General features: G+C 42.6%; 1 protein-coding gene, 1 long non-coding RNA gene and 1 pseudogene across 3 annotated transcripts; 2 read left to right on the plus strand and 1 right to left on the minus strand.

Moving 5' to 3' along the window:
* The first annotated feature begins 5398 nt into the window (after positions 1-5398).
* Positions 5399-99184, plus strand: TGFB2 (transforming growth factor beta 2). 2 transcript variants are annotated; one of them, XM_043924225.1, is made up of 8 exons: positions 5399-6814; positions 22908-22991; positions 61754-61917; positions 86485-86617; positions 86742-86852; positions 88364-88541; positions 90198-90351; positions 94556-99184. In XM_043924225.1, exons 1-8 carry the CDS (start codon positions 6469-6471, stop codon positions 94712-94714), a joined length of 1329 nt encoding a protein of 442 aa, XP_043780160.1. In that variant the 5' UTR covers positions 5399-6468; the 3' UTR covers positions 94715-99184. The 2 variants fall into 2 exon arrangements, with proteins under 2 accessions (XP_043780160.1, XP_043780161.1); XM_043924226.1 differs by lacking the exon at positions 22908-22991.
* LOC122708371 lies at positions 39652-39751 on the minus strand (annotated as a pseudogene).
* Positions 62643-77347, plus strand: LOC122708110. The gene is made up of 3 exons (XR_006345005.1): positions 62643-63297; positions 77083-77086; positions 77337-77347. It is a non-coding gene; the product is annotated as an uncharacterized LOC122708110 (long non-coding RNA).
* Positions 99185-144179: the final 44995 nt, after the last annotated feature.

Below are 144179 nucleotides of genomic sequence, written 5' to 3' on the forward strand. Positions count from 1 at the left end.
TTAATTGCAGGATAATTGAAGCAGCAGAAAGGTAGGGTTGTTTGAAACATGGTTGGTACCTTTGCTTATGGAAATTTACACATTCAAATTTTTCCACAATCTACGAGGCCTACTGAAAGGATGAAAGATTCCTTTAAAGACTGTCTATGTTAAAAGATAAAAATTCCACTTCATGTTGTCCTACTCGTTTTAATTGTGAGACTATCATTCTGTTTTCCTCTTATCCTTTGCCTTTTCTTTTCCTTCCTCATTTTTACATTTTTACTTGGTTCATACTACTCTGTCACCCTTTTCCCCCAGCAGCCTCATTCCAGTCTCTTGCTTTGTGAAGAGTCTGGGGACTGCTGACCTAGTGCAGTCAGTGAAGTAGGAGCAGAGATTTTGTAAAGGCAAGTGTCAAACCCTGCCCTAAAAACTAAGGAAACCTCTGCTGCTGGCTTCCTTTGATCAGCACTAGTGTTTCATCAAGCACATATCCATATTTTACTGTATGACCACTGTCCCCATGACATTCACTTATTTGTATCTATCACTCAATGCTATACATTGATATCAGTCACCAAGTGCTATTTCAGTGGCTGAGTTGCGCCCGGGGCAAGAACCAGAGTAACCAGCGTCTCTGGCTGATTTCTGTGAGCCCTGGCATTGACAGGATACAGGCCTCTGGAGGTTTGTTGGAAATCTGTTGTTGGAAATCTCATGGAGCTGAAGAAAATGTACAGGTGGAAGGGCCCCAAAGCCACCAGAAGTAACCCATCAACTAATCACAGGCCCAAGGTGTAAGACCAGTGTTCCCCACAGTGCATCATCAAAGTGTGAAGAGTTTCTGTCTTTAAAACCTCACAACCTGCTGATATGCTTTGCTTTCCTGTGTCCCTGTCCTGACTTCACCCCTGTATCGTTTACCACCTGTGATCTTCTCTCTCAGCTCTTTTCCTCCCTATCCTTCATCCTATGTCACTTCTTTCTTAAGATAAACCTGTAGATACAGAATGGAAACGATAATTGGATGATTTTTCTTGGGGAAAACTGTATTTCATTATTTTGAGAGGAGAGACTTGCATAGACATGTATACAGAACATGAGACAAAACATGATATGGACCAAAAAATTGTTTTTGAATCGTGTTACCAAAGATAATGGCAACCCATTCCAATATTCTAGCCTGGGAAATCCCCTGGACAGAGGAAGCCTGGGAGGCTACAGTACTCGGGGTCTGTAGAGTCAGATTCTGCACAGTCGGACACAACTGAGCAAGTAAACAAGACAAAACCAAAGATATAAGTTAGAACTTAAAAAGGCTTTTGGTATGTCTTAACATTAAAGAGTTATTTTTCATTTATCAAGTGTTAACTATTGAGAGTAAAATATAGTCAATTACATTAGCTCCATATATTTCTTTTCTGTACCTCCTGGTTTTTAAGGCTTGAAACCATTGGGGAAGCTTTCAGCATTGTTACAAATGAAGTTATTCTTCCACCAGACTTAGGAAGGACCTACTAGGTTATAAACTCTTGTCTGTGATCCTTAGGGGTAAAACTCCTCTGTAGGGGTGAGTAATTGTTTTGACATCAAGCATTTGTTTAGGGTCTTGTAGGAACTGCACGTCAGTTAAATGAATAGACCCATTAATGAGCAGAGAAGGGCTAGCGGTTGAAACAGCTGTACCCTCTACTGCTCTGATCTGGGAAAAAAAGAATTCTATTTTAGGGTGTTAAATAATAAGAACTTAAACTGGAATTTGGACTTAATTGGATTTTGGTAATCACTTAGTGTTCTATTTACCAAAAGTGTATTTTCTTATCCTTTCCTCCTATAACTAGTAGGGGCAAAATATCATAACATTTAAAATAACAGTAAGCATGTGCATATAGGAACTGCATGGAAGCATTACCACGAAGCAAATTCTTATCAGCATCTTCCCTGGCTTTTTCATTCTATTTATATTGGGGAAAGATCTGACAAATTGAAGCCATGAGAGAATACAAAAGTGGTCACTAACATTTAATGAACACGTATTAAGTGCCAGGTTGTGTTAGAAGCTCTCTTGGTACCTTGTGTAATTCACAATCATCTTACGTTCTTGGTAACTGTGTGTTATCCCCATTCATAGATGAAGAAACTAACAGAAGGTGTCTGAGTAACTTGTCCAGGATCATAAAGCCAGAAAGTGACAGATATTTGAATCCAAGAAAACTTGAATCTGGAACCTACCTTCTTTTTTTTTTCCAACCACAATGCTCACCTGCCACCTTGAGGGAATCAAGATGGTCTGTGGAGGTCAAATACCCATACGGCTATGGTAAACTGGGGAGACGGCTCTTGAAGTCTTACCTGTTGCATCTTCAAGGGACTGCTCACCTGAGTGAGAGAAAGGGCTCCTCCTCTCCTGCTATGCTCAAGACACTGCTCAACCACACCACTCTTACAAACCCCTCTGCTGTTCTCCCTTAAAGTAGCCTCTTATGAATAGGCCAGGAGTCTAAGGAGTTCTAAAGTAAGCAATATGTGTTCAACAAACTAAATATTATGGACAAAAGTGTGTGTATTTATATTGGGAAGGGGGTTGTCAGAAGGATTTATGGCTTAGCTTGTTTTCCTAGCAGTGATGGAGATGGACTTCTGCTGCTTTATCCACACTGGAATCTGAATCCACTTAGCCTCAGGTGCGTTTACATTTATATCTTGAAGGTAGCCTCCCTAATTTGAGGGGAGGCTGAACCTATGTCCTTGGCAGAGTATGGTGCCTGAGGTAACCAGCGCCTTCCAAAGCCACATCTTCACTCAGTCACTCCTGCTTTATGTTCTGTCATTGCCCCCAGGGTAAGGATATTCAGTTTTCCTCATTTGTGTCTAGCTAGATTAGAGTAGTTTGCAAACTTAACTCAAAGGGATGACAACTTGATGAAACTGCTAGCCCCATGGTAGGGCCTCTTAATTTGCTTTGACTATTGGAATTGTAGCTGGTTGTCTTAACTCCTTTCAAGCTGCTTCAATTTGCAGCTGACCGAAAGGAACACACCTATGTCGATTTATACATAATTTTCAGAATTATTCAAGGTGGTTTGGAACCATTCCTTTATGTCAGAGTTTTCCAATGTGTTTTAATAGGGAAAAATCCCCAGGAGTTCAGAATATGCTGGGTTAAAAGAGTTAAACAGGTTTGTTTTCCATAAGAGTCTCAGCCTTTAACATGGTGGGAAATATGAGCCAGTGAGAGGGCAACAGTACCCAGTATCTCCTAAACTTAGCTTCATCACAGAATCCTTGTTTATCAGACATGTTCTGGAACCAGTGCTTCTTAGAAATACATGATGGGTAAGAACATGGAAATGGATTCTGTTCACAAAATCCAGCTCTGCTTCTTACTTGAACAAGGTACTTAGCCTCTCTATCCACAGTCTCTTCATCTGCAAAATAGACATGATAATAAAAATACTTTAGAGTGTCATTGTGAAGATTAAATGAACATATATACATCTAAGGATCTACCGGCTTCCCTAGTGGATCAGACAGTAAAGAATCTGCCTGCAATGCAGGAGACCTGTGTTCAATCGTTAGGTAGGGAAGATCCCCTGGAGGAGGGCATGGCAACCCACTCCAGGATTCTTGCCTGGAGAATGCCATGGACAGAGGAGCCTGGAGGGCTGTAGTCCATGGGGTCGCAAAGAGTAGGACACGACTGAGTGACTCAGCACAGCACAGCACATTACTAAGTGTAAAATGTGTCTGCTACTGTTAACTGCGGCTATTTAACTCTCTACTTACTAATAGAGACCCCATACACATGGGAAGTTTAAATTCCAAAAGTTAGAGAAAGTTCCTTGTGACCTTTCTGTAATAAAAGGAACATCTAAACTACAGAATGATATAGTGGCTTTGAGTCTTGGGGAAAACTCAACAGTTGGCAGTTTAAATCATCTGTCTAGTTGGTATGGCTACAGTCATGATGAAAATGTTTTTTGAGTAAAGGTAAAAGAAAAAGAGAAGTGAACAGGGGCAAGCATTATTTTTATTCATCTCATTTGGACTAGGTTGAAATAGAAAATGTCAAGTTATGAGTAGTGTATAACAACAGACATCAAACACTTAAAATCCCAGCTTCCTGGATATAGGCTGTGGAAAAAATGAAGTTGGTCACTCAGGTCTAGCTGGGGAAGAAGGTGAAGAGAAAGCCTTCGGCAGCAACTTAAGGATATCCATTCATTCAAACAGCAAAATAAATGCAATTCATTCTCTGGGTGCACAAGATAAAGTTCTGTTTCAAGTGCAGAACCAGGCTATGAACAACAAACCATAATAAGCTTTAGGACAGAGGTGCCAGCACAGGTGCTGTGGAATCTCAGAAAACGACCACGAAAAGACCCTGACGCTGGGAAAGACAAGGCAAAAGGAGGATAAGCTGGCAGAGGATGAGAAATTAGATAGCATCACCGACTCAATGAACATGAATTTGGGCAAACTCCGGGAGATAGAGAAGGACAGGGAAGCCTGGCAGCTGCAGTCCACGGGGTCGCAAAGAGTGGAACATGACTTAGTGACTGAACTACAAAGAAGGTGGAGTTTGGATGACCTATCTCAGGGGCCAGCCTGGCCCAGAGTCAACTGTTTGATGCTCATTTGCCTAAGTGTGCGGGGTGTGTGTGTGTCGGGTGTGTGTGTGTACAATATAGGAGGGAAGACTTGCTTTTTGAGCAAGTGATCCCATCTGGGAAGCCGTGAGCAAGCCACACGAAGTAAAAATGGGAGGCTTGATCGCCTGTCCTTCACCAGACGGGTCCAAAATGACTATATAAAGTAAATACCATAAATCACTGTTGTCAGGGCGCACACTGCACCTCCTCCCTCCCTGCCCCTCAGCCATCCTCATTTCCACACCCCCTCAACGGTTCAGGGAGAGCTCGTGGTCTAAGTAAACGAGAGGACTCCTGACTGTAATCCTAGCACGTCACTTTGTTGAAGGCAAACACGTGGTTCAGGGAGAACTTATAAATCTCTCCTCCCAGGCAGGATCGTGATGTTATCTGCTGCCAGCAGAAGGTTCGCTCTGAGGGGAGCTCCAGAAGCTCCCGACGAGAGAGAGAGACAGAGACAGGGAGAGAGAGAGAGAGAAGGTCAGCCAGAGAGATACCGAGGGACAGAGAGAGGCAGAAAGAAGAGACACGGGGAAGGGCGAGAGCGCAAGTGAAGCAGGCCCGCGGAGAGGGATGGAGAGCTAGGATAACGGTCTAGGGAGCCGTTCGGGCGCAAACCGAGGGGGCTGCCCGGCTGCAGAAAGCAAGCAGGAGAGGACCTACTGCGGGCTGCCAAGTGCCTCCTGCCCTAAGCGAGAAAAGCCCACGTGGGAGAGAAATCAGGCGAGGGTGGGACGGGGTGGGAGTCCGAGGGAGCCCCTTGGCCACCCCCCTAGGAATAAAACTCCCCCGCCGGCGCGTCGCCCGGCTGCCGCTGCGGTCCGCGGGCGGCGAGAGCCACGGCGGCGGCCGCCGCTCGCCTGTTGCCGGGTTGGCGCTTGGAGCGAGAGCAGAAGGAGGAGCAGAAGGAGGGAGCTGGAGGCCGGACGCGTTCGCCAGCGGCGGCGGCGGCGGCAACGTGGAGTGAGCGGGCGGGTCGGCGCGCCGGCCGGGGTGTCGGCCCCCGCGCGCAGCTCCGGGAGCAGGATCCTCGCCGCCTCCCTGCGCGGCCTCCGCGGCCCGCGCCGGACCCGGCCGAGTCCCGGGCGCCGAGCGAAGCTCTCCCGCCTCCCCGCCGCGGGCCGGGCTCGCCCCCAGCGCGCGCACCCGGGCGCGCGCGCGCCCACACTCACACCACACACACTCACACGCACACTCACTCACACACTCACACACGTGTGCGCTCCTTCGCTCCGGAGCTGCTGCCGCTCCTGCTCTCAGCGCCGCAGTGGAAGGCAGGGCCGCGCCGCGCCGCTCCTTCTTGAAATATATAAATTGGAGCCGGCCGGCCTCGGCCGCCCCCCTGACAGCGCGGCCCGCGCCCCTCCCGCCGGCGCGCCCGCTGCCAGCCCCGGGACCTTTTCATCTCTTCCCTTTTGGCCGGAGGAGCCGAGTTCAGATTCGCCACTCCGCACCCGAAACTGACATACTGAACTCCGTTTCCTCCTGCTAAATTTATTTCTGCCTAATAGCCACTCGTCTCTTTTTTCCGCCCCCCCTCCCCTCCATCTCGTCGCTCCAAGAAAACTTTTGCCGACTCCCTCAAGTGCAGGTTTCCCCTGCCCGTCGTGTATTAATATTTCCACTTGGGGAACGACGTTGCCTTTTCTTTTGAAAGGAATTCAAGCAAGATACCTTTTTCTCTCGGACATTGACTCTCGATTGTTTGCAAAAGTTTCGCATTAAAAAAAAAAAATCTACCTGATCTGTACTTTGAGAGTTGCTAGGTTTTTTTTTTTTTTCTTCTTACTTTTTTACTTAAAAGAAAAAAAAATTTTTTTCCACCTTTAAAAAAATGCACTACTGTGTGCTGAGCGCGTTTCTGCTCCTGCATCTGGTCACGGTCGCGCTCAGCCTGTCTACCTGCAGCACGCTCGACATGGACCAGTTCATGCGCAAGAGGATCGAGGCGATCCGCGGGCAGATCCTGAGCAAGCTGAAGCTCACCAGCCCCCCAGAAGACTACCCCGAACCCGAGGAGGTCCCCCCGGAGGTGATCTCCATCTACAACAGCACCAGGGACTTGCTCCAGGAGAAGGCGAGCCGGAGGGCGGCCGCCTGCGAGCGCGAGCGGAGCGACGAGGAATACTACGCCAAGGAGGTTTACAAAATAGACATGCCGCCCTTCTTACCCTCGGAAAGTAAGTACCGCTCCTCGCTTCCATTCCCCGGGGCTTAGCGCTGCCCGAGGCTTCCAGAATCGCAGCCACTCCGGGGATCGCCCTGCCCTCTGGGGTCCCCGGCTCGCTCCTTCCCCTTCTCTGGTCCTCCGTCCCACCCACCTCCTTGCCAGCTGTGTGCTTGAGAACATTAGGTTTTAAAACGTGGACTTGCGACTTTATTTTCTCCATTTCTGCCCCCCCCCCCCCCGCCCCCAACGCCCCCGTCCTTTAGAAGGCGTTATTCTCTCTCTCTCTTTTTTTTCTTCTCCCTGGAATTCTCGACTTGGCCACCGGCTAGGAGTCAGCCCTCCTCTGTCAAACTGCAGGCGCTCCCCGGGGCCGAGTTAAACCGGGAAACCTCGGTGGGTTTGTTTTCTTTGCTCCGATTGGCCTGGAGCCCGCCGAACTGGGGCGCGAAGGGTTAAAAAAAAAAAAAAAAAAAGTGGCTCAAAACGAGCCTCACCGGAAGGCGCCCCATTCCGTGCCGACCTATCAGCTGATTCCGCGAGCCTTCCCTATTGTCTCTAACTCCCCGAAAAAAGTCAGCATCGCCAAGACGAAACCCGATCTGGCAACCCCTCCAAAAACCGACCTCCAACCCCTCAATTCTTGAATCTCTGACCTCGACGGGGTGTTTACATCCCCCCGCCCCCGCCAAGGCGAGATCTTGTAACCACGTCCCCTTTTGATTTCACCTGGAATGGTAGAAAGGACAGCTTCGTTTCTGACTACGTTTAAAAGAGTTTTTCCTTCCTTTTTTTTTTTTTCCAGAATCCTCTCAAACCTGCCTTCTTAAAATCGCCGGTGTAGCAAATCGTTTTTCTTAGGCGTTTATCGTTAATCTTTCTCACTCTGGAGCCCGGTGTTCCCTGCCCTTTCATAAGCTTCCTGCAGTCACTTCGTTGCATTCCTGAATCTCAGCGTAGAGGACAGCCGATTTTTTTTTTTTTTTTAAACTGGCTTCTCTGAGGGCAGTGTCCTCAAAACCAGCTGGCATACAGTAGCCATGGAAGTGAAATGATTTATTGTTGGAGTTTCTTGGGGGGAAGGGAAGAGGGCAGTTAGCTTAGAATGATTTCCAAGTTCTTAAAAAAAGAAAAAGCAAAGAAGAAGCATATATTGATACCTGAGAGGGTTAAATACCAGGAAGAAGAAAAAGAAAGGAGAAGGAAAAAAAAAAAAAAAAAAAGCTCCAACTTTTGCGTATTCCAAGTCCCAAGTCGTACACTTTTCATTGGTTGCCCATTTCTCTCCGCCCCTTTTCATGCCCTATATACTCTCTGGCTGCCTTCACAAAGTCTCTGTGTCTTGCCTGCAGAGATAATATGGCCATCTTGGTAGTTTTATCCTAGAGGTTCTAATTGCAGGGTGGTGCTTTTCTTTTTGAATATTTATATTTAGTTTGACAAGTCGTAGTTCCGGGACTTGCCATGTCTTGTATCTGATGGTCTCAGAATATCGGCTGACGTATACAACCCCAGTCTTCCTGGCGACCTCTGTTTTGCTGCAGCAGCATCTCTTGTTTAAGAGCAGAGCTGAGATAGGAGATCCTGGCAAGGGGGTCGATTTTATTATTGTAATTATGACACCATTCACCACAGTGGTGATAATATACACTCCATCTTGGTGATGCGGGGTGGGGGGAAGGCGGGTAAGGAGGGTGGGAGGAAGGAAAGCTTTCTACCTTGGATGGAGCCCTGGAGATATTAGGAAATGAAGTTCATTGTAATTTAGTGCAAAATCATTGAGACCCAACAGGGAGTTGAGTCAGTTTGCTTTCTCTAGCACGTGCGACTTTCTACTGGAATTTGGGCAGGCAGGCAGTTATGTTATGTAGAATTAGAACAAGCCAACCCTTCAGTGTTTACCTGCAACAGCTTTAATGAACTGCTGGTATTTTTATAACACAGAGGAGGTCTGATCTCTTCCTGAGATAGGGGTGGAGAGAGCAAGTTACCCAAGAGGGTGTTCATTCTTTCAAACCCTCTTCAATCTCAAGAATTGAGATGATCCCACTCAGGATCATAATCATCACCAAACTGGGAAAATTCTCAGATTATTAGAATTTCAGAGGTTGGCATTAAAGATGGGTGTGTGGATTCCCTTCTGTTTCCACTCCCAGCTACCAAAGAAATTGAAAACCTCTGATCAGCACAGGATAAAATATACACTATCAGTTTTCCTACAAAGAATGCAGGCTTCTTAAAGCCTGAAAGGAAGTTTAGGAGCAGAAAGTCTTATTAATAGCAGATTTGATACTACTGTGCTAGGACTGTGGATATTTTATAGAAAGTAGGTTAACTGATTTTCCAGCACTTTCTAGTTATACTGGAATATAGAGAACCCTTCCAAAAAAAAGAGGGGAGAAAAGAAAAAAAAAATCACTCCACCATATTTTTTAAAGGGCAAATTGAAAGGACAGCATTGGCTTATATACCAAGTCTCCCTCTTTAGGACTGTTCCGCCTAACTTTTAACTGAAGCTGCTGTGGGGAGGGAGTGCGCCTGTCATTTCTCAAAGGGAATCCGAGGACGGTCACGAGCCCCAGGGATGGAGGCATGGGAAAGATCACTGGTTCATTTTTTACCACCAACTTATTAGCGTTCAGGGAGTGACTTCAACTCAAATATTACAAATATGCTCTAATTATACTCAATGAGCTATATATCATTACAGATTCTTGATAGTCCTTTGCAGGACATTTTATACAGTTCAGACGAATATTTTTAGCAATGCAAAGTTTTAAAAGTAAAAATATAAGAGATATTGTATATGCCTTGAAGCATATTTTGTCTTAAATATTATCCTTGGACCAGTGTACTATATAAATACAGTAAATATGAATAGAACTGGCCAGGTGCCAATCTCCTAGGATAAATTTTAGTCAAGAAGGTATTTATGGGTTATAAATAATACTGTGTCAACATTTGAAGAAGGGGTCTGATTAGTTTTGAATTTATTTGTATTGATCTTTTCACATGCTGTTAGTTTAAGGCTCAAAGTGGAGTTATGCTAAGGTTAATCCACACTTTACCCAGTGGGAATTAGCGGACTTCTCATCCTTTGACAATCCACTGGAATCTCAAGGCACATCTATTCCAAAGACACTGTACTAGGCTTTAGAAATTTAGAAAGAGTGATTCCACTTATTGGAGCAAGAATCCAAATGATTAACAATTGAAATATGTAGACACTTGGACAGTCAAAAAAGGAAAAAGGACGAGACAAAACTTTTTTTTTCTTTCTTTCTCCTCTCTTTCCCATGTAACAAATTTCAGGCAGGTGTTGTGGTTCTTATTGTGGTGATGTTACCGCTTTTGCTATCCCCACCCTCAGGGAATGTTTGGCAATGTCTGGAGACATTTTTGAATGTCATGACTGGGGATGGAGAAGCCAGGGATTGCTGTTAACCACTCTAGAATGCACAGGACAGGTCCTCTTCCCACTCCCAAGCCCCTTACATCAAAAAATCATGAAATTCCCATGTGGAGAAGCCCGGTGACCCTGGGATTTATTTGGGATTGCTAAATTCTGCAGCAGCACCACCTCCAAAGTAATAACCTAAAAACAAAACATCTTTAGGATCAAAAGAATATTAACATGGAATAGACAGATAATCAGTAAGTTTTCTTAAGTAAGTTGGACTATGAATTTCACTCTTTTGTATGATATATAGTATATTTTGATGATCTTAAAGGGCTTCAAAGAGAGACATCAAAACTTCCCATTCATTTAGCCTGAGCAGTAGCGTCACTCCACCCATCTGTAACTTCCGTCAGCAGCAGTATGATATTAGTCAGGACAGAGAAAAAAGAATTATCTTGGATTTTCCTTGCAAGGAAAATAAGCAGCTCATGCTCAGGAAGAGTGGAATCTCCAAGCTACGCAATGGAAGAAAGTAAATAATCATGTTGGTTTATTCTGTCATATTGAATTAGATAAACCAAACTGTATAGCGGGAGACATCATGATGAGGTTTCTTTTGTAACTGACTCACATAAATGCTAAACGTTTAATACCAGGCAATCTTCTTTTCTATTTCCCCTGTAAATTGCCAAGTGAAATCATGGAACATAGAATGGACACAGTAGTAGCACTGTATGGTTTGGGGCAGGGGTGCAACTTACCATTCTATTCATGGATGTATCTTTTCTATGTATATATTGCTGGTGGTGGTGGTTTAGTCACTAGGTCATATCCGTCTCTTGCGACACCATGGACTGTAGCCCGCCAGGCTCCTCTGTCCATGGGATTCTCCAGGCAAGAATACTGGAGTGGGTTACTATTTCCTTCTCCAATACATTGCTGGACTGTCAACCAATTGCCCAATGAAGGAAAATACTAGCAGTTGCTAGAATACAGTAGTATTTTTGCTGGATAGTCAGGGATTATTTTTCTTTTTCTTTTATTGAACTATAGTTGATTTATAATATTGTGTTAGTTTCAGGTCTACAGACAAGTGATAGGGATTTCATTTTTGAAGATTCTCTGTGTGTGGATGTGTGAGTGAGAGAGACACAGAGATCAAAGACAGACTTGAACCTCTTCCCTAGACTTCCCCAATGACTGAGTTACTAATACACAGCAGACAAAGTTTTAATTCTCCCACTTGTATTGAATTGCATCATTGCTTGTACTAACTCTAGTGCCTAATTGTGGTCACATTTAACTTAGGCCACGTTCTTCTCTTCCAGGGTTTCCTCTTTTCTTTCTTTTACTTTTCAAAGTCTGGGAAAAACCCTAAAAGAAATATAGTGGTTATAACTGAAGCAGTTGGGCGGTCTTTGTTGCCAAGGGAGGCCGCTCTCCTCTTCCGAGGAGTCCCTACAAACCGGATGGAGGCTGGGCTTTGTCAAGCTGGAGGAGTAGGTGGGGACCCGCTGAACTGGCAGAGGCTTCGGGAGCCGGCTGTGTCTCCACAGCGACCCCTGGGGTCGACTCAAGGAACTGCACTTTTTGAATGCTGCCTTCTCCCTAGTGAAAAGTTGATGTAACCCAGGCACAGCCTCTTTCATATAAAAAGATATGAAAGAATGACAGATCCTGTTTCCTAGCGGAAACTGAGATGTGAAAAAAGGGCTAATGACTCACTGTTAATCCCATATCAAATCTGGGTTAGAACAGAGGAGGTCACCGACTGCTAGGCCTTTGCCCAGAGATTACAACACACTTCAGGCTGCATTTTTAGAAGGTTAGGGAAGAAGAGTGGAGGAGACTGCCCCTGAGGGAGATGTGCAAACCGACCACCAAGGTGGGACTCTGGGGGTCCTTCTCCCTCCCTGGTCCCACCCACCCCTTTACAAGTTAAGTATTAAGGGGTGGGGGTGTGTGTGTGTGCGTGCATGCACGTGCACTCAGTCGTGTCTGACTCTTTGCAACCCCGTGGACTGTAACCCTCCAGGTTCTTCTGTCCATAGGGTTTCCCAGTCAAGAATACTGGAGTGGGTTGCCATTGCCTTCTCCAGGGGAATCTTCCTGACCCAGGAATCGAACCTTCGTCTCGTACGTTTCCTGCATTGGCAGGGGATTCTTGGCCACTAGCGCCCCCTGGGAAGCCCAGTATTAAGGTGAGCAGGGCGGGGAAGAGCTCTGGAAGCAGCTCCCTCAGCCTTCCTCATGGACTACTTCCGGTTCTGCTCAGCCTTCCTCGTGGAGCACTTCCGGTCCTGCTCAGCCCTCCTCCTGCAGCACCTCTGGTCCTGAGGGACCCTGCAGAGAGGGTGTGGGTTTCCCAAATGTGCTCATTCTCCCCGTATGCCGAAGGGTGGGCCCATGCTGAACAGCTCCATGAAGTGTGCGTCTGGCCGAGATAAACACAATTTCCATTGTCATTTTGAAACCATACGGTGAGCTTTGTCTTTTAATATTCTTTAAACAAGGATAGTTGTTAACCTAGGAATTGTGTCCTCCAGGTAGTTTCACTTTAATCACATACTAGGGACTCTTTGATGGGTTTGTTTAGACTGCAAAGCTTGCTTCCATCCTGTGTTTGAGAGAAATTCGAGTCGCGCTGCAACCACAAGTCGGTTTCGGTGGTTGTCACTGGTTTCGTTTCTTTTCTAACCTCCGGTAGGTTAGAACGGCTCTGCGCTGTGACCACCACCTTACTGCCAGATGGGCTTGGTGGCCTCAACTCTTCATAAACTCTCCCTGTTGACCTCTTCCCCACAGGCTCTAGATTGCCTTCCTGTTCTTCTCTCTTCTGGAATACCCGTGTGTAGAGTGGGGAACATCATTGACCCATGCCTCTTGTCTCTTCACCTGTTAAGATGAAGAAGATGCTGGCTTCCTAGGGTTGCAAAGGACTGACCATGACCTGTGTAAAGAAGTCCCCAACCCTGCCTCTGACACTTGGTGGACCTTCCTTGCAGGGTACCTATTAATCACTGATTCCCAAACACCATTGATTTTAAGGTGCACCCTTATTTTATGTGCCCTGAAGAAAGAAACATCACTGACAATTGACTATAACATGCCACTGGTTATGAGATATTAAAAAGATATTTTAGAGGTATTCCGATGTGGTTAAAAGTAACGCTCTGGGAACCACTCCCACCAGCCCAGATGTCTCAGGACCTCCATCTCATTCATTTCTGTGTAACTTTCCCTCAGAGGATCTGTTTCCGTGGCTCACTCGGATTGGTCCTTAGGTGATTTTTGCCACCCAAGAGGGTGGGAACAGAGACTGGCGGGGCTGGTAGTCTAGCAGGCCCATCACTGTCTAATCCTAACATAGGAAGGCCTTGAGAATTTTGGCTTTGTGGATAAGATCTCAGATATCTTAGATAACATCCAAGACCTTTTAGGGTCTGGTCCCTCCTTGCTTAGCATTCTGCCCCCAACTGAATCCTCTCATGAAAACCACACTCCAGCCAGATCACTCTCTTTGCCTTTACCCAAAGGGGCCGTTTATTTTCCTGCCGTCAGGCCTTTGTTTATGTTGTTTCTTCCACTTAGAGAGCCATCTTTTAACACCTTTAAGGATCCTTCGAGGTTTAGTGAGTGCCATCCCCTTATGAAACCTTCTTTGATGTTCCTCGTCATATTTAAGTAGCTCTTCCTCGGCACTCTCACAGTCCTGATACTCATCTCTATCTCAGCCTCTTTTCTTTTGCTGTAGGTAAAATCTAGCTGTGTCTTGACCTGACCTGTCTTCTTCATCACTTGGTGACCTACTTCAGAACGAGAACCCACTTGGACTTAGCTATGTTCTTACAGCTGATTGTTTTTGCTCAACCAATACTTAATAAATGAATGAGGGTTTCCCTTTAGAGAATAAGACTAAGTTACCAGAAGAAAGATCTGTGAGTTGAAAGCATTAAGACCAGGAGATGTGGAGAGATGGAAATCTTACCTCCGTTATCAGGGAAACCATGCCTGATGGATCTTGTTCCTATGCTAAAGGCAATACCAGGCCTTTCAGAACCACCCAGTTCCTGTTTCCAGTTTTGCAGATAAGAGTGAAAATGATGGTGATAATGATGATGATGAAAGCTAACCCTCAGCAGGTACATACTATGTGCCAGGCATAGTTTTAAATATTTTACATGTGTGCACGTATTTCCTTCTCACAAGTAACCCTGTATAGTTCATATGAGTATTTTCCCTGCAACATCTGAGGACATGGCTATAACTATTTCTATCAGTGATGTCTTATTGAAAGTCAGGCTTTTAGGTATAAGTAATAGAAGCCCTAAATAGAGACCATTTAGGAAATGGAGAGCATGACTTTTCCTGCCCTCTTGAAAAGTGACATAGAACATCCCTGAAAGGGTGGTGACTTTCCTCTCCTGGCAGGAATTCTATTCCTAGAAGCTCTGCATTCTTTTCCTCCAGAAGGCACTATATTTATGAATCCTTTTCTACAACCCTGGGTCTTTTTTCTTGTTTTTAACACATTCTGCTTTTATCTCTGCAGGCAGCTGATACAAATATTGTGATCTCTCAAGTCTCCTGGTCTTCATCTTGAACTGCCATCATTTCTTTGCAAAACTTTTCTAAATTTGATTGGCAGGAGATTCATCTTGTCTCTTGAAAATTGATTGGGTAAGGCAGGATGGTGTTGTCTAATGAGCACAGGCTTGAGAGCCAGACAGATCCAATAAGTAAAAGAAAGAGAATAAGTAAAAGGGAATTGCACCAGAACAATCTCAGAGGCTGAAAGGGAAAAGGGAGCTTCAAAGGCAAGAAGTCCTACGCCAGGCCGATGGAAGTTGTTAAAATGTGCTCTTGTCTGGGTGAGCCACCTGGCTGTCTCAAACTGCCTCATGGACATTTCAGCTGCTTCCTGCTGAGGGGCTTCCCAGGTGGCGCTAGTGGTAAAGAACCTGCCTACCAGTGCAGGAGACATAGACTCGGGTTTGATCCCTGAGTCAAGATCCCCGGGAGGAGGAAATGGCAACCTACTCCAGTATTCTTGCCTGGAGAATTCCATGGACAGGGGAGCCTGGCAGCCTACAGTCCATGGGGGTGCAAAGAGTCTGATACAACTGAAGCGACTTAACACACACTGCTGAATTCAGATCTTGGCTCTGCCATCGTGGCTTAGTGGCTGGGCTACAACCCCAGCACTTAAGCTGATCTCAGTTTTTTCACTTGTCATGAAGAAGATGAGGCCTGCCCCCTAGGGTCGTGGAGGATGGGTGATGATGTGCAAAGAAATTCCCAGTGTAGCTGCTTCTGGCACTTAACAGGCTTGCTTTGTAGGCAGTTATTATGCATTGAATCTCAAGCACCACTGATTTCACAATGCACCATAATTTCATATGGATCCCTAGGTTGAGAAGATCCCCTGGAGTAGGAAATGGCAACCCACTCCAGTATTCTTGAGAACTCCTTGGACAGAGGAGCGTGGCAGGCTACAGTCCTTGGGGTCGCAGAGTCAGACACGCCTGAAGCAACAGTCTGTAATTTCATATGCCAGTTAGAGCTCTCATTGCCAATTAATTAATTGTAACATGCCATTGTTTCTAAGAGGGCGTTGGGATTTCAGAGGTATTAGAATATGAAAAATACCTAGCATCAGGGAAGTCATATTCATGTTTGTGGATTGGAAGAGGAGCGGTCCATATGTATATAGCAGAGCGCTCTGTTCTAGAAACACATTGAAAATAAAATTAAGAGGGGGTGTGATATCTGCCCTCAGGAAACGTATCTATTTAGTAAACTTTCAGAGCCTCTGACTGGTAATAGCCACCTCTGGCACCAGAAACAGGAGATCTGCATCCTGGATTCCTCCCAGCTGGAGTGTCTGGCTAGGCATGCTCAGTGCATTAATATCCGGTTTTCTTTTTCATTCTTTTTTTTTTTGACATCTCAGGGTGTTGCTAGTTGTTTCAAAGGGCCTGTACATTTCTAGGGAAATTTTTTTTGAAATGATTTTAACTGATCTCTCTGAATATGCATATGAGTTACATAATACTCGCCTCTTTATCTTTCTGGGCCCTAAAGGCTGAAACCCAACAAAGATTGGGGTGCGGATGGGGGAGGATGTTGTTCATAAAAGGCTAATATGCCGAGGGGGCTTCCGGGCAGCTTGTCTCTGGGCCACGCTCGGCCCCTTCTCCCGGGTTCCTTGTCTCATCGCCTCCCCTGTTGAGAGGCTCTATTGAGAAGGTAGCCAGGATGTTTGGACCTCATCTAACTTTCATGACCAGGAACCAGCCACAGCGGTTTCTTCACTGCCAGGCAATTTATTTATTTATTACTTATTATTTTCTAACATTTTTAAAGACTTTTTTTTTTAAAAATGCAGACCATTTTTAAAAGTTTTATTGAATTGGTTACAGTATTCTTCTTTTTCTTTTTTCTTTTTTTCTAAGTTCTGGATTTTTGGCCATGAGGCATGTGAGATCTTAGCTCTCTGACCAGGGACCCAACCCACAACCCCTGCATTAGAAGGCGAAGTCTTAACCACTGGACTGCTGGGGAAGTCCCAGGCAATTCATTTAGCAACAGACTTCAGCAACAAAATGCCATTACAGGGTAGAAGTCTCCCAGAGAAGGATGGGTGGGAAGAAGTGGAGAGGGTGGTGGGAAGTTACTGCAAAGGGTTTGAGGAGGAAATGAAAACGGAGGAGATGTTGTCCGAGAGGACAGGCTGCACTTGGGCAGCAGCAGCTGTCAATAGAGGAAGGTTCTCTCTGTTTGACGCAGCATCCTGGCTTTCCTGGAGCCACTGAGTCAAACCACTTCACTGGCGTGAGAGGACAGTGCTGTCCAAAGGGAATCGAGTTTACTGGGCTTAGGGTCTGTTAGGGGGCTTCCCTGGTGCCTCACTGGTAAAGAATCTGCCTGCAATGCAGGAGACCCCGGGTTGGGAAGACCCCTGGGTTGGGAAGGTCCCCTGGAGGATGGCATGGCAACCCACTGCAGTATTCTTGCCTGGAGACTTCCATGGACAGAGGAGCCTGGTGGGCTGCGGTCCATAGGGTCACACAGAGGTGGACACAGCAGCTGCAGCAGGGGCTGTTGGAAGGAGGGGAATGCCTTCTGGTGCCCACAAAGCTCTTCTCCATGGACCAACCCCTTCCCTTTTTTCTCAGAAATGAGCCCTTGGATTTGGTTCTGCCTGATAAGCCAGAAATGTGGGGCTTAGATGTCCCCTTTAATCACAACAACTTGAGGAACTTAAAGCAAATGGAAAATGCTTTCTGGATGTTGCAAAGCCCAGACCTTCTGAAAATAGTTTGGATGCATTTCCAGCCTCCTCGGGCAGCTGTTTGCTCTCACACTGGCATGCGGCACGCATCTCTCTCCACGGAGAGAGTGTGGCTCTTCCTTCGAGCCTTCCTCGCGGCCTCCACGTGGCTCAGTAGAAAGCAGCATGTTCCTGAGGAAGAGACACGGTGTTTTGGAAAGGAGGGTCACGAGGCAACCATGAACCCGAGTAACACTCGGGCTGCTTTTTTGGAGATGTTAGTTTCAGGAAGCCCTGTAGCATCTTTCCAGTCTCAAGGAGGAAAAAGAAAAATGTTGTGACTTTGACCTTGGCTCAGTTCATTTGGCTTTCCCTATCTAACCCACACTACACTGACAGATTCCACATCTGTCTTGACAAGCGTGTTCACAAATAACTGCTCATTCATAACTTCAGGCTGTTGTCACAGCCCTTGTCTGTTACTCCAGCATGTGAATGAGAAGGCAGAGTTTGGTTTTAAGAGAAACATTGATCTCAGAGGAAGAACTGTCTACACAAGGAGACAGTAGTTTTTCATGCATTTTAAGGTCACTAAAATATATTATTGCCCATAAATGGGAATTTTCTAAGAACTATAACCTAATTTTTAAGTTTTGGAGTCATTTCAGTATTGGGAATTCAATACTTCTTAGACCAAATTCAACTAAGGTTATCCTCTCTAGATCATATGTAGCAATAACTTTATTATTCCTTCCATTGGTGGGGGGGGGGGTTTCTTCTTATGGGATTATTTATTTCCCTCTCTGGGCCCCCCAGGTGGCTCAGTGGTAAAAAATCTGCTTGCCAGTGCAGGAGACCTAGGTTCAATCCCTGGGTTGGACGATCCCTTGGAGAAGAAAACAGCAGCCCACTCCAGTGTTCTTGCCTGGATAATCCCATGGACAGAGGAGTCTGGCGGGCTACAGCCCATGGAGTTGCAAAGAGTCAGACACTACTTAGTGACTGAGCACACAGCACATTTCCCTATCCATTGGCTTCATCTCATTTTCACTTCTGTTTTGACAGCTTAAAGACTATGCCATTGAAGTTGTTCTTTCCTTATAATAAACTCCTATCTTGAAGTTGCTAGCTGAGAAAGGCCAAAAAAAGAAAGAAAAATAGGTGGGTGACTTAACTCTGATTTGACTTTAGAAGGAGGGGAAAAAAAAAAGAAGAAAATCACAGACTGAGGACATGTCTTTACAGAAGATGGATGATCTGGTAAAGGAATTGCCTGCTTGGATGTCTGTCAGGGCTTTCTGGAAGAAGGGTTTCCACATCCAAGCTTGCATCTTAGCATCTGGCTCCGGAAGTTAAGGAGAGAGAAACAGCTTTTACCCAGAAGTAGCTGGGCAGAACCAAAGGAGAATGATGGCTATCACCTAAGGTTCTCAGGCAGCAGTTCTCACCCAAGCTTTAGGTTGTTTAGTGTGTTAGTGGAGTTTGCTGTTCATATGTGTGAACTCAGTCTTGAATGGCCACTATTTCACCTACTGTGCATTTCACCTCTGTGGAATGAGGTGGCAGCCGCTGGTTTGTCTTGGAGCAAGATATATTTCGGAGGAATTCTGCTGTCAGAAAGCATCACCATCAACCATGAAACTGTGTATAGGGTCAGGTCTAGTTTCATTAATTCTTTGGCAGTTGTACCCGGATTCTAGAAAGAGAGTCTTGAGCCAAACTGACCCTGAGTCATTAGACGTTGGGGATCAGCAGTTTGTAAGAAACCTTTGCTGGGAATCCTCTGAGAGGATTAGAAACTCCCTGTCATCTCGTGCTGGGAGAGATAATGGTGCCCACTTCTGGAACTGTTGTCATCATGAGAGATATCTGTGTAGAGAACGTTTGTGTGGAGGCTGGGGAGGGGTTGAGGCAGGGACTAATTTGATGTGGAGTTTACTGCAGCATTTTTGCTGCTCCTGCTAAGTCACTCAGATGTGACTCTTTGTGACCCTATGGAGCCCACCAGGCTCCTCTGCCCATGGGATTCTCCAGGCAAGAATACTGGGGTGGGTTGCCATGCGCTCCTCTAGGGGATCTTCCTGACCCAGGAATGGAACCTGAGTCTCTTGCATCTCCTGCATTGGCAGGCAGGTTCTTAATCACTAGCACCATCACTAGCACCACCTGGGAAGCCCATTTTTAGTGATATTTAATTCTGCTTGAGATGTCATTGCAGCAAGAATGTCTTTCTCTCTGGCTAAGAGACACTTTCACGCTACATAAAAAGACTAATTACCCAGAACAGACAACACTTATGAGAGGATCGTTTCTCTGTGATCCACCTGATTGGGTTGTTTTGAGGACAAATGAACATTTTGTAAAAGGCCTTTCTAACCTCTAGGTCACAAAGTCTATACTAGTGTTTCTTGAATTCTACCAAGCAAAGGGATCGCCTGGAGTGCTAGGTGTGGATTCCCGGAACTTTGTCTTCTACCCTCCATCCAAATTTATTATTCAATAGTTTTAATTTTTGCTTTTTTTTCTTGGCCATGTCTCATGGTTTGAGGGATTTTAGTTCCCCACCAGGGATCTAACCGGGGTCCTCAGTCGTGAGCTCTCATTGTCCTAATCACTGGACCACCATGGAGTTACCAAGATGATTATTCTTTAATTTCAAGGTGAGCTCCAGGTAACTGCCTCTTGACGAGATGGCCAGGTGATCTTCAAGTAGGTAGCTCAGAAGCACACTTTGGAAACCCTGTGTGTTTGGGTTTGATTGCTTTATTTCTTAGTTGTGTCATCACAGGCAAAAAGGACTCCTAGCGCTTTTATAGTTAGTTTCATTGTCTTTTAGTTATTTTATAAATTACACAAAATTTTAATTCCAGGACTGTTTCTATTTTCTGACTTACCTGAGCCATGCTCCCCCATTATCCATGAGTGAATATATCCAGGGACTTCTTAAAATGATTGTATCTTTAAGACTATTCATGTCTCAGATTTTCCCTAGGGTTTCACATTTTAAAAAGCATTTCACATGGACCCCAAACCTTATTAATAGAAAAAGTTTACCTGTATTATAGTGTGACTTCAAACACATAGATCTTGAAAATTGATTAAAAAAAACAAAAACTAACAGTTACTTTCTTTGGCGTAAATCACCCTTATTTGCATCACTTATATCTCCATCCAATTCATGGTCTTAACTTCTGAGGCCCTGGATCAGCACCAGAGCACCCTGTTCTTTATGGTGGTGGTTTAGTCGCTCAGTCCTGTCCGACTCTTTGCAACCCCATAGTCTGTAGACTGCCAGGCTCCTCTGTCCATGGGATTTTTTCAGGCAAGAATACTGGAGTGAGTTGCCATTTCCTTTTCCAGGGGGATCTTCCCAACTTAGGGATCAAACCCATGACTCTTGCATCACAGGCAGATTCTTTAAAAACTGAGCCACTAGTGAAGCTCACCCTGTTCTTTGGCCGTGCTTAAAAACAAAACAAAATAAACAACACAAAACAAAAAGGGGAGGGAGGAAAGAAAGGATTTTAATGCTGTACTTGATAGCAGAGCGAGAGTAAACCAAAGGTGCATACTTGAGGACTGCTTGTTGGACATGACAGATGATGACAGTTAGCTTGCCTGTTCTCTCATAGACTTCCTTTGACCCGGGTGATCAGGGGTGAGTTCAGGGATCTGGATTCCATTAACAGAATCAGTATCCCTCTGCAGCACCACACAGCCACTGGCCTGAAGAAGGTGCTATTTCCCAGGAAAAGGAGTGAAATCCCCCCAGAAATGAACAGGGCCCTCGTGTGAAGAGAATGTGCTGCTGACCCAGCCACACTCTGCATGCCCTGCCTGTCTCTGGTTCTGTTCCTTGAGATTTTTATCGCAGAGAGCTTTCAGCATCTCTTTTTAGAGGTCAGATCTGAATGAGAAGATATTGTGTGCCTTGCTGATGTTGTGACATAGTTTCTACCCTGTCTGTAGCTTCCTATCTTTGCTGATGGGTGATGGGAGGGAATTTTCTCTTGGGGAGGCTGTAGAGAGGGTTCTGAAAATAAACACCGTGGTTGCTTGTGGGTGAGAACATGTGTGAGCAGATGTCAGCTGGTAGCAGCGTATGGTGGCGACGTGAGAGCAATGTGTTTCCGAGGCCTGGGTTTTGGGCCTTCATCTTCTGGGCCGTTCAGGCCGGGCACCTCCCGCATCTCAATTAAAGAGGGTTTTGACTGGCAGGTGTAATCTCCACAAGTGTGAAAATGTGTCCCTGGGATCTTGTTAGGGGGCTGAATGTTGGAGGTGGTAAGTTATAGGGCATGGAAAAAAATTTTCTTTATCTGCTTTAGAATTGAGAGAGAAACATAAAAATCTGGCCAAAAAAAAAAGGGGGGGGGTAGGGGGAAGTCCTCAAGATCTGTATGTTTTGTCCAAAGAAATCTTCAAGTCAGTTATGAATAGTGGTCATGCTACTTTTAGAAGACATGCCCTAGGTGAATGGAAGGTGCATGGATGGCTTTAAATTGATATAAGGAGCTGGGATGGAAGTCTGTTCATTCAGATCTGGAAGGCCATCGGGAATTCACCTATCAAATGTATTAGATAACTGATATTATGATATCCCAGAGCACTTTTTATTTGTCAGTTTCTTTTAAATATCTCATTTTAATCTTTCACAAACCCTCAGGAATAGCATGATGTCAGTTTCATTTTATAGCAACAGTGGCTTAGGTGCATCGAGGCATTTGTTCAAAGATTCCAGGAGACTGTTGACAGAGCAGGGGTGTCCGTCTGCATCATCTCATGCAAAAACCTGACATTTAGTACACATACAAGGTCTTTAAAGAAAGCAGAGTTCAGAATTTCAGGATGTCAAAAAGTATCATGGAAGATGCAGGTAATCCATTCCAAGGAGGTCTAGATTTTTAAATTGTCACTAAGTAGCCCTAAACCAGTATATACTTGAATTTTTGATCCCTGATGTAGGAGTTTTCATGTGTGAATTAGAAATGGTAACAGGTGGTTTTAAGAAAACTGACATCGAGGCCAACCAAATGAAAATCAGAGTTTTACTCTTAAGAGGGAGGCTGTCTTTTGTTCAAAAGGTCAGGGCCTTTCCTATTCATCTTAAATATAAGTCAAGGTATTTATGTGACTGTTTCAGTATATAAATTGTACACTGTTATTTTAACACTAGAATGTGTTAAGGGGAACGCTATATTCAGGAGCCTGATTGCTGGTTAAGGCATGCCAAAAGGCCTGGGGTGAGAATTCACAATCCCCCAGAATTGCTTACCCTGTGGTCCCCTGGCCCTGAGCAGCGGGGCCCTTCTGCTTCTGGGGGAATGATAAATACATGCATTTAGTCCCTCTTCTGCATTGAATCTTTGTATAGCTCTGTATAGGCATCTCCTCAGTAAAATAGCTAATGACTGTGCTTTTTAAAACTCCTAGCTGTCTGCCCAGTTGTTACAACACCCTCTGGCTCAGTGGGCAGCTTGTGCTCCAGACAGTCCCAGGTTTTCTGTGGGTACCTTGGTGAGTACACTCGTCTGCTTTATATACCTCATTTGACGTAGTGATAGCCGGTCCATCTGTAGTGTTTGTCTCCTGGGTGGGGGGGACTTGTCAGAGGCAAAAGAGAATTCTGAAGTGCAGCCTTGTAGCTGGACGGTCACACAGATGCCCCCAATCTTGTAGTCAGAGTGTCTATCCGAAAAATATTCATGAATACTTTGAAGTACTCTGATGACTTGATTGTAATATGGGGAAGGATGGATTGTGGGTCTATGAGATATGTGATCCAGGGCTTCCCAAGTGATTTGATAGATTGATCTCTTGACTCCCTGGGAGGATACTCTGTGGGGGGGATTGTATGGCCAGAATGTCAAGGGTTCTTTATTTTGTTCTCTTATTTGAGCCTGTGTTCTTATTTCTGACACACAGTAATGGCTCAATGAATGTTTCTGGTACTGAACTGGAAGGGAAGAAGGAGACTTTTCTCTCCTTTGAAGTTCTAGAGGGAGGATAGTGGGAAATGTACGCTGATCATTGTTTGTGGCCTTCATACGGTCATTAATGGGTTGCATGAGAGAAGGGGCTGATCACGGTCAAGGCTTCAGTTGGCTGAACCTGAGAGCTTGCCACTGCGCCCTGATCCTCAGGGCAAGTGCAGGCCCCTCAGAGCCTAACCCCGTGTGATAGGCTGGGGTGGGGGGGAGGTCACCAAAGCCGAAGGGCTCACCCCTTTCTGATTTGGAACATTAATAAATCAGCCAGCTTTTATCGTCTGCTGAGCCATGAGACCAGAGCAAAGAACAGGTCTTAGGTGATCGTGACACTCAAACACTCTGGCCCAGGTGGTACCCTGATCCATGCTCAGGAAGGTAGGAAGTGGACTTCCCGTCCTGGCATTGGTTCCCTCTACACTTTTGAGGCCCTGAGGAAGCATGAATTATATGGATTCTAAATTCAAGTGGAGATCCCAAATAAGGACAGGAGAAATGTTTTTGTTTCCCCAATAGATGTCTGCACTCCCTGGGTTATCCTGATGTGCACTTTACCACGCCTAACCTTGAAAGTGTTAGTCACTCCGTCATGCCCGACTCTTTGTGACCCCATGAACTGCAGCCCATCAGGCTCCTCTGTCCATGGGATTTTCCAGGCAAGAATACTGGAGTGGATTGCCATTTCCTTCTCCAGAGGATCTTCCCGACCCAGGGGAAGATCTGGGTCTCCTGTACTGCAGGCAGATTCTTTACCAACTAAGCTACTAAGTTTGCTCCTTAGGAATCAAGGAGTCAAGAAATGAAATAGTTTATTTACGGTGACCTAAGCTGGGCTTTCCTCAAAAACAAAACTGATTCCATTGAGAATGTATATTTATTTGCATACAGAAGGCCTCAGAATGGCTAGAAGCTGCCATGTGAATAAAAAGAGTGAATGACTTCAAACACGCTTAAGTTCCCATTTGTAAGGCAGATTGTGTTTGGTTTTTCATCTCTAAATTTGTATTTTATTGTACTGTCTAAACCAAGGAGTTAATTGTCTGATTTTTGTTTGTTTGTTTGTTTGTTTCGTCAGCTTGTTGGAAAAGACGAGGGAAAGGGATGAGAGAAGGAAAACATGTGTTGAATTCCAGTCGCCCCACCCCGCCCCCACGTCCCTGGTACTGAAGGCATGTCAGCCTTATCCTCCCCACGTTGGTTGGGTGGCGAGGGTGGGATGAAATCCCCATTTTTCAGGGAACTCTGGCTTGGAGAGGTGAATACCTTGTCCTCAGTCATCAAACTACCAAAGGGAGGAGAAGCAAATTCGAATTCAGGTCTGGCCCATGTGCCCTCCACCACCCCACAGAGACCCCAAACTTCTTTTTTTTTTTTTTTTGCCTTCCTTTTGTTTCCCTTGGGAATCCTATCCCATTATTATTTTATAATTTTCTTACCTACCACTTTGGATTCATTTCCTTTTCATCTTTTCCTCATAGTCAACAAGTGGAGAGGTCTACCCTTCCACTTGGCCTCGGACACGCCTTCTCACTTGGGGTTATTTTCGGTCATTTAATGGCTGCAAGCTTCCCCCTTTCTTTGGTGGAAAAACATTGGAAACCCACCCTGCCCCTCCTGAGTCTGGGAAAATCAGGAGTGTCTCAGAGGGTGTGGCCGGGGAAAGAGATCCCTGTTCAGTGGGAGGCCCTCCTGCCCCACCCAGCTTCCCGCCTGGGAGTCAAGCCTGCAGACCCTTCCAGACCTTTCATGCAAGACTGCTGAGCAGTGGGGCTCTGCAATTTTTTTTTTTTTTTTTGGTCTCTGTTCTTAGAAATAGTAATTGAGTAAAAATGTAAGTGAGCCGATGCCAGGGGGCAGGCGTCCAGGGTCAGGGTGAATTTCTCCATGCTGACTGTGATTCTGAACACTCATTAAGTGGAGGTTGGCTGGTGCCAAGCGGCTCGAGGGTCATCCCTGTCACCTTGTGTGAACCGCCTCTCCATTCCAAGGAGATGTTGGGAGTGGCTGCAGGGAGTCGGGGCGGGGGGTGGTGGGGACGCCCTTGGTACCTCTGGCTTTCCTCCCTCCCTCTCTAACCTGGGTGTAGTTACGACAAGTGTCCTGACACCCATGCTTGGACTGGCAGCGCTGATGCCTCCTCAGTTTTACATCAGATCCCCTGGAGGAAGACATTGTCCTTGCTCCTCACAGCCTATGTGGCTGCTGCATCATTTTTTCCCCCCTTTAAGTTCACTCTCCTCCAAAACGTAGGTTGAGATGAGCTTAGCCTGCCTGAAGGTTTTTCTTCTAAGATAGATGAGTCCAGGAGATAAGCAGTCTGGAGGGTCTCTCCAGGAAGGAATGGGTTAAGAGTCATGAAGGCAAATCCAGCTTTGTTCTTTAAGTATTTGCTGAGCGTGATGCCTTTCGTTAGCATGGTTCAGATTTAAAGGTGGGTTTCTCAGAGCGTGGCCTGCATTTTTTTTTGTACGTTCCGAAGGGTCATCAAAGCAGATTCCCGGACCTGTCTTGAGTCAGAGTCTCTGGGGCGGGTGGAACCGAGGAGTCTGTACCTTTAAAAGGCAGTGCAGGTGCGCCTGTCCCCACTAGGCTGAGGCGGTGGAGGCTCCTATTCTGCCGGTCTGTTTACTCCAAGTCCTTCAGCCTGAAGCATTCAGATCTAGCAGGGCCTCTGTTTGATCAGCTGGTCCCGCAAGTGTGAGACCCCGAATCCATAGCGTGACCACGTTTTCACCCTGTGCTCTCCATGTCCCCAAATGCATACAACGATTGAGTTAGGTGCCGTGGTTAATCACGCTGATCACACATCACCCCTGCTTACCACCCACCACAGAGGGGCTGTGAATGTGCAGGCAGATGAGCACGTGGCGGCGGATGGGTGCCTCCTTGGGAGGTTATGCACGTGAGTGAATGCCTCCCTGTGAGGCTGGATTGGGCAGCGCAGTTTCACAATAAATGTATAATGTGCAAGTGATGTACAATTTACAATGCCGTAGCCAATGTATAATGTTTAATTCGCTGAGGTAGTGTTTGGTCAAAGCACTGTTGACCTCTTCATGGCCTGAAATCTGTTCTGAGACATTCCATGGGGTAAGGATCTCGCCAACAATGGAATGTAAACTCTACTCACTCAGCCCAACTCAGTTCCAAGTAACTGAAGTTTTCTCCTTCCAAATAGTGTTTTGGTCTTTTTTTTTTTTCCAACCAGAGGTATTCGAGCAGGTGAAAATCTGACCCAGATATTAAACAGAAAAAGTTAATAATAAATGACTTGGTATTTTCTTTGTGCAACCTAGATCTGCTGTTGTTTTGATGTTGTTTTAGAACCATCCAGTATTTTGAATCCAACCACACAGTATGGCTATTCTATAACTACTGTAGTGTTTTTGACGATCAAGATAGAGAAATAGCCAGTTCTTCTATGTGCCGTGTATCACTAAACAAACCGAAAAAAAAGCAGTTTTTAAAATAAACATGCCCAGAAATTGTCTTTGTGCCCCAAGTGATTTCTCTGTTATTTCTACCCGTTTGAGAGCTAGGTTGTTTGCTATGTGGTGAAGAGTAAATATAACAGTGAACTAACACCAGAGGAAGAGGCACTAACTACAGTGGTTACTTTATAGCTGCCCTAGGATTATACTGGTCAGGCTTAATAACCACTGGAAAACAGGAAGTTTATAAAGTCTTAATATTATAAGAACACTCATCACTTTGCAGATTTAAACAATGGGAATAAGCATTTTTCTATTGAAGCAGGAAAAGAATGACTAGTCGTATTCATTCTACTTCCCAGCCAGCCTTCCACTAAAAAGGTCTCTACATGCACTACAAATATAGATCTAGTTGTAAGATAGATGTCTAATGCATGCAGAGATCACAGGAAGACGAAGGTAAATACGAGACATTCTTACGATACAGTCATTCACTCCAGTGTTCATTGTCTCAATGTACTAGGCATCCATCTAGGCACTAGCGATGCCATCAGTGAATAAAACAGAAAACTTTGCCCTTGGGGAACTTCACATTTTGGAGAAAGAAGATAGACAATTAATTAAAAAGATGAGATGAGAATGGTAGAATGTGGTCAATGGGATAGGGCAGAAAATCAGAGCAACGTTGGGGAGGGGGCAGTGGGGAGGTGAGTTGCAATTTGATCAGAAATATCCTAGGAGATGAGATTAGAGAGATAATGACAGATGGGTCAGGTGGGGACTTGGAGGCCATTGCCAAGTCTGTGGTTTTTCCTCTGAATCAAGTGGGGAGAAGGGTGGTTTTAGCCAAGGGGTTCTGTGGCAAAATTGAGGACAGTGACCAAGGCGGGTGCAGGAAGCCCAGTGAGCTGGTCTTGGCAATGCACTGGGAAGGCACTCAGCACAAGGAAGTTCCAACAACTAGGAACTTCAACAAGACCTCCCTTGTGCTGAGTTCATTCTTTAACAGATAATTTGATAGGCAGGTCACAAATGGGTTCTGTATGTAGAATATGTTTTGTTTGTTTGTTTTAAATGGACACTCCTGAATTACTGGCAACCCACCCCCTTCCTTTCTGGAAAGAAGCTACCTTTGCACCTTCTGTGTATGAAAATAACCTCTTGGGTCTCCAATCTTGTGCTGACAAGTGTGGAATGGCCGCTGCTGGAGGCTCTACTTACTGGACTGCTTAGTCTTGGCCACCCTCGATTCATGACCAGGAACACAAGACACTACACTCATAGGTGACCACAGCTGGCCTCTGAGAATGACAAGCTGTCTCTTCCTGTAGGAAGTGGAAAGTCAGACTTGGAAGGCTCTTTGGATCTGTCCAGCTGTGCCTTGTACGTTTGCCTAAACTTTGGAATGAGGTCATAAGCCAGGGAATGTGTAAAACTATGTCTTTTATCAGTCAAAAAGCATTTCTGTTGGACCAGAGTTTGTGTTCCAATTTTTAAGTTTTGAGCAGCAAGACTGTACACTGGGATGTTGGTTCGATTCCTTCATCCATCTGTATAATACACGTCAATCGAGTCTACTGCATTCAGGTGCTGTGTGAGCTCTGCCGATGGATGAGTAATAGAACACAGATCCTGACTTCAGGAGCCTTCGCCTTAGTGAGGAGCTCAGGCAGACCAAACCAGCCCAACCAAATTGAGAAGCTGACACCATGTGGTTGATTATAAGTAAGGGTCTGAGAGGTCAGAAGAATTGATGGACTTGCTCTAGAGAGGTCAAGGATGCCTTCTCAGGGGGAGCTGGTATTTGCTGCTTGAAAAGATGACCTTTGGGAGGATAGTTTGGCAGTCAATCAGTAGCACTATGAAGTTTTCAGTTTTCATGAAAGGGAAGATTTGCCCTTTCATGTTTTCTCCCTCTTTGAGCTTGTATGACTCCTGTCTTGATGAATCATGAAACATCAGAAGCACTTAATGTAGTCTTTGAAAAATTGAATGTATACCTACAGGAGACCCACTATGAAATAGTAAAGCTGGAGAACGGGGCAAGATCATTATATCAGGTATTTGTTATTCAGAAGACATAATGGACCCTGGGTGTATAAAATCCATTATACAAGTTCAGAGTCATTAGAGCTTCTTTCCCCTTCTTCTTAAGGGCACATCACAAAGGTTGATCCCTCACTTATATGCTATGGATTTGTGGGTTGGCAGTAGCTCTGTTCCATGACATCTTTCATTGTGGGATCCAGGCTGAGGGAGCAGCATCTAACCTGGGCATGCTGACCTCCTGGCTGGACCGCAGGAGATGTACAGTTATCCACAACTACATTTCAGTGGCCAAGCATGACCTCAGTAGGGCCAGAAGGGGTGCAAGAAAAAGATCTGTTTGGTGGTGGGTCTAGAAAAGAGGATTTTGACCAAATGGTATAGTCTACCACAGTGTAAGTGGAGGAGTTGGGGAAAAGAGAAGGATTTCACCCATGTTAAAAACTTTGCATGTTGATGGTACGGCATGGATGGATCCACACTTTTGCTTTCTCCATGGAATTATAAGGAGCTTTATAACGGGTATTTGCTGAATACTTAGTCAGTTGGCTTTGTAAGACAGACATCAATTTCCTTCTACTCCACTTTTATTTTATTATTATTTTTAAAGTCTTTGTTGACTTTACAAAGTCAGTTTGTTACAATATTGCTTCTGCTTTATGTTTTGGTTTTTTGGCTATGGGACATGTGGGATCTTAACTCCCTGACCACGGATGGAACCCACATCCCTGCATTGGAAGGCAGTCTTAACCACTGGACCGCCAGGGAAGTTCCCTTCATTTTTATATACAACTTATTCCTCCAACCAAAACAAGTTTGTTTGGTGTCAGAGGCACAGTTGGTAGAACTAGGTTTAGGAAGCAAGTCCTGATATGTTATGTGAAATTTATGTGTGTCAGGGAAACTCAGGCTTACCTCCAAAACATGTACTCACATCTCTTCGCCTTAGGGTCTCAGGTTGCCAATATGTTCCTGACATGCCCAGTAGTATCTGGTAAGTGTTCTTCATAATCCAGGTTAAGTGTCTATAAGACTGTAAGTCTGAAGATGCTTAGCTGTAGCTAGAGGTACCATGACTCTCCTATTTCTTATCTCTTTTGTATGAGTTCCACGCTAATTGAATGAGTTAAACATTGAGTAGTACCATGTGACTCCCTCAAATTCTATGTTACCTGGGCCTTAGTCTCCTGACAGTGACCGATGAGGTCAGGCTCCTTCCTGCTGTGTCCAGTGAGAACACTGCAGAATGACCCCGCCTGGCACGGGGCGTCTCCTGTGCCCCTCTCAACCCAGGGGCAGCAGCCATCCACTCTGAATGCCCCTGAGCATGCTGGGTAACTCCCTGCTTGCAAGTTCCCCACCATCTCGGCAGCCTATTCTTAGTAGCAGCAGATGCTGAGCATCTCCATCCTGCTTTTGGGGTCAGCAGTGGGAAAAAGCAGAAAAAAATGAAAGCATTGTTTTGCACATGGCTGGACATCTGTATTTCTGAATCGCCCTGTTGTGTGGATGATGCAACTGCTGGAGCTGTTTTGCTGAATGTGAACTTTGTCCACCGACTGGACTCTAAATTGGTTTTGGATCCTTGTGAAATCTAAACGTTCAGACCATATTTTTCTAATCTTCAGTTGGACTGTATCTTTGCTCTGAAGTGGAGCTGATTCGTTTGTGTTCACGTCCACGGCAGGGGTTGCTTCTTTGTTTTTCTGCTCTGAGTTGCTTGTTTTCTCAAGGCTGCTATTTACCTCGTCCATTGTGTGTTTTCAGGAGAGCAGGAGGGCAGCTCCCTGTGGTACCGCGGCCACTGTGGCTTCAGGGATGGTTTACTCGAGTGTTATTGTTAGGGAGAGAGCTGACTGGTTTTCAGAAACTGAATAGGGGAAGCGTCAGGACCAGCTCACCCACAGGTATGCTGGTACTATGACAAAAACTTGGACTTCAGATAGCAGAGCACTCAGATCCTCTCCTGCAAGTGCTGACCCTCAGGGCTGTGGTCTCTACTTGGGTGCTCTGCTACTGAGATACTCAACTTCACTGTGTATAATATAAAAATCATAAACTCAGACTGGGGGTCCACCTCCAGACATTCTGATTTGGTTGGTCTGGGGTGGGAGCTGGCACCTTTAGTTTTAAACAGCTTCCCAGGGCATTCTGACATGCAGCCAGATTTGAGAACCTCTGTTTTGGGAGTTTATGTAACATTTGCTACTGTGATTTTTGTCTAGCTATCCATGTCCTGTTATGAGTTTCTGCACGAATTTCTGCATGGAAAAAGGCAAAGATCTAGGTGGGCTGTTGATAAATGAAGAGGCTGGATCCTGGCTTTAGTAATAAGAAAATGAATAGTAATGATATTGATCATTGTTAGTTATTGCATACTTATATAGGCACTGTGCTAATCTTTATATTAGCCCTATAGGATAAACAGGGCTTCCCTGTTAGCGCATCTTGTAAAGAATCCACCTGTAATGCAGGAGACCCCAGTTGGATTCCTGGGTCAAGAAGTTCCCCTGGAGAAGAGATAGGCTACCCATTCCAGTATTCTTGGGCTTCCCTGGTGGCTCAGATGGTAAAAAATCTGCCTGCAATGTGGGAAACCTGGGTTCGATCCCTGACTTGGGAAGATCCCCTGGAGGAGGGCATGACAACCCACTCCAGTATTCTTGCCTGGAGAATCCCCATGAACAGAGGAGCCTGGTGGGCTACAGTCCATGGGGTCACAAAGAGTCAGACATAACTGAATGACTTAGCACAGCCCAGCACATCATAGGATAAACACTACTGTTATTTTCAGTTTCATAGATGAGGAAACCGAGGCTTACAGACATCATGTAATTTCCCCACAGTCACGTAGATAACAAGTGGCAGAGCCAGAACTTGAACTTGGTCTTTCTGGCTCCGAAGCTCATTGAACTCAGTCACTCCCCTGAGACGATAAACTTAAATATGAACAAGAATATTTGGGGTGAAGGGATGCAATGTCAAGAAAGGAGAATTCACTGAGTGAAAATAATATGTTACTGTATTTAAGGGAGATCATTCTTTTCTGAAGAAGGAAGAAAAAAAAGATATATTTGGATGGCTTTCTTATTTTCTTTTGAAGTCAATATTTGTCTCCCCCAAACCTATGGAAATTCAGAGTGAGCAGCAGAACCCAATGACTTAAATGACAATGTTGGAATTAGGCAGTGGCTTCTGAGTTTAGCTCGTCTTTACCTCCTGTATTCCCCGTTTGAGGAACGACAATGGTTGCTTCTTATCCAAACTTGTACACTGTATGGTATCCTTAAGTGATTCTCTTGTCCACACTGGGTAATTACTGAAGTGTGCAAGGTAAAATGCTGGCGTTTTTCATTGTTTTCCTCCCTATATAAGAACAAATTTTTTTTTTTTTTTTTCAGGCTAGTAAATCTGAGTTCTTAAACTACTCCATTAATCCTTCAATGCCCTTTAAAAGTTCAGAATGGTACCAGACCAAGGCCCTGGAAATTCCATCTCCAGCTCTTGGCCACCCTATGTATACCCATACATGTGAAAGAATGTTGCAGATTAAGGCATCCAGTAAATATTTGTTAAGTGAGGGAGTGAATGAACTTTGCAAATATGGACCATAATAGAAATAGCATATTGCTAAGGATTTCTTGGGAAATGAGCGAGGTCTTAGTCCACTGGTCTGCTCCCAGTTTCTCCACAGGGCCACTTGGTCAGTTAGCCAACCCCTAATTCCTTCCTGGGGTAACTTTTTGTACACTATGCACAGCAATATTAATAGGGTTAAAACAGTCTTATTATCACTGACCTCTGTTTGTATCTCTCAGCCTGGATGAAAGGACACTGCCTTTTTCTTCAGTCTCAGCAGCATTTTTCATGTTATAAGTTGGTAAAATTCAGAGTCCCTAGGAGTGGAGAGAGAAAGAGGCAAGTTACTTGCCAGCCCATGGGAAAGCCAAGCCCAGCGTTGATGCATTCTTGTCGTGGATGGTCCCACGGGAACACCTAGATTAGCCCCCGCTCCCGCTGTGGGTTCAAACTGCTGTCCCTGGAGTTATAAAGGGGCAGTTGGGTCCTCAGCCAGACAGCACAAGTATTTTTAGGGCTCTTCGCCTCTCAATCTAATTTCTGCTTGAAACTTTAACACATGCAGGCTGCATAGAAATGACTTTTAAACTACTCTCTGGGTAGTGTAGGAGGGCTTGGATTAGTACCACAGCCTTTGAGCAATTTTTTTTTTTTTATTGCTAACTATCCAACAGGCTGAACAGAGGAAATTCAAGTCTAACCCTGGAGGGACCCCTATTTAGTCATCTGTCTAGACAGACGAGTTCATATAATGGGCCTCTCTGTTTCTTTTGCTTTGTTATAACAGACGGTGGTCCCTTCCTTTCAACTCTATGAGGATGTCAACCTTTGGTTTTTTAATCCTAGCCTAATGTTGATAAGCCAAGAAAGTGACTCACACAGGAGCCAAAGATGACTCTCAAGTGTGACACAGTCTGTGATATAATAGAAAGAAAACATAGATTTTGCATAAAGGAGAATCCTGGGTAAAAATCCTGACTGTGAAATATTAGGCAAGTCACTTACCCTCTCTGAACCTCATTTTTATCTTCTTTAAAATGAGAATTAATTTTTTAAAATACTCTTAATGGTACTTAAAAAGAGAGAGATTAACACATAAAAATGCCTCGCATGTGGTAGGGAGTGAATATATTTTTTATTCATTCATTCATTCAAGGTGATCAGTAAAGACTTAACTTTTCCTGCTTTTTGTATTCTGAGAACTCTAAGAAAACCAGAAATTCCAGCCCATATTTTTAATATCAAGTCATACATTGAGCAAAGCAAGTGATAGATATTTTTTAAGCCTAGGAGAAAATTGATAGTACCAATTTCTGTTAGACAAAAGTAATATTGGAGATATCACTTAAACATTGGTAGAGGTAAATAAGGTAGAATGATACTCTCTGTTGTATCAGAAGGACTCAAAATTCTCACAACCTGCCTAAAAGAACTCTCTTTGTTAGTAACTATTTCTGCAACTAAGTGGTACATCTCTCTCCCTTGTTATTTCACTTTATTTTTAAGCATTTTGCAGGTTTTCATTATATATGGACAATATTATACATGATATACATGCACACTTATATACATATTGACCTTTGAGATATATTCCAGTTCACTTTTGTTTGCCAAATTAGGCTGCTATGAAATGAACAAAATATTAGAAAATACACCACATAGGCTCCTGATCATACTTTTGTTTTCAGTTTAAACAACATTTTTGTGTGTGTTATTTTACTGTAATCTCTTCCTGGACTGTCCCTGAAAACAGTAATGTGGAAAATATTGTTTGATTCAATTTAATTCAGTAAACATTCACTGAGCATGTACTGCCTCCAGGGCTTGCTGCCTGAATCACAGAGGTGGATAAAAATGGGGAGAGTAGGGGAGAACCCCTCTCCCCCACCAGAGGAGGCAGCATAGCTAGCCCAGGGAAAGGCACGGTGATCACAAGACACAGGTATGAGTGGAGACACCAGATTTATTTTTATAGAATAATGATTGGGCACGCTCCTTCTTTAAGTCTCAGTTTCTTAGCTCACACCAAAATGCGATAATCATGGTGGGTACATGACAGAGAGTATGTGCCTCAAAACGTGTGATGTTGCTTTTGTCAATGTTCTTCTTATTATTTTTATTGTTATTCTTCTCTTATACCTGCCCCCAAGTAGCTTATACCCTATTTGTGAAAACAAGTTGATATACCCACCACCCTACACAAAGCAGCAGAACCATTCAAAAGTTGCTGAATGGTATCTACAAGCCAAGGCCAATGGTACCAATGGTAACACAAAGATAAAATGATTGAGGCATTAAAACAACTTTAAAAAAAAAATTTGCTCTGTATCGTATGCAGATTGCTACGTGTACCTGAGCGGTGAATAGCCACAACCTCCGTATTGAAAGGGAAATAGGAAAGTCGGTGTCTCCTTCAGCTGTTAAAGGACAGAAGCAAATGATATCTGTGTTGATAGCAAAGCTTTTCACATCTCAGAGTACAGTTCTTGACGTTTCCATACATTGAAATTCCATTAGAATCCACTGCTTTACGTGGCTTCGGATACGGTATGTCTGAGTCATGTCTATTTCAATACAACTGCAATCAATAAAAAGCCCAGTAAAATGTGGTTAACCACAAGGACATCCCTCCCCGCCAGCCCCACCCCCCAATCAGCACTGTGATTCATTCAGTTTAGTGCCTCTCCCGGTCGTAGCCTCTGTATCGAGAGAGGCAGCCTTCTTCGAATACAGAGAACAGAAAGTCCCCCTCTTGGGCTGGTCTGCCCGCTCCTGTGTTGTCTCGCATGCCCCATCCTGACCCCTGGGAAGCCCCGTCCTGTTCTGGGGTGTCTGTGGCCTCATTGTCATAGGGACACAGGATAGATGTCTCCGGAGGATGTGGCCTGAGGTCCCAGCAAACCTTACTGAGTAAACAATCTTGCCCTCTCTCTGGCTTCCTGTTGCATCCTCTGTAATGGGAATCTTGAGGTCCCCACTAGCCGTCAGCTTTGTTTTCATTCCTTATGTGTCTTGTACTGCTTTTTCCCTCTTGTTCTTACGCAGTAGGGACCTCAGGCAGCCGCAGGGGTCGTGAATGCACGGGGAGCCCAGAGGGGAGGAGAGGAAGGGAGGGTGGGAGACAGGTGTGCAAAGGACGGAGGCAGCCTTCACCTGCTCGCTGTCTGGACTTGGCCATTCCTCATGGGGCAGCACCTTCCCAGGCTAGTGAAGCCAGAAGGGTGTCTGCCTTGAGCTGTCATCCTGGAAATCCCGGACCTTCCAGAATTACCCACAGGGGATGTCAGGCTTCACCATTACCTTTAACTGTCAAAGCAGACCGAGAGAAGAGTGTGCTCTATTTCCTCTATTCTTAGGACAGCGGTGTACCTTTGTTCCCGCCTAATGCTCCAAGTCCGCCTTGATATTTTTTCTCAAGGTTGCCATTTGGGAAGAGGTTTTTTTAAAAGTGCTGAGGTCGGCTATTCGGAAAGTAAGACGAAGCCGATTGAAAACGGTGTCCTGTTTCTGTACTCTTAACTGAGGGAAGTTCAGTCCTGATCAAATCAGTGAAGCCCAAAGTTTAAGTCACTAGCTGTGTTAGAATCTGATTTTACCATCTCTACTTGCTGCTAGTTAATGGAGAGAAAGGTGGACCTAAAGATGCCTAATTACACTTAACTTCTTTTACTGATGGGGGCAACCAGTCACCCTTTGCTAAGACTCTGTATCTAGTTTCTTTTATTCACAATTAGTATTTGGTCCAAAATAAACAATAACAACAAAAAGAACAATATTTATAATAATAACATTTATTACTTATATCCATGTAGTGCTTCTACCCTAGGGACCTTCCTAAGCACTTTAGAGATAACTGACTCATTTGATCCTGGCAATACTAGGTGGATATTATTATTTTCTCCATTTCACATGGGAGGAAACCAAGGCACAGAGATAGATGAAATCACTCCCCAGATCCGTAGCTAATAAGGGGAAGAAACAGGACCCCCCCCCCATATCTGCCATTATCATCATCACTCCCATTAATTGACCCTTGAGCTGATCATGTGACGCAGAAGTGGCAATGCTGTGTCATGGTTGAGGGCACAAACTCTGGGATGAAAACTGCTCCAGAAAACTCTGTTTGGGGAAAGGCAGTGAGGTCTGAAAGCAGAGTCCACCTGGCTCAAAATATAGAAATCACTTATATATATGAGAAGCCTATGTGGCGAATATCCACCCACGCAGCACTCCTTTGGGATGAAACTGAAAAGAGCAGTCAACATGCCAAGTTCTCTCCAGATGACTTTTTAAAACTCACCCCTCTGATTAGCAAACAGTACAGATGTTGATAGAGTTGGAGGATTTTTAATATCTTTATTTGATTTACACAAAGCAGCCAAATGTAGTTGGCCCTGGGCTGCAGCCTATATGTGTCTGAATGCCAAGAAGCAACTGTGCTCCGCTGGGATGCCGAGCATTCCAGACCTGTTACCTTGTAAGTGTAATATTTACCAGATTTTTGCTTCATCTGGAGATGAAGAGCAGAGCTGCCCAGAGTCGGGGCGGGCCTGGCTGCTGGGAAGGGAGCTCCGTGTGCAGAGGCATCCCCGAACGAGCAGGGAGCTGGGGAGGTGAGCACAGATCTGCCAGAAACAAGCCTTTTTCCTGGCAGCCGGGAATCTAGGAAAAAATAACAGACCTTACGTGGTTGGGGTGCCCAGCAAACTCATAGGGCAGAGTGCTTTTGCTTTCACAATCCTATTTTATCCTCATGTCTCTAGGTGATAGATGCTGTCTTGTCCCCATTTTATAGACGGGGGTGATGCAGCTCAGGGCTTCCCTGATAGCTCAGTTGGTAAAGAATCCGCCTGCAATGCAGGAGACCCCAGTTCGATTCCTGGATCAGGAAGATCTGCTGGAGAAGGGATAGGCTACCCACTCCAGTATTCTTGGGCTTCCCTTGTGGCTCAGCTGGTAGAGAATCCGCCTGCAATGTGGGAGATCTGGGTTCAATCCTTGGGTTGGAAAAATCCCTTGGAGAAGGGAAAGGCTACCCACTCCAGTATTCTGGCCTGGAGAATTCCACGGACTGTATAGTCCACGGGGTCACACAGAGTTGGACACGACGGAGCGACTTTTACTTTCAATGTGGTTTAGAGACATAAATAGATTGCCCAAGCTCACATATTTAGTGCTCTTCCAAAGTCTGTCTTTATTTTGACTTTAGTAAAACTGATTTGGAGAAAGGAGGTGAAGGTGGCCAAGTGGGGCTGACTCACTCCCCGTAGCCTCTCTTGGGTCTCCCTTCCTCTGACCTTCCCAGCCTCCCTGCCAGGCAGGTGTTCCTCGCTCCCTACCGGTGAGGAAACTGAGACCTAGAAAGCTGAAGAGAGGTGCCCACAGCCAGCTTTTTTAAGTGACAAAGCCAAAGCAGAATCGGGGGCTGCTGAGTCCCAGACCTTAAATCTGGCGTAATAGCACTGTCTTCATCAGCTGGCAGTGCCGAGCTTACACACAAAAGCCCATCCTAAAACTCCGGACAAGCACCGCTGTCTGTGGTGTCCCTCGGTTGGGAGAAGGGGCTGGAGGCCATTTCAGACAGCCTAATCCTGAACCCCGTGTGTCAATAAACAGAGCTAGTAAATGAGACAGTGTGATTAAGAGTGTGTGTGCGTGCGCGTGTGTGTGTGTGGTGCACACGTGTGTCCACACACAAACAGTGAGGCAGTCACAGGCTGGAGGAGACGAGAATGATTTTCAAATCAAAGAGGTCAGCAGTTGCCACAGCAGCACATGTGTAATGAACCATATTTTACTTTCATCATCACTTCATCAGATGAGTAAATAGAGACAAGATCCCCAAGGTCAGCAAAAGGAGATGGTGAAACGGGTCTCTAGTTCTTTCTGCCCTTCCCGGATGGGGGCTGCCATCAGCACCCTCACCATAGCTGGTATTTTTTTTCTATTTTTTTGGCGTAGGAGTGTTTGACTGAAAGTGAAGCCAGAGCATTGGCAGCAGCCCCCCGCCCCCACCCGAAGTGCTCAGGGCCGTCTTCCAATGAGGCTGGAAATATAAACAGAAGAGCTAGTTTGCCTGGGGGCCCCTTGCAAGAGCCCTTATTCGCTACTGCTCCCTTGGCTTTGGGGGGGTGGGGTGGGTGATGCTTTGGTTGAATCTCACCCAAAAAGCTGTATTTTTAGCTGAAGATGGAAAATTATAAAAGCAAAGGTGTGAAATGAAGCTCTTTGGTGAGTGTTGTCAGTGGAAGAAGTCGCCCCCAGCGTAGACGAAGTCTCTCCAAGAGTCCCATCCACACTGGAGCAGGGTCCTTGACGCCCCGCGGCAGCGGCGCTGGCGAGACTGATAAAGGGACTTAGTCTTAAGCACTTGGTTTCACTCCCACACTGAAGTCGGTAGACAGGTTTCTTTCTCTGTGGAAATTCGGAATTTTTCTTTACTACCTTCACAGTGCCGCTGTGTCCTGAACTGGACATTTGTCACAGGAACTGAATCCAAAGGATGATGTTTCATCATTTCAAAGTGTGGTGGTGGTGGTGGTGGAGGGGGTCATAAATACGACAGACCTTGGTTATGCTACTATTTTGCCGAATGGATTTTGTTTCATGAGTGGATTTGGTCTCTACATCTCCTTTTCTGATTCGGTTTTGGCATCAAGTGTATACTGCCTGCCTGAGTGAGTTGGGATATTTCCCCAGTACTTTCTCTGGGATAGTCTGCATGGTTTAGAATGATGTATTTCCTAAAAGTCTAGTGAGATTCTTCTGTACAACTTCCTGGGACTAGTATTTCTTTTGTAGGACATTTCACAGAGATATTATTTTTAAATTATTTATATGCATTGTCATATAAACTCCTTCTAGTTTCTTTTTTCCCCATTCTTTTTTTCTTTTAATTTTTTTTTTTTTCTAAAATTGAAGTATGGTTGATTTGCAATGCTGTGTTAGTCTCTGGTATACAGCAAAGTGATTCAGTGTTATATATGTATATATATTCTTTTCCATTATAGTTTATTACAGGATATTGAATATAGTTCCCTGTGCTATACAGTAGGATCTTGTTATTTATCCAGTCTACATATAATAGTTTGCATCTGCTAATCCCAAACTCCCAACTCAATGCCCCCCTCAACCCCAAATATGGAATGCTTTGTGAATTTGCATTCACAAAGAGACCATGCAAATCTTCTCTGTGTTGTTCCCACTTTAGTATATGTGCTGCCAAAGTGAGCACTCCCCATTCTTAATGGAAATACTATTTGCATATAATGAAATGCACAGGTCTTATGTGTGCAGAAAGGGATGCCTTCAACAAAATCTTGAAGCAGAGGAGAGAGGAGTAACTTGCCTTTGGTGAAACAGCTAGTGTTTAGGGAAAGGAGTCAGGGTTAGGAAGAGGAGGATGAAAGTCACTGACTCCTGCTCCCAACATAATGCTAAGATCATCATCAAATACTGTCTTTAGTTTTCTTAGGAGCGCAGGTCTTTAATCGGCTTTCCTTTTCAAGTTCTGGTGGTATATGGAGCTATGATGTGCCCTTTCTCTTTTGATACCTCATCTCAATTATTAAAAAATATTTATTTTTATTGATTTACTTGGCTGCATCAGGCCTTCGATGTGGCATGTGGGATCTAAGTCCCTGATCAGAGATAGAACCTGGACCCCCTGCCCTGGGAGCACAGTGTCTTAGCCACTGGGCCACCAGGGAAGCCCCCTTCATCTCAGTTTTTGAAAATTAGTATCTATGGAGGCTAGGAGGTTGTCACATGACACAAGTCTACTGTACATTATTTTCACAGTCCTCTTGGAAATAACTGGGGTTTTGAATTAAACACTAGATGGTTAGGAAAGGTTTCAAGGAAGAATAGAAAGCAAAAGGAAAGACAGTTCTCTGTCAGGAGGAAAGGAAGCCATGTGACAGACCCTCAGAAAAGTGGATACTGCCTTGGGATGTTAGAGAAGAGCTGTGCAGCTGGATTTATGATCTAAACAGAGGTTCAGTGGGAAGCCTAGAAGCACAGATGCACTCCCATTTAGACAGGATAGCCCACTGCTGTTTTGTTAATTAGAATCCTCCTGGGATTTGTAAGTGATCTTTTAGGAAGGTCAGAGCTGCAAGAGAGCATGTGTGCCTTTAAAGAAAATGTATCATCTATTGTAAATATGAATCTACATTGAGTAAAGCACAGGAACATTTGGGAATGCAGTGATAAGGTTGCTTGTGTACCCTTCAGAGGTCCCTTTTATGTTTGATGGCGAAGCAGGTGACATGGGGGAGGGAGTCACAGACCTTCATTGTTAAGAAGGCTCCTCTTGGCTGCAGAGGCAGTAAGAAGCGGCACCCCTTACATAAACTGTTTATCCCTTTAACCATGATGTCTGGAAGTTTTTTGCTGAAGAATTTTAACACAGCTACATGCCAGATTTGGTGATACGTTCTATGAGTCAGGTTTCAAGGAGTTAGAAGCTGCAACAAAATTAACCACAAGCTTCTGAAGAACTTTCCATGAAACACATTTTCAAGGAAAAACTGCTGCCTTTGGATTTCCCCACCTTAAAAGGTAGAGCGTAAACACACACTGACCAGAGAGTACCACATTCTGGAGCCTCCCAGAAATTGTGAAATAATACAAGAATGCCTTCCCTCCACCCTTCGTTTCTGCCTCACAGAGTTCATCATGCGTGGCAATTTTATGGTGGTGTGACAGTTCTGTAGAAATGAGATAAAGGGAAAATTTATTTAAGATTCATTTAAATAGTATAAAGTAATTCATGGGGTGCCCCATCCCTCAACCAAAACATCTTGATTCATTTTTTTAAAAATGAAAAAAGGAATTTTGTAGCAGACATGTTTTGAGTGCACTGGGTATGTGTCTTATTTTTTGATTACAATGGATTGTCATTTATTATTTTGTAGGGTTAGAAGTTATAACCTTTTTTTCATGTAGACAATTAAAATTGTTATGTATGTTGGGATAGAATCAGAATAACTTGAGGTGGAGAAAGCATTAATGGGTATGTGGTCTGTTTGCCAAGCTGAGAAAAGCAGGTGTGTTAAATACTCTGTGAATATAAACAAGACTGTGTGTAAATGGATTTCTCTTACCTTATGAAATGAAGTGCTAAAAGTTGTATCACTTATTGGCTATATTGTTGTTCAATCACTAAGTCATGTGGGAACTGCAGCATGACGAGCTTCCCTGTCCTTCACTATCTCCCTCAGTTCCCTCAAACTCATGTCTATTGAGTCAGTGATGTAATCAAACCATCTCATCCCCTGTCACCTTTTTCTCTTCCTTCTCTCAATCTTTCTGAGCATGAGGGTCTTTTCCAATGAGGCAGTTCTTTGCATCAGGTGGCCAAAGTATTGGAGCTTCAGCTTCATCATCAGCCCTACCCTAGATATTGAACCCTCCTAAACCTTAGTATCCTCATCTGCAAAATGGGAACAAAAACAGTGTCTACCTTGTCGAGTTTTTGTGAAGTTTGAAGGAGAGAATGCAGGTAGGAATCTGATCCGCTGCTTTTATTATTGGTAACTTACATATTAAAAGCAGACTTTGAGGCAGCGTACCTACTGTGCATGTGCTCCACCTCATTCATCCTTAAGCTCAGGGGCTGTGACAGTCCTTCACATCCCTCAGGTCTGGCCAAAAAGGGACAGAAGGCAAAACTCAAATCTGTTGGTTAAAAGGCAACTTGGGGGATGACCTGAGGGGCTTCAGGGAAGCCAAGGAGACAGATGAGGGTTGGCTACAGGTGCTTTGGGGCCGCGGGCAGGTATCATTCTTAGGACTGATGATGCTGTGGTCTCACAGACCCCTGAGAGGGCTTGGGTTTTGTGCATTGTAACCTGCAAGATCCTTCTCTGCGGTGAGGTGGGAGTCAGGATTTGGGTTTGATAATCCACTTACCAGTGCTTTCTGGTTCCAGCTCTGAGCCTCGGTTTCCTTATCTGAAGAGTGGGATAGGTACCTCAAAAGTTGTTTCTGGGGGGACAGATCAGCTTGTGTAAGCAATTGCTTGTTATCTCTGAGTGACTCTGAGGAGGTGTGGCGGGTACATTCTTCTTCAGTGAGAGTGTCAGAAAGGCTGTCACCAAACAAAGAACAAATAATGAGTGTTGGGGAGGATGTGGAGGAAAGGGAACTCTTGTGCGTTGAGGGAATGTGGTACAGCTCCTGCAGAAAACAGTATGGAGGCTCCTACAAAATTTCAAAATAGATCCAGCAATTTCACTTCTGGGTGCTCATCTAAAGAAAACAAAAATACTCATTTGAAAAGATACATGTACACTGCATGTTCTTAGCAACATTATTTACAATAGCTAAGACAAGGAAGCTACCTAAGTGTCCATGGAGAGATGAATAAAGATGTATATACATATATATATACACACACATATGCATGCAATGGAATATTACTCAGCCATAAAAAAGAATAAAATCTTGCCATTTATGACAACATGAATGGACCTAGAGGGTATTATGCTAAGTGAAATAAGTCAGACAGAGAAAGACAAATACCATATGGTTTCACTTATACATGATATCTAAAGCACAAAACAAGTGAACAAACAAAGCAGAAACTGACTCATAGATTCAGAGAACAGACAGGTGGTTGCCAGAGGAGAGGGAGTGGAAAGATAAGTAAAATAGGTGAGGGAGACCAAGAGGTACAGACTACCAGTTATTATTAAATAAATAAATCTTGGGATATAATTCACAGCATTGGGAAGAGTCAATTATACTATAATAATGTTGTGTGGTGACAGGTGGTAGTGAGACTTATCATGGTGATCATTTTTCAGTGTTTAAAAATACTGAATCACCATTGTACACCTGAAACTAATATTGTAAGTCAATTATACTTCAATGTAAAAAATATATTAACAAAGAATAAGCATAAATACAGTCATGCCACCTTGCACTTATGGATTACTTTGCATTTAACAAAACCCTTTCACATACATCACCATATTTGAGCCTGACCAGAGCCCTGTAAAGTGGTCACAAGCTCTAAAGGCACAGAGAGATCTAAAACAACACAGTTTCAGAGGCAAATGGGAATTCTTACTAAGAAGTTGTAGTCCTGTGTATGGACTTTCCGACGGCTCAGATGATAAAGAATCCACCTGCCAATGCAGGAGACCTGGTTTCAATCCCTGGGTTGGAAAGATCCCCTGGAGGAGGGAATGACAACCCACTCCAGTATGCTTCCCTGGAGAATGGACAGAGAAGCCAGGCAGGCTACAGTCCATGGGGTCACAAAGATTCACACACAATTGAGCCACTCACACTTTCACGTTCACATAAACCCTTCCTCCCTTTAACCAGGTCTGAGAGTTTTGTACTGAAGGTTTTTAACACAACCACAAGGCGAGATGAAGACCAGTCTCCTCACTCAGTGGCAGCAACTTAGTTGCAACAGACAGCACTGAATCAGGAGCTAGAAACTCACACACACACATCATGTGCTTGGCTGGTAAGGAGCCACGGTGAAGGAGCAATAACACAGACGTATCACGCCTTCAAAACCTAAAGGAGGCTTTTCAGAAGCTCAGCCTCTGAACCCTCAGTGTTGTCTGTCTCCTTCCCCATATTTGCTCTTTGAGGAAAACAGAAGATTCAAGAGGCTGAAAACCAGACTTGTCTAATGAGCTTGAGCACAGTGTCACAAGTTGTCAGGATGGTCACATTTCAAAGGACATCAGGTTCTGTCATCTCTCCTTGTCCTGAGACTCTGGCTGTTCCCAGTCAGAGGTTTCGGACTCCTTCTGTGGATGGTTCTGACACTTAGAGGTGGCTAATCATTTACTGAGCTTTGGCTGTTCTTCTGGAACTTTCCACCTTGAAGAACTTCAGCATGAGCCCTTATTGGGAAGAAAGGACCATGGAGCAGTAGAAAGAGTGTGGAGTTGGGGCTAGATAGACTTGGTTTGCGATTTTCAGCCACTGCTCTAACTGCATGCATGAGCGACTTGCCTGCTCTAAACCTATCTCTTCATTTGTACAACAAGAGGCGGGTGCTGGCTCATAGCAGGCACTGTTCTTGTATGAGAGCATCTAAATGAGATGTCACTGAAGTAAAAAATGAGATCATTTCCAAGAAAGCATGTTGTAAACTGCACGTTAGTGACTTTTAATAGTAAAATCACCAGAAATCTCCTTTTACACCCGGTTTTATGTGAGTTATCCAACAGGTCAGGAAATCTAATAAGTCCATTGGGTTGGGCTCATTGGGTCCTGATACTAACAGTTATCCCCTGAGTAGGAGAGATGGGGCCAAGGACTGTGCTGGTTTGTTTGACTCCAAAGGCAAGAGAAACTACCTCCCATCTACAGTGTTTCAGAGTCTCCTGTACTTTTGACCTATGTGACTTCTTCTTTAGGAGAGTCTTCCTGGCATCAGACTCTGAGACTGGATGCTGCCTTTCCCCCTCTGCTCCCAGTGGTCTGTTGATAATATAAACTTACATTTCTTGAGCACTGGCTGTGTTCATAGTCATTACCTTAGTTAACCCTTAGAGCGATTCTTACAAGCAAGAGTGAGTATTATTACCCAGAAATGAATCTGAGTCCTCGCGCTCATCTAGCAGGTAAAATCTAAAGAGAGAACCGTCATACACAAGAGTGTTGTCGCGCCCAAAGAAGGGAGAGATGGCTTCTGCTCCGGAAGAGCTGGAAATTCTTCTGAAAAGAGAACAAACCGGGCCGGACCTTCAAGAATGAGTAGAATTTGCCAAATGTAAAGGGTTTCTAGGTGAAGGATTCATGTGGCATGGGCGTGGCGGTGTGTCAGCATTTGGCATGTTTGGAGATCAGAAATCAGATGGTGCATTTAGCGCTTGGGGCCGAGTCAACTGTGCTGAGGGAGGGTGGGCAGGGGACGGGGTTGTGCCCACAAACCTAGGAACGCAGGTTGGGGTCCCAGGGGATAAAGCAAGGCGTGCCCTGGAGTTGTCTCTTCATTTGAAAATTGTCAGGACTTTTCACTGGGTAGGGGTTAAGAGAGAGAAAAGGATGGCTGCGAAGAAAAGTGGGTTTTCCTTGTACCACGGTATCTTGACAAGCTAGAAAAGGCCACTGTGACCTTACGGGTAGGGAGTGAGTCCCCCAGCCTTGGAGTCTAGTCCCAGCCCAGGGCACTGAGCCCGGGAGAGGTTTTTGATGCCCCATAGAGATCTTCCTAGAGGTCACACCGCCGCGTCCTCATCTGGCTGACGTCTGCAGAGCCCCGCCCACACTGCTTGTAAATCCCTCCACGGGCCGAATAGCCACTGTCCCAGACCTGCGCCGCTTGCGCATTGCACTTCTCTTTTCTCACGCTTGACTTGGGAGGAAAGCTGGTCCGATGGAAGTGTGGGCAAATAGGACTGAGTCCATGCTGACTGCCTCTCCATATGTCAGACTCATAAGGTGCTTTGGGGATTCTAGGATTTCTTCTCAGGGATAGTTTACGTTGCTAAACATGCCTTGAAGTTCATGTGTCTGTGCACCCCTTGTGCATACCTCAACATTCCTCCCTTCAGCGTTATCCTTTACGGAAACCAACGCAGCCCAAAAGGTCCACCAAGAGCAAGATGTGTCTGTCCTATGTGAGATTAGAAGCTCTGGTTAGACTCATGAGCCTGGGCTTATTAGACGCATGTGCAATTATAGTAGAGCTATATAGAAGGAAATGGCACCCCACTCCAGTACTCTTGCCTGGAAAATCCCATGGATGGAGGAGCCTGGTAGGCTATAGTCCATGGGGTCACAAAGAGTCGGACACGACTGAGCGACTTCACTTTTCACTTTGTGCTCCAGTCACTCAGTCATGTTGCCATTACATGGACTATAGCCCGCCAGGCTCATTCATCCATGGGATTCTCTAGGCAAGAATACTGGAGTGGGTTGCCATGCCCGCCTCCAGGGGATCTTCCCAACTCAGGGATCGAACCTGTGCCTCTTGCATCTCCTGCATTGGCAGACGGGTTCTTTACCACTAGTGCCACCTGGTAAACCCCTAGTAGAGCTCTAGAGAAGGCATATTTGCCTCTGAGAGCTCCCTAGCTTCCTTCTTACAGTGAACAAGGAATAATTAATATATGATAAATTGATTTCAAAAAAGCAACTGGCTGGGCTTTGTAAAAGTCTGTCTGAGTTTGGGCTGCCCTGATTGCCTGTTCAAGGCAGAATGACTTCTGTGAGGCCATCCTGAGGGAAGAGAGGTCACAGCTGATCCCCTACATTCAGAGAAAAAATTTTACAAATGCAGTAAATGTCCGAGTAGTTGTGGAATTACTTTATACACCAAAAAGTGATTTTGTCATAGTGGCTGATAGTCAAAAAGCATCACTGAGTCTTTCATTCATTTTATGATATTGCTTTTTTAATTTTTATTTTTTATTTTTTTGCTCCACCATATGGCTTATGGGACCTTAGTTCCCTGGCTAGGGATCAAAACCATGCCCCCTCCTGCAGTGGAAACACAGAATCCCAATCACTGGACCTACGGGAAGTCCCTCTGAACCTTATGCCCACTGCCTCAGGTGGCGCTAGTGGTAAAGAACCCAGCTGCCCATGCAAGAGACAGAGAAAATGCAAGTTTGATCCCTGGGTCAGGAAGATCCCCTGGAGGAGGAAATGGCAATCCACTCCAGTATTCTTGCCTTGAGAATCCCATGGACAGAGGAGTCTGGCGGGCTGCAGTCCATGGGGTTGCACAGAGTCTGACAGGACTGAAGCGACTCAGCACACATGCACACATGCAGTTGCCTGTGGCCCAGTCTCTCCCTCATGCACTGTGGAAGATAGAGATGTCCTAAAGACATCTTAATCCCCCCACTGAAACATGGGGGCAACTGCTCCCTTCTTCCCTCTGGAATTTGTTTGTCATTCCCAAAGTACTAGTTCCAGGGAAGGTCACTCATTGTATGTCATGATCCCCAAGGTAGCTGCCTGAGCATAAGTCACGTTCTCCATCTTGGTCCCTTCTAAGCACTGTCCCTCTCAGATGCTCCCAGAGGCTGCTGGACATGTAGTGCCCTTGGCACTAGAATAGCCCTTCACAATAACAATGAACTGTTTTCACCAGAGAGCATCAGCACTGGTGGAACAGATGGTGTGTTTATTTTAATGTTTCCATATCTCTTCAAGTTGGAATACCATGAAGGCCTCAGAACTGGTCTCCCCAGTCTTCACTCAAGAATGCATTGTCTAAGAGGTTGTACGGCTCCATCAATGGATTTATATCTTACAGGAGGGGGCGGGTTCTGAGCCTGGTGTCAGAGGTTAACACCAAGGGTCCCCAGACTCATTTAAATAAAACTGGCCTCTGAACTATGGTTTCCTCAACAGTAGGATGAAGATAACACTACCTAGTTTATGGAGTTATCAGGCTCACAATGTATGTGAAAGTACATTGTAGGGCATAAAATCCTGGGAAAATGTTAGAGCTTGTGATTTACGCTGGTCGTCATCATTGAGAAAAGGATTTATCTCCATGGTGATATTTACTGGGCACTGATTATGTACCGGGAGGCATTGGGGAGGGAGAAGTTTCAGTCTCTGTACTCATGAGACTTACAAAGGCTTGTCCCTCCAACACAGAGGCAACGTTCCAAGGGCCCGACTTCCCAGTGTCAGTCCAAGGGGCAGCTCGTCACAAAGGTCTAAAAAGGAGCTCTCCTATAGGTGAAATAGATGTGTGCAGACCGCTTCCTGACCCTCGGGGGTCTCCAGTCGAGTGCTATAGCCAAGCAGCAACATGACTTGCTTTCCTTGAGGAGAATTCTTGGGGTGTCTAAGAGTCCTTGAAAGGAATTGAGAAGTGTTATCAGATTTCCACTGTCAAACCTCCTCTGGCAGCAGCTGCCCTCAGGACAGTGTCACATGCTCTGTCGTGCATCGTGTACTTTCTTTATTAGTGATCTTCCTGTCCGTGTACACACAAAAGCTCAATTAATTTATTCCAGTGATATTATGAAACTGGGTGTTTTCTCAGTTTTCTGACATGCATAAATCTTTCTGACATGTTGTCTATGCTTTAAGAATAGTCGAATGAAACCAGTGTAATATGACAAGAAATGGAATTTGGTCAGGGACGTAATAGACACACCCGAACCTGGTAAAACTTATTCCCTTGATTTTAGGGCATCCTTGAGTACATGCAGGTAAACCCCATGCTGGTGTTGTAGAAAGGTTCTGTCTCTCTCCCTGCGTTTGCTGCTTATTTTATTCTGGTTATGCATGTGTGTATACATCACTATGGTGCCCTGGGAGTTCTATTTGCTTCCACTCTAACACATTTAAGAAAGTGAAGTCACTCAGTCGTGTCTGACTCTTTGCGACCCCATAAACACCAGGCTTCTCCGTCCATGGGATTTTCTAGGCAAGAGTACTAGAGTGGGTTGCCATTTCCTTCTCTAGGGAATCTTCCTGACCCAGGGATCAAACCCAGGTCTCCCACATTGTAGACAGACACTTTACCGTCTGAGCCACTAGGGAAGTCCAACACATTTAAGAAGTACTGGCTTATTCAAAGGGGCTTCCCTGGTGACTCAGGTGGTAAAGAGTCTGCCTGCAATGCCAGAGACCCAGGTTCAATCCCTGGGTCAGGAAAATCCCCTGGGGAAGGGAATGGCAACCCACTCCAGTATTCTTGCCTGGAGAATTCCATGGAGCCTGGCGGGCCGCTGTCCATGGAGTCACAAATAGTTGGACACAACTGAGTGACTTTCAAAAAGCTTTTGAAGCTTTTTCAACAAGCTCTTCTTTAGAAGATACTTAGTAAATGCTTTTTTAAGAAGTGTAGGCCAGCCCTTGGCTTAGAACTAAATAAAGGTGTTGGTCTGTGCCATCTACACATCCACCTCTGAGAAAAGAGAGTGGGGAAAGCTTCAGAAAGTGCCTGAGTTTTGACCCCTACCACCAAGACTTTGTCTTTGCTTTTTATAATTTTTTTTTAATATTATTCATTTGTTTCTGGCTGCACTGGGTCTTTGTTGCTATGTGTGGACTTTCTCTAGGTGCAGAGAGCAGGGGCTACTCTCTAGTTGTGTGCAAGAGCTTCTTGTTGTGGAGCATGGGCTCTAGGGTTAACCAGCTTCAGTAGTTGTGATACTCCGGCTTAATTGCCCTGTGGCATGTGGAATCTTCCTGGATCAGGGGTCAAACCCGAGTGCCTGCATTGGCAGGTAGATTCTTAGCCACTGGACCATCAAGAAGTCCACCACTAAGGCTTCCGAAGGCTTAGAAAGATAATAGAGCTGTAAGACAGAGCCAAAGCTTCCCCAAAGAGAAGAAACGTTTTTTCTTTTTTTCCTCAAGAATTCTCCTTCCATTCTCAAAATGACAGTGCCCTTTTCCTCTGCTGGGGTGTAAAGTAACTTGGGACCGATTGGATTCACTCTGTGGAGGTCCTGCCTTCTACTATTTAATCAGTTTTCTTTCCCAGTGTCCCTATGAGCAGATGAAAATGTGTACATGTTATACCTCTATACACCAACGTCATGAGATTGAAGCTAGATGGTAGGGCTTGCCGTCAGATAATTAAATAAAAATAAAACACTCAAACATTTCAAGGTACTTATCTGTGGCCTAGCTCTGCCTTGGAGATTCTCACTTTAAAAGCTGTGCTTTCTCCTTTTGCAAATGGTGGCTCGAACTTGAACAGAAAGCTGCTTAGCGCCCAAATGCATAAGAATTCTTAAAACAAGCATAACACCTGCGGCTCCATTCCAGAACTCGGTCATGCCACAGTTCATCTGGATTCCTATAATTCCTGTATGTTCCCATATCTTAATTGCCCATAGCTGTGTTGCCAGTACAAACAGGATAGGGGAAGAGTCCACGCCCTTAGTGAATACGTCTACCAACCCTAAGAAAGCTCCATCTTTTGAAACTCTGGTATTCTTTGTAAGGTACTGAATGACCATCTACTGAAATGCTAATAAAGATATCTGATAACTAAAAATTCCTTTCAAGCAATTCTTACTCCCTACCATCCTTCTAGTCAAGACTCAAGACTGGCATTTAGCAGAATAGTTCTGATTTTGACTCTGACCTCTGCAAAATGGATACACAGGTTCACCAAATCAGATTTCACATCCATCTGAGCATATTTGAAATGAGTAGTCAAATCAAATAAATGCATATTGAATAGGGGCACACTGTAAAGTTTGCACACAAAAAGGCCTCAGGGTATGAAACATAAGATAATGACATCTGTAAAATATAGGTTGTGTGGAAAAGACGGAAAACTTCTAATTTATTATGCACCCAAAACACATAGAAAAAATTATGAGTAGAAAGGTTAAAAGAGAGAGAGAATGAGAGTAATTCACTGTTGGGATGCATTCATAAAAGTATAAGTTCTACCATAAGGAAGGTGATAATTCTACTCTATTCTGACTTGAGAATTATGTTCAAATTTAAGGGTCCAGTTTTAAAACTGGAGCAGAGAGGAGACCATCCGTGGAGATAAAAGGCTGTCATAATAAAAAGAAATAGGAATGTTTGCTTAGAAAAGAATGGGGGCAAGGAGACATGAAATCTGGCCTCACAATTTCTGAGTAGGGTCATGTGGAAAAGGGCGTGAATCATCTTGTGTGGCAGCCCCAGCCCCAGTAGACGGACCTTGGAGGTGAGCAGATCTCCGTCCAACATGGGGAAGAACTCTGTACAGCTGGAGCCATCAGAGACTGCAGCAGGTCATCTGCCTGAGTTTTGAGGTCTCTGTCCCTGAAGGAGTTCTAGAAGATACTCTTGTCTTGAGACAAGAGAACACTGCAGCAAGAGGGAATCAGATCCCAGGAACATGGAGAGAGCACATAATAGGTGCCAGGCAAGCCCTGTATGTGTTCTCATTTCTAAGTGCAATGAAGTTTCAGGGAGAATCAACGTTAGCTGTATTTACTTTCCTTTTCAAACGAGATAATCCAGACCATCTCTTCCTCTTCACATGTCCTCACTCCCCAGTCATGAATTTAATACATCAGCAATAATAGCCTGTCCCACTTGGTGAAGTTGGTAAATAGCTTGCAATCCTAGCAGGGTGTGCCCGTTGCTTATTAGCTTAGCTCCAGGGCAGAGCAGCAAACCAGCACAGTGACTCCAAGTAATTAGGTGATTGCCTGACAGAGAAGTCAGGCCACAAGCAAGAGGCTTACAGACAGCACAGAGACACGAGCTCCCAGTACAAGACACGCAATGGCCATTATATGCATCACCGCTATAATTTTAGGAAGATTAGAGAAAGATTTGCAAGCTAATTAGAGCCACTACACCCATTAAGCATGTCAAACAGTTCACACCAATCATCACAGAGCTCCAGGGAAAGTGCAGAGTTTCTGGAAAGGGGAATGTCTGTTTGTTCTGGGTTAGGAAAGCTCTCTACAGGGATGAGCCAGAATGTCCAACAGGGTACATTTTCATCTTTATTTTGCCAATGCTTTGTGTAATTCTGGCAAAAGATTTTACTCGTTTCTCAATCTGCAGAAGAAGATTAAAAATAAAAGGTGCCTCTCATCCATGAAGAGATTAAGGGTGAGATCCTACATTTCCAAGTTTACTTTGTTAGTGGAATCAATGCTTATTTTTTTTACAAAATTTTAAAAAATATTTGTTTCTTTGGCTGTGCCAGGCCTTAGTTGTGGCACGTGTGACCTTTGATTTTCTTTGAGGCATGCAGGATCTTTAGTTGCAGCACGTGGGATCTAGTTCCCTGACCAGGGATTGGACCTGGGTCCCCTACATTTGGGAGTGCAGAGGGTCCTAGCCACTGGCTGCCATTTGCCTTCTTTTTGTTGACTGTGTTGTGGCCATTGCTGAGATCTAGAATGGCTGTGTGGTTAACTATGTCTTGAGGTCACTGGCCATTCAGTTCAGTTCAGTTGCTCAGTCATGTCCGACTCTTTGCGACCCCATGGACTGCAGCATGCCAGGCTTCCCTGTCCATCACCAACTCCCAAACCTTGCTGCTGGAACTCATGTCCATTGAGTCATGACTGCTTTGCCCCCATTTTTTACAAGAAAAAAAAAAGCATAGATTGAAGAGAAATAAGATAAGAGAGAGAAAGTGGAGCAATGGAAGGAGAGAAGACAAGGAGGGAGAAAGAAAAAAAAAGTTTTATGTATTAAAAAATGAGACAATGGCAGAGAAGAGTGACTTTGATCACTTGGTCCAGCCAGGAGGAGAGCCTCCCACCGTGACATCATTCCTAAGGCGTGTGTCCCATGTGTGGCCCACCTGCCTGTACAAGTGGATCCAGGCGCCCCCTCCATACACAATTCTGAGCATGATGAGAAAAGTAGAGAAATCAAAATGGAATAGGTGTCTCCACGTAAGTGGAGTTTTATGACGGTGATGGAAACTTTGGAGTTGAAGCTAGGAACCCTGTGTCTGTCATAGTTCAATAAAACCAACCACCCTGGGCTGGCATCACTGTGATTTTTACTTTCTTTCTTTTTTTGGCCCCGTGTAAGAAGGGGCCCAAACAGTTCTGCTGACAGCATGCACAGTCTCAACTAGTAGCTAGATGAGGGCCAAGTCACATACGCTGATGCTGACACAATTAGACTCCGGACTGCCAGCAGCATGACAGGTCTGACACCATCTGCCTCTCCGAGACACCCAGTTTCCATCAAAAGTGCTCCAGGGCTGGGTTACACTTAATAGGAGGGATGGCCGGGGAGAAAAGCAGCAACCGCTAGTGATGCGCTGTTTATTCCTCAGTCATTTTGTATTAAGTTGCTGTGACTTGAGTGTCAGCAGTGCTTGGGCTGTGGGAGTGAAATCAAATCTATCCCTGTGTGCCAAGACAAATTGAAGAAAACTCCCGAACACAATCGTCTTGGTTTCTTGCTGGCCGTGTCTGTGTGCACAACAAACAGCAGCTCATTCTTGCCCTCCAGCCCTGCGGCGGGTTGCTTGTCTTGCTGCACCCCAGAGGATGTCTAATGAACCCCAAACTACTTCCCTCAAAGCTGGGGACATCAGGAGTGAGGAGTCCTCATTAAGCGCTGTTGAAAGTCCACGTGGATCATTGCAGAGCTTCAGGGAACATATAGTCATTTCTGGAAAGAGGGATGAGAAGTTTGTTCTGTTTATTTGAGGAGCCTGGGGATAAGAACCAGTGGATGCTTCCCAGGCTCGAGGCATCATGCATATCTTTGTGGGGGTTCAAGAGATCGTGAGCCATCCTGACCTTAGCACTGTGTCTCTTATTGGGGAGCTTTTGCACTGAGCAACCACAGATCACCGTATCAGAGCCATTCTTTTCAGGACCATCAGTGAAAATACTAGGCTTTGCATTCAAGTTTCTGGAGCTTTTAATAGGTTAAACAGTTGTACAGGAGTTGCTTCCTTGTGCCCGTTTTTGAACAAGTGTTGAAAACACTTGTGTTGGTATTTCTGCCTGGGGTTGGATTCATGTCTTTGACTCATGGGACTTCTTTGTGCAGAAGGCAGGATATTGTGAAAAGCCAGAGCTTTTGATTGACAGGCCAGTCTTACCTTGACCTTAGCCAGAAGTTATTTCACTCTCCTTGCTCTTGATTTCTTTATCTGTGAAATGGGGATAGAAAGACCTCCTTAGCAGAAATGAAACTTGTAAAGGAGGTGTTTCCTTAGCATTCCTTAGCAGAAATGAAACAAATTCTCCAATTTATCTTAGAAAATGGGAGCGGATTGTGAAATAAAATTCTGAGGCTGAGTTGAGACTGTTCTTTTCAGGGTGGAGATGGGGGAATGGATGTATTTTATTCATCCCTAACTAGTTCATGAGATTGAAAGGAGGAGAAGCCTAGACAAGTTCATTATAGTCTATAGTGAACTTATAAACTGTAGTCTAGGGCGTTCATGCATCTGTGCTCAGTCACTAAACTGTGTCTGACTCTTTACAACCCACAGATTGTAGCCTGCCGGGCTCCTCTGGCCATGGAATTTCCCAGGCAAGAATACAAGAGCGGGTTGTCATTTCCACATCCAGGGGATCTTCCTGACCCAGGGATCAAACCTGAGTCTCTTATACCATCTTCTGCATTGGCAGAATAGTTCTTTACCATTAGCACCAACTGGGAAGCCCATGGTTTCTTTCAGTGGTCCTCAAACTTTAGGGTACATAAGAATTGCACAGGAGTTTGTTAAAATGCAGAGCATTGAGCATTACCCCATGCCCACTCATGAGAAACCTGCTATAGAATAGGATCTATACATCCACACTAAACAACAGGGCCCTGGGATGCCCTGTAAGCCTCTTACACCTTCTTCCCTACAGAGGAATCTAGCTTGTATTTAAAATTCAGTAATATACACACTTGATACCATATATTAAATAGATAACTAATAGGAACCTACTGTATTGCACAGGAAACTCTACTTAAATGATCTGGGGTGACTGAAAAGGGAAGGAAATCCAAAAAAGAGGAGATGCGTGTATGTGTACACCTGGTTCACTTGGCGGTACAGCAGAAGCTAACACCGTGTTGTAAAGCAATTATATTCCAATAAAGATTAATAAGACATAAAACGAAATTCAGGCAACTAGTGAGTGCTTCAGGGAGTAAGACAAACAGAAGCTCTGGGCCTCTGACAATCCTTCATCCCCATGCTGTTGTTCAGCTGCTAAATCGTATCTGTTTGACTCTTTGTGACCCCATGGATCGCAGCATGCCAGGCTCCTTTGTCCTCCATTGTCTCTTGGAGTTTGCTCAAATTCATGTCCACGGAGCCAGTGATGCCATCCAACTGTCTCATCCTGCTGCCTCTTCTCCTTTTGCCTTCAGTCTTTCCTAGCATCAGGGTCTTTCCCAGTGAGTTGGCTCTTCTCGTCAGGTGGCCAAATTATTGGAGCTTCAGCTTCAGTATCAGCCCTTCCAGTGAATTTTCAGGGTTGATTTCCTTTACCTGGGGTAGAGTCCCCAGTCTAAGCCTTTTCTAACACCATAGTTTGAAAGCATCAATTCTTTGACTTTCAGCCTTCTTTATGGTCCAGCTCTCACATCCATACATGACTACTAAAAAACCATAGCTTTGACTATAGGGACTTTTGTCAGTAAACTGATGTCTCTGTTTTTTAATATGCTGTCTAGGTTTGTCACAACTTTTCTTCCAAAGAGCAAGTGTCTTTTAATTTCATGGGCAGCACTAGTGGTAAAGAACCTGCCTGCCAATGCAGGAGACATAAAAGACGTGAGTTTGATCCCTGTGTCAGGAAGATCCCCTGGAGAAGGAAATGGCAATTCACTCCAGTATTCTTGCCTGGAAAATCCCATGGACAGAAGAGCCTGGCAGGCTATACAGTCCATGGGGTCATAAAGAGTCAGACATGACTGAAGCGACTGAGTATGATGCATATCTTTTACCTTTCACTTTGAACCACTGCCCTCTGACTTATCCTAGAAATTCCCCAAGGACATTGGGACCAGTGCTGGTTTCCCTTGGGAGTTCTGTGAGTGCCAGCTTCAAGAAAGCAGTTGTTAGAAATTAAGGTCTCTTTCTTCTTCTTGGCCTCTGCTAATCTGCTTGCTTTGTGAAGTAGCACTGGCCTCTCCAGTTAGCAGCCAACTGGTACCTTTTAGCACAGTGGTTCTTAAACTTTGATGGTGCGTCAGGCTTCCTTGGATAATTTGCACTTATCCCAGGTTCCCAGGTGAGGCAGATGCTGTGGTCTAAGCTTTACTAAATGCAACAAATACTCAGGGATACTTGACCCACAATTCCAATGTCTGTCACACACTTTTTTTTTTATGGTGTAAGCAGCCCAATAGAGAATAGACAACAGATAGAGATGATTGAAGCATTGCCCCCCTAAAGGCTGGACTCTGGATGTCCTTGGGTATTTCTTTCAGGCTCCAAATCTCCTCTTTTAGCCAGAGCTCCTCACATATTGGTGACGTTGTAAGACCTTTCTTCGGTTTGTGTTTTTCACTAACTTCTTTGTTAAACAGTTCTAATCCAAGCATTGTCATGGGAAGTGGAGTTGTTTGATGCAGAGGGTGTTTGGTGGGAGGATAGAATTCTCTTGTCATCCTTTCTGATGGTCAGAGTTGAGCGCAACAGGTAAATATTAAAGTCTGGTGGTGGGGAGTCTGTGAGTACAGTGGTAACTGTCCTTCCTCTCTGCAGTGGGCAGGAATCGAACACCCAGAGTCCTTGATAAACTGCCCCAGGACACTTTTCTCCTTCTCCTCTAATTCAGTTAGGTGGTGTGAGGGTTTTCTCTCTCTGTGGGACATTCAAGGAAGGCCCAAGGATCACTTAACCCCTTTGTTGCAGGATGGAAAAGGGGATAGGAAGGAACCTTTTTTGAGAGGAAATTTGTTCTAGACTCAGTTCTCAACTGTTCCATCTGCTCATTTGTGTGATCCTGACAACCTGAGTCAATACGTATGAAGTAGGGGATTATTTACCTTGTTATATAGATGAAGAAACAGGCTCTGAAAAGCTAAATGCTGTCTCTGTTGCCACATAGATAAGACTTTGATTATATGGGACTGTGGCAAGGCTCGGTCCCTGCTCCCACTGAGTTGTGTCTGATTGTTCTGTTGCATTGCTAGCCTTGGGTGAAACAGCTGCCTCCGTGCCCTCTCTGAGATGCTTCGGGTATGGGTGCCTGGCACCAGCTTTCTGGGGGGGCAGGGGGCCCAGCACCAACTCTGGGGAGGCCAGGAGTATGGAAGGGTGGCAGAGCACATGAGTGAGGCTCCATGCCCCGACTCCATCCCCGTTGTCCCAGTAGATGTCACATTTGAAGCCTAAATTCAAAGGTGAAATGATCAAGGGGTTGAAGATGGCAACCACAGAATATCAGATTCCAGTGTGAGCCTTTTCTGAGCTTGGGAACTGGTACAACTGCCATGACCACATGCCCATGAAGCCATCTCTGGGCCATGGGGAACCGAAGGACTCTTAAGTGAAGATTGCTGACCACGAGGTGCTAACATGGGGTGGAGACAATTTACAATGAGTCGATAAGTTATTTCGAACAGATGACAAGTCAACCTAGAATGCTTATGAAAGTAGCTTGTGATCAGACGCTGTCACTGGGGCATTCTGTACACCAGTGGTCCCCAACCTTTTTGGCACCAGGGACTGGTTTTGTGGAAGACAATTCTTCCAAGGGCTGGAGAGTGGGGAGGGCAGGGATGGTTTGGAGTTTATTCAAACTCATGACATTTATTGTGTACTTTATTTCTAAGGTACTAGACTTTAGAAATCAGTAGTTAGACTTCCTCCTTTTTTTTCCCCTCTGTCTATTCTCTTATGTGGGATTTAGCAGGGATTTGAGGTGAGGGGAACACTCCTCATTGGGTGACATTCTGGAATCTCCTAGGTGCAAGCGTTTTTGAGACAGGAAAGCATATGGGACAGTGGGAGGTGGGGAGGGGAGGGAGAGGTAGGGTAGGGGAGCAGAACCAGTTTGGTGGTCTGAAATCCGCAGAGCTGACAGAAGGTGCATCTGATGGAACCAAAAAAAAAAAAGTGGGTCAGACATTGAAAGGAGAGTGCCAACTAGGATAAATGAGGGCAAGTTGGCAAAGGTCAAACCCGAGTCCTTGAATACCTCACAATGGGGTAGAAGCTGAGTTGAAACATCAGAGGCCTTTAGAGAGAGCTCCCATTCCAAAGGAGGACACGAGTCCTTGCAGAAGGTGGAGAAAAAATCTGCATCCCTCCCAGGCCAGGTGGTTGGATCAAGCCATTAAACACGAGCACGGGAAAGCAGCCTCAGCACCAGGCTGGTGTAGAAGGGCCGTGTTCAGCTCTTTGCACCTTGCCTCTGAGAGCTTCTATGAGGTAAGGGCAGGATCATGAGCTGGGTCTGAGCAATTTGCTGTGACTTTTATTTTTTCCTCCAGTGCAGAAGTATTTGGGAAGTTGTTCAAGTACCTTAGCCAGGCTGGGGGCCGGTCACCCATAGCAGAGGACAGCTGGGGACAGCTGGGACTGACCCTTAGAAGTGGTGGTCAGTTCTTGAGTTGCCAGTCTTTATCCAGTGAGCTCCTGCTCTTCGGTGGTGGAGCAGGGGTTTGGGAAAGGCGGCTGTGTCCTGCTAGCCTGGTCCCTTCGCGGCGTCATGAGTCCAAAGCCCAGGCCCTGGCGGGGAGGGAAGGGATGTCGAACTGTCATTTCACCTCCTCCGTGAACAGCTTTGACTTATAAAACGAGCACCAGATATGTGGATTTATATTATCAGGCAGTCAAAACAGCCAACACGGATATCATGGCCAGAAGGGAGGAGGGCTGATTGCCAGCTTATAGGGAGCAGAAGAGAACAACGTACTTAACTAGCCAGTGACGCCCGTAAATATTTGCAAACACCCCTTCAAAGCTCGAACGCCTAGGACCGGATCATTGGATGATTTGCTTAGAAGAAGGAGAAACAAAATTGACCTCCTGGTCTGAAGCAGCCATAAAAAGCAAGTGTGTGTACGGGCAGATGACCAGAAAGGGAAAAAAATTGTTCAAAGTTTAATAAACACAAAAGAGAATAAAAATAAATCTCAAGAGCGCTTATTTACAAACTTGATGGAAGGATAAGATTGGGGTGGCCGGGTGTGAACGCTGCATGTCTGTGGAAGTAGTTTAGGCCCCCGGGGTTGGGGGGGTGGTTTCCACTGAAAGGAAAGGGGAAACCGACAAGATTGTTTACTCTTTCTAATGACAGGAAACCCACTGAAGCAGGCTTGCCCTTTCAGGATGCTCTTTCCAAGCATGTTTGAAGCTTCTGCTCTCTAATGGGGAGGCTATGAGAAGATAAATGCAGAAACTAGGCCTGTGGAAGGTTCTGGCCAATCTGGAGAGTGTGTGAAGCCCTCCTCCCAGGCCTCTCTGCCTGGATTCCCAGCCTATTTTCAGCTGAGCTGTCAGGATGGGACCAGCCTGTTCTGGTCCGGTCCCATCCTGGGCTGGTCATGTTCCGGCAGAAAGGTTGATTTCTTCTTTTTTTTTACACAGGTGGTTGGATTTTTAATGGTACTATCTCCCGCATTTTACATTTCAATCTTAAAACAACCAAAAATGTCAGTAGGCATTGCTTTTTTGCCAAAGGCAGATGCTACAGCAATGTAAATCCAAACTATAACAAATTTGGATTTGGGGGCTGTGGCCAAGATCACTGCAGATTCTAGGAAGGATCCCTCACTGGTAACTGAATGACGTTTTGGTTCATCTCAGCATCTCATTCACAAATGATCTTACACGGGGCGTGGACAAGTAATGTTGGTGCAGCTACCTTTTCAAACTGCTGTGCTGGCGGCTCCCATGACCTTTCTGCCTGGGTGAATGTTTGCCCTCCTGAAACTGTCCAGCAAATGTTTCACATTAACGATGCAGTGCGTCAGCCCTGTGTCTGCGCAAGTGGGTTCTTTTCTCTGAAACCTGGATGCTTTAGATTTGCGGAGGTTTGTTTGTTTGATTGTTTCTGAGACTTTGGATCTACAAAGTTTCAGTTCACACAGTCATTTGTGAAGCAGTCATCAAGCAGAGCATGGTTTGAAATGCATCACTTCCCCATGAAATGCTTTCTGAGTGTCAGGGGACATGGGGAAAGGATGGGGAAAAGCCTCTGTGAGGGGAAAAAGTGCAGAGCTCTTAAGAGGATGAAATGCTGGTGTGTTCCTAGCATTTGATTTTTCAGTGTAATCATCCCAGAGCAAGGATTTCCCAGGAAATCATGAAAGGTATTTATTTCTATTTTAAGATCAGCGAGATGGTACATTTATTTAATAAGAAGCTAGTCTTGCCAATAACCAGATGCTTAAGTCTTTCAAAACTCCTGTTGATGACCAACTAAGCAAACAGTGGATATTGGGTGAACTTCATATGTGCAGACTCCTGTTCTAGTAGGTGCAGAAAAATATATGGAAAATACTGTCAGTCCTCAGGATTCTTAAAATTTCACTGGGGAAAACAAAATAAGCAAGCATAATAGCAAAATAATAAAAACATTTGTAAGTGGACTGTAGCCCTCCAGACTCCTCTATCCATGGAATTCTTCTCCAGGCAATAATACTGGAGTGGGTAGCCATTTCCTTCAGGGGATCTTCCCAGTCCAGGGGTTGAACCTGGGTCTCCCCCATTGCAGGCAGATTCTTTACCATCTGAGCCACCAGGGAAGCCCCTCCTTCCACTCCCCCCCCTCCAAGAAAAGAAAACATTTGTAAGGGGCCATAAAAACTGAGAATGATTATGTTGTAATGATGTGACATAATTTAGGAGGGGGTAGAACATCATCGAACCACCAGAGTTGGTTGATACATTCCAGAATAATGAAAGTAAGTTTGTAGGAGATTTTCAAAGAGTATTGTAGGAATATACCTATTCTACCTATACTATAGAAACATACCTGTAACAGCTAGCCTGCCCAGTGTAGGTACTGAATAAATGGGTGTTGTATAGGAAGTATGGGGATAGAATTCAAACTTGCTTTGGTTTTGTTTTAACCTCAAGTTATATATCCAAAGGCAAAGACAGGTTACCTCAAAATAACAGGTACATTCTAGCAGCCCATGAACTTGAAACTGTCGTGGGCTGTCTGCAAATCTGTGTTTTTCATGGCTCAGAACAGAAGGCCTTGGGGTTGATTCTTTCTCTTCATTCACTGGGATTCCCTCCCACCCATGAACATTTATGCCGAATAAAGAATTTTAAGACTGGACCTGGTATCACCACTATGTGTGTATTTTCATTCAACTGTCCTCACCCTAGCTTCACTAGAGGGTGTATTTGGTCCTGTGTGTGTCAAAGACCAAATTATAGAAGCCAAAAAAGATGCAGTCCATGAACCTGGAGAGAGTAGAGTGTTTGGGTGCCAAAATTTCAAGGGAAAAAATACATGGGCAAACTGCTTGCCATTAGGAGCTATTTTCTTGGCACATTTGATTAAAGTGTATGCAAGCCTGACAGCTTTCTCCAGGCATCAACTGTCATGAACTTGTTCCAGTTCATAACCATTTAGGATTTTCCACCACTCCGTCAACTTTCAAAGGAGAGGGTTAACTTCATGCCCTCAAATGGAATTGGAAGTGGTTTGTTAGTCCCTTTTAATCGGCTACTCCTGTAACCAAATGCACATGTTTATTTTTTTTCCTAGTTCAATTGTTAATGATATTACATTGGCCATTGGAAACGAAATCATTCTATAGATATTTCCCGTATGGTTTCTTAAGGCTGTCTAATGCTGCAGGGTCTTTTGTGAGAGAACAATGGATTTTTATCATTTTCAATGATTGCTCTAACTTTTTACAGATGCCATCCCACCCACTTTCTACAGACCGTACTTTAGAATTGTCCGATTTGACGTCTCTGCGATGGAGAAGAATGCTTCCAATTTGGTGAAGGCCGAGTTTAGAGTCTTTCGTTTACAGAACCCAAAAGCCAGAGTGCCTGAACAACGGATCGAGCTGTATCAGGTAATTTTGTTTGGGTTGTTTGAATGGGCAATGAGTTTTAAGTCTTAGGACTGAACTACAGACTGAGATTTTTCTGAACTGCTATGACATTTCATATACTCACAATCATGGGACAGGCCCTCATTTGTTATTCCTTTCACAGTGACAGCTCATTCCTGAGTTGCTCAGGAAGGCAGAACCTTTAATGTGAAGGGGGGAAGCTCTGAGCGTAAATGGCTGGAATGACCATCCTCTGGAAGGCTCCAGTCCTGAAATTCATCCCCTACTCTGGAAAGTCATATGGTGCAAGACCAATCCCTCCCCAAGGAGAGAAGTCAGCTACCTTTCTTTTCTCATCTGATGGCCATCTCTTTCTCCTTTTCTTCCCTTCCTGTTGTCTCCTCTCCATCCTTTTTACTCTCTTTTCTTCCCGTCTTTGCTACCTCCTGTCTCTTCACTAACCTCATCCAGCCTCCTCTTCCTTTCTGATTCTACTCAGGCTTTCCAGTCCATCCCCCACCAAATGAACATCCTCTGTTCACCTCTGCCCTCCATTATTTCAGGCAGCCCTGGCATCTCATCTCCCTAAGTACAGCTGCTGGGCAGCCGTGTCGAAAAGATGATGGTGATGATGGTGATGATGGTGGTGATGATAATGGTGGTGATGATGGTGATGATGGTGATGAATGATGATGATGATGGTGATGATGATGGTGGTGATGATGATGGTGATGATGGTGATGAATGATGATGGTGATGATGATGGTGATGATGGTGATGATGGTGATGATGATGGTGATGATGATAATGGTGATGATGATGGTGGTGATGATGATGGTGATGATGGTGATGATGATGGTGATGATGCCAAGTTACTGAGAGGTGAGAGATGTTCTTAATAGCTTATTACTCATGTGGCATCAGCATGACCCAAGATCTTTAGGGGATTCTGATGCACATGAAAGCATTGCTCTAAAAGCCCTGAGTCTAGTAGGGGAGGCAGACATGGTCATAATGAAAATGTCATAGTGTCATATAAACACGGTATGTAGGGGGCAGAGTTGGAAAGATTTCACTATGGACTTGATGTTTGGGTGGGGCCTCAAGAAGCGTCTGTTAAAGCAGGATGAGGGATGATCATTCTTGACAGAAGGAGTCACCTGTGCAAAAACAGGGTCTCCCTTGAAGGGGCCTGTAGAAGATACTATAGAGATGGTGCTCAGTGCTAGGGGGTGAGGAAAGACTCAGGGAGAGAGTTGCCCTCCAGGGAAGGTATGTAGAGGGAGACAAAACAAGGGCAAGGACTGACCCAAGAAACCCAATGTTATGGAGGAAACATGTGAGACAATAAGACTGAGAAGTGGGCATATCTGAGGGAATGAGAGGAATTGACATCTGTAGGTGGAAACCTCTAATTGTCCTGGATTGTAAATGTTTGGAAATTTGGTGAAGACTTTTCTTTGCATTTATTAGGAAATTGGAAAAATTATCATACAAATAAATGTTGGTTATGAAATCTCAAGAATGAAGTTAAAGCTGTTAAGAGTTTTCAAATACTAGTTACATATGTGTTCATGAACAGTGATTCTTGCTTACTATAATGGATCCTCAGGTAACTTCCTTGGAGACCTTCAAATTTTAAGGCATGTTCTAAAAGCATCAGACAGAGTCACCTTTCTGTGTACCAGACCCTCTGCTAAGCCCTTTATTAATATTATCTCTGTTCTCACAGCTCTGCTATGAAGTTTGCATGATGAGGCATCTTTTTTTCCCCATTTATTGACATCTAATAGCCACATAACATTGTATTAGTTCAAGGTGTACAATATAAGGATTTAATATGTGTATATATTGCAAAATGATCACTACAATAAGTTCAGCTAACACCCATTGCTTCACATACTCACACGTCTGTTTTTCTTTGTGGTGAGAACTGCTAAGATTTACTCTAGTAGCAACTTTCAAATATTCCATATAGTATTACTGACTATGGTCCCTGTGTTGTACATTACATCCCTAGGACTTACTCATCTTACAGCTGTAGGAAGCTTGTGCCTTTGGACCACCTTCACCCAGTTAAAATATTCTTTCTACTCCTGTATTCTTTCTTCTTTTTACAGAAGAAGTTGCTGAGTCACAGAGAAATTAAGTCACTTGGCCAGAGTCACCGAGCTAGGAGGGGGCAGGGCTGGGATACAAGTCCAACTCTGACTCCCAAGTGTTCACTCCTCACCACATGTGCTGTTTGTAGCAAATCCTTTCCTACCTCTTTGCCTCAAAATCAGCCAGAATAGAAGAAAAATAAGAGAAACTAGGCCGGCCAGAGGGTGGAGTGATATTTGGAGGGAAAGCAAAGACTGAGTTCTCTGAAAAAGCAGCTTGATCAAAGTTAGTCAGAGATATTATAAGATGATTTGAAAATTAAAAACATGATTCCCTGTCCTCCTTTTTCTTCTTTTTTCAATTAAGCCACTCTTACATGCCTCCCTGTACAGATGGATTGTGCTCTCTGGCCCTGTTTTAATTATGTGACATGTGACTTCAGTTAATTGAAGGCAAGGTTTGTTAAGTTTTGTTGCCTGTAATGTAAGCTGCTAAATCACTATTATTCTTTGGCTCCTGACTTTTTGCCCTGAGGTGTGACCTCTGATAGTGGAATACTGATGGTTTATCTTCCTCCCAGAGGCCGTCTCATCTCCAGGAGGGGATCTGTACTTGGAGGCTGGAATTTAGAGGACCTTAATGAGTCCTCAAGGGATGTGTACATTCCCAGAGATTACTGCAGCACTGGCCGCCCCATGACATGAGCAGCAAGCTCTGTTCCAATTAAAGTCCCCAAATTGGAAAAGATGGGGCTTCCCTGGTGTCTCAGCAGTAAAGAATCTGCCTGCCAAGCAGGAGACACGGGTTTGATCCCTGAGTTGGGAAGATCCCCTGAGAAGGAGATAGCAACCCACTCCAGTATTCTTGCCTGGACAGAGGAGCCTGGTAGGCTATAGTCCATGAGGTCTCAAAGAGATGACTTAGCGACTGAACAACAACAATTGGAAAAGATACAGCTCAAGATGGAAGCCCATTGAATGGAGACTGTGACCTTGGGTTTGTTCAATGTCACTGAACACAGGAATCTGGGAAGGAGGTAGTTTTAAGGAAAATAAGGAAGACTAACATCTCCTTATCTATCTGGAGCTCAGCTATGCTGCAGTCTAACCTCCTGAAACACAGCCAAGGTCCAGAAGTAAGTCAGAGAGATCCCTGAACACCTCACAGAAGACACAGCACACGTGGAACTGAAGCACTGGAAAGGCAGCCTTTGGTCCTCTCTGGGACCAAGAAGTTTGAAGCACTGGATAGGAAGGAGTGCTGGAGGAAGACACTCTGATAGGAGGAGGTGAACCTTTAGACTTGCAGTGTTTGCCAGTGCACCCCAGTGATGCCAGTCCAGAAGATCAAGTCACAGAATGCAATGTCTCTTACGGACAATTTTCCTAAATCTTATCCTGTTTGTAGTTAACGCAATCTTTGCCTCTGTGGCACCCTACCTGTCTTCTGATACCTGCTGTGGCCTCATTGGAAATCCAATTTTGGCTTGTTTTTCTCCAACTTTCCACTTGCCTTTAGCGCATTTGGAAGTCTTTGCAGCCTTCAGTGGTAAAACTCCTTGGTATAAAACTCCCTTCTGTCAGTGGGAAGAAATGGATGCTTATGATAACAGCCTTGAATTATGTAGGTGAGGCTAAATTATATTCGGGTAATAATTTGAACGCATGCCATAAAATGCTAGAGAGTTTTATATCCAAAATTGCTTAAAGGTTATTTTGAAAAATAAAAGACTTAAATGGACAGATCTTTAGCTATTTGGAGAGCTCAACTATTCAGAAGGATAAAACCTCTGAAATTTCTAGATGCCCTTTGATTACTGTATTACTTAACACATGGCTGACAGTTTACTTCCTAGAGGAAGATAGGATCACTAGAAGAGGTTTTTAGGGTGTTTGGATGGTTATATGGATGATTTATCAGGATTATTCAGGACACTGATTTTATGCAGGGGAAGAGTATGTGGGTATGTGCTCATGCGTGCTGCCATGTGGGTGTAGGAGGTACTCCCCTTCCTATAAAAGCCCTGGGGGAGCTTCTACAAGGCCTGCCCATGGCCTCTTTCCTGGAGATTCTGATTGTCCCTGGAGAGGAAAAGATTTCCCTGTGGGCAGATGTGGTTTCTAAGAGCTCTCCTTGTGATTCAGATGCGGTCATTCGCCATGGGCATCACAGATTTGAAACATATCCCAAGGTTGGGGGTCATTCTGTCCCATACTTATAGATGCTTACTCTTTCTAGAGTCAGAATCCCAGGCAGGAAAGACCTAAGATAGCATTTCTGGGAGCATGCTCAGAGTTAGTTTCATCTGGGGTTCTGCGTCTGTTGATTTCTCCCTGCCCGGGAGAGTCAAGACACCCGAGCTTCTGTGGAAATCATGTTTAGTTTGGCAAGGCGGCTCTCTCCTTCCCCTCTCTACAGAATAGTCTGTCAGAGCCGTGATGAATGGTGGTAACATAAAACCGTCCTGTCCTCCTCCTACCCCTGACTTCTCTTATGTTCACGGACTCCAAAGAGCATATACTGGTGTGATCATGATATGACTTCAGATGGACAGCAATATCACATGGAATAGGAAAGGGATAAAGCCTTCTGATATGAAGGGAAGGAGGAGGGGGAAAAAGAGGAAAACTGATTTTTTTTTCCCAAATAGCAGTGACCCTTACTGTATTTTTAGAGATCTATGCAAAAGGCAGCCTTTATTGAAATGTGCTCCGATAAAGCTCCCGTGCTCTGGGAAATGTTTTTGAACCTACTAATATTTAGTAGAGCTCTTAGCCTTTTTGGAAAATTGAATACATCTTTATTTGATTAAGTCATGCTTGTATTTATGATTAAAATCATGCCCAGAGTTATGAGAAGGAGAAAAAATAGGAAAGAGGAATCTTCTTCAATTTGGATATCACCAGCATGAGCAAGTGAATCTGCCACCTTGGAGGAAGCTAAGTCCTCAAATTTACAAGAGAAGAAATGAGTCACAAGAAATTAATAAGTTATTTAAGGGTGTCTCTGACCTTGTGGCCACATGGGGCCACCAAGGAATACTTGTGTTTAGGGATGCTGACCTCCAAAGACCTTGGACCTTCCAGCTATTTATAGCTTCCTCTCACCAACTTATAACCTTTTCACACTTACTGCACCCTTTTTTTTTAAATTGAAGTCAAGTTGATTTACAATGTTGTGTTAGTTTCAGGTGTATAGCAAAGTGATTCAGTTATATGTATACATATATTCTTTGTCAAGTTTTCTTCCCTTATAGATTATTACAAAATATTGAGTATACGTCCCTGTGGTGTACAGTAGATCCTCAAACTCTTTTTTTTTTCTTTTTTTTTTGATCCTCAAGCTCTTAATTTACACCTACCCACCTCCGTCTTCCCTTTGGTGATGATGTTTGTTTTTTGTGTCTGTGGCTCTGTTTACTGCATTTCAAACTTTATCACCTCTAGGATAATAAGATTTGTACCTTTATCACTTTTTCAAATAGTCACTGTTTAACCGACTACCCCACATTTTATGGCCTCAAATACCAATTTTGTATCGATTTTTAGGAGTCAGAAACTTGGGCAGGACTTGACTGGGCTGTTCTCCTGCTCCATGTGGCTTTGACCTGGGTCACTTGATGGTGCTCAGGTGGCAGCTGGGCTGAACTGGGTGATCTATGATGAATTTGCTTCTAAGCTTGGAGCTGGGATGGGATGACTGAGCCCTCCTCCTCCCTAAGTAGTTTCAGGATGTACCCGTGTGGTCTTCCCAGAAGAGGGGTCAGGCTTTTTTACCTGAGGCTCAGGAGCCCAAGTGTTCAAGGCAGAAGCTGCCAGTCCACTTAGAGACAAGGTCCAAACCTAGCAGAGCTTCCCTTTCACCTTATTCTATTGATCAAATGTGCTGCAACCCAGGCGAAATTCAAAGGGAAAGGAAATAGACCCCATCTCTTGATAGAAAGAGTGTCAAAGAAGTTGCACCCATCTTTAATCTGCCACACCAACACAGTGTACAGGGTCATAGACAGAAAACTCTGAGTGAGCACCTCCTAGCATTGGTACCAGAATTACTGCCAGTCATCTCGCGATATGGAAGAAAAGCTATGACAAACCTAGACAGCATATTAAGCAACAGAGACATCACTTTGCTGACAAAGGTCCAGATAGTCAAAGCTATGGTCATGTATGGATGTGAGAGTTAGATCATAAAGAAGGCTGAACACCAAAGAATTGTGCTTTTGAACTGTGGTGCTGGAGAAGACTCTTGAGAATCCCTTCGGCTGCAGGTAGATCAAACCAGTCAATCCTAAAGGAAATCAACCCTGAATATTCATTGGAAGGACTGATGCTGAAGCTGAAGCTCCAATACTCTGGCCACCTGATGTCAAAGAGCCGACTCATTGGAAAAGACCCTGATGCTGGGACAGACTGAAAGCAGGAGAAGGGGATGACAGAGGGTGTGATGGTTGGATGGCATCACTGACTCGATGGGCCTGAGTTTGAGCAAATTCCGGAGGTAGTGAAGGACAGGGAAGCCTGGTGTGCTGCAGTCCACACTCTGCAGAGAGTCAGAGTTCAAACTTAATGACTGAACAACATAAATAATCTAGCAATATGTATCAGACTCAGCTTGTGCCTTGCAGTTGCTCAGGGTCTGGTGGAGGAACAGATGTGTAAATGGTGTTTCAACAGTACCATCTTTCTACTAATTGAAATATACCCAAGAGACTTCTAGTGTAAAATCTGGAGAATCCAGAGGAATGCCTCAGAACTCATTTCTTCCAGAAGGGAATTGTGAGGATTTGGCAACATCCTACCATCTTGGTTTGATTCCTTGGGTGGACAGGCAGATAATTCCAAGATAATACACCATCTGCCTGAATCAGGATATTTCTTTGAGCCCAGCAATACTTATAGCAGAAATATCTGAATGCATCAGCTTGAGATAGGAGTAGGTTTAGTGAATTACTCTGCACAGTATTTTCTTTCATTCACTAGTTCACTAGTCACCCTTAATGAGACAGCATGGTGTAGTGTTCATTGGTGTGAGTATTGTGATCTAAATTTTCTTAATAATTCCAGTTCAGTTGCTGTTTATTGTTAAGGGTGAAATAAAACCATGTGTACACCTGCTGGATGGAGAGTGGGCAGTCGATCTATGTTAGTTCCCTTCCTTCCTTGTTATCTCTTAGATTTTGACTTCTAAGTCTTTACTTCCTCCAAGAGGAAGAGCCTTTTACAAAATTACCTATCAAAGTCAGTTGCCAGATTATTTTTAGGTTAATTTATTAGCTTGAGGCCACTAAAAGAAAAACAGAAGAACTCCTTGATAGGCAATGTGATATACTGGGTTGATACATCATGAAACATCAGGAGAGAAATGTCATCTTCTCACATGGGGCTGTTGTGAGACCACAGAGGTTGCTGTCAGATAGCTTGCTAGAATACAGTCTGCTAGTGGTTCTCTGTTAATCAGTAGAAGATAAATGTGTTGGGGTGAAATGAGCTCAGTGGATTTCCAAGGAAACAGATTTCCTGACCTTGGCCATAAGAAGGACAGTAGTGGTGTTTATTTTTGTAGAGATGGAGCATTCAGCTTCAGTTGAAGTTACCTTTGCCTTAACAAGAGATTCCCACCCCACCTCTACTGGATACTCTATCAGAACTTTGATGAACAAAAGTAAAATACAATCTGTCCTTCTGCTTTTCCTCATCCCTTTCTTTAATCCTTTGGATTTTATTTATTTTTTTGGACCATGCTGTATGGGTGGGATCTTAGTTCCCCAACCAGGGATTGAACCCATGCCCCCTCAAGTGGAAGCACAGAGTCCTAAGCAGTGGACCTCCAGGGAATTCCCAGTCCTTGGATTTTAATGCCTAGTTGGATTTGCGTTTAGACAGGCTTGTCGAATGTGATGATTTCTTATCTTTAGAGATCTCTTGCAAGGCTATGCAAAAACAGTGGCTAAATCTAGGTCACATCCATTTATCTCTGGCTTTAAACTGTACAGTACACATGAAATGACTTTTCAGAGTTGCAAGTGAAAGCGTGACCTGATGGTTATGGAGCAAAATAAATAAAGGAAGATTTTAGTGGGAAGGAGTGAATCACCCACCACTTTAAATAAACATTGTATCTCATCTCTGAGAAAGATTTTAAACTATGCACACCCCTAAGGCTTTACAGTGAAAATTCAAAGTAGATGGCCTCAACTTGCTTTTTAAGGGACTCTAAAACTGCAATTCAACCCTGAATATTCACTCGCAGGACTGATACTAAACTGAAGCTACAATACTTTGGCCACCTGATGTGAAGTTGACTGATTGGGAAAGACCCTGATGCTAGGAAAGACGGAAGGCAAAAGAAGAGGGCAGCAGAGGATGAGATGGTTAGATGGTATCACCAACTAATTGGACATGAACTTGAGCAAACTCGGGGAGATAGTGGAGAACAGGGAAGCCTGGCGCACTACAGTCCATGGGGTCACAGAGAGTCAGACACGACTTGAGTGACTGAACAACAACAACAAAACTGCAGAATGAAGGATGAGGTTCTTGTCATTGCAAGGACCAGAGTACTCAATGGGGTTAATGAAAACTGCACCGTTTTCCTGATCCCAAACCCATGCATGTGCACATGCGCATATGTGCCATCATGCCTTGCACACACACACACACACACACGCAAACACACACACACAGAGTTCAGCTTTCAGTTCTCATATTGCCCAAGGGTTTATAAAATATAAAGAGGTCAGCCAAGAAAACTGACTGTCTGTTAAATTAGACTTACAAAAAATGCCACTGAAAAAAAAAGTTATACTGTGCTCCTGTTGTCTAGAATTTTACAGCATACAATCCCCTTAATACTGATCCTAACTCTGGCGCCACATTGGAGACACACGCAGTATAGTAACCCACTTAAAAAAAAAAAGCCATGAGGTATAATAAACACTTTGTTTGCACAAGGCTATTAATATCTCAGGTTTTTGCAAACTGATCGAATGACATGCTTGCCTCGTAAGGAAATTGGATCGTTATCATTTGCATTAAGTTATGACGTTACCCAGACTCTAGGAACCCTGTGAGCAGACTGGACCCCAAAAGTGGTGCAAACAGCCACCCTTCCCCACTGTATTAAAAAAAATGTTAATAATCATGTGATTGTAACTAATAATTCTCTGTTCTTTTGCATAATGTGGCTCAGTAACCATGTTGATAATTATCACTGACATATGCATTACTAACCATGTGCAGGGCATTATTTTAAGTGCTTTATAATGATTGATTCATTTAATCACCTTAATAATCCTATTATTATCTTAATTTTACAAATGAGGAAACGGAGGCCCAGAGAAGTTGAGCAACTTGTCCAGGCCACATAACTTGGAAGATACAGAGCCAGGATTTGAACCTAGGTGGCCTAGCCCCAGAAGCTGTGCTGTTGCTTACTTTATCCTACTGGTAGGAGGATCCCAGGCTTCCGAGTTGGGCCAGTGTGGGTTCCAAGTGTGACTTTGGGGAATCTGAGAAAGGCACAGCACCGAAATGATTTCTCTATCTGTTAAAAGTAAATAAAAACACCTAGTTGGCCAGGATTTTGTAAGGCATGAGTGAATGCATGGAAATTCCTAGCACAATGAGTCTACTCAATGATTAGTAGTAGTAGTATTCCCAAAGCACTGATTTTGAACTTTTATCAGAAACCATCTCTTACATCTGCAATCTTTTCAAAATCTCTTAGAAATGAGAATTCTCACCTTAGACCCTAGCTCTCTGGGTCCTGGATATGCAGTGGCTGTCCCACGAGTTTACCTCAGGACTTATTTAAATAATATTTTCAACTCACTCTGCAGGTGGTGGTCTCATTCAATTGCTGGTGAGTAGCTCTGGGTAGGAAAGAAAAGGAACATTGCAGCCAGTCAGCCCTGGGTTCACCTTTTGCCTTTTTTTGTTTATTAATATTAGTTTTCTGCTCTTACAAATCACTCATCTCTCTGAGCCTCAGTTTTTCATCATCCGATGGAGACAACAGTTCTTGTCTAATGAGTTTCTGTGAAGAGAGCACCGCTGTAGAGTGTCTGGCACATTGGCTGTGTCAGGAGTGGATTATTTTCATCAGGGTTTTGCTTGTCATCTAGAACTTGTTTATGTTTCCCCTAGAGTGAGGTTGTGATCGTAAAACTACTCCTCGATGATGTCAGTCGTCTCTGGTTGGATGATGTCATTCATCTCTGGTTAGACAAGGTCTCCTCTGACCCATTTCCGGGGATCAGCAGAGCAGGATGATGGGAATGGTCGAGGTGTTAGCGCTCTGGATGTTTGCTTTATCAGAACTCTGACACAGCTCTGATGAGTTGGCTCTGTGATGTGTCTGGCTTTTCTTTTTGAAGAAACCTTTACAGAATGACCGACCACAGTGAGGATGTCTTTGTAGCTCTCTCTGCCTCACCACCACACAAATAGGCTTGATACCTGCTTCCTGTGTTGACTTCAATAGTTTTATTTGCATCTTATAATTGTATGCCAATTTTTCTATAACTCCACCGGGGCAAAAATTGTTCCAAAGAAGGATACATGTTTATTTCCTGGTAGCAACAGTAATCAGAATATTTGGGGGAACTTTTGTTTTAGAACTGTATTTAGAACCTACAAATACTGAACTGTGAATTCCTTCAATGGGGACAAATCTATAGTTTTGAAAGATCCTGTTGATTCTTGAAAATGGCCAAAGTTTTTGTTTTTTGTTTTTTTTGATAAATTTGTTTTATTTCAGTATTTCCACGCTTTCTGGTTTTGGCTGTGCTGGGTCTTCCCTGCGACATCCAGGCTTCTCTAGTTGCACTGCGTGGGGTCTAGAGCACGTGGGCTCAGTAGTTGCGGTCCATAGACTCTATGGTTGTAGCACATGGGCTTAGTTTCTCTGCAGCATGTGGACTCTTAGTTCCCTGGCCAGGGATTGAACCTGCATCCCCTGCACTGGAAAGCAGATTTTTTTTTTTTTTTTTTTACCACTGGACCATCAGGGAAGTCCCAGCCAACAAAGTTTTAATGAAAGTCGAAAATAAAAATAGCTAAGTTGTTTTTCCTATGTGATTTAAAGTGTTTAAAGGATGGATCCAAAATCCAACCACTTCTCTACCTCTACTAGAGTGGTCGCAAGACTTGGACTTTTGTAATGGCCTCATCTCGCTGTTTGCACCCTGGCCCCGTTCAAGGCCATTTGCAACATAGTGGTGGGGCTGATTTCTCCCAAGAGGTTGCTTAGATCCAAACCTCCTGCCCAGAGCCCTGTCGCGGCTTCTTACCTCACCCTGTGTAAGAGCCAACAGCCTTCTTGTGCCTTGTGAGGCCATCCCTGACCCACTGCTCACTCGTCCCCCAGCCCCAGCCATGACTGCCGCCACTCAGGGGGTGCTTCATCCTTCCCTCTTTGCTGCTCCTCAGACACCCTGGGCTCATCTCCTGCTCACGTCTGCAGCTGCTGTTCCTTCCACCCACAATGCTCGTTTCTGCTTCCCAGAAGCCTCTCTCTCATCATTCCTTCAGATCTTTCTTCAAATGTCACTCACTCGGAGACCTCCCTGGCCACCCCGTGTGACGTCTCAAGGTCGCTCTTCCTGACATGTACCATCCCCGTTCTTCACTGTTTGTTTCTGCTCCATACCCATGTCCTGTGGTATGCTTGATCTTCTTTATCTTCATCTTATTTATGATCTTGTCTGTACCTCTGGGGATCCCAGAACAGCACCGAGTGCATAGATGATGCTCAACAAACGTCTTTGAATATCCTGAAGGAACATTTCAAAATGAGATTTAAGTCCACGGAACACTGTGGAAATAAGAGCGTAACATCATCAGGGGACTCTTGAGAAACATCATTTATTTGGATTTGGAAATTCTGCTAGATTTGTTCTAACCATAGCTATTTACGAAGAAAGAAACATGGATAGCTACCCATTTTCTGTTACTTATACAGAGCTACTTCTGGTTAAGTGAATAATAACCATGTAGATAAAATACATGCATATGTATATAATAAATTAGTGAAATTGATACTCTTGGGTAACCCATCAACATGGTAGAAAAGACAGGCTCTTTGTTTTTTTAGACTCATTACTTTAGAGTCACACCCCCTAAATTAAAGGGCTCAGCTGAATGTAAGCTGGGACTTGAATTATAGTACAGGTCACATGGGTTGTTGGGAGCCAGGAAGAAGGAGAGTGGGGTTGGATGTGTGTTCCCTAAGTATGTGTGTGTTCGTGTCAAGTTGCAGCAGAATTGGAAGGGGAGATTGAATGAGGAAATGAAGATATGGCCTCAGAGAGCTTGAAGTTTTGTTGCAGGACTGATTCACCCCATGGTAGGATACAGCCGGGTTGTTATCAGCATCCTTGGTACTGAGGTGTGTGGCTTGGCCCCAAGGACTGACTAGAACTATGGTCTTGACTTTGTTTCCCTTCAGATTCCATCACTGATGGTTGGAAGGCAGGTGCCTCTTTCCTCGCCTGTGAGGATGTGACTTGTGACTGCTTGAATCATTTTTTATGTTGTATGATTTACATCCAATGGTCTTGTGAATGCTGTTGAGCTGCAGAGCATCAGAGACTTTCCATTTACACAAAGGACTCCTTCATCCCCCAGACCTGTAGAGATGCATTTGCTTGTTTATACAGATGTGCAGTCAGCACAAAGGCCTGTGTATGGAGACTGAAAAAAAGTGAAGGAAACAATAGGGAATTATGAGGTGTTTCCATCAGAGAGGAGAGGCTTTCCTGTGTGTGCGTGTGTGTGTGTGTGTGTATGTATATGTATGTGTGTGTATATGTGTGTGTATGGGCTTCCCTGGTAGCTCAGCTGGTAAAGAATCTGCCTGCAATGCAGGAGACCCTGGTTCGATTCCTGGGTCTGGAAGATTCCCTGGAGAAGGGATAGGCTACCCACTCCAGTAATCTTGGGCTTCCCTGGTGGCTCAGATGGTAAAGAATCAGCCTGCAATGCAGGAGACCTGAGTTCAATCCCTGGGTTGGGGAGATCCCCGGGAGGAGGGCATGGCAACCCATTCCAGTATTCTTGCTTGGAGAATCCCCATGGACAGAGGATTCTGGCGAGCTACAGTCCATGGGGTTGCAAAGAGTTGGACACAAATAAATGACTAAGTACATGTCTGTGTATGTATTAATATATTGTGTACATGTATGTATGTGTGTGTATATATGTGTGGATGTACATTTGTGTGGGGTGTGTGTATATGTGTAGCTTGCAAGTATCATTCCCATAACGGTCATTAAAGCCCTCTGTCTGCCATACTTTATTAATTGCACTTGGATCTGTATAACATAGGAGCATAGCAATGTGCATTACTTTGGTCAGTAAAGAGAAAGAGTTAATATCAGACGTAATAATGTAGACTTCTCAGCTCCAAAGAGACTGTATTGTTAGGTGAGTCTTCCTTTCAAAGTTGATGTGCATTCTTTAGGCTTCTACTATACAGGATCTCATGAAGCTCTTATCAAGTACGTATTCCTTATAACCCGCTAGAGGGATGCCGTCACAGGAGAGCCATGGCAATTACAGGACGTGGCAACGGGAGAAGGAGGCTAAGAGCTGGGTCTGTTAGGCCACTTTTCGAAGGATTCATGTAGTATGTGAGCTTGTTAGACACCCGCAAGGTGACCCAGCTTTGCTCAAGGAGGCTGCAGTTAAACAGGGCTGGGGGACTACGTTTATGCCTCATGAAGGAGAAGTCTTTATACCCAATTCTGCTCTAAGACCCCACTTTCTATTATTTGGAAATTCAGCTCTCTTGCTTTTTGTCATCATTTTCATTCCCACAATGAAATATATTAAGTAAGGTAAAATGCAGTATAAAATCATTTACATTGTCTGGTGATTCTTTGTCATCAGATAGAGATAAAGATATATAGATACAGATGTCTATCTATGAAGTCTCTGTGAAGTGTGTGTCATATGTATGTATGAAATTCTGAGTAGTTTCTATCACTTCTAAAAGATTGATTGTTCAGGGCTTATATGTCACTTGATCATATATGTCTTTCTAATGAAGTCTGTTGTCTGTAAGAATTTACCAAAGTTAGACCATGTAAACTGCAGTGGAAAATACTCTTTGGAAGAATAAGAAAGTGCTTTTTGCTTTGAAGAACTTCCTAGTCAGATTGAGCATCTAAAAATACCCAACCCTGTCTAATGTATGAACATCTACTGTTATAAGTTGAATTATATCCCTTCAAAATAGATATGTAGGCGTCCTGACCCTCAGCACTTCAGAACATGACCTTATTTGGAAATACGTGCATTGCAGATATAATTAGTTAACGTGAGGTTATACTGAAATAGGGTAGGCTTCTAATTTTATATGGGCAGTGTCCTTCTAAGAGGACAGCCATGTGCACATGAAAAGATGTTCAACATCTCCAATTATTATTAATAGAGAAATGCAAATCAGAACTACAGTGAGGTATCACCTGACACTGATGGCCATCAGAATGGCCATCATAAAAAAATTTATAAATAACAAATGCTGGACAGAGTGTGGAGAAAAAGGAATCTTCCTACACTGTTGGGAATGTAAATTGGCACAGCAGCTATAGAGAACAGTATGGAGGCTCCTTAAAAAACTAAAAACAGAGCTATCATATGATCCTACAATCCCACTCCTGGGTATATATACAGAGAAAATTCTAATTGGAAAATATACGTGCATCTCAATGTTGATAGTGGCACTATTTACAATAGCTAAGACATGGAAGAACCTAAGTTAACATTGATACATGAATGGATAAAGAAGATGTAGTATAATGATATATACAATGGAATATTACTCAGCCATAAAAGAATGAAATAGTGCCATTTGCAGCAACGTGGGTGGCCCTAGAGTTTATCATACTCACGAAGTGATGGTTTATGTTTGTCTGACTTCAAAGCCTAGTGTAGGAACTTTTCCCTACCCTAATGATTTCCAAAGGCACTTGGCAAACTCCATGGGTTTTTTCAAAGAAACCTAAGGAACTATAGAGCGTATGGAATGTCTTCATCAACCCGATGAAGATATTGGATGCCTAGTGACTGGTACTATGGCAAGGATAGTTGAGATGCTGAATAGCAAAGTTAAGGTCCAGAGAGATTCTAAAGTGCTAAAAACCCAGGTCAAATAAGAACTTCAAAGTTAATGGAGACATAAGTTTAATTTGCATTTAGATTCAGAAATGAACTGTGTCAGTATATACTAGAACAGTAGTTCTCTGAATGGTCCCGAGACCAGCAGCTGGTGCATCGCCAAGGAAGATGTTAGAAATACAAGTTCTTGTGCCCCTCTTATCCCTATTATATCAGAAGCTCTAGAGATGTTTTACTGTGTGATTTCGTTTAGAGATGTTTTAATAAGCCATCTAGTTGTGTCAATGCAGGCTGAAGTTGGAGAACCACTGGCTAGAAAAACCAACCTTCCTTCTCTGCCTTCCTTCATTTCTTTGTCTTTATTCAATGTCATTCCAGAAAGGACTTGGGGTGGAAAATCTGACTTAACGGTTTGTGTAAGAACAAAGGTTTTATTTTACGAAAAGTTTAGACTCAGTGGTGTGATGTGGCTGCTGCCAAAAATAAAGAGTTGGCACTAAAAATAGTGACCAGAAGAAGGGAAGCAAGAGGCAGCCCCCTCCCCATTTGGCATATTCTCTGTATTTGCCATATTGCACTAGACTGTACCTGGAGTTTGTTGAGGAACTGGTTTTCAGAGGGATATTGAAAAGGGGTTTGACAAGGATGGCAGAGCTCCACAAACCTTGTCCTGAAGGAAGAAGTTGAGGAAAGCCCCCGCCTATGATGGGGGGCTGACAAAGAGAAGAAAGAGAACTTGGCATATTGTTCCAGAGGGCAGAAAACATACAGTGTTGGAAAGCCCCCTGCACTGGTATGAACAGGGAAAGATGTCTCCAGGCTTTTTCTGCAAGCTGTTGGCAATCCAGGTAAGTCCCTCAGGCTTTTTCTCCTCCAGCTGTAGTATTTAGATGATAAGGGCTAGAGTGCCCACTTCACAGGTGTCTGTGAAGACTGAGAAATGTGACAATGTTTCAATATTTGAAAAACTAGCATAATTGTGTGATGATGAACCAATGGTACTGTTATTAACTAAGATGAGTTGATGGAAATTTTAAGTTCAAGATGAAGAAACATTTCAACCTACAGTTGGCCCAAAGAGGGATGATCTTCCTAAACAAGTAGCAAGTTCACTGTCATGAGAGGTCTTCAGATCAAGACAGAGATGTTAGAGGATGAATTGTTTTGGTTTGGAGAGATGGCCCCTAAGTGCCTCTCTGATGCTTGTATTTCATGACGCAGAGATCAGTGACTCGAGGTGAGGTAGATCTAAGAGACTGGTGCTTGGAGCTAGCAGAATGAAGGTTTAATTTGGCATTGCCTCGTCATCCTGTGCATGCCAGTGTATGCCACAGCAAACGTTTTAAACACTGAAATGCATTTAAACCTTAAGTACATTTAAGCATTAAGTACATTAAAAATCGGGCTTCCCAGGTGGCGCTAGTGGTAAAGAACCTGCCTACCAATGCAGGAGACATGAGTTGCAGGTTTGATCCCTGAGTTGGGAAGACCCCCTGGAGGAGGGCATGGCAACCCACTCCAGTATTCTTGCCTGGAGAATCCCGTGGATAGAGGAACCTGGTGGGCTACAATCCATAGGGTCGCACAGAGTCGGACAAGACTGAAGCAACTTAGCACACATGCACATTAAAAAGATTTAAAAAGTCCATCCGTGTCTCTACAGATGAACCAACTTTGTTCCTTTTTATGGCTGAGTAGTATTTCTTTGTATGTATATGCTACATCTTCTTTCTCCATTCCTCTGTCAGTGGACATGTAGGATGTTTCCATGGCCTGGCTATTGTAAATAGTGCTGCAGTAAATATTGTGGTGCATGTGGATTTTTAAATTATGTTTTTCTCTGGATATATGCCCAGTAGTGGGATTGCTGGGTCATATGGAGTTCTTTTTAAGGAACCTTCATACTGTTCCTCATACTAAGGAGGGAAGGAGAGTGGAATGGATTGGGAAATTGGGATTGGCGTATATACACTCCTGTGTTTAAAACAGATGACTAATGAGAACCTACTGTATAGCTTACGGAAACCTACTCAGTGCTCTGTGGTGACCAAAATGGAAAGGAAATCCAAAAAATAACCGCACACACATATCGCTGATTCATTTTGCTATATGGTAGAAACTAACACAACATTGTAAAGCAACTATACTCCAATAAAAATGAATTTAAAAAGAGGAAGAAACATTAAAAAAAGTAAAAAGGAACAAGATGGGCCCACACTAGATAACCTCATTTTAATTTTTCTCTCCGGCCCTATGATTAAATCTCTCCATTAAAATTCTGGTTTGAATGGGCCCCTAGGTTTTTCTATAAATCTATTGATGTCTGAATATGGAAAGTAAATTAGAATTCCCAGTGCTTACTTATAACTCTTTGCAATGTTTCATAGGAATGGAAGAGGTGTCTTCTTCGGGTTCTAAGCCAAATTCTGAATTGATTTACATCATTTTTCCTTTAAGACTAAGATGACCTCTGGCTCTATTTCTGCATCTAGAGTTCTATTTCTTCTTCTTTTTTTTTTTCTTGTTCCTAAACTATTGGGTAACACTGGTGACTTTTGCCTCTCTCCACTCCCTGATTGGCTGGTTTCCAGTGTCAGAGGGATGAATGGATCCTTTTGTGCAAGGAGTTTTGTAATTTAGGGAAGAACTGAGAGCTTTGCCAAAGATAGTATGTGGGCATTTGACACATATTACAGGTAATGTGTATATATCAATAACATAATGAAGGTACCATTCAGGCATCACTGTGGGTGGTAGCTAAGTAAGAGACAGCTATATCTCATTTTTAATATATTAGATACTCTCTTCTAATTTAGTCAACAACAGTTGTTGGTCTGTTATTTAAAGAAAAAAGTAAGTTAAAGCAGGAGATTATAAAAACAAAATTGGGGGGAAGGCAGGAGGTAAACTTTTTATTTTAACTTAAAGCATATATATGTGTGTGTATATATATATGTTTAACAGACACATCCAAACACAATTTAAATGCCGAGTTTTTTTATAAAAGACCAAGGACTCTTCTTTGACTATGGCTCTGTCTGTTGCCAATCCGGGGCTTCCCAGGTGGCTTAGTATTAAAGAATCTGCCTGCCAGTGGAGGAGACATAAGAGACATAAGATCCTTGGGTCAGGAATATCCCCTGGAGAAGGAAATGACAATATTCCAATATTCCTCCCTGGAGAACCCCATGAACGAGGAGCCTGGCAGGCTACAGTCCGTAGGGTCACAAAGAGTTGGACGTGATTTAGCAACTGAACAATGACAACAAATTGCCAATCCATGTCTTATATTTTCCCTAAGCCACATCCATAGTGCGTTGGCAATGATTTCTAGTTTCTTTGAGGGAGAGAGTCATTTCAGGACATCTGCTAAGTAAACGGAGTGCAGGATCCTTCTAGATTTTTAACATATTGTTTTTTTTTGTTTGTTTGTTTGTTTTAATTTGATAGCTGTCTCTCCCACATCTAAAATTAGAAAAAAAATTATCATGGTAAAATACACATAACATAGAATTTAACTTTTAACCATTTTTTAGAGTATACAATTCAGTAGCATCAAATAAATTCACAATGCTGTCCAACCATCACCGCTATCCATTTATAGAAAAATTTTCATCATCCTAAATGGAAACTGTGCCCATAAAAAATAACTCCCCATTCCTGCTACCCCCAGCCCCTGGTCACCTTTGTCCTACTTTATATCATCATAAATTTGCCTATTCTAGGTATCTTGTGTAAGTGAAATTGTACAATATTTGTCCTTTTGTGTCTGGCTTATTTGACTTAGCATAATGTTTTCAAGATTCATCCATGTTTTAATATGTCAGCATTTCATTACTTTTCATGGCTGAGTAATATTCTATTGTATATTGTATGTGTAGACTGCATTTTCTTTATCTGTATATCTGTTGATGGACACTTGGGTTGTTTTTATCATTTAGCTATTGTGAATAATGCTGCTATGAACATTGGTATACAAGCATTTATTTGATTCCTTATTTTGAATTCTTTTGGGTATGTATCTAGGAGTAGAATTGCTAGATTATATGATAATTCCATGTTTACGTTTTTGAGGACTCACCAAACTATTTTCCAAAAAAAATCTTTTTTTAAAGAAACTTGTTTTATGAAGACTTTCTAAGGCATTCAGCTTGGTTCTCACAGAAGTAACAGCTTTCTTTACTTTTGGTCCTGTATTTCATCAGTTTCTAGACCATCTAAAGAACTTGGAAAATTACAGTATCAAGTTCAACTTGATATTGAACAGGCTTAGAAACATACAATTGATACTTGCTAAGCATGCAACTCAACTGGTAAGACCAGAAGTCCTTGGAACATACTAGAGAGTACCTTTCCACTAATGAGTCCCAGTGTGCTGTGGGCAACAGCCAATACCTATTATAGAAAAAATGGAGAATACTGGTTAATCTGGACAGTAAAACGGCGGCCAGTTAAGAGAGTTTTTACCATTCAACTAAATTATCTTTGTCATGATAAAACATATAAAGGAATTTAGAAACGATTGTGATTCTAGGAAAATAAAAACATCTAGGACTGTTAACATCAATATACTAGTTGGGACTCTAGCAGAAGAAAGGCTGACAGAAAAGGCTAAATAGAATGGGAAGTTGAGCAAGGTGGTCATTTTTGTGTCAACTCTTGAATTTAAGAAAATTCTACTCGATAAATGCAGTGGGTTGATTTTCTTTCCTTACAACTTAATTTAGCGTGGGTGATAAATGGAGGATAAACAGGGAATATGGAGAGTGTGCCTATTCTTAGAAAATACCTTTCAAGTTAAGATTCGAGACTTTGGGATGTGATTAGAAGGTTTTCTAGCCAGTTCTGAAATTAAATCACCGAGCTGTAGGAGGAGTACTTTTATACAGCATCATCCATCCTTATTGGTGACCCAAGTGATTAAAGGTTTGGGAAACTGGCCCTCTAAATATGGGCTAAAGGAATTGGGTTTATTTAGCTTAGAGAGGGAGACTGAGCATGCTGAGGGGGACTTAATAATAGTCTCCAAGAATATGAGGGATATTCTATGAGTGATGGAAAGCAGCTGTTTCCTGTTTCCACTAAGGACTGGATAAGAAAGAATGGAGTTAAATTGCAACAAGTGGGTTTAAGAACTCCTTGGCCATAAAGTTCAAGACAACAAACCCACAAGACCAAAGTCATTTCTCTGTTTCAGAATTTGGTAGCTCACTGACTGTCTTTCTTGGTGGTTTCAATTGGCCTGTTCTTGAACTAGTAAAAAGATATGGAGGACCTTTCACCCGGGTGAGAGTATGAGGTTGTGTGATGTTGGAACTTACCAGTGTTCTGTGGCTGAGGAAGCACTTATCTTCTAGTAAGATTTAAAAAGAAAAAAAAATTCAGAATCTCTTTGCTCCTCTTTGATTTGATTTTAAAGTCAGATAATCTAGATCTACCTTCTCTATAAAGATACATTTAATTAGATTTGCTAGTGTGCATTTTTTCTGCCCATGTTGTCAATGTGGTCATGAATTTTTTAAAAAATTCTGTATTTTTAGTGAGATTCTGTGTATTTGTATATATACACATATGTGAAAAGTGAAAGTGTTAGTTGCTCAGTCCTGTCCAAATGTTTGTGACCCATGGACTGTAGCCTGCCAGGCTTCTCTGTCCATGGAATTCTCCAGGCAAGAATACTGGAGTGGATAGCCATTCCCTTCTCTGTGGGATCTTCCCAACCCAGGGATCCAACTCGGGTCTCTTGCATTGCGGGTGGATTCTTTACCATCTGAGCCACCAGGGGAGGCCCACATACAAATACACACACACATATATATGTATACAGACATATATGATATCTTAAGTTATGAGATATATACATATATCTCACAGATACATATTGAAGATATTGATATATAATAGATATATACTTATCAGATGTAATTAATTCAACAATGAAAGAAATGTTTTGTTCTAGACAGTGCATCTAAGTATTAGGGATATGAAGATGAGTAAGATATACACTATGATAATTAGAGCTTCCCAGGTGGCACTGGGAAAAAGCTGGCTTAACACTCAACATTCAAAAAACTAAGATCATGGCATCCAGTCCCATCACTTCATAGCAAATAGGTGGGGAAACAATGGAAACAGTGACAGGCTTTATTTTCTTGGGCTCCAAAATTACTGCAGATGGTAACTGCAGCCATGAAATTAAAAGACACTTGCCCCTTGGAAGAAAAGCTATGACAAACCTAGGCAGTGTATCAAAAAGCAGAGACATTACTTTGGTGACAAAGGTCCATCTAGTCAAAGCTATGGTTTTTCCAGTAGTCATGTATGGATGTGAGAGTTGGACCATAAAGAAGGCTGAGAGTCAAAGAATTGATGCTTTTGAATTGTGGTGTTTGAGAAGACTTTTGAGAATCCTTTGGTCTGCAAGGAAATCAAGCCAGTCAATCCTGAAGGAAATCAGTCCTGAATATTCATTTAGAAGGATTGCTACTGAAGCTGAAGCTCCAGTACTTTGGCCACCAGATGCAAAGAGCCGACTCATTAGAAAAGACCCTGATGCTGGGAAAGATTGAAGACAGGAGGAGACAGGGAAGACAGAGGACAAGATGGTTGGATGGCATCACCGACTCAATAGACATGAGTTTGAGCAAGTTCCAGGAGATGGTGAAGGACAGGGAAGCCTGGAGTGCTGCAGTCCATGGGGTCGCAAAGAGTGGGACACGACTAAGTGACTGAACAACAAGTGACACTAGTGGTAAAGAATCTGCCGCCGTGCAGGAGACATGAGAGACGCGGGTTCAGTCCCTGGGTCAGAAAGATCCCCTGGAGGAGGGCATGACAACCCACTCCAGTAGTCTTGTCTGGAAAACTCCATGGACAGAGGAGCCTGGTGGGCTACAATCCATAGGGTCACAAAGAGTTAGACTGATTGAACTGATTGAACTGACTTAGCATGCACATGTTAATTAGGAACAAAGCAAGTACACAAAGCATTATGAAATAATACATCATGAAAGAAAGTCAGCTAGAGAAAGAAATTTAACGATGGAAAGGTGAGCTTTGGGAATGTTACAGATTTTAGTCAGTGAGACAGATGGAAATGCCTGAAAATGTCTTCTCAACTATTGTTTTACCCTTGTTATTCTATGTTAGGTGAATTGTACTGTTTTTCCTGAATTGGATGCGTAGTGTCTTATTTCCCCAACTGGGAGTATTTCCAAGGCAGGAAATCAAATCAAGGTTTGATTTCCAGAGGATATAACTGTTAAGTTGCATCTTGAAAGTTATAGGTATGTCAGCATTAACTACATGTATGTCCCACGTGGTTTATTTTCATCTTCTACCAACATTTACTATAATCTTATTAGAAATATTTGCCTCTGTCAGGGACTGTTTTCTGTCATCTGGAAAGGGGTAAGGGTGAATCATGATCCAAGGGGACTCTGACAACTCTTTTGGCCTTCAAGAATCCAGCATCAGAGTTGAAAAAATAACTTGGAATTGCCTTGAATCATTTGTTCACTGTGAGGCTTTGGGCAAGTTATTCAACCTCTCTGAGTTTCGGTTTCCTTCATCTACCTGACAGGATTAAATTAAATGAAATAATGTGTGCCAAACTCAGGGCCCATGTACTTAGCCCTTAAGTCATGTTTCTTTTCTTCCTGTAGTTCACAAAGGGCATCTCTTGTGTATGGTAGATCATGATTACCTCTAGATTCTCTGCACATAGTGGGGTTTGTTGCACTTGAGAGGTAGGCGTAAGGTTAGTCTAAAGATTCATGAGGGTGTCTGAGGTCCAGTTATATGATTTTTTCCCCTATTTTGTACTTACTTAATCCAGAAGAAGCTCTAATACTTTGGCCACCTGATATGAAGAGCCAACTCATTGGAAAAGACCCTGATGCTGGGAAAGGTTAAAGGCAAAAGGAGAAGGGGGCAACAGAAGATGAGATGGTTATATAGCAACACTGACTCAATGTACATGAACTTGAGCAAATTCTGGGACATAGTGAAGGACAGGGAAGCCTGACATGCTGCAGTCCTGGGCACTGCAAGGAGCTGGACACAACTTAGCGACTGAACAACAATCCAGAAAAAAAAAAAGTCTACTATAATGCCAAATTTCCTAGGAAGTGTCTGTTGTTGGACTGCTTGAAACCAATGATGTGCACACATGGAAGGAAAATGCATTGTAAAATCTGCAGGAACACTATGCATTTTTGTTTTACAAGGTTTAAAGGGGCATAAATCAATTTTCTAGATATGCAGGCAGTCCTATTAATAGACATCGATTAAGTCAAGTGCTGTGCTTTGAGATGATATCAAATTGAAGATCCCAGCCCTGGCAAGGTTTATGAACTTGTTGGAGAGACCAAACACGTAAACATGAAGCAACCACATCACGGTTAGACTCAGTCTCAGGAAGTAAATATAAAGCAACAGGGCTTGAGCCCGTAAGTACTGAGGAAAGGCAGGATACAGGTTTGGGTAGGGATTTAATATAGTTCTTGGAGACTTAGAGTCGTGGTTTGACTGGTTCATAAAACACTATCATTTAAAGACAGACAGAAAGCTTTTTTAAAAAGCAACTTAAAGTGTTCACTTCCTATAGAAACCTAAGAACAGCCTGCAGTTGCTCTTAACTTATTTGAAATAAATGCATCTTTCTAAATTGTTAGCGTTCAGGCTGATTTCCTTTCAGACTCTCCCTCCACACCATGCCAGACTGCTCCTGCCCAAATTTGTTCTTTGTCTGCGGGATGTGGAATATCCTTATAAATCATAACAAGTCACAGGGAGAGTAAAAATCCCAGCTAGAGACTTACCTCCAAAGTTGAGGCATGTCCCATATTTTATTAAAATGGTGGTGGATTTAGGAACCAAGATTAAGGCCTTTGTCTCTTTATTTGAAGAAGATTTATATTCAGAGCCTTCCGAGGGTGAGCCCGGATCCTCTGACCTGGACTGGTCCTCTGGTCCCTCCCCACATCCCAGCTCCCCATATGAAATACAGTCGGGAAGCAGAACAACAAAACCATTAACTTAATAGCATAGAATTTATGGCTGAAATCTTGCAAAGCTTGTGTCAGCAGAAGAAAATAATTACTGTCACTTTCTTTGAGACACTTGGCTTTATGGCTCCTGTCACCTTTATCAAAACACATGGCTGATTTAGTAGCTCTGTTTTTCATGGCAGATGGCCTGGTGTTACTTTTTTATGCATGTGGCCGTGCCCATGAGATGACAATACTCGGGTAGACTGGAGTGGGACTCAACTTAGATAGTGAATTGGGATTCTGTTAATAGTGTGCATTTAGTCCTGCTGTCAGTATGCCAGCTGAGCTTTTTCTCTTGCCCTTTCCTCCTCTAGATTCTCAAATCCAAAGATTTAACATCTCCAACCCAGCGCTACATCGATAGCAAAGTCGTGAAAACCAGAGCAGAGGGCGAATGGCTCTCCTTCGATGTCACCGATGCTGTTCACGAATGGCTCCACCATAAAGGTGACCATTGCTCTCTGTTTTCCTCCTTTGATGTTCAGTGATCCTAAATTATTTACAAAGCACTGGCAGGTGGAGGTGTATTAGATGCCCAGAAAAATGACCTCCTCGACTTCATGTTTTCCAGACAGAAACCTGGGATTTAAAATAAGTTTACACTGTCCCTGCTGCACCTTTGTACCATCGAATAATTACATCATCCCCAATAAAAGTGAAGAACTAGAAGCACGATTTGCAGGTAAATGAAACTTGGGCAAAGGAGGTGGGGGAGGGAAGGCGTCTGTTAATAATCTTCTGGGGGAATGAGGTCAGTTTGCGTGTGAAAATGAGATTGCAATTGTTTGGTCATTTGTTTGGTCAAAGCTATCGTTGGGGTAAGATACATGAAGGCAGAAAGGGATTGGTTTCCAGTTTACATTGCTCAAAGCATAGTGATGACTTGGCAATACTAATTGACAGACTTACCAACCTTCCAGACTCTTAAAGAACCTGTTAAGCCCTTCATTCTTCATTTAAGCAAACCAGCATTCCCTCAGTGCTAATGTTATAGAAGAAAAAGATAGCATGCATTCCAGGACATCCATTGATAATGCTCCCAAACCCAACATCAGGAATCCACCACTGGATTTCTCAGAAGGACGTCCCCTCCTGCCACAGCCTCTGTAACTAACCTGATCTGTGTCAGAACACACCCGCTTTGCTGACTGATGCCCGATATTCCAAGTGGCTTCCTTATCAGGCTTTCATAATTCGCTTGTAAACACAGAACGGAGTTTTAGTTGTCCCCCCAGTCTTGCTCACCTTTTAGTGAATTAGCCAAAAGTCGAAGGGGATGAGGAGATACCAGGAGTTCAAGTCATGTCTTCCACTAGATGACAAGTCATTGGATGATGAGAGGAGCAGAGGGTCTGGACCAATTGTGGGTGCAGCACTTGCACCATACCACCAGGTTAGGGAGCTGATCGCCCTTCCCTAACTAACCCCATCGGGGACCTCCATCCCTTGGCCGAAGGCTCCAATGGCCCTTGCTCATGGAAAAATCCTCCCAGAAGTCTAGAGATTTATTTCAGTCTCTAACCTAGTCATGATTCTTGAGAAGTACAGAGATTAAATGCTTAAGCTGGCAGTCTCTTGAGCATGCTCTGGGAAGCTCGGGTTTCTCCATCTCAGATGGAATCAGGAAAGTGTTGAGGATGCCATAAAAATCAATGAAAAAGCCCTTTCTTCACAGCTTCCCCAAACAGCATTAGGTAAGGGTGACTTCTGTTTCACTTGAACCTCATTCACTGCAGTTTAGTGTAAGGCTCCGTTTAGGTTCATGAGGAAAGTCTTTGAGTTGACCAGTCCTGGGAAGAGAGGCACCCAGCGGGTGACAAGGCATGTTCTATAGCCATGTCATCAGTCGTTGAAGGCTTGAGCACAGCCTCCACTGAGGACTGACTGAGCTACTGAGAAAGAGTGCCCTTGGACTAGAGGGCAAAGACTCCTTCTGTAGTGACTTTCATAACCAACTCGCCCTGCCTTGGACCCTGAACTGCCTTCTGACAAGAGCCCCATTTAGCCGTGTTCCTTGTCACCGGTACTCGTCCTGTCCGTTGCTGTGGGGAGTGAGCCAGCTGCTGCTGGTGCTGTGTGGTCTTCACTGCTGTTTGTGACAATAGACAAAGGGGGGGGAAAAAAAAAGGTGTGGCTGATTCTACTTGATGAAGGTAAAGCTAAATGTTTATTACCCGAATGCATTTTTTCAAGGTATTGATGGCACCTCTACCTATACCAGTGGTGATCAGAAAACAATAAAGTCCACTAGGAAAAAAACCAGTGGGAAGAGCCCACATCTCCTGCTAATGTTGTTGCCCTCCTACAGACTTGAGTCCCAACAGTCCAACCGGCGGAAGAAGCGTGCCCTGGATGCAGCCTATTGCTTTAGGTAAAGGACATAAAAAGAAAACAAAAAAGGAATTGTGTTTCTGTTTAACTCCTATACTGCCTTTGCCTTTTGTTTTAGAGAAAAGGGACTTGGACCGTAACTCGTTGCTTAAAGCCGGGGATAGAAAAGCAGAGCCATCGTATTTTGTAACACCAGAGGTTTAAACAGTTATTTTTATGCTGTCCTCATCAGTTCTTTAGCAACAAACCCACTATGAAGGGAGAAAACTAACCCCTTGAGTTTCCCCCCCACCCCAAGTCTCTCTGAAGCACTTTGAGGCTGGAGGAGAAAAGGAACCCTCGACTCCCAGAGCAGAGATAGGTTTATTTGAGGAGCGTGATGGCGGCTGCCTAACTGGGGAGACTCGCCATCTGTAGGAGCCTTTCGTCTTCCTGCAGGGTGTGCATGCATGCATGTGTGCTAAATTGCCTCAGTCCTGCCTCAGTTCTGTGCGACCCTATGGACTGTAGCCCTCCAGGCTCCTCTGTCCATGGGATTCTCCAGGCAAGAACCCTGGAGTGGGTCGCCATGCCCTCCTCCAGGGTATCTTCCCGACCTAGGGATTGAACCTGCATCTCTTACATCTTCTGCATTGGCAGGCAGGTTCTTTATCATCCATGCCACCTGGCAGGGTACCCATGGTCAGATCTCCTTCACAGACAGTAACAGTGATGAGAGAGACAGAAGAAAAGTGCTGTTTTTTGTGTCTTTTGCTACAGAATACGAGAGAAGGGGGAGTAACATAAATTTATCTCCTATTCCCACATGAGTTCATGGAGGGAAAGTGTGAATGTCCTTCTGTGGTTTCTTAGTGAGCCTGGTGAGAGAAAGGCTCTTTCTTTATGTCATGAGCTATGGGGTGGTGAGAGGTCCTCACTGATAAAGTGCAAGAAAAAGGGTGTTTTTTGTTTGCTAGCGCCAGTGGTTGCACTAATAAGCAAGACTCCGTGTTTCTTGATCTCTGGTTTATCCCTAGATCCAGGGCCAGGAAATGAAATAAAGGATTTTTTCTCAAAGGAAAATGCCTGAGATGGTTCTCTGTAAATAGCTGTTGTACTTCATTCATTTTGCATTTGAAAAGACAATAGAGGCTGGATGGCAAAACTGTGCTTTGTAGGTTGGAAGGGGCTTGGTCTCCGTCTGCCACCTTTCTGCTTATGTCTCATCCTTCAAGGGAAGGGTTTGGTTTTTGAGGACACAGGTAAGAGGGTCAGAGTATAGAACTCCCAAGGGAAAGCAGTCCAGCAAAGCACCATCACACTCCATTATGAAAGTCTCTGAGATTGCTATACAACCATTAAAACCATGTCTGTGATATATGCTCATGTATGTATGTATGAAAGTCACTCAGTTGTGTCCGACTCTTTGTGACTCCATGGACTGTAGCCTGCCAGGCTCCTCTGTTCATGGAATTCTCCAGGCCGGAATACTAGAGTGGTAGTTGTTCCCTTCTCCAGGGGATCTTCTCAACCCAGGAATCAAACCCAGCTCTCTTGCATTGCTGGTGGATTCTTTACCAGCTGAGCCACCAGGGAACCCCAATGCTCATATTTACTTGTTGAATAAACAAATGAGTCATTTTTCTGGTTTGGAATAAGGGACCTGGAGTGGGACGAAAATCAGCTTTAAACTCTGCATTGCTCTTTCTTTTATCAGAAATGTGCAGGATAATTGTTGCCTACGCCCACTTTACATTGATTTCAAGAGGGATCTTGGGTGGAAATGGATTCATGAGCCTAAAGGGTACAATGCCAACTTCTGTGCTGGAGCGTGCCCATATCTGTGGAGCTCAGACACTCAGCACAGTAGGGTAAGTATAGGCTTCACTTGTCTCTTTGTTCTTGGGCTGCTGATTGTAACTGCTGACAGTTTTACTGAATAGCCTGGTGCCCTTTTGTCATCACACATAAATGGATGCTGGAGAAACCCTTTTGAATGATGAGAAAAAATTCAGGCTGTAGGTGAACTCAGAAAGCAATCCTCATGAGTTTAGACAGTAGGTCTGGCCTTTCCAATTAGCCTGTAAGCAACCTGAGGACAATTTTAATTTTCTCTTTGTTTTATGTTCTCAACAGCTGTAAGCATAAATAGGTGGAATCAATATCTTACTAAGTGTCAGATACCATTAAAATGTGCAGGGACCCAGTTCTCTAGCTGAAAAAAGGATGTGTTATCACCCCAATCAGGTCTATCATGCTAGAAAGAACACTGATGACTTCAATAGATGCTTTGGTGGACTGATTCAATGTTGTTGTTCAATCACTAAGTCATGTCTGACTCTTTGCGACCGCATGGACTGTAGCCAGTCAGGCTGTCTGTCCATGGGATTTCCCAGGCAAGAATACTGGAGTGGGGTGCCATTCCCTTCTCCAAGGGATCTTCCTGGATCAGGGATCAAACCCACATCTCCCGCATTGGCAGGTGGGTTCTTTGTCACTGACCCACCAGGGAAGCCTGAGTGCTTCACTTGCTTGCTTGTTAAGTCGCTTCAGTTATGTTCGACTCTGTGCGACCCTATGGACTATAATCCTCCAGGCTCCTCTCTCCATAGAATTCTCCAGGCAAGAATACTGGAGTGGGTTGCCATGCCTTCCTCCAGGGGATCTTCCAGACCCAGGGATCAAATCCGTGGTTTTTAAGTCTCATCTCCTGCATTGGCAGGCAGGTTCTTTACTAGTGCCACCTGATTCACTAGTGTATGACAATTATGAAATTATTTAACTTCTTTGAACCTCAGTTTCTTATCAGTAAAAAAGAATAAAAATAATTTTTTGAAATAATAATGTCCAACTCAAGAGTAGATGTGAAAAACATAAGATGATATATGTGATAATGATTTCAAAAACCAGTGTCCCTAAGTCTTTTTTAATATAACCTAGAATAAATGAGAATCTGAAAATTTTATTCAGTTACTTTGATGAGGAATGAAGTCTGATTCAGAAGTCAGGTCCCAGAGTAGATGCCATGAGTTTCCGGCCCAGATTAGCCAAGACTTTTTCTGTGTAATAATGATATTTTTCCAAATGCTTCTTTCCTGGTGCCTCGTCATGTAGAATTTTAGAGATGGAAAGGACTTGATAAGTTATCTTGTCCCACCCTGTGGTACTATCCATAAAACAGATCAATAACGAAGACCTACCATACAGCACAGAGAACTGTGCTCAGTATTTTATAATGACATATAAGGGAAAAGAATTGGAAAAAGAATACACACACACACACACACACACACACACATATATATATATATAGGGTTGACCAAAAAGTTCGTTCAGATCTTTCCATAACATCTTAACCCCAGTGATTGTTTTGGCCAGCTCAATACATATATATGTATAACTGAATCACTTTTCTGTCCATCTGAAACTAACATAGCATTTTAAATCAACTGTATTCAATAAAAAACAAAATAATCATAAGATAAAATACAAAAAATGGGTTATATTGTCCAAATCCTTCATTTTTCTAAAAAAATCAGAGTCTGTATCATGTAGATGACTTACCCAGGATCAAACAGTTGGTGACAAACCAAAGCTTAGGACGCAAGACTCCTGGTTTTATAAGCAGGCCTTCATTTGCTCTGTCTTGGCTACACATTGGGGTTATGCCTTTGTAAATCTTCTTATTAAAGGAGCATTAGAAAAATTGCCTTTCACTGCAGGGTAGGAAAATGAATCCGCTGCCAAAAAAAGATCGCATAATGCGTTCAGCTGAATTTGAGAGTTTGGGGAATATCCATTATTTTGGACAATCTGTCTTAGAAAATTCCTCTTGTGTTCAGTGGAAGAATCACGTGTTGGTGGAGGATAAAGTCTATTTATTGATAAATGCTTACGTCCACAAAACTTCCAGTTGACAGACACGGCCCCCCTTCCTTCAGCTGTTTTGCCGACTACCCTGGAGACTTTTGGCTCTCGGGACTGCCCACGTGGTTGGCCATGTGAGGGAGGCTTGCTCCTGCCTGTCCCTTTGTCTGAGCTCTCAGGCCAGGCTGCTTCAGCTGGGCTGTGGCAACAGTAGCCGTAATGTGGGAAGGCCCAGTTGCCAAGTAGAAGCATAATTCTCCTTCTTGATACACAGAGGGAGTGTGTGAAGGCTGAGACCATGCTTGTTTTTCAAGGAGAGAGGAAGAATCACTGTCATGATCACAAATATGTGGTTTGGACAGTTACCCAAAAAGCCAGAGGTAGCTTAATAAAGTAGTCAGTGTTGGTGTGCTGAACAGATTTTCTGTCTTAGGCTGAAAATGTTGCCGTGGATCTCGAGGAAAAGGTCACTTGCTGTTTGACTAACACATTAATGGCATCCTTGGGAAGGTCTCTTCATCATCACTGAGGATGCGCCATAATTCTGTTGGTAGAAGTCATGTGCTCTTTTAATAGAGGACAGGGTTAAAGGTATAGCGCAAACTGTAGAACTTCCTTTTCATTCTGTTTTCAGACTGGCTATCCACCCCTCCAACTTACCGTTTACCACATGAAAAGTTAAATGGAGGGTTGATTATTATTAGTATGTTTTTATTATTAACATCGTTGTTCTAAGCAAAAGGTAACCAACTGGATAATTAAGAACATAGATTGTTTCTGAGGGTATTTTTTCCACATGATTGTATTTATGAAGCAATGACAAATGAAAAAAAATTTGAACTTTTTTTTCTTTTAAACGAAAATTTTAGGTGACATTAAATTGGCCCGAGAAGACACTTAGCGTAGAAATATTTCACACTGCAGACAGGTGTCTTTTGCTCTACCTAAGGATAGATTGACATTCTGCTAAGAATTTTAATAAAGAAAAAGTTATTCTCTTACTTATTTGTGTATTTGTTTCTTCACCTAGCACATGAGTCTTATTTTGTCCAGAGAAGACTTACTAGGGCTATAAGGTTTAAAAAAAAAAAAAATGAGGTGTATAGAGTCCCTGACTGAAAGGAACTGTTCGTCTGGGTGGGAATTGAAAATATCTACTCATGAAACAACTTCAGATATGAAGCAGTGTAGTGCTGGCTTGTGCTTAGTTACTCAGTCGTGTCCATCTCTTTGTGACCCCATGGACTGTTGCTCGCTAGGCTCCTCTGTCCATGGGGATTCTCCAGGCAAGAATACTGGAGTGGGTTGCCATTCTCTCCTCCAGGGGATCTTCCCAACTCAGGGACTGAACCCAGGTCTCCCAGAATTGCAGATGGATTCTGTAGCTCAGTTGGTAAAGAATCCACCTGCAATGCAGGAGACCCCAGTTCGATTCCTGGGTTGGGAAGATCCGCTGGAGAAGGGAAAGGCTACCCACTCAGATTCTGGCCTGGAGAATTCCGTGAACTGTATAGAATTGCAAGGAGTCAGACATGACTGAGCTACTTTCACTTCACTTCTTTACCATCTGAGCCACAAGGGATGCCCAAGAATACTGGAGTGGGTAGCCTATCCCTTCTCCAGGGGAAGTTCCCAATCCAGGAATCGAACTGCATTGCAGGCAGATTTACAAGACCAAATGCCAAGTTTGGTATTTGGACCTAGTTTTCTGAGGGCCTGGGAAGTGCAGACAGCAAAGCTATGATCAAAGTAAAGACTCATTGGAAAAACTGGAAAATCTGTTGAATGAGCAATTTTGTCCAATGTATGAAAAAAGGATTCTGTGGGAAAATGATAAATTCAGGGATTCTTGGGGATGCCTCCCTATTTGACTATAATTGGAGAATAAGTAAAGTGTAAGCCCCAAATCATTTAAATCCCTACTCAGTACTGGAACTGATAACATTGTGCGATGGTTCTATTTAAAAATATCTGCCTTAGTTTTTTAAGGAATCTCCACACTGTTCTCCATAGTGGTCAGAATGGAGGGGACACATGTATGCCTATGGCCAATTCATATTGATAATTCATATTCATATTGTATGCAGAAACCATCACAATAATGTAAAGTAATAATCCTCCAATTAAATAAATAAATTTAAAAAATAACTACCCTTATTTTTGTTTGGGCCTTTCCTATGTTTTCTTTCTTCTCCTGCGTTCTTTCAGGTTCTCAGCTTATATAATACCATAAATCCAGAAGCGTCTGCTTCCCCTTGCTGTGTGTCCCAAGATTTAGAGCCGCTCACCATTCTCTACTACATTGGCAAAACACCCAAGATCGAACAGCTTTCTAATATGATTGTCAAGTCTTGCAAATGCAGCTAAGATTCTCGGAAAAGTGACAAGACGATAATCGCACGATGATGATGGTGATGATGGTGACAAAGGCAATGTTTGTAACAAGAAAACACAAGAGAGCCTTGCTTCATCAGTGTTAAAAAAAAAATTGAAAAAGCGGTACTAGTTCAAACACTTTGGAAGTTTGTGTTCTGTTTGTTAAAACTGGCATCTGAAATGAAAAAAAAGTTGAAGGCTTTACTCTATATTTTACCTACTCTGTAAGTGAGAGAGACAAGAAGCAAAACCTTTTTTTTCTTAAGAAAAAAATAAACACTGGAAGTATTTGTTAGTGTTAATTATGTGAAAGAAAAAAAACAAACAAACAGGAAAATCCCGTTCAGTGGAGTTGCTGTACATATGTTCTTATCCCATGCCTCACTTGATTTTTCTGTATTGCTATGCAATAGGTATCTTTCCCATTCTTACTCTTAGAGTTAACAGTGAGTTATTTATTGTGTGTTACTATATAATGAACATTTCATTGCCCTTGGAAAATAAAACAGGTGTAAAAAAAGTGGAGACCAAATACTTTGCCAGAAACCCGTGGATGGCTTAAGGAACTTGAACTTAAACGGGCCAGCAAAAAGAGGTCATATTAACAAGATGAAAAACGCGAGTGAGATCTATTATATGACCGAGCGAGTCTGCATAAAGAGAAAGACCCTGCAAATACGTGCTCTGTACCAACTGCCCGAGGAAGCTTCTTGTAAGGTTCAAAACTGAAAAGCCTGTTAATAAAGGAAACTTTCAGTCAGATTAAGTCTGTAAGATTTTTTTGTTCTCTTTAATTGTAAATGGTTCTCTGTCAGTTTAGTCAACCAGTGAGAAGTTGAGATGTTTAGATACGTACTGGTCAAACTTCAGACCTTAAAGTATTGCTGTGTAGCTACGCTCTAGATTTTTCTTTCGTTTCGGTGTATGTAACCATACCTATATTATTACAATAGATGGGTATAGAAGCCAGTATAATTGGAAACACAACTGCAGATCTCTTTTGCAAATGATGAAATCAAAACATTAGCTACTTTATGTGTAATGTGTAAATTTTTACCATATTTTTTTAATGTTCTATAGTAACACCAACTCTGATTTAGATTGGACTTAAATTTGGGCTCTTTCTAATGATTGTTGGGAATTGTGTGTTTCCTTTAGCTGGCCAGAACTTTTGAATAAAGCCCCTGTATTTCGACTTGCACTACAAATACATGTTTGATAGTATTTGTTCCACTTGTGCTTGTTCATTGTCCATTATTATGACATAAACTACCTGAGTCCACTTGTCCTTTTTTTTTTTCTTTTATAAAAAGACATAGTTTTCCTTCATTTTCTAAGCATCATTATTAATCAGTTCAGACATTAACAAGCTTTTATTTTAGGAAAATTGGGGATTATAGATACACAGATAATTGAGGTGAAATGTTTTAGTTTTAGCAAGGGCTTAAGGATCTGACTGGAACTCAGAGTCTTAGTGACTGGTTTAAGAAAGGTGTCTCTAACTTGGTTTAATCAGTATTTTCACAGAATTCTGCTGTTAGGAAAAAAAGCAGACAGATCACAGGAAACAGCTTTTTCTTTAATCGAGTTTTTAGTGTTCAGGGAAAAATGGAAAGATTAACATTTTAGTTGATTTTTTTAAGGAAGAAAAAATAAACCCATGTCAGCATAAGTCATTTAGTGTATTTCACTGAAATTAAGGTTTTTATAGATGTTCTTTGAAGGTTGCAAAGGCACAAGGCAAATTCTCCCATGATCAAAAAGTCCTTTCTTTCCTCTGAATGTGACTTACCAAATCAGAGGCTAGAATTTACCTTGCCGAAATACATGATTTGCTACATTTTTGCAGAGGAGGTAACCTTGGGTTTGTAGGATATGTCAGTTTGTCAGTTGTCACTTATTTAGCTTTAGAATAATCATTAATAGTAAGACAATGGAATATTTGCAGTTTTACCTAAAGAGCAGCACAGTGAGGTGTGAATCCAGAGTGAAGTTGTTTGATATAGAATTTTTCTTGGAATTTCCTGGCCATTATTAAAATGACAGATTGGATTTGTTTGAAAACTGGAAAAGCAAGAGATAGGATGCCACAATACCAAACAACCTTTGGATTGGGTGAAACCCAATCCCAGATTGGAGTGTGTTGATTTTTTTTTTTCTCTTCCACTTTTCTATTCATTCTATGTAAATCACTTTTATTTCTGCAGGTATTTTCTTTTCAGATAGAATGACATTTTGTTTTGTATTATTTTGTCTTTCCTCATGAATGCACTGATAATATTTTAAATGCTCTATTTTAAGATATCTTGAATCTTTTTTTTTTTTTTTTAGTTTGGGGGGTTCTGTAAGGCCTTTATTTCCCATAAGTAAATATTGCCATGAGACGGGAGGGAGGTGGGAGGGAATGGGGAAAATGTTAGTATGTGGGTGGGATGGGGCTACAGTTTTTCTGTGTTAAACAGCAATGCAGTTTTATGGTTGGCATGATTTTTTTTTTTTAATGGAACATAAGAATAGCTGTTTTGTATTTTGATGACTGATTACGCTGTATTTTAACACAATGTATGTCTGTTTTTGTGGTGCTCTAGTGGTAAATAAATTATTTCAATGATATGTTGATGTGTTTTTCCTGTCCATTGTGGAGATCAGAGAATGCTTCTAATGCCGAGAGCATTTAAGCTCAAGCTAGAAAAGTCATACCAGCTTTAAGATCGTGCTTTTTTTTTTCCTCAAAGAGATTCAGTCCAGAGATGTCATACTTTATAGTTCAAGAGCCAGGATGTATCTATCAAAGCCTGAAGAAAACCCTGTGCAGTCTTTTTATTCCCTTGTTTATTGCTATTTGGTAATTGTTGGAGATTTAGTTTCCATCCAGCTTGACTGTCTACCAGAAAAAAATGCAGAGAGATGTTTGGACCATGCCTTGGCTTTCTGATCCTATGTTCTGCCAACCCCAGGGCCAAAAGAACTGGTCTAGACAGTATCCCCTGCAGCCCCATAACTTGGATAGTTGCTGAGCCAGCCAGATATAACAAGAGCCATGTGCTCTTCGGGATTGATCGTTGAGAGCAGCTACTCCTCTCTCTATTTCTCCCCTACCGCTGTACCAAAAACCCCTTATTCCCGCAAGCTTCCTTGGCTGTTCCCTACGAGACCAGACTTTGCAAGCAAGTTGCCAGTCTCTTAATAAATAGAGCTAATTAAAAAAAAAGTCATTGTGGCTCTATCTGATTGCCCGCTTTATCTCATGAGAAAACTAGTTTGTGCCTGTTGTCTAAAAACATCACCTAGAAACAAACCATCCATTCAGGTGAATAGGTAGAACAGAGAATGGTTCCTTTCCTTTCCTGCCATTTGTGTTTCACCTTTTATATTCAACTCATAGAAGAAGTGTTTCACTTTGAAATAATTCGTGTGTGCTTTGCAGGGGGCTAGTACCAGGCCAGTACCACCCCACATCACCTTTATCTGACACGTGAGAATAAGAAGGTATCATAGGGTTCTGAAAAGAGTCCCCTAAGAGCTATATCAACTTGGACAAATTTGTCAGCCACTCTGAGCCTCTGTTTCCTTATCTTTAAAATGAGGAAGAAATGACCTGCTTTACAGGGCTTTGCATGTTTGTTTCTGTACCCTTCCTATTGTTAAGTAAATGGACGTCCAAAAAGTACTTTGGTGTTTGGCCTGTAGTTGATGGTCAGTAAATCATAGTCTTAACATTTCCCAAACCGAGCTGGTTTGGGCTCTGCAATCCTGTTGTAATTAACTTTTTAACGTTTGTTCAGACTTTAAGCTGGGGCCATATTTCTTCCTCTTGTTACTAAATGTGTAACCTCTAGACCCTCATCTCCTCGATGAATCAGGCCATCAGTTATTTTGGAGAATATTCTGTCACTCTGTTTCTTGACTGTTTGGTCACATGAATGACCAGAAATTGTTTCAGCTGGTGGGGAAATGTTCAGGTAAGACTCCGCTTCCAATCCACCAACTGAATTCAAAATAAGAGAGTCAAGGTGATTAGTTGAAGGACCCGTTTTCTAAGATGATGGTTGTGAGAACTCCAGTTTGTTGAGCACCCACCAGCTATGTTCTCTGTTATCTTACTTAATCTCACATATCACCCTAGGATGTAGGGTTTTTTGATAGAATTCCATTTTACAGAGAGGTAAGCAGACTCAGAATGGTTAAATGACATGTCCAAGGTCACCCAGTCTGTAAGAGGAGGGTTGAGAACTTCATTGTTCGATACACTAGCTACTAGTCATGTGTGACTTTCAAGCAACTGAAATGTGGTGAATCTGAACTGAGTTATTCCAAGGTATAATATACAAACCATTCTTTGAAGACTTAGGACAAAAAAGAAAGAATGTAAAATGTCTCATTACTTTTTTATATTGATTACATGTCTGAATAATACTATTTTGAATATATGGGATTAAATAAAGTATATTATTGAAATTATTTCACCTGTTTCTTTTTATTTTTTTAATACAATTATTAGAAAATTTAAACTTACACGTGGGACTTGTACCCTATGTTCTGTCTCTCCAGAATTTCTTTTTGATTCTTAGAACTTCCCCATCTCTCTGCTTACTCTGCCCATCTCTTCTTACATGCCATCTACTTTATCCATTAGAACCCTTTGCATATTGTTGTTGTTTAGTCGCTAAGTTTTGTCCGACTCTCTTCAACCTCATGGACGGCAGCATGCCAGCCTTCCCTGGCATATTAATCCTAGTTGTTTTAAATTACAGATCTGGTAATTCCAACATCCCTGCCATGTCTGCTACCATCTGTTTCTTCATCCTTGGAGGAAGGGGGTTTGCCTGGTTTCCTCTTCTCTTTTTTGGATCCAAGAAGATTTGCTGATTTTTTTCAGTTGGTTCAGCTTTTTATTAGTTGTTAGGACAGAGTGGTGACTCCTAAGCTCCTTACACGTGGAGCCAGAAGTTCTTTCTACCTCTGTTGGACAGCTCTCTACTAGAGTAGAGAATAGAATGGTGTAGAGTTCGATAACAGCTCTGTTCAAAGACTAAGCTATTCCCATAAACTGTATGACCAGCTTTTGTTTCTGTAATTAACCTATGATTAAACAATACTGAGTCAAACACTAGGAGACTTTTTGTAGGTTGTGATTTGTTGAATGTTGCCAATTCTTTAGGGTTCAACCTATAAAACCTAGGTTCAACCTAATAGTTGGAACTGATTGACAGATGTATTAGTGAAGATACAAATATCATAGAAGCTCTACTGGCAAAGCTCTAGATAAAATTAATGGTTACCTATCAGCAAAGCACTACTAAGACAGTACAACCTATTTCTAGGGTAAAGAGACTATTGTAGCAAATATTTTCAGTTCATAGAAATCTTCATTAACGTACCTGTAATGACGTTTTCTACTGTGTTGAAGTGGGCTGGGAAAGCCAAATACTCACTGTGCTCCTTCAAGTCACTGAGAAGACATTGCTTTCCTATCTGTGAATAAGCTGTACCACCTTTACTAACAGGTCTTGGAAGGGTGGATCCAGACTTTGTGTTCCAGAAGCTTATATAAGGGAGGATTTTGTTTTACAAAAAATTAAAATTGCAAATACAAAGTTAGAGTCAGAGCCTTCGAAAAGGCCCATAAAAGTGAGAAGCTACAACATTTTGAGCTGTAAGAGCTTCACTGAAACTGGCCTTGGGGCTTCGAGCTAGCACATGCCTTTGTTCCTATCAGATGGTCACCTTGTAATTCTAGCAAAAACTAAATCCCATCTCTTTTAGTCCTCTGTTAGATCACATCTTGTTGCTGATCAAAGGAGAAAAAGACCGTGGTTTTTCTAACATTCTGGATCAGAGGAATAGAAGTGATGTTATTTTTATGCCTCTTTTGAAACACCCTATTAGATTGGAGATACAGTTTATATAAATATCAGGTAGTTGTATCAGGGGATACAAATAACTTCTCCTGAAATTGCAAATTTAAATTAACTTTGTTTGAAAGGAAAGAATTGCTCTGATCTCCTCCCCTCCCCCATTGGGATGATTATGCTTGTGTCCTTATTTCCCTGAAACACTTTGTAGTTGGTTTCTCTATTTCAGCAAGTAATGGCTGTTTGGAGAAGAGATGAGTGTGTTCCTGTAATTGGGCAGAGACCTAGTAAAAGGAACAGAATGTACTGAGGGAGACTGTGTGATCAAAACTAGGAAAATCAGTCAGGCCAAGAGAACAGACATAATTAAACAGCAAAGCAGGACATTAGTGGGCAAGAAAAAGGCCCAATACCATTTCTGAGGCTTTTCCCCCAAAGTGGGATTTTTGTCTCCCATAGATGCCAACCCAACTAGAAGGACACAGATGGGTGACTCAGGTGACATTGTAAAGTCTTGGCCAGCCCTAGAGATGGAAACCCTCTCCTCAGGCCCAAATCTCCATTCTGATTCATATAGAAAGTCCTGAATCTCAGGATGTTGGGAGCAAACAAGTTAAGATATTACATAATCCCATTCAGCTCTGAAGTTGATGTGAAGTCATGTAGTTTGGCTTGTCCTCAAGCATGGGTGTAACACTAATTTCTTCATATGAAGCAAAATTAAGTGAAAGTACGGAAAATGGAGGAGCACTTTCAATCAAGCAGTGGTTGTCCACTTCATGAAGTAATAAATTTTACATCACCAAGTGTGTACATCTTCTACTTGCTCACACCCTGGTGTCCTCCAAAGCCACTGGCTACATTCAGATTCCTACAAAGGTAAAATACAGAGAGAAGGTGGCATAGCAGATCTGAAGAAGACCCAGGGAGGTCTGGCAAGCCTTGACAGCAGGCTCTTACAGTCAACCATGAGGAATTATTCCTATAGAATTTTCCCCAAGGAGATTAGCTAGGTAGGTAGGTAGGTAGATAGATTTTTTTTTAACATTTATTTTAACTTTAGAATCCTTATGGGTGTAGTGCAGGAAATAATTCCAACCAAAGGTGCTAGTGAAACAGGAGGGAGGAGGGCAGGGGAGAGACAGGAGGCAGTCAATCTTTAAAAGAATGACAAAGCCCAAGGACACAACGCAAACTAATTAGAAGCAAATAGGTCAAGATGGTGGACGAGTCAACTTCCACTAGATCTTGAGCCTGAGTATATGCTCATTGTAATACATTAGCATGCTAAATGATACACCCATTAGGCCATGACAGTTCCGAGGCTAATCTTGAAAGAGTGAGTGATGTCCCAATTCCTAGAAATCTCTGCCTCCTCCCGCAAATAATTGGAATAATCTTCCCACTCATTAGGCTATGAAATTACCCAGCCCATAAAAACTGGCCATGTCATATTTCTAAACTCTCTCACTCTCTCCCTTCTTCTGAGATGGCCCATATTCTGTCTGTGGCGTGTATTTCTCCTTAAATAAATCTGTTTCTCACCTATCACTTCATTTCCAAATTCTTTTGTGACTAAGCGAGAACCTTTAATTTACTGGGAATACTAGGATCGATTCTGATTTATTTCCACTTGATCTGGGATCTGGAATAGTGATACCAGTGAACACTCAGGGCACAATGAAAGGGGGAGGAGTGAGGAGGGTCAAGGAGGCGGCCAGGAAAAGGAGGGGTTACATGGTCACCAGACTTTATGTGCATCACACATTGAGTCAGGAGATTGGTGTCTGTATATAACACCAAAGTAGCTAAACAAATGTGGTGAGAAATACAGACCAAGTTAGTCAACTGGGCTTAAGCTCAAGCAAAAGATTCAAAGGGGGAGTTCTAATGTGCCATTGTTTTTCAGTAGGTGTCTTAAGAAGTAAAGAAGCTAGTTGCATGTGTGATGTGACTGGAAGAAGTAATTCTTTTTGCTCAGTGTCTGCCCTGCTGGGCCGGGTGTTAGGAATGGTCACATCTCACGCCCAGGAGTCTCCCTCAGAACGCTGAGCCATCCCAATCCTAAATTTCCTATTCTGGATTCATCCTCATTTATCTTAATCCTCAGCACCTACTATACAACTTGTGGCTGTGGCTTAGTCGCTAAGTCATGCCTGAAGCTTTTGTGACCCCATGGACTGTAACCTGCCAGGCCCCTCTGTCCATGGGATTCTCCAGGCACGAATACTGATGTGGTTTGCCACTTTCTTCTCAGGGGATCGTCCTGATCCAGGGATTGAAACTGTATCTCTTACAATGCATGCAGATTCTTTACCAACTGACCCAGCAGGGAAGCCCACTGTACAACTTAGCTCATGACAAAAGTCAAAGAATAGCATGAGATGGGATTATACCCTCAACCCAACCACTGACACACTATCTGGGATGCAGAGATATCACTTTCAGTGTCTTTTTCAATAAAAAAAAAAAAAAAGAGATTAGGTGATCTACAAAGTCCTTTGTCAATTTCTTTTTTTCTTTTTCCTGGTTGGTAGGATGCTCTGTGTGTTTTTCTATGATTGCACCAGTGAGCGTGAAACAACTCTTCACTACAACTCATTCAGCAAATAATTACAGAGCATATCATATACACTAGATATTTTTTCTAGGTTCTAGGTTCACACAAGTGAACAAAACAGGCCCTCCAGTCTGAGCCTTCAGTAGGTGATGCTCCAGGTAGAGGGGGTTGAATTTCACTTCAGTGAAACCCTAAAGAAAGTGCTGTAATCGGCCCTCCTGCTGTATTTTCCTTGCTGCAGGCGCTGAGGCTTGGTTGACCATCTCTGGTGGAAGTGGAATCAGCAGCCACTTCTTTGGCTGATTTTAGAGGAAATGGAGAAGGAAGAAGCCCTTCTTCTTCAATACTTTCTCCAGTGGAGCCAAGCCTCTCGTTTGCCGATCCAAGATGCAGCTGGGCTATAACCCAGCACGAAGGAGTTGATAAACCGCTCTTCGTGAGGAAGAAAGACTGGAAGCATTTTGCTGTTACAAGTGGAGACTCAGCAAAGAGGGCTTCAGATGCTTATTCCACCACAGTGAATAGTAATTAGTTCTGCACCCCAGGAGCTCACAGTTTAGAGTGAAAGAAACAATGAGTCCAATTATACTTACATTGATTTTGTTGCCAGCAGTATCATCATCAACAAAATCATCACTGCAACTTACTAAGTGTGTGTATCTTGATTTATTTCCCATGGCTAACTTGTTCCATCTAAACCAATGATTCTGAACCGGGAGCTGTTTTCCCTCCTCCCCTTCCCCCCATGGGACATCTGACAAAGTCTGGAGACATTTCTGGTTGTTACAACTCAGAAAGTGCTATCGGCATTGAGGAGGTAGAGGCCAGGCATGCAGCTAAGCATCCCTCAATGCACAGGACAGTCTCCTTCGATAAAGAATTTTCTAGCCAAAATAATGTCAGTATTGCAGAGACTGAGAAACTCTGATCTAGATCAAAACTTCAGCAACATTTGGTAGTTATCAAGTATTTCACAAGACAGTAAATATTGATGAACATATTTGCAGAAATGTAGTGTGAGTAACTATAACGAATTTCCGAAATAACAGTCTAGTTACACAGTAACAGAAGTGTGAGTGTCTCTGAAAGCTTTCACCTCAACCCAAGAGTCTTTTAAAGCAAGTTACTCATTAATCTGTGTCTATTACAGAGCTCCAGTTATGACTGCATGTACTGGAATGTCATTTCAACTCCAGTGTGTTCAGAAGTCTTAAGAAGTCTCTCAGGAGAAAGCAAGCATCAGGAAACATCTTTATTAGCAGTGAAGTGGAGTAGGACCCTCTGGGACCCTCCTGGGTACCAATCCTTTCTGTGTCCCCCACTTGTTTGTAGGAAATAAGCTTCCTTGACCTTCCTTGAGCTCCAAAAGGCAGATTTGAGGAGTTGCTAATCAGGGAAAGGAAGGAATGTAGAAACTAAGGTGGAACAGTTAAGAAACAGTAATGCATCAATAAAGCAGGATAATGCATCAATAAAGCAGGATCCGGCTTCCTCCTCCGCGGATATATGTAACAGGACCCTAGTTCTTCTGCAGGAACAAGGCCCCTACCTGGGGGGAGGATGGTAGCTTTGGGCTGAGCACACAATTCCTGGAGCACCGCCCTGTTACCTCATTACCACCCAGCCTGGAGGAAGTCTGCACACGCGGAAGAAAACAAAGACTCTGACCCCCTCCCCAAATGATTCGCCCTTTAAAAACTTTCATGGCTGTGCATAATCTTCAGAGTTCGATTTTGGACATGAGTCTGCCCTCTCCCCAGGTTGCCAGCCTCCTGAATAAAACATCCTTTCCTTTCCAGTTAACACTTTCAAGTGAATAGCAGCCAAACTCGAGTTTGGTAGCAACAGAAAATTCTATTGGGGGTGTACGAAGTTGTCTACAAAAGGCAATAATCAAAATAATTGTTGCTATTTTAAGCCACCAATTTGGGGTGGTTGGTTATACAGTGATGATAACTGAAACAGTGACTATTTTTTTTTGCTTTTGTAATTAAGTTAGATGCATGACTTTTATCACTTAAACTAAGAGCCTGTGTAAAACTGGAACTTTAATTGGATGATCTGCATGGACTCTTTTCTCTCAAAAAATAACTTTTTGAATTCAGTCTCTCAGCAACTTTTAAAAAATACATATTTATTTGGCTGCACAGGGTCTTAGTTGTGGCACACGTGAACTTCAATCTTTATTGTGGCGTGCAGGATCTTAAGTTGCAGCGTGTGAATTCTTAGCTGTGCTGTCTGGGATCTATTTCAGTGACCAGGGATTGAACTTGGCTTCCCTCATTGGGAGTGTGGAGTCTTAGCCCCTCAGCTACCAGGGAAGTCCCAGAAACTTTTAATATTAGCAGGATCTGTATAAATTGCTGGAGATTCAGAGATAAAAAGAAGTCCACAATCTCTGGCCATGAAGTTTTTAGTCTTCTGAAAGAACTAGGTATACAAATATTAATATATAAAGTACAATCTGGAAGTCAAAAGCAGTTAATTTATCCAATATTTATTGAGCACCTGTGATGTAATATGCACTCTGTGGGTACTGGGAATATAATGGTTTTGAGATGACACACACATGGAAATGATATTAGTGGGTTATAATAATACATCGTGAAATGCATTAGAAATGTATTAAGGTTCTTAGTAACAAGCAACAGAAAATAAGTCTAGTAAAATTATTAGATCAGACCATATGAAATTGGTTTATTGTAGGTCCCATGTAGCGCTAGCAGTAAAAAATCTGTCTGCCAGTGCAGGAGACGTAAGAGATGAGGGCTTGATTCCTGAGTGGGGAAGATCCCCAGGAGTAGGAAATGGCAACCCACTCCAGTATTCTTGCCTTGGAAGTCTCACGGACAGAAGAGCCTGGTGGGCTACAGTCCATGAGGTCGCAAAGAGTAGGTAGGAAGTGATTGAAGGGACTGAGCGCACACACACACACACACACACATACACACACACACACACACACACACACCTGCTATGGCCAGACATTTGTGCCAATAATAGAGAACAATGTGGGCCAATTAGACCAAACTCTGTTACCCTGTTTCCTTCATAAGACATTTTGAAAAGTAGTGGGGTGGAAAAAGGTCATGATTCCTTAGAATGGGTACTCTGTCTATACACAGTGGTCCTACACCAGGGTACAAAATAGAGTCACATGGAGGAATGTAAAAACCAGAGATTCCTGTCCATCCCAGCCTACTAAATCAGGTTGTTTTTGAGATAGAGAGGGAATTATACAGTAAAAAAAAGAAAATCTTTCAAGGAAATCTTATGCAGTCTCATTTATCAATCACAGTTGAGTGTTGAACAACAGGATTTATACATGAAATTTTTTTCACTATTAAATACTATTGTATTATTCAGTCTGCAGTTGGCTGAATTCTTGGATGTGAGAGATGAAAAGTCTTGTTTGCTTGTTTTATTGAAGTATAGTTGATTTACAATGTTGCGTTAGTTTCAAGTGTATAGCAAAGTGATTCAGATATACATATACATACACATGTATACAAATATATATACTTTTTCAGATTCTTTTCATTTATATGCCATTACAAAATACTAAACATAGTTCCCTGTGCTACACAGTATGTCCTTTTTGGTTATTTATTTTATTAATATATATCAACTGTTTATATTATACATGGATTTTCGGCTTGGGGAGTATTGACACCCCTAACTCCTACACGGTTCACTGGTCCACTGTATTGTCTAAACAAATGGGTATAAATTTATGAGAAAATGTTCATAAAAATGGGACCATTTCAATGAGAGAGTTTCCAGACACTGTAAATATTTGAAAAGTTGTCAGTCAGAAGATGAGTATTGATAATGTTGTGTGCTCATAGACTCCCACTCACGTCTCCAGGGATCTGATTGTCACAGCTCTATTCTCTGCTAAGACATGCTTGTGGTTATGTCTCGCTCTCCAAAAGCAGTATTGCCTGCCTCTAAAAAAAGAAGTATCTTTATCTCCAGTCCATTGCGTGTTGAGGTTGGGTCTCATGGGAAAATGTCAAATATCAAACATGAAATGTTTAGAAGACCAGTTTGTCATTTCCCAAAAAAGATGTATCCCAGGACGAAAAGGAGAATTGTTTCTTCACGTGATGGTGGCTGCAGGAGCTTGAAATGGAAGTTTGGCAAATGGGGTGGTCTGTGATCCATCATCTCAACTAGACATTTCCTGTGGGCCTGAGTTTTTCTATGGGAACTTTCTTGAGAGTTTCTCTGGTAGAGAGTCCTTCTCTGATGGCAGGCCTTGACTGCATGTCCTCAAATGGTGCTGAATTCTGTTTTGCTGTTGGTCTACAATCAACTCAATCTCTCATGGTAAAGAGAGCAATTCAAAATTTGTTCATTTTCCCAAAATTCAAATCAGTCTACTAATTGCTTCATCATATGTACCCAATGTAACTAGTTTTTTTGTTTAGTTTTCCAGCAGGGGGTTGGTGTCTGCCTGTGTGCCTTTATTTGATTTTTGGCTATGCTGGATCTTCATTGCTTAGTGCGGGCTTTCTGTAGTTGTGTGGGGCAGCATGGGCTTCTCTTGTTGCAGAGCACAGGCTCCAGGCATGGTGGCTTCAGTAGTTGCAGCACACTGGCTCAGTAGATGTGGCTCAAGGGCTACAGTTCCATGGCAAGTGGAATCTTCCCTGACTAGGGATTGAACCTGTGTCTGCCACACTGGCAGGCAGATTCTTATCCACTTCTCCATCAGGGAAGTCCCTGCCTATGTGGCTTTAAGGAGGATTGTTGTCTGGACTGCATTGTTATCTGAGGCAACAGGAATATTATCTGGACTTGTGGCATATGCAATGAATGTTTTCCCAACTATATAGTATTTGGTTCAAGCATCAGTTTTCCTTCCCTAGCACCTGTCTGCCAGGTGCAGAGGAAAAGAGAGTGAATAAGCAAAGAACTGATTTGTCTGTGTGGCCCAACATTTACTACTCAATTGGCTCATAGGAACCAGGTTGCCGCAATTTATTTCTAAAGAAAACAGACCCTTCAGGAGGATGTGAGTGCTTGATTGACCTCTGGAGTCCCATGACAAAAATGATAAAAATGCCAACTCACAGGACCTGGCACATAGAGGTGCTCAAGATTTCCGTGTCTTTTGTCTCCGTAATTGCATTGTGTCCTTAACTCATGGCATCTTTCTTTGTAGCAAACCTCCCCTGTGAACACAGTGTCCTTACTTTCCTCAAACCTGTTGTAGCAAGGCTGTATTGATAGCTATTACCACAACAGGCAACGCTTGTGTCAAGATTCACTCCCAAAGTGAGCCCAGGTCTGTAGATCCCTCACCTGTCTTCACAGCTCTCCAATTACCCATTTCTCTTGGAAACCTACCCTGACACCAGTGCCAGGTTACCTCCAGAGTGCAGTCGGCCATTGTCTGTCTCCTTGGCAGGAAGACGAAATCTGATTTTTAGGGGCCAGGGGAGGTAGCAGTGTCCTGACTCGTGTTGAACCACTTTGGTATCCTGGGAGTTGGCTCAGCTGGTTCTCTGAAAGTCGTCCGCCCCCTCGCCATAGCAGAACACAATTGCTTTTAAGGAATGTTTGGATAAAACATTTTCCAGGCCACATTTATCCCTTTGGAGGACTATGTTATATGTGACAACATTCCAATTTTGAGGCATGACTTGTGCCAATCCACACAGGCAATTAGAGCTGACACATTCCATGGGCTATTGGTCAAGCCCTCAGTAGACCAGAAAGAAAACCCACAAAGAAAAACTTTACCAATAAAGGGAACCAATTGGAGTCAGCCATGGAGCCTCAGAGCAGAAATTTCTTCCTCAATTTGTATGCTGGACATTTCTTCTATTTCACCATTTCTCCTGCCTAAATATCCCCAAGGTTAGGTGTGTTGGATGCTAATGTGGTAGGCGATACTTGGGCATTTCCCATCTGAGACACACAAAGCTCAGTGACTGTTTCAGAAGAGTAGAGTTGTTTAAAACTTTGTCACCTTCAATTTCATCAGTCATCCTGAAAGTGGCCGTCACCCCCACAGAAGTACACTGCAAGTGGTATAAAAAGAATCTCCCTACTCCCCTCTCCAGGACCACTGACCAGCATCAGCAAAACTGGAACATACGCAAATGATGAAGCAAACCAGTGTCACTCTTGGTAAAGTTGTGATGTCATTTCCCAAATATGAATCTTGTCAACGCTTACTTAACTCTTTCTTTCACATGAAGAAAATGCTATCTTGAGGTTTCTGTGATCTTTTGCAAAATAAACTAGCCATTCAAAAAAGGAAGCGTGTTCCATGGATGCTTTTGGAGATATTCACAGCTCTAGAGCACTGGTTCTGATCACTGACTTACTTTTATCGTTTGTCTTTAATTATAGGAATGTATTAATTATTAAAAATGTGTGCTGTGTGCTTAGTCACTCAGTCGTGTCTGACTCTTTGCAGCCTCATGGACTGTAGTCTGCCAGACTCCTCTGTCCACGGGGATTCTCCAGGCAAGAACACTGGAGTGGGCTGCCATGTCCTTCTCCAGGGGATCTCCGTGGGATCGAACCCATGTGTCCTGCATTACAGGTGGCTTTTTTTACCCCTGAGCCACAGGGAAAGGTCAATTAGCATAATATATTGGCACTAATTTTTAATTCATACTTTCTTCTAAAAGGGAATGAATTCATGTATTATCTCTGTTGGGCTCAAAATGGAATCTCTCCTGCGGCAAACCAGAAGTTAACTAAGCTTCTATACTCGGCTCTCCCAGTAAAGGGAAGTGTAAGTTATCATTGTTTGCTTTCTTAGCACATGTTACCTGACAAGGCACCAAGATTTCCCTTTACTCAATATGAGGAAAGGAACCTTGCAATAGCCAATCCGCTTTTCCCGAAAATAACTTCCTTGTTCCTGCTCACTTTAGTTATGAAACCCTCTCAAATTGTACTACTCTTTGCAGCTTCCATCTGTTGCCCAACTGACTGCTGCCTGATTTATGAATCACTGGCTAAGGCCAATTAAGATTTTTGACATTTACTTGACTGAATTTTGTTCTTTCACATCTGTATCAAAAAAGAGTATAAGTAGGAATTATCCATAGCTGTAAAATGAAATGCCACATTAAACCACACAAAGTTAAGATAAAGCAAATAGAAGCTACTAAATCAAGAGCAATCTGTTGTATGTGGGGTGATTTATGTTTGTTTTTTCAAATATTATCCAGTTTTAAAAGAAAATGATTATACATATGGAGAGCCTCCAGAGAAGATGAGAGGCAGTCACCTGAGGAGTATCTATGTTTTGGGTAAATATTTAAAATCCAGCCCCTAATATGTTCTTTATGGTCCCATATAGAAAAGACCATACAATAGCTCCTCTTGGAGTCAGCTGTTACTAGAATATGCCTTTCTTGATGTAACATGAAGCTTTCTTTAATGAGATTGTGAGAAAATACAGTGCGTCAATTATTTATTTTTTATTTCGGCTGCCAGTGAACTCAGAGCTAAATTTTATAATCAAGCATAGGAATTTCCTTAGCTTAAATGGCAGGAAGAATCTGCCCCCTCCTTCTGCTCCTCTGATCTCTACTGCTGAGCTCCTCTCTGTTATTTTTCTTTTGGCTGTGACACATCCTTTCTGGAGATTAGTTTGTACAATGATCTTGGAGACCAGTTTTATTATAGTCCCCATTTTTCAGATAAAGAGAGTTGGTTGATGTGAGGTTGAATAGACTGGCCAAAGTCACATAGGTTGCTATATGACGCAGCACTTCCAATCCTGGGTATATATTTGAAAAAAAAAAAATGCTAATTCAAGATATATGCATCCCAATGTTCACGGCAGTGTTATTTGTAATTGCCAATATATGGAAGCAACCTTAGTGTCCATCCACAGATAAATGGATAAAGAAGGTGTGGTATGTGTATCCAGTGGAATTCTTGTGCTGAGTGACTTCAAGTATGTCTGACTCTTTGTGACCCTGTGGACTGTATAGCCTGCCAGGCTCCTCTGTCCATGGGATTCTCCAGGCAGGAGTACTGGAGTAGGTTGCCATGCCCTTCTCTAGGGACAATGGAATACTACTCAGCCATAAAAATGAACAAAATTTTGCCGTTTGCAGAAATATGGATGGACTTGGAGAGCATTATTCTAAGTGAACTAAGTCAGACAGAGAAAGACTTTGTCTTTCTGTTCAATATACTATTCAATATCACTTATATGTGGGATCTTAAAGAATACAAAAACTACTGAATATAACAAATAAGGCAGACTTACAGAAAACAGGCTACTGGTTACCAGTGGGGAGATGCAAAGGGGGTGGGAAAATATAGGGGTAGGGATTAATAGGTACAAATTTTTACGTACAAAATAAGCTACAAGGATATATTTTACAACAAGGGGAATATAGTAAATATTTTATAACTATAAATAGAGTATAACCTTTAAAAATTATGGATCACTATATTTTATACCAGTAATTATATAATATTCTATAACAACTAAACTTCAATAAAAAACAAGTCACATAGGTCTCAAGTGGAGGAGCTAGTATAAAAGCAGTCAGCTGTCTCCATCTATTCCCTTAGTCAGTTCAGTCACTCAGTTATGTCTGACTCTTTGTGACCCCATGGAATGCAGCGCCCCAGGCTTCCCTGTCCATCATCAACTCCTGGAGCTTGCTCAAACTCATGTGCATTGAGTTGGTGATGCCATCCAACCATCTCATCCTCTGCCATCCCCTTCTCCTCCTGCCTTCAATCTTTCCCAGCATCAGGGTCTTTTCCAATGAGTCAGTTCTTTGCATCAGGTGGCCAGAGTATTGGAACTACAGCATCAATCCTTCCAATGAATACTCAAGATTGAATTCTTTTGGATTGACTGGTTGGATCTCCTTGCTGTCCAAGGTACTCTCAAGAGTCTTCTCCAACACCACAGTTCAAAAGCATCAATTCTTTAGCACTCAGATTTCTTTAATGGTCCAACTCGCATATCCATACTTGACTATTGGAAAAACCATAGCTCTGACTCTATGGACCTTTGTTGGTAAAATAATGTCTTTGCTTTTTAATATGCTGTCTAGGTTTGTCATAGCTTTTCTTCAAAGGAGCAATTGCCTTTTAATTTCATGGCTGCAGTCACCATCTGCAGTGATTTTGGAGCCCAACAAAATTTGTCATTATTTCCATTGTTTCCCCATCTATTTTCCATGATGTGATGGGACTGGATGCAAAGATCTTAGTTTTTTGAATGTTGAGTTTTAAGCCCACTTTTCCACTCTCCTCTTTCACTTTCATCAAGAAGCTCTTCATTTCCTCTTCCTTTTTCTGCCATAAGGGTGGTGTTCTCTGCATATCTGAGGTTATTGATATTTCTCCCAGAAATCTTGATTCTAGCTTGTATTTCATTCAGTCTGGCATTTTGCATGTTGTACTCTGCATAGAAGTTAAATAAACAGGGTGACAACATACAGCCTTGATGTAATCCTTTCCCAATTTGGAACCAGTTTGTTGTTCCATGTCTGGTTCCAACTGTTGCTTCTTGACCTGCATACAGATTTCTCAGGAGGCAGGTAAGGTGGTCTGGTATTTCCATCTCTTGAAGAATTTTCCACAATTTGTTGTGGTCCACACAGTCAAAGGTTTTAGTGTAGTCAATGAAGCAGAAGTAGATATTTTTCTGGAATTCTCTTGCTTTTTCTATGATCCAGTGGATGTTGGCAATTTGATCTCTGGTTACTCTGCCTTTTCTAAATCCCGCTTGAACATCTGGAAGTTCTCAATTCATGTACTGTTGAAGCCTAGCTTGGAGAATTTTGAGCATTACTTTGCTAGCATTTGAGATGAGTGCAATTGTGTGGTAGTTTGAGCATTCTTTGCCATTGCCTTTCTTTGGGATTGGAATGAAAACTGACCTTTTCCAGTCCTGTGGCCACTGCTGAGGTTTTCAAATTTGCTGGCATGTTGAGTGCAGCACTTTCACAGCATCATCTTTTAGGATTTGAAATAGCTCAACTGGATTTACATCAGCTCCACTAGCTTTGTTCGTGGAGCAAACAAACAAGGCCCACTTGACTTCACACTCCAGATGTCTGGCTCTAGGTGAGTGATCACACCATCATGGTTATCTGGGTCATTAAGATCTTTTTTGTATAGTTCTTCTGTGTGTTGTTGACACCTCTTCTTAATATCTTCTGCTTCTGTTGGGTCCACACCATTTCTGTCCTTTATTGTGTCCATCTTTGCATGAAATATTCGCTTGGTGTCTCTAATTTTCTTGAAGAGATCTCTAGTCTTTCCCATTCTGTTGTTTTGCTCTATTTCTTTGCACTGATCGCTGAGGAAGGCTTTGTTTTCTCTCCTTGCTATTCTTTGGAGCTCTGCATTCAATGGATATATCTTTCCTTTTCTCTTTTGTCTTTCACTTCTCTTCTTTTCTCAACTATTTGTAAGGCCTCCTCAGACAACCATTTTGCCTTTTTGCATTTCTTCTTCTTGGGGATGGTTTTGATCACTGCCTCCTGTAGTGTCAGGAACCTCTGTCAGTAGTTTTTCTGTCTATCTCTGTCTATCAGATCTAATCCCTTGAATCTATTTGTTATTTCCACTGTATAATCGTAAGGGATTTGATTTAGGTCATACCTAAATGGTCTAGTTGTTTTCTCTACTTTTTTCAGTTCAACTCTGAATTTTTCAATAAGGAGTTCATGATCTGAGCCACAGTCAACTTCTGGTCTTGTTTTTGCTCACTGTATAGAGCTTCTCCATCTTTGACTGCAAAGAATAAAATTAATCTGATTTTCAGTGTTGACCATCTGATTATGTCCATGTGTAGAGTCATCTCTTGTGTTGTTGGAAGAGGGTGTTTGCTATGACCAGTAAGTTCTCTTGGCAAAACTCTGTTAGCCTTTTCCCTGCTTCATTTTGTACTCCAAGGCCACACTTGCCTGTTATTCCAGGTATCTCTTGACTTCTACTTTTGCATTCCAGTTCCCTATGATGAAAAGCATATCTATTCCCTTAAGTTCCAAGCAATTCAGCAGAGAAATATATTCAAATGCTAACAGTTCTTATGTCCAAGGGTTGGATCCCGGTTCTTATTTCTCTGGTTTATTATTTTGCCTTATAATCTTCAGGTAGTAAACATACATTACTATCATACAAATAATTTTTACTCAAAAGGCAAAATCATTAAATAATATTAATAAGCTAAAGCTAGTAAGCACTGCCTACTTCATAGATTTTGGTGAGGGTGAACCAGAAGATCAGGCCCTCACTTGGTAAGGTAATGCAATAATTTTGCTAGGATTGCTGTCGGATGTGTGTCTTGGTTTTGACTGCTGACTTTCTGGAGAGCCATGAGATTGAGGGGATGAGCCCTAAAAGGACACCTGTGGGGATTTCCTTAGACAAGTGGCCAAGATGCAGTTTGGCCAGCCCTGCAGCCCTAACCCCAGGGGATCCAAGAGATTTGGTGCAGTCATCCCTGTCCCTGCTTTGAGCCTTCAGTCTGTTTCCCTTTTGTCTACTTTCTGTCATCTGCAAAGGGTCTTCTTCTAAAAACATTTCACTCATTAAAATTAGCCCCACCTTGTCTTTTAAAAGTGGATCCACATCATGCAAGTGTCTGAACGAGCATCCCTTCTCCTGGAAGCCCCCCAGGGCAAGACAGGAATAAGTGCAGTTGGTGAGATCTTGGCAGCCAAATTGACCTCGCCTGTATGTAGCTCAGATGCTTCCTCGCCACAGAAATGGGATTCCAAACCAGACCCAGTAAGAGCCAGTTGCGAAGGTTCACGGAATCTGAGCAGGGTGTTCAGCCTCATGCATAGTTTTGAGATGACTCACGACCCAGTGCTTCCTAAAAGAGACTCATTAAGTTACGGTAACATTTGAGAATGGTATTTATAGTGCCAATAGAAAAGAGGAGGGGCAGGTTATTTGGATTTTGCCTCTTGCTGTGTACCACCATGCTGGCTATTTCTCTTTTTCAGTTTTCAAGTTTTCTTTGTCCCCTGACCGAAAGCAAAGCCTGCAAGAGACTGCTTTCTGATGCCCCATGCCCCAGGGGCCCTGCCCCTGATGCCCTCAGAGCTTCTCAAGAACTCAAGTGTTCCTAGTATATCTCCCCCATCAAACCCTCACCCCAGACCCTCAAGCTGGACCCTCCAATCTGCTCTGTTCCTTCCAACAATTCTGTTCTCTGTTTATTAACAATTCGGATGGACTGTCCTGAAATGAGTGGAAATGCCAGAGGTTATTTGTTCTGGTTTCCTTCCACTGTGTATGCTCCGTTTCCGTGGCTGTCTGCTGGTTACCTAGGATATGGCCAGGAGAGGCGATGGATTGGCTGGGAGCTTGGATGGATTCCCTGAGAGGCCGTGGAGCAGGGCTTAGTGGTCAGTAAGATGCCCTATTCGAGTGCCTGATTAACCACTCCATGACCCCCCTGACTGAGTTCACAGTGTCCTGGCCAGGGTTCCAAGAGTTCTGCATATAAGCCCCTGTTTTGGTTTTTCCCCAACTGGTGGCATAAATTTGTATCTCTGCCTACCACTAAGCTACAGAATCCTCTAAAGCAATGACCATATATTATTCTGTGCTGTGCCCAGCACAGTTCAAATCACACAAAAGATGCTTATTTAGGCAGATACATGCCTAAAAGATTCTTGTTCTGTTTCTTTGGTGTTTGAAATAAACTCAGCATTTGATATTCCAGCAGTGGTTTTGTTGAGAAATAAAAATGACATGCATTAATCACCTACAGGGTCAGGACCCTTTTGGGTATATTAACTTTTTTGAACTTCATAACAGTTCTGATAAACTAGGTACTATTGCCTTCAGTTTTAAATGTAAAATCACAGAGTGAGATGTAGACATTTTCCCTGAAATCAGGATTTGGGTACCTGGATGTCTTATTGTTTGCATTGCTTTAGAATGCGCCCCCCCACAACCCCCTGCAACTAGACTGCCAACTGTATGCTTTAACTGTGTGAATTAAACTGGGAAGTTGTGCTTTTTTTTGAAGGAGTCACTCAAAGAGTTCAGATGGAAAATAAATGAATGACTGCATAAAACTTTAAAAAGCTTTTTATTATGGAAAATTTCAAACACACACAAAAGCAGCAAGAACAGTAGAATAAACCTCCTGTACCCTTTATTCAGCTCTAAGTGTTTTATCTATATCTCTATTCACTTTCCTCTTCATCCCATCGGATTATTTTGAAATAAATCCCAGATATTGTATCAGGTGACTAAGAAGTTTTTACAAATTTAACAAATCATTAGCGTAATGATACTCCTCAGGAATATAAACCGACTCAGACAATCTGGGTAAAACCAACTAGAGAAATTGATTCCCTCCAGGTGCCAGAACCATACGGCTGCTGCTTTTTCCAAGAGGATAGAGCAAATAGTTCCATTACTCTCAGATCCCATTAGTCCTTTAAGGATGCCATGTGTTCTAGATTAGCAGAAAACCAAAGCTCCATTAAAGCGTACTCCATATTTTAGATAGATTCACAGCTCTGGAATAAGCACATGAGTCTGCACGCCCCTTGTGGAACCCCAAAAGACTGCTCTAGATCAGTCCAAATAGGGTCAACTTTCATGTGTTATTACTTTCTTTTCCACTGCAGATTTTTCATATCACATCATGTAAGGAAGTTTTTCCCATTCTTTTCTGTGGGCTCTCTGTCCATTTTTTCCCCTAAACTTTTTTTTAATTGACGGATAACCGCTTCACAATATTGTGTTGGTCTCTGCCATACATGAACATGAGTCAGCCATAGGTATACACATGTCCCCTCTCTCTTGAACCTCCTTCCCACCTCCCACCCATTCCCACTGCTCTAGGTTGTTACAGAGCTCCAGTTTGAGTTCCCTGAGTCGTAAGCAAATTTCCATTGGTTATCTATTTTACACATGGTAGTGTATATTCTTCCATGTTACTCTCTCCATTTGTCCCACCCTCTCCTTTTTCTCCCTCCCCCGGCTCCCGTGTCTGTAAGTCTGTTCTTTATGAAGGCATATGGGAATAGAACTACCATATGACCCAGCAATCCCACTCTCTGTCCATTGTTAAAGATCAGTGGTTAGTAGTCACTGCAGGAAGGGTAATATCCACAACATTTTTGCATGACAGCCTCAGAGTCCATGAGTGGTTTTGGAGAAATCACTAATATTCAAATGCTCTGGACAAATTTGCAAAAACCCAGGCATTTTTAATTACAGCTTTAAGGGGGAAGGGTTTCCCTGGTGGCTCAGTGGTAAAGAATCTGCCTGCCAGTGCAGGAGATGCAGGTTTGATCCCTGGGTCGGGAAGATCCCCGGGAGAAGGAAATGGCGAGCCACTCCATTCTTGCCTGGAAAATTCCATGGACAGAGGGGTCTGGCAGGCCATGGTGCATGGGGTCGCAAAAGAGTCGGACACAGCTCAATGGCTTAACAATTATGGGGAAAGTCTTAGTAATAAATGTCTTTTGTCTGCAGGAAACAGTTAAATATTTCTACTCCTCTTGATGGTTTGGATTATGATCTAAACTAAGGGTTGTGGCAGTCAGATTTTATGAAGGGGTCTGAGATGTGTGCGCATGTGTTTACATGTGTGTGCCTGTGAACAGATGAGGCTGAGCCAGAGGACAGCGGTCTGTGGAGGTGTTGGGAGGGGCACGCCCACCAGACTGAGAACCGTTTTGGTATCTGTAACTTTATATATTTCAGAATCTCAGATCTAAAAATAAACCCCGTTTGGAACTGTTGTTGTTTATCTGTATCTTGGGTTTTCCCATTCTTAAAAATACCCTGACATGCCTATGGAGACTGTGTTCCAAAGGTTAATGCTCCTTAATCCTGAAGGGAGTGGTGAATTCCTTATGTATCAATCTAAGAATAGGACTTGGAGCTATTCTAGTGTATGTCATAACGTGAGTGGTTTCTTCTTTTTTTAAAAGGAAGCAAATAGTAATGGCTGGGCAAGGAGAGGATTCAAAGGAAGAGATGAATAAAAGCGTTTGGATAAAATAAAAATTATCCTTAACATTTGCCTATAGCTTTAAAGGATCACTGCCTCGAAATGGTTTAATCTGAGAGTGGAGGGGAAAAAGGAATTGTGTTGGAATAATCCCACCACAGGGCTTCCCATGTGGCTCAGTGATAAAGAATCTGCCTGCCAATGCAGGAGATGAGGGTTCAATCCTTGGGTCGGGAAGATCCCCTGGAGAAGGAAATGGCAACCCATTCCAGTGTTCTTGCCTGGAGAATCCCATGGACAGAGGAGCCTTGTGGGCTATAGTCCATGACATTGCAAAGAGTCAGACAGGACTGAGCAATTGAGCGCACACACAGTCGCACCCACAGTGGCATTTCCAATTGAAGCCTAACCAGAAAACTCTGGAAATCAGAGAAGAGTCAGCACTTTAAAAAAAAAAAAAAAGATTTTTTTTTTTTAAAGGCTGCTTTCCACTCTGATATTTTTGATTCAAAAGATTCTGACAGTTTCTCCTGTGTGCAAGGATAATAGGCCTTGCCATGTGTAGCTTGCCCTCCCAGCACAGAATCCTTTCTGTTTCTGGCAACCAGCCTTTCTGAATCAGCGTTGTTTCTGCACTGCTGCTCCTGACACGTTGGAGTCCAGGCAAAGAGTGAATAAAGAGATCTGAAACAAAGTCAGTGAGGCTGGGAAAGGTTTCAGATAGACTGCCCTCCTCCACGCCCCTGTGTGCTCCTGCCCACCACCTTCTAGGCTTATGGATCCCCTCTGCCCAAGACCCAGCTGTACTTCCCCACTGTTCCTGTATTTTGGTGGATTAAAAACAAGCAAAAGTTTAAACGGTGTACATCTGAACAAGTTGGGAAGGTCAACTAGGTTTTGTTTTTGTTTTCTTTCTTTCTTTTTTTTTTAAAGGATGTATTTCTGCATGAGTCACTGGGCCTTCTTACTTCCTGCTAGAATGATTACAAAATGAATCTGGGAGACAACAGGCCTGCTGAACACTCCACAGAATATTAACAGGCCTACTCTAGTATCAGGTGCCCCTTTGCCTGTGGGTCTTTCCTTGGTTCCCTTCCAAGAAAGAAAGAAAGAAAGTGTTGCTCAGTCATGTCTGACTCTTTGTGACCCCATTGACTGTAGCCCGCCAGGTTCCTCTGTCCTTGAAATTCTCCAGGCAAGAATACCGGAGTAGGGTGTCATTTCCTTCTCCAGGGGCTCTTCCCAATCCAGGGACTGAACTCTCGTCTCCTGCATTGGCAGGCAGACTCTTTACGGCCTGAGCCACCAGGGAAGCCCTGTCCCCCTCCGTGGTCCTCAGCAAAGTCGCAAGTTGGGCAGAGGTATCAATTTCTTCTTCTAAGCTGACTTGTGACATTAGGCATTTTGATGGTAAGAATCCGCCTGCAATGCAGGAAACCCAGATTTGATCCCTGGATCAGGAAGATCCCCTGGAGAAGCTAATGACATTCCATTCCAGTATGCTTGCCTGGAGAATCCCATGGACAGAGGAGCCTGGTGGGCTACAGTCCATGGGTTGCAAAAGAGTCAGATATGACTGTTAACACACACACACACAGTGGCTATTGGTGATGCTGAAGACTTCTGCTCATGTGCAGCCCTGGCAAAAAGCACCCTGAAAAGGGATTATATGATGGATTGTGGTGACATTATTTATGTGGCATGTCATTTTGAAATGTGTTCTGTCATAATTATATATTTCAGCACTCAAAATAGTATGTAGTAAGAAGGGAGCTCTCTGCCTTGAAAACTGTCTGGTTCTGGTGTCAGGCCTGTAATCATATTTGTTCCTATAGGTTACTTAGATGTCTTCTGAGATAATTAGTCATATGTAGCCAACTTCTCCCTTTACTTGGAGTCTTTTCAAAGGAGAACCATATATCAAAAAATTCACCAGTTCAGAATAAAGGCAGGAATGTTCTAAGGGTTTTCAAAACAACAATTTAATTTCAAAAATGTTTCCTAACTACTGTTATGTCTTATGTTATATCCAGTCTCAGGCCCTTGAAAAAAGGGCTTTCCTGGTAGCTCAGATGGTGAGTCTGCCTGTAGTGTGACCTATTCTCTTTGATTGTCACTGTTCTTCCTAGTCCCCAATATTATAGATTCACACAGTTGTGATGCTAACTCTCCATTCTGAATTTTTACCCCGACTTCTCTCCTGGGCACCAATGGTCCTCCATCTTTAAAGATCAGTTGAATAATTTACTTGGATGACAGGCTACCTTTGCCGCAAGGGTTCTATCAGTGGTGATTTTGCAGGCCCCAGGGGATATATGACAATATCTGGAGATTATTTTGGTTGTCACACTTGTTGTTTAGTCACTAAGTTGTGTCTGGCTCTTTGTGACCCTATGGACTGTAACCCTCCAGGATCCTCTGTCCTTGGGACTTCTTAGTCAAGAATACTCAAGTGGGTTGATATTCCCTCCTCCAGGGGATCTTCCTGACCCAGGGATCAAACCTGCATCTCCTGCATTGGCAGGCAAATTCTTTACCACTGAGCAAGTGATATTACCAGAGTGTTGGATAGAGGCCCGAGATGTGGGCATCCTACAATACATGGAAAAGGCCCCCACAACAAAATCATTAGTGCTTAAAGCAAGAAAGCCCACCTTAACCTAACATGGAATTTATACAAATTTCCTCCTAAATTCTACTTCTTCCATTAAACTTTCTCTGGACAATCCTATTTTCTTCCTTCTTTGGACACTGCTATGTCTCTGGCACCAAGCCATGTTTTGCATAGCACTTCTCTTCTGAATGGATCTACAGCTTATCTCCCTACCTGGATTTGAGGTTTCCTGACAGCAGAGTTCATCTCCCCTTCTGTCTGTGCTTTTGACTGTACCCAACCTAACTCTCGGTTTGGTGGTGGTTTAGTATCTAAGTTGTGTATGACTCTCGCAACCCCACAGACTGTAACCTGCCAGCCTCTTCTGTCCTTGGGACTTCCTAGGCAAGAATACTGGAATGGGTTGCCATTTCCTTCTCCAGGAGATCTTCCAGACCCAAGGGTCCAACCCATGTCTCCTTTGCAGGTAGGTTCTTTACCAACAGAGCCATCTGGGTAATGGTGGCTTTATATTTAAAGGTGGCTTTATATATATAAGGGCTTCCCCTTAAGAAGCACTTATATTCAATACACTCCTGATATTAAAAATATCAGGAAAGTTATGACCAACCTAGACAGCATAATAAAAAGCAGAGACATTACTTTGCCAACAAAGGTCTGTCTAGTCAAGGCTATGGTTTTTCCAGTGGTCATGTATGGATGTGAGAGTTGGACTATAAAGAAAGCTGAGTGCAGAAGAATTGATGCTTTTGAACTGTAGTGTTGGAGAAGACTCTTGAGAGTCCCTTGGACTTCAAGGAGATCCAACCTGTCCATTCTAAAGGAAATCAGTCCTGGGTGTTCACTGGAAGGACTGATGTTGAAGCTGAAACTCCAATATTTTGGCCACCTAATGAGAAGAGTTGACTCATTTGAAAAGACCCTGATGTTAGGAAAGATTGAGGGCAGGAGGAGAAGGGGACAACAGAGGATGAGATGGTTGGCTGGCATCACCGACTCAATGCGCATGAGTTTGAGTAAACTCCAGGAGTTGGTGATGGACAGGGAGGCCTGGCGTGCTGCAATTCATGGGGTCGCAAAGAGTTGTACACGACTGAGCGACTGAACTGAACTGAACTGATTAAAAATATATCTTCAGTGAACAACTGACTCCTGAATTTTGAAGATGATACATTGGAGTGAAACAAGGGTTCCCCAAGAAACTTAGTGTAAAAAAGAATGGTCTTAAAGATTCAAAGACATTAGGTAAGCATATAATGGAAGTGGACAGTGTATCTTCTGGCATCTATAGAAATAGCCATTCAATAATTGGTTAACAAACTTAACACCTTTAAATAAAGATGTGCAGCACAGAGGAAAAGAGGGAAAAGAAATAATGATTTATGTTAAGTCTTATTGAGTGGACTGAAGTGACTAAGTTTGGGAGACAGAGATCTTTGTAGAATGTTGTTCCTGTGAAATGATGGGAATTTCATTGAGCCTTATTTTGACTTAGATAACGTGATCCTCAAACATTCCCCACCCATGGGTTTCAGTTCCATGCCAACCAAGCAGCATTCAGATGAATAACCCAGCTTCCTGTCTACTCAGTACATGGAAAGGGATGTCTTAGATGGGAGAGGCAAGCATTCAGCACCCGGACGTAGACACCTTCCATAAGAAATTAGTAAATTGACCTTTGGATTCACTCATTACCCTTCTGTGAACTTAATGTGTGAATCTCTCCTCGAGATTCTGACTACATCTCAGAGTATAGATAAGGTTGTTACGGGACTGCAAAGGCAAAGGGCCAGACTCTGGTCTGTGACTCACTCACCACAGCAATGCCATGTTGGAAACTGCTTGACCCATAGCTAACCAGCTCTCCCCTGCAACTCCCTATTTTGTCTTAAGCCTTTCTATTCAGCTTAAACATATCTCACCATGGTCAGGTTTCACATCCCATCCCAGGTCCTGCAATTATCCCTTTTTACTTCCAGAGTCCCTTGAGAATTCCATTCATAATTTATTTAGAAATATTCCTATTGGAAAAAAACAACAACAAAAAAACCCCACATGTAGCTTCTTTTTAATAAAGGAAACTAAATGGGAAGGTCAAATTGCTCTTAGAACTTTTTATAGGCCTGGCAGCACTGGAAATATTTCATCATTAAAGAACTTGTGACAAGTCACTGGGACCATTTACTGAGGGTTTCTCAGGGACAGACCAAGAATAGTAAAAGGGATCTTTTCTAAAAGACTCCATGGTTTGTCTCGATTTTCCTGAGAACAGCTAGGACTAATTAGATACAACTTACAGCTTGTATTACTTACATCTGAGTATTTGTTAACAAGCTCTTTGTATGCAAAACAAAGATTGATTTCAACTTGATTCATCACTTGAGTTCTCTTTCCATGTTCTGTTCCCATCTTTTTATTTAAATGCAAGAGTTTCTGGTTTAATGTCATTAATTAACAGAGGAAGCTAGGTTGAAAATATCTTGAATCCTCTGCCTAATTATAGTCCCAGTCATGAATGTTGGAGAAAATGTGGCTTCTTAATAAAAAGAAAACAGTCTAGAACAATATTATGCAGTTTATAAATTCCACTGAACCACTGTACAAATAAACAATGCTACTGAATCACACAACAAATCATCTCACAATTAGGCCACACAAGACCAGCTGCCTCACGAAGGAGCCCATGAGCCAAAGAGGAAAACTTTGAAGATAAATATTGCCATATGTGAAAAGAAAAAAAAGTTCCCAACAAACCTTAATTGCATGGAGCATCATTTTCAGATGCTGTTTGCCGTGGGAATAAAGGATTTTGTGTTGTGACCCATGACTGTTGTAAGCATCTTCTTCAGTTTGGGGGATAGAATTATGGGTCTGATTGGAGTCACCGTGGGCCCGCTGACATGTGAATTATGCCTCCTTCTTGCCCCATCTCTTCTTCCTTTCTCTTACCACACTGGCATTTCTCATCACCTGACATTTAAAATCAATTCTCCATTTATCTGGGTGGATTGTCCACGTTGGACCTCAACTGAAAAAAATGTTAAGTGTAGGCTGGCCTCCCAGAACTAGGAGTTGGTGGTTATCCCCAGGGGATAGACTCATTTTAGTATTTGTTAGAGTTCAACAAGAAGGCTCTCTCAATTTCATGATCCATTCCAAAGCCAAGCATTAAAGCTCTTTGGCTTAACTGCAATTCTTAGATTATCCTTACATTTGACAGTAACTGCAGTTCTTGGATTAGCCTTGTCACCACTCCACCCCCTTCCCCCACCTTTTTTTGAAGCTTTGACAATGACTACATTTGCAACTTCATTTCTTATTTATATCCAAGAGTAGCCAGGGTGGGAAAATCAGCCCAGGAAAAACTAGAGAATTTCCAGGGTGCCAAATGCAAGGCAGTTGTGCTCAGAGTTGCAGAGCTTTACTTCTGAAGCCCAGAGAGTCAAAGTCAGACAAAGACTAGAAGGAAAATCCTTGCTCAAATTTCTAAGGGTGTCTCACTCTTCCTTTAAGATTGTAATCTTTGTACATGCAATATTTGGAGAGCTCTTTGGAAGAAAAATCAATCCATCTTATTATCACTTGTGAAATGTTGACATCTCTTTATTCATAGATGCACCATCTTATGTGGACTCTTCCTTTGATACATGATGGATGGAGTAGTAGCATTAACATCAAAACTGTGCTTTTACAATGTTCTATTTGCAGTCTGTTTCCTAAGATAACTTCTTTTTTCCCTTCATGCTTTGCAAAATAAATGCTTCTCTTTTACTTATTTTTTTTTTTTTAACTTTCTCTTTGTTCAGAGATTGAGAAATCAAATTTGCTTGAATCAAAGTAGAATCTCCTAAAAGGGCAATCAAGCATATCAGATAGTTAAAGTTTATTACATTTGTCAAAATATGATGCAGGATGTTTGAAGGTTGATTATGAAATAATGGTATATTTTTGAGCAATTACCATAGCATGTCTGTTGTATTTTAGAAAGCTTGAGAAGAAAATGGAAGAGTTAAGAAAAGATTGGCTACTTTGTTCTTTTGCCATGGGAATGCATCATTAACAGAAAAAGTTTTAGACACACCTATTTACTTTAAAAGGTATTTAGGATTTAAATTATATATAATTTCAAAGGTCTTTTCTCCTGTGTAGTTACTGGTCACAGATAATTATCTCCAAGAGTGTAAATCAGGCACCTTCCATTATCATTTTCTCAGGAGTTGCTTGGGTTTAGCTCTCCCATTATATCTGCTTTATATTTGAAATCAGCAGTGTTAACATAATGTATGTCTGTGGTGATGTTGTAAAGAATGGTGGTTACTTGATGTTTCTTTCTGTACCGAATATGATGGTTCTTGTTTGTTATGAACTCCAACAGAGGTGCAACACAATAGTTAAGATCATGGGTTATGGAAACACACATGTTTGGGTCATAACACTGTTTGTGCATAGAAGCATTCCATGACTAAATGGAAACACTGTAAACAAGATCAGGTTAGAGCAGGTCCTGAAGGTTAATGTAAGTTGTATGTGCAAAGGCAAGGATGCTCACAGGACAGCCTTCAGATATACGGCTTCTTCCTTCTCAAACATATGGCCCTGTGGTTGTTCCCCGTTATCAGCTAAGGAAGGATCATTTAGGTCTCATTTATGGATAGTTTTTGGCAATATGCTGGCACTATCCCAAAGTAGACAATTACAGTCCTGAGCTTCCTAGGTGGCTTAGTGGTAAAGAATCCACCTGCAGTGCAGGAGACACAGGAGATACAGTTTCCATCCTTGGGTCGGGAAGATGCCCTGGGGAAGGTAATGGCAACCCACTTCCAGTATTCTTGCTTGGGAAATCCCATGGACAGAGGAGACCGGTGGACTACAATCAATGGGGTGGCAAAGAGTTGGACACAACTTAGTGACTGAGCACAAGTCATACTCTGGGGTGGCCCTAAAGACAGTGGTAAGGGAAGGAACTTCAAGCAGTGCATTTGGTTGTTAATTTTTCTTAGAAGGAGAGAGTAAAAGATGTGTATATACAATAATTCATGGGTTGTGGTCTGGCTATTGGTTTGCCTAGATGGTCAGGAACTTGGAAGGAACTCAACGGGAAAGTTAGTGACAAAGAGGTCTTGGGAAGTTACTGGTCATAGGTCTTTCCTCCAAGAGTGTCAATCAGACATGCTCTGACTCTGGGTGGGCCTCTGTGAACATGCATCAAAGAGCAACCTAAACAGGTGTACAGATGGCCTGTCTAATGGATACCAGTCAGTTTCTCTTCCCAGCAACCCTTACCCTTGCCCAATTGGCTCTATGAACAAAGTGGGCAGAGAAATAGGGGTGAAGGTTATACATGGGCTCAGCAATATAGACTCCTCGCTAAGACTGATTTCACTTCAGTGACTGCTGAAGATATGTCCTGCAATAGCAGAGACTGACAATGAACTCCCAATATGGCACCACTCCCTGAAGGATTTAAACAGATACTTGGTGGCAGGTTGATTCCATCGGGCCAGTTCTATTATGTAAGGGACAGCACTGGCACTTTGTTCTCATTGGAATAGATGTAGATTTCCCTTAACTTCCTTCAGTGCATCTGCCAATACTACATTTATAGACTTACAGACGCTATGATCACCATACAACATTGCTTTCAACTGAGAACCTCATTCACAAGAAATTAAGTGCAGCAATGGGCTCCTACTCTTGTAATTCACTAGTCTTACTGGGTTCCACACCACTATGACACAGGTGGCCTGATGGGAGAGTAGAAGGACCTTTTGAGACTTGTTACAGTGCCAACTGGATGTGAATAGGTTGGAAGATGGAAGAAGAGCCCATGGAATTCTCCAGGCAAGAACACTGGAGTGGGTAGCCATTCCTTTCTCCAGGGGAATCTTCCTGACCCAGGGATTGAACCCAGGTCTCCTGCATTGCAGGCAGATTCTTTACCATCTGAGATGCTGCTGCTGCTAAGTCACCTGAGTCGTGCCCGACTCTGTCTGACCCCATAGACGGCAGCCCACCAGGTTCTGCCATTCCTGGGATTCTCCAGGCAATAACACTGGAGTGGGTTGCCATTTCCTTCTCCAATGTGTGAAGGTGAAAAGTGAAAGTGAAATCACTCAGTTGTGTCTGACTCCTAGTGACCCCATGGACTGCAACCTACCAGGATCCTCCGTCCATGGAATTTTCCAGGCAAGAGTACTGGAGTGGGGTGCCATTGCCTTCTCAGATCTGAGACACTAGGGAAGCCCAAATAGCATCCAGGATGCATTATCTGCTCTAAACCAGTGAGTTATATATGGCACTTTCTCTCCCATAGATAGGATTTACATTCTAGGAATTCAGTTCAGTTCAGTTCAGCTACCCTGTCATGTCCAACTCTTTGCAACGCCGTGGACTGCAGCAAACCAGACTTCCCTGTTCATCACCAACTCCTGGAGTTTGCTCAAACTCATGTCCATTGAGTTGGTGATGCCATCCAACCATCTCATCCTCTGTTGTCCCCTTCTCCTCCTGTCTTCAATCTTTCTCAGCATCAGGGTCTTTTCCAATGAGTCAGTTCTTTGCATCAGGTGGCCAAAGTATTGGAGTTTCAGCTTTAGCATCCGTCCTTCCAATGAATATTCAAGACTAATTTCCTTTAGGATTTACTGGTTTGATCTCCTTCTGGTCCAAGGGACTCTCAAGTTTTCTCCAATGCCATAGTTCAAAAGCATAAATTCTTCAGCGCTCAGCTTTCTTTATGGTCCAACTCTTACATCCATACGTGACTACTGGAAAAAGCATAGCTTTGACTAGACGGACCTTTGTTGGCAAAGTAATGTCTCTGCTTTTTAATATGCTATCTAGGTTTGTCATAGCTTTTCATCCAAGGAGCAAGCATCTTTTAATTTCATGGCTGCAGTCACCATCTGCAGTGATTTTGGAGCCCAAGAAAATAAAGTCTGTCACTGTTTCCATTGTTTCCCCATCTTTTTGCCATGAAGTGATGGGACCAGGTGCCATGATAGTTTTCTGAACATTGAGTTTTAAGTCAACTCTTTCACTCTCTTCTTTCACTTTCATGAAGAGGTTCTTTAGTTCTTCACTTTCTGCCATAAGGGTGGTGTCATCTGCATATCTGAGGTTATTGATATTTCTTCTGGCAATCTTGATTCCAGCTTGTGCTTCATCCAGTCTGGCATTTTGCATGATGTACTCTGTATATAAGTTAAATAAGCAGGGTGACAATATACAGCCTTGACATATTCCCTCCTGATTTGAAACCATTCTGTTGTTCCATGTTCAGTTCTAACTGTTGCTTCTTGACCTGTATACAGATTTCTCAGGAGGCAAGTCAGGTGGTCTGGTATTCCCATCTCTTGAAGTATTTTCCACAATTTTTTTTGTGATCCACATAGTCAAAGGCTTTGGCATAGTCAATAAAGCAGAAATAGACGTTTTTCTGGAACTCTCTTGCTTTATCAATGATCCAACAGATGTTGGCAGTTTGATCTCTGGTTCCTCTGTCTTTTCTAAATCCAGCTTAAACATCTGGAAGTTCACAGTTCACATATTGTTGAAGCCTGGCTTGGAGAATTTTGAGCATTACTTCACTAGTGTATGAGATGAATGCAATTGTGTGGTAGTTTTGAACATTCTTTGGCATTGCCTTTTTTGGGGATTGGAATGAAAGCTGACTTTTTCCAACCCTGTGGCCACTGCTGATTTTTCCAAATTTGCTGGCATATTGAGTGCAACATTTTAACAGCACCATCTTTTAGGGTTTGAAATAGCTCAATTGGAATTCCATCACCTCCACTAGCTTTGTTCATAATGATGCTTCCTAATGCCCACTTGATTTCGCACTCCAGGATGTCTGGCCCTAGTCCAGTGATCACACCATCGTGGTTATCTGAGTCATGAAGATCTTTTTTGTATAGTTCTAATGTGTGTTGTTGACACCTCTTCTTAATATCTTCTGCTTCTGTTGGGTCCATAACATTTCTGTCTTTTATTGTACCTATCTTTGCATGAAATGTTCCCTTGGTATCTCTAATTTTCTTGAAGAGATCTCTAGACTTTCCCATTCTATTGTTTTCCTCTGTTTCTTTGCACTGATCACTGAGGAAGCCTTTCTTTTCTCTCCTTGCTATTCTTTGAAACTCTGCATTCAAATGTCATTCCTTTTCTCTTTTGCATTTCACTTCTCTTCTTGTCTCAGCTATCTGTAAGGCATCCTCAGACAACCATTTTGCTTTTTACATTTCTTCTTCTTGAGGATAGTCTTGATCACTGCCTCCTGTACAATGTCATGAACCTTCAGCCCAAATAGCCTCCAGAATGCATTATCTGCTCTAAGCCAGTGCATAATATATGGTACTCTCTCTCCCATAGATAGGACTTGGAGTCTAGGAATTAAGAGTTGGAAATGCAAATGGTGTCTCTTATTATCATCCCTAGGGATAAGCTAGTGAAATTTTCCCTACCTGTACCTGCTCTATTGGTCTAGAGGGCTTAGTCCTCAAGACAGTGGATATAGCAATGGTTTCATTAAACTGGAAGTTGAGAATCTGATGGGTTTTCATGTAGTTTTCTGGCAAAATGCACCAGCTCTTGTGCAGATGATATGTGTCATTGAAGTCAGAGACTTGGAGGCATTGGGATAACATTGGCTCCAGTTCATCCTCAAAGATTCTAGCTTATTTTCATAGATGTAGCTTGTCCTTGCTCTCCCATCCTTCTGGTCCACCTTTCCTTTCCTGAAATCCTGCCTTTCTGACTTCAGGCCCAGCTGTATATAAACTATTCAGTTAAATCCTATAATTGTGTAAGGACAAATATCAGTTCAGTTCAGTCGCTCAGTCGTGTCTGACTCTTTGCAACCCCATGAATTGCAGCATGCCAGGCCTCCCTGTCCATCACCAAATCCCAGAGTTTACTCAAACTCATGTCCATTGAGTCGGTGATGCCATCCAGCCATCTTATCCTCTGTCGGCCCCTTCTCCTCCTGCCCCCAATCCCTCCCAGCATCAGGGTCTTTTCCACTGAGTCAGCTCTTCACATGAGGTGGCCAAAGTATTGGAGTTTCAGCTTCAGCATCAGTCCTTCCAATGAACACCTGGGACTGATCTCCTTTAGGATGGACTGGTTGGATCTCCTTGCAGTCCAAGGGACTCTCAAGAGTCTTCTCGAATACCACAGTTCAAAAGCATCAATTCTTCGGTGCTCAGCTTTCTTCACAGTCCAACTCTCACATCCATACATGACCACTGGAAAAAGCAAAGCCTTGACCAGATGGACCTTTGTTGGCAAAGTAATATCTCTGCTTTTTAATATGCTATCTAGGATGGTCATAACTTTCCTTCCAAGGAGTAAGTGTCTTTTAATTTCATGGCTGCAATCACCATCTGCAGTGATTTTGGAGCCCCCAAAAATAAAGTCTGACTTTATTTTTTCATTCGGGTTTTTCTATAACATTCTTTGGAAAAATCCAAACAAACTTTTTGGCCAACTCATATATATCAATTCTGATGATTTTGCTTTTTTGAGTGAGCCCCAAGTAACTGAGTAGATTAGAATCCAATCTGTCTAAGCAAATGTCTTCATCTATAAAATGGGGATAATACTAAATACCAAAGAGGAGTGTTATGAGGATTATGAGACCTGAGAACTCTGCAAGACATATGGAAGGTACCTACAAAACTTGAATTTGACTCTGTATAGTTTTCCACAGTATTATGGGGTTTTGAGGGCTCAGAGAGCTTTTGAGAAATTATTTGAACCAGCTGTTTTTCAGTCACTAAGTCCTGTTCAACTCTTTGTTACCCCATGGCTGTAGCATATCAAGCTCCTCTGTCCCCCACTATCTCCCAGAGTTTGCTGAAATTCATGTCCATTGAGTTGGTGATACTATCAGACTATCTCATCCTCTGTCACCCCCGTCTCCTCCTGCCTTCAATCTTTCCCAGCATCAGGGTCTTTGCCAATGAGTTGGCTCTTTGCATCAGGTGGCCAAAGTCTTGGAGCTGCAGCTTCAGCAACAGTCCTTCCAATGAGTATTCAGGGTTGATTTCCTGTAGAATTGACTGGTTTGATCTGAATCAGTAACTTACCCTAAAAAGACCAAAATTCCCAATCATGTTACGGTAGATTTCTTATTCTTGCTGGTTTAATGTCACTAAACTGCGATATCCAGTTTTATTTATAAGATGTATACTGGAGGGAAATTAATTCCATGTTTATTACTACTGACAAAGAGGTTTGAAAGCCAAATATGAGATTTTATAAATGCTATTCTTCAAATAAATCTTTCTGAGTCTGCTTCCTTCTTCATCTTCTATAAATAAGAAAAAAAAAAAAACCATCACAGAAGTCCCTTCTAATTCTAAAATTGTATAAAGATTAATCAACTAGGAGCCTATTCATTTTTCCAGTGAAGATTCCTTTGCTTTCTGCAGACAGGGGTAGGTGTTTCTTCTCGAATGTTCTCTTCCGAATTGGCTTTGAAGGTCAATCCAGAGAAAATGTCTCATTATATTATAGCCAAGCCTTGTTTGCATATCATATGCAGCTTATATGTTTATGAGACTTGGACTCAAATGTTTTGGAGCTTTTTGCAAAAACCAAATATATTGTCTAAGGAAAGAGATGTACCACCATTGAAGATAATCTGATAGATGTTTCAAACATGAGATGGCAAAAATTTGGGGTTAGGATCAGAATAATCTTGGGACATTATTAGTTTGACTGTTTTCCTTGGCAAATCAGAGGAAGCAAAGATATAGTATATGCCCTAAATTGGAATGGGTGAGTGGTTAGGAAGTAGAAGTTTAAGTCTTGGTTCCAGTGTTTGCTGCTGTATTCCCTCAAGAAGCTTCTTTGTTTGTGGAAGTTTAGGGAACTTCAACCATAGTATAGGGGTATAGTATCAAACTAGACTTCTCATGGAATTATGAAGCACAAATGAGACAGTAGATGTCAGAGTGCTTTGATTGTTTGAAAGCTTCCAAGACTACAAGCAAAGATTGGCAAACTATAGGCCAGATTGAGTCTGTTGCCTGTCTGTGTCCAGACAATCAGCAGAGCATGGTGCCAATGGATATGTGTATTGGAACTCCCTAGCTCTCCAGTGGCTAAGACTTTGCCTTCCAGCTCAGGAGGTGCGCTTAGCAGAAGAACTAAGATCCCACCTGCCTCCCGGCCAAAACACCAAAACAGAAAACAGAAACAATATTGTAACACAATTCAGTAAATACTTTTAAACAATATGTGCGTGCTCGCATGCTAAGTCACTTCAGTCGTGTCTGACTCTTTGCGACTCCTTGGACTGTAGCCTATCATGCTCCTCTGTCCATAGAAGTTATCAGGGAAGAATACCGAAGTGGGTTGCCAATTCCTTCTCCGGGGGATCTTCCTGACCCCGGGATCGAACCAGGTGGATTCTTCACCACTGAGTTACCTGGAGAGTCCACGAAAAATGTTACCACTCCCTTTATCCAAGAATTCTTTCTTTTCTTGTAGGTCTATATGACAATAGAATTGCACTCAGTTATTATTACTACATTTTGAATTTCCTCAATAAAGATTTTATGGACATTCGTCTTCTTTTTGGCTATAAAATACCACCGTAATATCCTCTTCTTTGCCTCTTGGCCCCAGAAGGCCTAAAATATTTACTATCTGAAAAAGCTTATTGATTGGTGCTATAAAGTACTGTATGAGGGATTTCTGTTATTGATAACAAGCATAGTCCTTGCTCTCAAGCAACAGGTGCTGTAAACTATTTGCTTTTCTTCCCAGTTATATTAAATCTTTGTTTATACTTTTAATTAATGGAACACAACACTCTTTCTTACAGATGGCAAAAAGAGACAAAATTGCATTGCCTGGATGAATTATAACCTGAATTTTATAATCTGAATTGCAAAATTCCAAATTTATGAAAATTTGAAGGAAAAAAAGAAAATTAAATAATAAAAGAGGATTTGAAGAATCAAACCAGGAATAGAGATGCTAGCTTGTCCCATGCTCTGAAAGTCCCTCTGAAGGCTTCTGTGATTGGTGGGCCCTGGAGATGGTTCTCAGTAAAAAGAGATGGATATTGATGTGCCAAGAGGCATCATGTACACAGGTGTGAAAAGTAGGAGCTTCCTTACCTGCCTATTATAGAAAACCAGGCAGTTCTAGCTACAGTGGTAATAACATCTTTATGGGTAGGGAAATCTTTAAAATGAATCAAAATTTGCTTTGTCTGAGAACGATTTCAGATATGGATTTCTTTACTGGAAATGCAAAATATGAAAATCATCTTTGGAGGTTACAGCTTCCCTTTGTGTGGGTCTATGACACACGTTGATATCTTCATTCAAAAAAGAAAGATAGGAAAAAAAGAATCGGAAAAGAAAGGAAGGGAAAAAGATTTTCAAGTGTGCACTGCTCGTTTTTAACATTTCAAATATTTGTCTCGCAGTCTGTCTGGAGTGCCTTTGTTAGAGATTAATTAGGCAAGTTTGATTTTCTAAATGATAGGAGCCAGAAGAGCTAAGGGGGCGGCTCTCTTCTCTTGGGAGTGGGAAGTCAGGGGGAGATGAAAGAGAGACTAACCTTTACCTCATAATTTCCCTTCCCCTCCTCTCTGTGTAAGCCACATTAGTCTCTCAGTAAAGGTACTTGGAGAAACTTGCTAAAATTTTCCCTCATGCTTGAAATTTACTTACCCTGGGTAACAGGAAATGTGGAGTCTTGTGATGTAGATTGTTATACCAGATGGTAATCTTAGCACATGCTATTTATGTAGATCAGCCATGTGTGTGAGTCACCCATTTGAGGCTGACCTCAGCCACTGTGAAATTGGGTTCCATTTGCTGTTATTCATAAATAATAATAATAATGGTACAGATTATGCACCCTTTTGATGCATACTGAATGAGACCATTCCCTTTACACAGTGTTAAATATGAAATTGCTTTCTTTTTCTGAATTGTACCTTTTTACCAGCTGAATTCCTTGTTCAATTGCTCTTCCTTAATGGTGAGGGCAAGCACAGCATTTGACTGGGTTAAGTTAGATGATATCTGTCATTTGCATTGTACTTGTCATTGACTGCCCTGCCCTTCAAGCACATTTTTTTCTTATTCAAACTTTCCTCTTCTGTTGTTGTTCAGTCGCTCAGTTGTGTCTGACTCTTTGTGACCTCATGGACTGCAGCGCGTCAGACTTGTGATTAGTGTGAATCGATTATCTACTGCTTGCACGTGAGCCAGATATTGAAGGCTGGCGAAAGATAAACTCTTCAAAGTCAGCATGTATGTTTTCTTTGCCTCCTATCATCCATTCCCTCAACCTTTCTGCCATTCGCCCTCCTGACTTATCTTCCCTTCTGCTTCTTTTTCTGGCACTTTTCCCTCCGTGGTGTCTAAATTGGGTTTTGCACAAAACAGTCAATATGCTTTTGGCTTCGTAGCTGTCTGCAGATGCTTTTTCATGTGACGCTTTTCTGTCCTCTTGCCTGAAGGGTTTCCCACTGACTCACTGTCCTCTCATTGACATCAAGTGCCACTTTTCTGCCTATCTGACTTGCCCTCACGTTTCACAGCCACTAACTAATGTGTCTCTTCTTTCTTTTCTTCCCCTTCCTTTCCTTCCCAGCTGTTGTTTACTTCTACTTGTGGTCAGATATTGAAGCCAGAGGAAGTGCACAGCGGAGATGCTCTGCTCCTGACCTTTCCCTAGCCCAGCTTTTGTTGCACTGTGGTCCCCTTAGTTATGTCACATTCTTCCTTACAGTCTTTCTCCTGAGAGAAAGGTCTTCATCTTCTTTTCTTCCTCCATCCTCCTTTTCTCAGGAGAGCTGTCAGAGCTCCATTCACTCAGAACTCGGTTTCCATGACGCGGGGTCACCCCGCCTTCCTGGAACCCTTCTTGCTGATTTCGGAGAGAAACACCTCCACAGTTTCTCGCTTGGTGTCTCTTACCCAAAGATAACATTTCTGATCCAACACTGTTCGTGGATAAAGACTCTACAGCTTAGTGTGAATAATACACAGGCACCGGCCACCCCCCGCCACCCCCCGCAACACCACTGATGGTGACCAGAGGCCTTCATTTTACAACTGAATTTGGATCGAAAACAAAGATAGCAAGTTCATAAGGGGGTTTAATCTGTACAGAGTTCCACTGGAGCAACAAAATGGTACAGAAGAGATGTTTCAATGGGAAACAAGTGATATTGGTTTACTTCTTTCCTTTGGAAGTTAGGATGTGGACTGTTACTGGTATTGCACTGCTAATGTTTCTGAGTGCTTATTTTATGTTGGTTTTTAAAAAACTTTTATTGCAAGATGTTTGCTTTCCAATATTGTGCTGGTTTCTGCCATACACCAACATAAATCAGCCACAGGTATACATTTGTCCTTTCCCATCTCCCATCCCATCCCACCCCTCTAGGCTGTCACAGAGCACTGGCTTGAGCTCTCTGTGTCACATGGCAAATCCCCACGGGTTATCTATTTCACGTGTGGTAATGTCTGTTTCCATGCTACTCTCTTAATTCATCCCATCTTCTCCCTTCCACACTGTCCACAAGTCTGTTCTCTGTCTCCATTGCTGCTCTGCAAATAGATTCAACAGGCTGGTTGTTTTTAGTTGCCTTACCGAGTGAGGGATAGAGCCATGAGGTCTCTGGGATTCCTCAGAGCAAGATCCTTCATCACAAAGGGTTTCTAGGCACAGGCTTCCCCAAGAGTCCAAGCAGTTCCCCTTCCCTGGCTCCGGCTCTCAGAGGAAACAGCTCTTTCCAGTTCACTAAGATCCAAGCAAGAGCTCATCTGAGACCGTCTCAGCTCCCTGGTGGGAGGGCCAGTCTCCACCCCCAAGAGCAGGCTTGGGATTCAGATCAGCGTAGGATGGGGTTCCAACCCCATGACCGACTGTAACATCTGACAAGTAACAAAACCTCTCCCTGCCTGAGATTCCTCACGTATTACACGGAGTAACATGGCACCCATCTCATAAAGTGGCCGTGAGGATTCAAGGAGAGAATCATGTAAAGTCCCTGGCACCAGGAGATGGCAGCTATTTTTAATCTATGATCCAGGAGGTAGAACATTTCTGTACTCTCTCCAGCCTGAAATGGAGATGCCTTTACATCATCCTTCATGGCTATTCTTAATGACTCTTGTCATTTGACTTTTAAATGCCCATTGTTAGCTTCCTGTTAAGCCAGATACCTATAAAGCAAGATGAATAGCAATTATATAAGCAGTCTCTGCAGAGCTTTGGGACCCTAAAATTTTGTCAGAATTTTTAGATCATCAGTGATTAAGGTCACTGAAGAACAGAGCATTTCAAGTCTAAGTTTGTCCCTAAAACTAACTGCCACTACTCTCTTACCTTAAAATGCTAAGGCTTTATAATCATACATGATGCCTAGGTAATAAGATACAGGTAAACTTTAAGAGGTCAGGGCTGGAGTCAGGAGATGTCAGTTTCAGAGTCATCCCTAATATCCTATAATCCATGATGATGAGTTCCTTAGCTAGATTCAAACTCCTTGAAGGGCTTATAGATTCTGGAGGGAGGAAGGGTGCAGTTAGAATGTATAGTCATCTGATATCGAATCAGTTTCTGTACTGCTTTCTGGCCTTATCGGAAAATTCCACTCCTGTGTGAAAATGAACTAATCTCCCCAAATAGTGAGCTGTACTGTTATCTCTACATGCAGCAAGCATCTACCTAGTACCTCCCAGATCTCTGTACAAAGCTCACACTTCACAGGAGGAACTTGCATATTGATTTCAAGGTCATTATAATAATCTAGTTAAGGAGACGAATTGTTCGATCCTGAGACAAGACGAGTACCCATTATACAGAATTTGTGAATATAGATTGTACTTGCTCCCCTCAATTCTCTTTCATGCACAGAGTAAATATTCAAGCCTGAGTTGTTTTGCTCTTTTCTGAAGTTCTTCATTCAACTATTTACTTAATATCTACAAGATGCTATAGGAAATAAGAATTAGAAAATTCTTGAATATGATTCTTAAAAGGGGCCATTTTAAAAGATCATGGTTTGCTAGTCTAAGAGTCAATGACGGCAGTTATCAACATGATGGCTGATCAACGTGATGACTCCATTAGAAAATGCCAAGAATTCAAAGACACTTGTGTGATGAGTCACTGCTATTCAGTTTCTTCCACAAATGGTCTTAACCTAAGCAGGACTCCTAAATCAACAAATGGCTGTTGCCAGAGAAGAATTTGCAATTTAGCAATGAAGTTTTAATTACTTTTCAGTTTCTGCTGGTGGGTTCTTTAATCTATAGCATAAAGTTCAGAGTCTGAAGGACTGAGAGATGGGACTCAGTCCTTATGCAATGTGTAAACTCCCTCCATTCTCTCTATGCATATCCAGCCACTGTTAATACATCAGTGCTGTCCTCTAGCAATAGAATGTGAGCCAAAAATAAAGCCACATATGTAATTTAAAATTTTCTAATGGTCACACTAAAAAAGTAAGAAGAAACCTGTGAAATTAATTTTAACAGTTTTATTTAACTCAGTATGTCCAAAACATTTATTACTTCAACATGTAATCATTATAAAGTTATTAATGAGATATTTTACACTCTTTTTTTTCATACCAAGTCTTGAGAATTCAGGGTATTTTCCAATGAAAGCACATCTTAATTTGAACTAGCTGCCCTTCGAGTACTCAAAGGTCCCATGTCATTTGTGTTACTGTATTGAACAGCACAGATCTAAGTAGTCACAAAGGATATCTTCCAATATCCTCTGACCCTCCCCCAGAAACCCATTACACTTTCAACAGGTCTAAGGACCAGAAAGTTCTCCCTTGTGTTGCACTGAAATCTGCATATTTTCAATTTCTTGGTTCTACTGTCTCAATCCTACTTTGAATACTACTGAAATTTCACACTGGCTTCCAGTAGCGATGGTATTATCATGATGTAACCCTAGTTATTTTTAAAGTTTTCTCTTCTTAAATCATATTCCTCCATTTTTTGAAATTGGAATTTTTTTTTGACATCAGGTACAAAATTTTCTATTTAGAGTTATTACATTTCCCCTTACTAGTTGACTCATTGTTTCAGATTGACCCAGTTTTCCTTCGGAACAGAATTCTCACAGCTAACTCATCGGGTACCCCCTCAGTCTCATGTTATCTAATTATGGAATCAGCTGACTCGCAGCATCGTCATTTAATTTAGTGATAAATATGTTAACCTGGACAGGACACTCATGGCTTGTGTGAGCGTCCTCCTCCTAGGCTCAGGGCTGTCCATAGTCATCCCATGGAAGTTACAATTGTTTGAACACTTATAAAGTCACCAACTGACTGGTCATTTCAGTCCACATTTCTTCATTTTCCCCACCAGGACACCATGACTCACCTTGTCAAATGCCCTTCCCAGACAGTCAAGGTTCTTAGCTGTCAGAACAGGAAATAAGTTCATACTTCTTGCTTAATTCAAGGAACCCATGGTGAGCTTGGTCCAGGAGCTTCGTCCACGTTTTTCTCTCTCCAGGCTTCTGTCACCTTTCATGTCCTTCGTAGCTCCTCAGAATAATTGACAATGGTTCATGGTTCTCGTCTTTTGGTTTCCTTATCCCAGGGATCTTGTATAAAATAAATAGTTGGGCTTCATTCATTTTCAGCATTGATTCTTTCCTGTTAATATTTTTTCTATTCTTTGAGCCTGAAAGTTATTTTCAAGCATTCTTGGCATAGGTTATATGACTCAATTTTTATTTAAAAATTTTTTAATTAAAAAATAATTAGTGGTTTTGTTAACTCTCGTTTTTATCTTTATTGGAGTGTAATTGCTTTGCAATGTTGCATTAGGTTCTGCTGTACAATGAAGTGAATCAGCTGTATTTGTACATATATCTGCTTCCTCTTGGATCTCCCACCCTCACATCTCGCCTCTCTAGGTCTTTATTCAGCCATAAAATGGAACCAAATTGGGTCATTTGTAGAGATGTGGATTGACAGAGAGTCTGTCATAGAGAGTGCAGTAAGTCAGAAAGAGAAAAACAAATATCATATATTAACGTATATATGTGGAATTTAGAAAAATGGTCCAGATGAACCTATTAACAGGGCAGGAATAGAGACGCAGACATAGAGAATGGACATGTGGACACAAAGAGGGAAGGGGACGGTGGGATGAATTGGGAGATTAAGATTGACTCTTAATTTTTAAATCATTGTTATGGTTAGCTTATTGAAACTGGCTCATATCTATGTGTGAGAGTGTGGGTGTGAGTAAATTTTCCTATCAGTGCAAGTTTCTGAAGTCAGAAGGGTCTCATTATTAGAGTGATGAGAAAATATTTATTTCTTGGATCAGAGGAAGAGAGAGAAGAAGCTTTTTGAGTAGAAAGCATGATTTCCAAGGGTCTGCTAATGTTACTTTCTTTTTCCTTTATCTTTCCCCCCTACTGATTCACTTTTTTGGCAGCACGACTTGTTCTACTCTTCTATTATTCCAACTTGCTGCTTCTCTTTAAATTAAAGGGCTAGGCGTCATTTTTTCTTCCAGTAACATGAGCAATAGATCCAAAGTTTTGCTTGTTTGGAAGAACAGAGAAGCAACCCATCGGAGGCTCAGTGGAAAGATATATATTTCTCCAGCTCCTTCTAAAGTCAGGTTCAATGTGTGGTCCAAAACTGGGTCATGTTATCAGCTCATCATTGACTACACAGCATTTTAATTTTCTGTATTGGGGAGTGGCTCACCCACTAGTCTGTGAACTCCTGGATGTCAGGGGCTGTATCTTATTAATCTCTGTATTATCAGCTCCTTATGCTTCATAGACACTCCATAAATACTGTGCTGTTAATAAATAAACTGCTCATATGACACTTACATACAACTTCTCCTAGAGCACGTCTTGTTCTGAAATACTACCTTGTTAGTCAATCCATTACTATGTTGGACAGCTTTCATGATAAAAAGCTTTTCTTTGGTATTAAGCTAAAACTTATCCTCAGAACTTCCATTTTCCCATAGAAGATATCTTTCCCAAGTATTTATTATACATAATAAACTGAAGGCTTCAGGCCTAATGAAGATAGCAATTTTGTTTTCAACAGGAAGTACTGTGCTTACTCCTTTGCTTGTTCAACCATCTTCATTCCAGGGGCATTCCAGTGGCAAGCTTCTGGCATGCCAGCCACACAGGTCATCTAGGGAGAAATCCAAATTCCATTTAGATACATTTTGAACTCCTCTAAATATTATACTTTCTCAGGCTTCCAGGGAGCCAGTGTTTATCACTGGGTGAGTACAGTTACAGAGAGATCAAGGACTTAGTTTATTCTGGGTCATATCCATTTTAATGGCCTAGTGTAGACCAAGGAGCCCTCTTGTTCCCAAGCACTTTCCTGGGTCTAAGCCTGAAATGTTTTGCCATGTTACCCTCCCTCCCAGGATGAACCCATGTGCCCAGGCTGTGAGCTGCTTTGTCTTTATTCTGAAGCATCAGTGCTGTTTTTCATAGCTCCTTCTCCCTCCTGTTTTCACTACCAGACAATACAGTATGCGGAACCCAGTATCTGACACTCATATTTGGCTCAGGGCTGGTTTGTGAATCACATGTCAGAGCAAAGCTTTAAATCTCACGTCCAACACAAAGAGAGATGACGCCAGTGCTTTGAAATGTCTTTTAACACAAAATATGTCAATTCAGTGGCCCCTCCAGGGCCAGTGACCCTGCTCCGTTTTCTCTTCTCTGCATTTTTTTTGAGATGTTTAGAAATTGTGTCATCTTTGTTTGTGAAATATGATCTTAGGATAAAAGTATGTCAATATTGTGAAGCTGCCCTAAAAAACACTGTGAGGAACATGAGACCATGATTATACCAGCTTTGATCACACTGATTCCACTAATTAAAAATTCCACCGAGGAAAGTGCTGTGGAATCGTGTAAACCCTGTGAATTACCTAATAATGATAGAAACATTCAAAGCATTGGTGATTAATGAGCAGATGTGAAGAGGCGATGCAAACTTATGGGAAACCATTTCTGATGGTGATGTCAGCAAGGAACAATTTGCAGACATAATTACTAAAAAATTATCAGAGACTTCCTTGTCAAGTATTTTGTATGTTTATAAAGCTGTTGGTGACTCATTTTAGAAGTCTGGGAGACTTATTTGATTTGGAATCAGGATTTTATTATAGCTTAGCTGTTATGTAATAGTTTACTCAGACTGATGGGGAGATATTCTTCCATGTCAACATAACTTGTGTGTGTGCAGTGAGAGTTCCTTGTAGTTATTTCAGTAATCCATATCTGAATGCTTTCCCATATTTTCATTCCTGGAGTGTTTTCTCCAGTTTGCAAAATGGAGCACAAGAGTGTCTGGGAGATTAATTATTCAATATGCTACCATAAACTCCAATAATTAATAAGGACCTACTGTATACCACAGGGAACTCGACTAAGTACCCTGTAATGGCCTATGTGGTCAAAGAATCTTAAAAAGAGTGGATACATGTATAACTGATTCACATTGCTGTATAGTAGAAACTAACACAACATTGTAAACCAACCATACCCCAATAAAAATTTTTAAAAATTGAAAATAAAAAGATTGCCATGAACTCTGCTGACTTGTAGCATTGCATCAAAGTTGCTTTAGATCGTGAGTTTGGTAATGTCATGTTAAGTGCTGTCTCTAGCATGCCATAAACACAATATGTGAATTTATTTTTGCCATACTTTTTTTTGGCACAGTAGGTCCTCCATAACTATCCTAAGGTGGATACCACACTTAGTCAAGCTTTACTCACAGACCCTCAAATTCTAATGCTTGAGTGCAAAGTCATTTGGGTACATCCTATTTGCGGTTGGCTAGGAAACTATTGTTTGATCAACACCTCTCGTTGCTAACTAGAAAGAAGCATTTCATTTGGCATCTCCAAAACACTAATAGCAACCAGATAGACATTGTGTCTGTCCCTTGCCTCAAATTTTAATGATGTTGTTGTCTCCAGAACAACTCCAAAAGAAACATAGCCTGAAAAATATGAGGCTTTCCAAGAAAGGTTGGGTGTTATCTTTGCTCTGAAGGGGATAATGTGGAGAAATAATTAAATAGAATAAGCAGAGAGGGCTCCTGTATTCTGTTCTTGGATCTACAACTGCCTCCCTGCTACTGTTTTCTCTTTCTTTAAGTTTCTTTATCTATTGACTCAAAAAAGCAGCATTTAACCATGAAGCTATATAAATAGTCTGAATATCTGCCTGCATGCATGCATGTTCAGTTGCTCAGGCATGTCCAACTTTTTGAGACCCTATGGACTGTAGCCTGCCAGGCTCCTCTGTCCATGGGATTTTCCAGGCAAGAATACTGGAGTGGGTTGCCACACCTGCTTCCAGGGGCTCTTTCCCAATCCAGGGATTGAACTCACATCTCTATCATCTCCTGCATTGGCAAGCAGATTCCTTACCACTGTGCCATCTGGGAAGCCCAAATATTTGCCTACATGCCTATATGTAAAAAGGGCTTCCCTGGTAGCTCAACTGGTGAAGAATCTGCTTGCAATGCAGGAGACCCTGTTTTGATTCCTGGGTTGGGAAGATCTGCTGGAGAAGGGATAAGCTACCCACTCCAGTATTCTTGGACTTCCCTGGTGGCACAGCTGGTAAAGAATCCACTTGCAATGCAGGAGACCTGGGTTCGATCTCTGGGTTGGGAAGATCCCTTGGAGAAGGGAATGGCTACCCACTCCAGTATTCTGGCCCGGAGAATTCCATGGACTGTATAGTCCATGAGGTCACAAAGAATCAGACACGACTGAGCAACTTTCACTTTTCTATATGTAAGTATGATATTTTATTTAAACACTTGTATAATGAATTTATGTTCTTATTTCATATCCTATTTGCTAGAATATTTGATATTTCCATCTGCACAGTTTATGTTAACATGGAAAGGAGCAAGAAAGGAAGGATAAAACAGTGGAAAAAAAATTGAAGCAGCAAATTAAAAGAAGTAGACTTGCTCCTTTGGATAAAGGAAGGTCAATAGTATATTTTGGATGATCGCTACACAATTCTTCAACACTAACAACAGAAATGCCACTGTTTTGTAATCATGAGTAATGAAGACCATTTTCTGATCCAGGAAAGTCACAGAAAGTCACGGTACAAAGGCACTATTTCCTTTTGGCCAGTTTTTAGTTTACAATAAACAAAGCTTCTATTTTAATTCCTGAAACACACATTGTCACGCAAGATGGTCCCAAGAGGAAGGCATTGTGCTTCCTTTTGGCATCTTTTGGAAGTTCCTTAAAGCAGTGATGCAGTTCTGCCATTTCATGGTGAGCATCATAAATGCCAGTAACACCTTGTGGAGCAAGGTTGAGTGGGAACAGGGTCCAAGAAATCAGAGCTGGCTGATAATGGAGGCGGATGGGTTGGTGAGGTGTTAGCAGATGATCACTGTGTTTCTGAAGGTGTGAGAGAGGCAAAGTCTGGTCTCAACACCAGCCAAGAGCGGAAGAGGGTAACTGGACCCTGCTTGGGGACAGGCTTCAGTTGTGCAGCATGCCCGTAAATGTGAGTCTGGTGGGGAGTGTTTTTTCTGTTTTGTTTTTTTTTTTTTTTTCTGGTTCCATTTGCCTGGGGGCTGCCTCTTTATCTCCAATGAAACAGAAACTCATTTATTACCTCCCCTTTCCTCTTGATCCTTGCTTAGAGGGTGGACAAGGCAAACAGTAACCACAAAAGTAGCAACCAGGGCTTCCCTGGTTACTCAGTGGTGAGGAGTCCACCTGCCAATGCAGGGGAACAGGGGTTTGATCCCTGGTCTGGGAAGATCCCACATGTCATGGGACAATGGAACCGTGTGCTGCAGCTATTGAAGTCCACTGGCCTGGAGCCTGGACTCCGCAACAAGAGAAACCACTGCAATGAGAAGCTGCCGCATAGCAACTAGAGAGTAGCCTCCTCATCACAACTAGAAGAAGTCTATGCACAGCAATGAAGACCCTGCACAGCCTAAAATAGATAGATAAATAAATGTATCTTAAAAAATAGTAGTCAGCCTCTACTGAGTCCTTGCTGTGGCAAGCAGTTTATTAATGATTAAACATATGACCTCATTGAGTCCTTTCACCAGTCTTTGGAACTCAGTATGATTAATTCCATTTTAAAGATGAGTAGACTGAGGCTTAGTAAGCGACTTGCCCAAGATCACCAAGCTAGTCAGTGGCAGAACAGAATTCAAACCCAAGCTCTCTGTCTCCAGGGCTGATGCTCTTAATTAAACATGACTCCATGTAGCCCGTCACATGTGGAAATATTTGATGCTAGAGGTGATGGATGCTATTGGCCGAAATGGAGAAGGAAGTTGAAGACTCTTTGGGTTCCAAAAGCAAATCTTCCACATTCTATTACCAAGTTCTTACTTTTACATTCCCTTTGCTGATACTGGAGCTCAAGTTACCTTCATCTCTTACTTGAACTTCTTTGAA

Source organism: Cervus elaphus, chromosome 14 (genome assembly GCF_910594005.1).
Source record: "Cervus elaphus chromosome 14, mCerEla1.1, whole genome shotgun sequence".
In the NCBI taxonomy this organism is placed as follows: Eukaryota; Metazoa; Chordata; class Mammalia; order Artiodactyla; family Cervidae; genus Cervus; species Cervus elaphus.

Coding starts and splice junctions, on each gene's coding strand:
- TGFB2 (XM_043924225.1), top strand. CDS start 6,469: ATGCACTACTGTGTGCTGAGCGCGTTTCTGCTCCTGCATCTGGTCACG. Junction 86,853..88,363: donor ACTAGAAGCACGATTTGCAG/GTAAATGAAACT, acceptor CATTTTTTCAAG/GTATTGATGGCACCTCTACC. Junction 90,352..94,555: donor CAGACACTCAGCACAGTAGG/GTAAGTATAGGC, acceptor GCGTTCTTTCAG/GTTCTCAGCTTATATAATAC.